Here is a 144,146-nt window from a genome sequence, read left to right as displayed (position 1 = left end):
ATTCAAAGCAGCCTATAACACTTTCCAAAATTTGATTTCAATAATGTTGATACTGCCATAAATAAAACAATAGAACTTTAGGTTGGCAGTCTGTATTGGAACAGTAGAATGCTTGATATTCTATGGCTGTAACTACATTGTGTTTATATTCAGAACATTTCTTACTGATGATGCCTTACCTATTTCTGCTGTTAATAAGTGTTCATCTGAGGTATTGTCACACATGCTATGCTTACATCATATTAGATTATTGTAATGTAGTTTCTACCTTGACAACTGCCTAGAAACCAGACACAAATAGTCTAGAAGGACTTTGTGAAGTGATTGACCAGTATCTGTTCAACGAACCTAGTTGGTTTCAGAATGCTATTTAGATATTTGCCCTTTTCTTCCCATTTCCCTATAGAGAGATGTTCTACTTATATTAGTGACACAAATTTTATGGTTACTAAATATAAGATCTTATTAGAGGTGATCTATCTTAAATGTAATATTTTTCTCACAGAACTGTTCGTTTGATACCCTTTCTCCTTCTTCAGCACATAAGCCAGAATTTTGTTTCAAAACGTTTATAAGGCTAAGAAGAGAAAGAAGATTTCATTTTGATACTGCTTAGTTTTCAGTTTTGATTATGCTATTAAGCTAGGTAATTTCTTCTAGTAATGCTATAATTGACCTAAATAATAATAAAATAATAATAATATTTTATATTAACAGACTTCGGGATAAAACTTTTTAATAATACTGTAAGAGTATAGTACTGCCACTGTATATGGAGAACCTACAGTATACTTCATATATTTTATGCATTTATTATTCTACTTTCTTTATATACCTTGAAGTTCATTAGATATATTTTTTGCTGGCCTTCAGGAGTGTTTTAATTATTAACTGCATTTTGTTTTTATTAATGAACTATTTTTTAACTTTTATCTTATTTCTTATGCTAAAATATTTTGTATTTTCAAGTTGTAATCCAAGTTGTATAACTCTATTAAAATGAAATTTATTTTAAAATGTAGATTTTTGGATTTTTTTTACCCATACAATCCTTTTTTCTATATCTTTTGTCAAATAGAAAATTGAAAACATATGGTGGTATTGATTAGGGTGGGCTTGACTCATTAGTTAGATTATACAAACAAATGCATATTTTATTAAAAAAAACATCTGATAGGATGCATACATAGATGTTTTAGGTTTACTAATAGTATATTTTGATCTTACCTGATTGAATCCCAACTCTTAGCAAATGGAGAGGCCCAGTCTTATTATGACAACATCTAACATGATTTGAATGATGCATTTTTCCATCTTTAATATATATTGATGTATTTTTGTAACATTCTACCTCATATACTTTTAAATAGATCATTTATTCAAACAAGCTTAGCAACAGATGGCTGTTACAGTTAAATACTGAAATCAACTGTAGCTACAGAAAATTCATCTGTTTAGGTATATTATAATGTTCTTCCACTTTTAAGGACATTATTACTGTGCCTTGATTATTTTTCAAATGCTTTTATAGTTCATTATTAGATTCAAATTCATATTAATTATTGGTTTTAAGTGCTGTATCTGCTAGTTTTTAAGGTAGTTCTGTTTTAATTAAATCACACTTCAAGCTGTCAAACTACAATTGTTACAAGAATATTAACACTCCTGCCACCCACACATTTTTTCAAAGTAGTTAAAGCACCAAGAAACAGAATACACAGGAATATAGTTGGAAGAAGGCATTTCTCCTATTGCGTTTTCCTTGTATTCTACAAATGAACTTTAATTGCCAAATGATTTTTACTCTGCAAGGGCACATAGCTACATACAGAATCTTTTTCAGCTAACATTCATTTGAGTAATCAAGATTTGTACTGATATATCTATAATTTGTTTTGTAGTGTTTCCACATGTTTCACCCAAGGGAATAAATGGTATAGATTTTAAAGGTGAAGCTATAACTTTCAAAGCAACAACAGCTGGAATCCTTGCTACACTTTCCCATTGTATTGAATTAATGGTAAAACGAGAGGAGAATTGGCAGAAAAGGTTGGATAAGGTAAGGCTCTTAACTTGTGAAAGGATTAAATTGTGATTTTTTAAAAAAATAACTTCAGTTGTACTGACCTGTATTTACATTCAGTTATGTATATCAAGGCTCTGAAATTAATACGCTAACAAATGCTGCTTTTGGTTTTTCTACAAATCTGCTACTTTTACTTAAATAGAATTAAAACATAGGCTTCAGAAATCTTGTGTGGAATCAAGGGAAAATCTCTGAGCTGTGTTGGATATGCAGTTCAAATATAAATGCATATTGACCTTCTGGTCTTGCTCCTGACTTTTCTGGGTACAGTGAGTAATTGTAACGTGTTAACTTTAGAACTAATGAATGATAGTTTGGACCCTCTCTAGTTAATGGTTTCTGTTAAGGGCAATCATTGAATACTTTATAACAGGCAATAAATGTATAGCATTTCTTTGGGTTTTTTCCTTTGTTTTCATTGCTATATTACGTTTATTTAGTTAAGGGTTTTAGATAGCTAAAGACTGAAACTAATTTCCCAAAGCAAAAGTTCCTTCTCAATTTCCTTATGGTGATCATTTATTATAATTAGAGAGTGTACCTTACTTATTATACTTTATAGTGTGATGTAGTAACTTGTAAAAGTATAACTAAATTTTGAATTGTTTAAGACTAAAGTATACTGTCCCTTTTAAATATTCTTGTAGGAGGTTGAAAAAAGAAGGCGAATAGAGGAAGCATACAAAATTGCAATGACGGAATTAAAAAAAAAATCTCATTTTGGAGGACCAGATTATGAGGTATGAATTTTATGCAAATTTTCTATTTTAAAGCCAAGCCTGGTCTAATAGATTCAAACAGGTACTTAAATATTGAGCCACAGAGGTCCATTCTTGTATTGGTTTGTTCATTATTTACAGAGGTGGGCTGCTAAGGTGGAACAGTGATGTGTGCTTGCCCCTGTGGCTCTGACTGCTAGTGGAGTCCAGCGCAATTCTGCTACTGCACCTGGGCAGGTAGCTAAATTGCATGCAGACACGCAGGGTGCACCTGTGGGTGCACCTGCATGTCTGCACGTGATTTTGCTACCTGCCCAGGTGCAGTAGCATAATTGCGCTGGACTCCGCTAGCGCTCAGAGCCACAGGGGCAAGCACACATCACTGTTCCACCTTAGCAGCCCACCTCTGTCTGCCCTGCTTTCCTATCTTTCCATAAGAGCCTCAAGATCTGCCTCTCCAAATGGGCCCAAGACCCAGTGAGGGAATACCACACTGGAGATTGTTAGGTTGATAGTAAACCCCCCCCCCCTTGCATTCCTTGCTCCCATCCACCCATCTTTTTATCTCATATTTTCATTGGTTTTTTATTGTTTTATTATTTTTCTACTGTTATGTTTACAGTTCTTTTAATGTCTGTGTTTTTAGGTAAAGTGTCTAGAGTAGTCCCACAGTGAGATAGGCGGCAAATAAATTTAACAAATAAATAAATAAATGTGACATTTAAATGAACAAAAAATTATAGAGAAAATAAATCTGTCTTTGTAGTTTGTTTATTAATGGTTGGGTTACCTTTCTTGTAACATGTTTTTTTTAGCATTGGAATAGAACAGCACAGAACAGAACAGGATAGAATTATTTATTGGCCAAGTGTGATTGGATGCACAAGGAATTTGTCTCCAGTACATTAGGTCACAATGTAGAAATAATTATCAGCAGGTCATATATCATAATCATAGTTACAATCATTAATCATAAGTTATAAGCAACAATTGATGTCATAAACTAATAGGAGAAGATAGTAGGAAAAATGAAAAGATGAGAAATGAAAGACGGTGTGTGGAAATTAAGTGTTCAGCAGAGTGATGGCACGTGATTTGTGCAGTATATAGACACTCAATGGAAGGCAGGCAGGTTGAGATTATTTTTTTCTGCAATCTGGGTCCTCATTTTACCCACCTCAGAAGGATGGGAGGCTGAGTCAACCTTGAGCCGGTGGTGAGATTTGAACTGTGGAACTACAGCTAGGAGTCTGCAGTGCTGCACTCTAATCACTGTGCCACCCCAGCTTTTCCGCCGGAGCTGGAGTGCCGCCACCTTCTCAACAACCATCCCTAAAAACGGAAGGTTGGAGACTGGACAATAGTTGTTTAAAATAGCCTGATCCAGAAGAGGCTTCTTGAGGAGAGGGCACACAACTGCTTCCTCTAGCAGAGGTGGGAAGTGCCCCTCCCTCAAAGAAGCATTGATCACAGCCTGGATCCAGCCTCACATCACCTCCCTGCTGGCCGAGACTAACCAGGAGGGACACAGGTCCAATAAACAGTTGGAGTAGCTCACAGCTCTTATGGCCTTGTCCACTTCATGGAGTCACCAGTTCAAACTCATCCCATATAACCAGACTAAGACTAGTTCTTATTTTCTGTTTGCCTATATAAGGTAATAAGTCAAAGGATGTCAATTGTGTACAGGATTTTTTAGTTTAAACCATTTTAAACCATAAATATAATAGGTGTCTACTGCTTCTTTGTCATCTCTGTTATACTGCACCTATGGTGGCCTCTTATTTGTCTTCTACTCAGAGTGAACCTTTTTATTTGTAATTAGTTTATTTGGGGGGGGGGGTTCTCTCTCTCTAAACAGTATGATTTCCTGGTTATTTATTGATTCAGACATATTTAATATTATTACAAAATAATAAACCCCATTTTATTATTTATTTATTTATTACTTGGATTTGTATGCCGCCCCTCTCCGAAGACTCGGGGCGGCTCACAACATGTAGAAACAAATCATAAGTAATCAAACAATTTAAAATTTTAAAGATTTAAAAAAACCCCATATACTAACAGACACACACACAAGCATACCATATATAAATTAAACGTGCCCAGGGAGAGATGTTTCAATTCCCCCATGCCTGACGGCAAAGGTGGGTTTTAAGAAGTTTACGGAAGGCAGGAAGAGTAGGGGCAGTTCTAATCTCCGGGGGGAGTTGGTTCCAGAAGGCCGGTGCCGCCACAGAGAAGGCTCTTCCCCTGGGGCCCGCCAACCAACATTGCTTAGTTGACGGGACCCGGAGAAGGCCCACTCTGTGGGACCTAATTGGTCGCTGGGATTCGTGCGGCAGGAGGCGGTCTCGGAGATATTCTGGTCCAGTGCCATGAAGGGCTTTAAAGGTCATAACCAACACTTTGAATTGTGACCGGAAACTGATCGGCAGCCAATGCAGACTGCGGAGTGATGGAGAAACATGGGCATACCTAGGTAAGCCCATGACTGCTCTCGCAGCTGCATTTTGCACGATCTGAAGTTTCTGAACACTTTTCAAAGGTAGCCCCATGTAGAGAGCATTACAGTAGTCGAACCTCGAGGTGATGAGGGCATGAGTGACTGTGAGCAATGAGTCCCGGTCCAGATAGGGCCGCAACTGGTGCACCAGGCGAACCTGGGCAAACGCCCCCCTCGCCACAGCTGAGAGATGTTGTTCTAATGTGAGCTGTGGATCGAGGAGGACGCCCAAGTTGCAGACCCTCTCTGAGGGGGTCAATAATTCCCCCCCCAGGGTAATGGACGGACAGATGGAGTTGTCCTTGGGAGGCAAAACCCACAGCCACTCCGTCTTATCCGGGTTGAGTTTGAGTCTGTTGACACCCATCCAGGCCCCAACAGCCTCCAGGCACCGGCACATCACTTCCACCGCTTCGTTGACTGGGCATGGGGTGGAGATGTAAAGCTGGGTATCATCCGCATATTGATGATACCTCACCCCATGTCCTTGGATGATCTCGCCCAGTGGTTTCATGTAGATGTTAAATAGCAGGGGGGAGAGCACCGACCCCTGAGGCACCCCACAAGGGAGAGACCTAGGAGTCGACCTCTGTCCCCCCACTAACACCGACTGCGACCGGCCAGAGAGGTAGGAGGAGAACCACTGAAGAACAGTGCCTCCCACTCCCAACCCCTCCAGCCGGTGCAGAAGGATACCATGGTCGATGGTATCGAAAGCCGCTGAGAGGTCAAGGAGCACCAGGACAGAGGATAAACCCCTGTCCCGGGCCCGCCAGAGATCATCCATCAACGCGACCAAAGCAGTTTCCGTGCTGTAACCGGGCCTGAAACCCGACTGCTGGGGACCTAGATAATCGGCTTCTTCCAAGGACCGCTGGAGTTGGAGTGCCACCACCTTCTCAACAACCTTCCCCATAAAGGGAAGGTTGGAGACTGGACGGTAGTTATTAAGCACAGCTGGGTCCAGGGAGGGCTTCTTGAGGAGGGGGCGCACAAGCGCTTCTTTATAGAGTGATGGAAAAACTCCCCTCCCCAAGGAAGCGTTGGTAATCTCCTGGGCCCAGCTCCGTGTCACCTCCCTGCTGGCCGAAACCAACCAGGAGGGACACGGATCCAGTAAACAGGTGGCGGAACTCACAGCTCCAATGGCCTTGTCCACTTCATCAGGTGTCACGAGATCAAACTCTTCCCAGACAGGTGGACAAGTACGTGCCCCAGTCACCTCGACTGACTCGTTGTCAGTCAACTCTGTTTTACAATTGGAGTCGAGGTCGGCCCGAATCCGAGCGACTTTATCAGCGAAAAACGTGTTAAAGTCCTCGGCACTACTCTGCAAGGGCTCCCCAACTCCCCCCTGATTAAGAAGGGAGCGGGTCACCCTAAACAGAGCGGCCGGGCGGGATTCCGCTGATGCAATCAAGGCGGCATGGTACGCGCATCTTGCCGCCTTGAGCGCCACTTTGTAAGTCTTAATAAAAGCTCTTACAAGTGTTCGATCAGATTCAGACCTACTCTTCCTCCATCGCTTCTCTAGACGTCTCTTCTGGCGTTTCAACTCCCGGAGCTCCTCGTTGAACCATGGAGCTCTACGGGGTCTAGCGCCACGGAGAGGTCGCAAAGGCGCAATCCGGTCAAGAGCCTCTGCTGCAGCCTCGTTCCAGGCTTTCGCAAGAGACTCTGCCGAACTGTGGACAAGTATTCTTTTCAAACTGATAAAGTATCTAAAAATAATATGAGCAGATCCAAAGAAATCTGGTGCAGTGTTTTTATTCATTTGCAGTATACTTTCGAGCTGTCTTAATTGTGCACCTGCTATTGAACTTTCTATTGATTTTTGCTATAGGAAGGTCCCAACAGTTTGATTAATGAAGAAGAATTCTTTGATGCTGTTGAAGCTGCTCTAGATCGTCAAGATAAAATAGAAGAACAGGTAATATTAGTATATGACGTTCTAAGCAGAGCAGTGTCACTATGTTATATCATGGCCCCTTTTAGAATACACATATTGTAGTAAATATCTTCACACAGGCATCCCCAATCTTTTGGACCTCAAGGACCACCAAATTCATAATTTTAAATTCCACATATCCTAATTTATAATTTTAAGTCCAACAAACCATTAATATGAATTTCTTTTAAAAGATAAATACATTTGTAAAATAATGATGAGAGAACTTCCATTTTATTAATATGAAATGCACCAATTTAATATAACAAAATCATAAATGCTTGCGCGGTGCCCCCATATTCCACAGGTAGTTTAATTGTAACAAAATTATTAAAGTTAGTGTAATTATTACAAAATAATTCAAGCTTATTTGACAGTGACTTGCTGATGTTGTTGGAAAAGTCAGTCCCATGTTCCATAGCTGTAGCAATAGTCCCTTCCTGTCCCCTTTCCCTTTCCTTTTCTTTCTTTCTTTCCTTTCTTTTCCTCTTATTTCCTTCTTCCTCTCCTTTCCTTTCATTTCCTCTTCTTCCTTTCTTTCCTTCTTTCTTTTCCTTTTCCTACAGCCAAGTGGAGGCGTTGTTCTGGGATGACCAAATGGCCAGTCCTGTGACTACCACAGCTGTGGAATATGGGGCTGGCCGGTACAAAATAATGGTGCTGTTGCAGGGGGGGGGCACTGCACAAGTGGGTTGAAGCAGACATTGTGAAGGCTGGAAGCTGCAGGAGTGAAGCAGTACTTGCATTTGCACAACATCAGCATTCCGCCTCGCTATATTTGTGCCAGCCAGGGGCTCAAGGCAGCCCTCCTCTCCTGCCACTTGGGACTTGGAGTGGTAAATGGCGTCCTGTCTGGGGAACAATTGAAGTTTGCTGTCCATTGCGGGCACTAGCTTGGCCCCCTGCAAACTCCCGTCTCTCAAGGAACCCAGCCGAAGTTTTCCACGCAGCTTCAGTGAGCACTCTTTGAGAGACAAGTTTGTAGAGGGCCAAGCTATCATCCACAGTGGACCACTGTGCAAGCAGCAGGAGTTGAAGGCTGACTTGTGCCACCAGCTGGTGCAAATATACTGAGGCGGAATGCTGATGCTGCACAAATGCAAGTAGCGCTTTGTTCCTGCAGCTTCCAGCCATCGCAACCCCCACTTCGGCCCACTTGCGCAGCTCTTCCGCAAGAGCACCATTATTTTGTTCTGGCTGGTGAGGGCTACTCCTCTACCTGGATGCACTGCCCATTGCAGATGCTAGCTCAGCGCCCTGAAAACTTGTGTCTTGAGGAGCGCTCACTGAAGAGGTATGGGAAACTTTGGCCGGGCTCCTCAAGAGATCACTTTGCAGGAGGCCAATCTAGCAGGCACTTTCTCTCAAGTCTCCTACCCGGAGGCTTCACAGAAGGAGAGATGTAAGGCCAAAGGGAGGTTGAAACCCCCCCCCCCCCCCCGGCAGCCGTTCGGCTGAGCGCAGTGAGTTCTTGGTGATCCCTTCCTGTTCCAGCTTGTGGGGCTCGCACTGCTATACTCAAGGTGAAGTTTGCGCTCAGCCTTAAGAGCGGGGGCTAGCAGGTGGACTGGGTGATGTTGGGCAATGCAGTTTTGTGTTCCCGCGCATGGGCTGGATTAATTGCTCTCAGACATATCCAGTCCAGAGGCAAAGATTTCTCCACAGATCACCAAAATTTTCTTGCGGACTACCAGTGGTCCATGGACCAAAGATTGTCACCTGCGCTATACAGTTCAGGGGCTTCAGAATGAATCATATTTGTTTGTTTGATTGTTTTTTAATCCTGCCTTTATTACTTTTATTTTGTACTAATATTTTTTTCTAAATTATTTACATTAAAGTAAGAGAATTGCTGTTTGGTATTATGCAGGAATTGAACATAAATTTCTGCATAATACCAAACAGCAATTCTCTTTGGCTTTGTGTTCTTAACTTGGAAAATGGAGAGCCATAATGTGCCTATTACTGAGAATTATTTTTCAGATTATTTACTGTTTTCATGGTACACCCAAAATTTTAGGATAATAAATATATTTATATATGTGTGTATGTGTGTGTATTTGTTTTACAGTCCCAAAGTGAAAAAGTCAGATTACACTGGCCAACTTCGCTGCCACCTGATGATGCTTTTTCTGGTGTGGGGAATCATAGATTTATCCAAAAGGTAAGATGCTTCCGAAATGTGACCAGAACGTTAAATTAATGCTGTGTTCCAATTAACGTAATAGATTATGATTATGTAATATGTAAAGATCCTATTATGTATGAATAAAGCCATTCAAACTGCTTTACTATCTGCTGGAAGAAAAAATTACTTTTGCCGCATTGATGAACTTAAAGAAATGTTTTTTCTGCTAAGTGTGCACTTCAAAATTAAATTTAACTAAACTGTAATAAGGAGGACTTTTATTTTCCTAGAATTCTGCAAGCTTTCATTTTTCACTCTGTTAGAGAATGGTTTATTATGAATTAGTGAACACATCTTGTATACCAAAGCTAGGCAACAATATTTAGTATTCTGAGAAAGAATTCTTTATTGAGCAGTGTTTGGAGTATAATACATAATAGGTGCATGAAGTCAGCATTTGCTGCTGTACTTGCTGCTTATGGTGCTTTTGTTTCTTCTTCATAATCTTGTGCGTGGAAGTTGGTACAAAATGCTCTGTTGTGCCTTTGTTCTGATTACTTGGTTTTTTCTTTGTCTGTCTCTGTTAGCCCTATAGTCGCTCTTCCTCCATGTCTTCCATTGATCTAGTCAGTACCTCTGATGATCACAGATTCAGCTCCCAGGTACTGTATTTCTACATGCAGAGTGGCTTTACCATGTCTTCTTGCTGTATTTCACCTTCATGGTCACTTCTTTTCTTCTTGTTATGTTAACCATGTACGCTTGTTTTAAACAAAGTGCACATAAACTGTAGGAAGGAACTATATATTCTAATAGTGAGTATGAGGAAGCTAAATACGATTGTGAAAAAGCTTTGTTGCATATCAATCCAAAATGTTCCAAATGTGTTTTATTCCATTCTGTAAAAAACAGTACTTGTATAACAGTCCCTTATATTCTTGCAATTTCTCAAACATTGTACAATATTCAGAAATTTTAATTCTTCAACCTACATAGTTAATGTGGTCAAGATAAAAATTATTCATATTAATTCAAGATTCTGATGATCCAACATTTAAGTACTTTGCGTTGGAGATCTGCTATGTGAATTTTCATTTGACGTTTGGATCATGGCATGAGCAAGTTACATTGGTACAGAGTAACACTCATCTTTTTTCCACTTTTGTTCAACGTTTGTCATGTGCCTCACACCTCTATTTTTAATGACCTCCAAGTTGGAGAAGACTTCTCAAATTTGTTAATTTTTAAAAAGAACTTAAAGAAACTATGCTAACACTGTATCCAGTTTCCAATATAAATAAACCTGTCTTTAAATAATCTATATATCACACAGGACTTTTTCTAAATATTTGCTTAACAATTTGATTCTGGGGTCTTTGGAGAGAATAGCCCACAAATACTAAAAACTATTTTAAAGAAAGTCTTATGTAAGATTCTAAGAACTGAGTCAAGGAAGAATGTTTTTAAAGTTTTTGTAATTCTCAATAACAAAGGCTAGAGGTCCAAAACTCTATGGTTGTTTCTGTATTTAGTTCTTTGATATTACAGTTTGACATCTGCAAGATAATAGAATTCAGAGAAAGAATTTGGAGATTTTTTTTCCATATTTCCAAAGGTTATCTGCTTTTTGCTTTTGTATAATTATCTAGTAATTGAAGATTATTTTTACAACAATATAATTCAAAATATGATATCTAATTTCTAGCGTAATGTAACAGTATTATGTAAAATATATGGCAGAAAGAAAACTTTTCTACCCATCTTATTATATTTATTTATTTTATTTATTTTATTGGATTTGTATGCTGCCCCTCTCTGAGGACTATATATGCTATGATACATTTTCTTAAATGAAGGTTGTCTTAAAATACAGACATTTTTTCTTTGATTATTGTGTCTAAAGTTTGAAAGTCAACATTTTTCTTTATGATCTTTAAAACTTTGAGAATGTACCATAGAAAGCAAAAACTACAAAATCAACTGTTGTCTTTGCTTTCAGAACAAAACTTAGCATGGTTGTTTAGTTGTCATTTGATAATTGGAATTAGTATGATAGAATTTGTATTAAGATGGAAGCTTAATAATGGATTTGTGAGCAACTAAGCATCATTGGGAAACAGACTTGATGTTTAGATATAAGACTATGTTTGCAACAACTTCAGATCAGGCCAAATATTTACTATCCAAACTAATAAATTGCTAATTCAGAGAATATTCTTTAAATTGAGCAATTTATCTGTGAGGTTCTAACGTGATGTTTGTCAAACTCAATTCCTCCATTTTTATACAAGAATTTAAAAAAATATTGATTACATATGACCTCTCTCTAATGTTTCAAAAAGAGTTGAGTTAACTTTAAGAAACAATAAATATGTAGACAGATTCCCATTATGTCTGCTACATTCAATACTGCAGGAATACTGCAGGAATAAAATCATACTGCCAGTAAAGTAATTCTAGAATATATATCAACAGTGGGTTGTTCCCAGTTCAGCCCGATTCTAAGAACTGGTAGCGCTAGTGGCGGGAGACTCTGCCCACCCATGTGCAGAAGTGGCGCTCACGAACTGGTAGTAAAGGGTTTTAGAACCCACTACTGGTGTAAATAGGGAAAAAAAGTATTTAATTCCTAAGAATCAAGACTTTTTCCTTGCAATATCTGTTAACCATTAGAGTTATGAAGATGTTGAAAGATATTGCCTTAAAAACCAATGTGGTAATTGAAAACAGTTCTTCAGCATATTGCGAAGCAAGCTGACTTTTCTTTTGCTAGGAGAATAAAATAAATTATTCAGGTAATAAAATGTATCAAATAGGCAGGGAAAGACTTGCAAAATTGGAACAACTTATATAATTTATAAGGCTCAAAACATTCCTGTTTACTTGGTACAGTATTTAAATTACTTATACACCGAAAACGTAAGATACTAAGTAGTAGGGAAGAATTGATTGAAGACTGTTTGGTTTTGAGAATGATTAACTGTGTTCTCTTACAGGTACTTTTAAATAGTGTTGTTCAGAGTAATGCTTCTATATCAAATGAAGATTCCTGTTTAAAAATGTGAATCAATCAACCAATTAAGCTTTTAAGCAGTACAGTTTCTACAAAGAAGTTCTAAGTAATTTTGAGGTCTTAGGTTGATTGCTGTGTTATTTTATAAACAAATAGGTCTTATCTTTTTAAGGACATTTGAGGATAAGGAAAGAAAGTCATTTAGTAATTTCCCCTAATGTCATGTAAATTACAGTAGAGCAGAGATAAGGAGATTGAGATAGGCATATTGATAAACACATGGATTGCTGGTAATTTGAAATATTCTGGCAAATATTCCTAATGTTAATGAGAACATACTCTCTCTTTAGACCCAGTAAGATTATTTATTTTTAAATTTACTTACATTTAACATGTCCATTTAAGTTGTTTAAATATATCCAGAAATCACATTAATATAAATTGTTTCCTAAAGGGATAACAACAACAAAATATATATTGCGATTTTATTTATTTATTTATTTATTTATTATTTATTTATTTTGATTTGTTTGTTTGTTTGATTTCTATGCAGCCCCTCCCCAAAGACTCAGGGCAGCCTACAACATATAATAAAAAACAATAAAATACAATGGCAAATCCAATTAATTAACTAAATAACTAACCTAAAATCCCTAATATTTTAAAAATCAATCGTACACATTCTCAGACCTCAACCATACATAACATTCATCGGCCAGGGGGCCTAACATCTAATTGCCTCAACCCTGGCGACATAGATGAGTCTAAGACTCTTATGGAAGACGAGGAGGGTCGGGGCAATGATTTAGAGACTTTTTGTTTGAATCCCATGTATTTGTGCTTGCTTGCCTGCTTGCCTGCCTGCCTGCTTGCTTGATTATGAAAGTTCTTTGGCCAAGTCTGTTTTTTTGTTTATAATATATTTTTACACCGTCATTTTACTTATATATTTACTTATACAATGATTTATTTAATGGCACATTATTCATGTGATTACCTCCAAGCTACAGAAGAACAAAAAACCCTTCCATAAATGTATTTTTAATTTATTCCTGTTTTGTTTTGAAAGGTGGAAGAGATGGTGCAGAATCACATGACATATTCGTTACAGGATGTAGGGGGTGATGCTAACTGGCAATTAGTAGTTGAAGAAGGTGAAATGAAGGTAGATAGAATATTTCATATTTTATACATATGTTAAAATGTATACTAATTTCCCTGAGGCTAAATCAGTAAAAAGGTTGAAATTGGATCTCCAACTTTGGTTCAAACTTTGAGCTGCTATTTCTTTTTGATATTTAGAATGCATATTACTTTGTTTCTCTCTGTTTTAAATACTGTTTACAGTTCTAGTCTTACACTTGAAAATCAATATTAGAGTATTAGAAAAGTACAAAAATATTCCAAAAATTCTCAGAGAACTCAATCTCCTGTACTAGAAAAGGCTGGAATGTTTGGAACTTTGTAACTTAAAAAAAATGATATCAAGTGGAGACATGATTAAACTGAATAAAATCTTACATGGAATGGAAAAAAATGAAGTTTTTCTCCTGTCAAAATATTAGAACTTATAAAGTTGATTGGAGCAATATTTAAGATGAACAAAATGAAGCATTTCTTTTTACAGAGCATAATTAACCTGTAAAATTAATTATCAGTAGATGGTAAAAGCCACTAACTTGGATAGAGTTAAAGGGAATTAAATAGATTCATTGAAGACAGATCTGTCTAGGCCTACTGGTTTTAAAAATTCAGTTACTTTTAGCATGTGGGACAGATGCCAATAGAACAATAGAGGGACATGTTATGTATCCATTGCCATTCCCTAGTGCATATCCAAGAGGCATCCATGTGAGAAAAAAAATGTCAGACTAAGATGAGACCTGGTGTGGTCCAGCAAGTCATTTCTTAAGTTCTACAATTAAATGAATGGTATTTCTGTTGTAATTTTACTAATCCAGGATTGTCCCCACCAATTTCAAAAGTGAATTAAGAATATATTTTAAAAGTTTAAAAATATGTTATATTTATTCAAAGGTGTACAGGAGGGAAGTAGAAGAAAATGGCATTGTTCTAGATCCATTGAAGGCCACACATGCAGTCAAAGGAGTTACAGGGCATGAGGTCTGCCACTATTTCTGGAATGTTGATGTTCGCAATGATTGGGAAAGTAAGTAAAAGTAGTTTGTTTGTTTGTTTAATTGTATTTGTTTGTTTAATTGTATTTGTTTGTTTAATTGTATTTGACACCCATTTAATCCAGTTCCTCATTTTCAGCTAATATGTCTAGACATTCTAGGACATGCAGTTTTAACTCATTAAGATTTATTTATTTATTTATTTATTTATTTATTTATTTATTTATTTATTTATTTATTTATTTATTTATTTATTTATTTATTTATTTATATTTGTATGCCGCCCCTCTCCGCAGACTCGGGGCGGCTCACAACAAAGTGAAAAACAATTTATAACAAATCTAAATTTCTACTAAAAACATTTTAAAAACCCCATTTTCTAAACACACATACATACACACATACCATTCATAAATTGTATATGCCCAGGGGAGATGTCTCAGTTCCCCCATGCCTGATGGCACAGGTGGGTCTTAAGGAGCTTACGAAAGGCAAGGAGAGTAGGGGCAGTTCTAATCTCCGGGGGGAGTTGGTTCCAGAGGGTCGGGGCCGCCACAGAGAAGGCTCTTCCCCTGGGGCCCGCCAACCGACATTGTTTAGTTGACGGGACCCAGAGAAGGCCCACTCTGTAGGACCTATTCGGTCGCTGGGATTCGTGCGGCAGCAGGCGGTCTCGGAGATATTCTGGTCCAGTGCCATGAAGGGCTTTAAAGGTCATAACCAACACTTTGAATTGTGACCGGAAGTTGATCGGCAACCAATGCAGACTGCGGAGTGTTGGTGAAACATGGGCATACCTAGGTAGGCCCATGACTGCTCTCGCAGCTGCATTCTGCACGATCTGAAGTTTCCGAACACTTTTCAAAGGTAGCCCCATGTAGAGAGCATTACAGTAGTAGGACACAGATCTGGCTAATTCTGGTCTAACTGATATGTGATGGTATTATTACTATAATTTAATCATTTGTGTGTGTGTGGGGTTCTCTTGTCTTTTAGCAACCATTGAAAATTTCCGTGTTGTAGAAACTCTAGCTGATAATGCAATCATCGTCTACCAAACACATAAGGTAATACTTATCATCATTTCATAACTCTTCAAAGTGCAATGATGAAGGAAAACATCTAAAGGTTATAAATTTCTGTCTTATCTGAACTAGTTTTTCCTGTTAGAACATTGCCTGAATCATCAGGAAAAAATAGAGTTACAGATTGTCGTTTATTATTATTTTGCAAAATTTGGTTTTAATCTTGATCCAGTAAAAATCTCACACAGGGACGCATGTGCGTGCATATTTCTGTATGCATGGAGGCAAAAAACCTCACCGAAACATGCGCGCACATGTGTCCCTGGGCGAGATTTTGCTAGCTGCACGGGTGCAGGAAGCAAAATTTCGCTCAAACTCACACTCGTGCGCCTGAGCCGCAGAGCTGCCGCTCAATTAGGTGTACCAGTAGCAACCCACTACTGTCTTGATCATGTATTTTGGTTCCAAATAATTTGGATCTTATTTGTTTTTAGAGAAGCAAGTGCATTAATAATTGAGGAGAGACTATAGCTCAGTAACGGAACGTAAGCTGTGCATTCCAAAGTTCCAAGATTCAGTCTTTCCCCAGATACTGTGCATCTTTAAGTGGATGACTGGATGAAAATCATTTCCTAAATCATGATTTTAAAATATTTCTAAAATGATGCCCTAATTATCATGTTTCATTGAAAGCCAAAGAAATGGCTAAGAACAAGCTACAAATTGGGATGTCTTCATCTTGAAGGATAACTGTCTTTGCAGAAAAGACACAATATCGATAGAGGAGAATATTTGTAACCCAAGGTTGAAATGAACTGTACTTGGTACTCTCCGAGCTTGGTTGTTTCTTGCAGACATTTCATCCCAAATTAGGTAACAATTTGAACAAAGAAACATCTGCAAGAAAACCACCAAGGTCAGAGGTAGCATCAAGTAACTCTTAAGGTACTCCTTAAGATACTTAAGAGTATCTTTATATTAAACAATGTATTATATTGCATATTGTGTCTTTTATATGTTGTAAGGCGATAGATAGATAGATAGATAGATATATAGATAGATAGATAGATAGATTTGTTTTCATTTAGTTAGTTTTTTCATTTAGTTAGTTAGTTATGCTCATCTTTTGAATCACAGCTTAAGATACCTAGTACAGGTAATCCTCAATTTACAACTATTCATTTAGTGATCATTCAAAGTTAGATTACTGAAAAAAGTGATTCGTCATCAAATTTGGGCACTTCACAAAAAACTTGTGTTTACAATGAATATTTTTTTGCTTTTGTTTTTATTTTTGTATTGCATTGATCAGTCCATAACCATGTTGTATGTAATAAAATTGTCCTTACTATTATTTTTCTAGAAGTTTGTAGCAGATGATTTAGGGAAACTAAAGTTTGTATCTTGACTTGACCAATACTTAGATTGGTGGCCAAATACTCTTTTGCTTGTAGATTGGCCTCTTGGCCTATTTGGATTATAATGGACCAATGCTCTACAAAAATTCTCTCTCATCCTCTCGCTTCTTTCTAATCTTGGGTATAGTTCACCTTGTTCACAGTTTACTTCATTAATAATAAGCATACACTTACTTTTGCAATTCTGAATAGCATCACATTCTTCACAGCTGGATGTAATAAGTGATGGCAATGACTGATTATTATTATTATCATTGAATTTCACACTCTTTGTAAAATCTAATCCAAAATTTATGACAAAAGTTTGCAAAACATTCTATCACAGAATATTCTGATCTTAAAATATACTGTACCAAGTTATTTTCTCAAGCTCTGCAATATGGGTTTAATAATATCGAACTAAATTACAGGTTTGCTTTAAAAATTACAACAAAAAATGTAATTTTAAAATCAAAAGAATATTTCAATAATAAAACTTGTATCTAGCTGTCTTCAAATATAGCATATAGATTGGTCGGGATCTGAATATAATGACTCAGCTTTGAACTCTTTATATACAGTAATTCCTTTAAATCTATGTAGGTACATAATCAAAAACCAGATATAAAAATAATTATAAACATTTTTCTCTTAAAATTACATTGTGCCAATCCAAAACTTTATATATTGTACTGAAGAGAGTGATTGATTGATTGATTGATTGAATGATTGGATTTCTATGCCGCCCCTCTCTGAAGACTCAGGGTGGCTTACAACATATAATTAAAAAAAACAATAAATACAGTGACAAATCCAATTAATTGGCTAAAAATTAACCTAAAATATCTAATATTTTAAAAATCACTCAGACTTCATAGAAACATAGAAGTCTGACGGCAGAAAAAGACCTCATGGTCCATCTAGTCTGCCCTTATACTATTTTCTGTATTTTATCTTAGGATGGATATATGTTTATCCCAGGTATGTTTAAATTCAGTTACTGTGGATTTATCAACCACGTCTGCTGGAAGTTTGTTCCAAGGATCTACTACACTTTCAGTAAAATAATATTTTCTCATGTTGCTTTTGATCTTTCCCCCAACTAACTTCAGATTGTGTCCCCTTGTTCTTGTGTTCACTTTCCTATTAAAAACACTTCCGTCCTGGACTTCAGCCACACAAAACATCCATCGGCCAGGTGGCCTAAGATCTAATACCCCAAGCCTGGGGACATAAATGAGTCTTAAGACTCTTATGGAAGGCAAGGGGGGGGGAGTGCGAATCTCTAGGGGGAGCTGATTCCAGAGGGCTGGGCCGCCCACAAAGAAGGCTCTTCCTATTGAACCCACCAAGTGAAATTGTTTGGTTGACTGGACCTGGAGAAGGCCAACTCTATGGGACCTGACTGGTCACTGAGGTTCATGCGGCAGAAGGCGGTTCCACAAGTAATCTGGCCCAATGCCATTTGGGGTTTATAGGTCATAATCAACACTTTGAATTGTGTCCAGAAACCAATCTGCAACCAATGCAGTCCACGGAATGTTGGAAAGACATGGGCATGTCTGGGCAGGCCCATGACCGCTGGCGTGGCTGCATTTTGCACGATTCAAAGTTTCTGAACACTCTTCAAATGTAGCCCCATGTAGAGAGTATTGCAGTAGTCACATGTCAAGGTGATAAGGGCATGAGCGACTGTGAGTAGAGACTCCCTGTCCAAATAGGGCCGCAATGGTGCACTAGGCGAACCTAGGCAAATGCCTCCCTCGTCACAGCCAAGAGATAATGTTCCAAGGTCAGCTGTGGATCAAGTGGATTGGTGTTGATATCTATTTAACACATTTATGTTTTCAGCAAATTAGAAATAATTAATAAATTTTGGCAAAGTTGCATTAGTTCTCAAAAATCTGATAAAACAATGCAGCACAAGTTTATCTAAATTTATCATCTAAAATTGAGAAACCTTTCAAACAATTTGTTGATGTAAAATTGAGAAGTACTTTACATTAATGGTAAGTAAAAATGTGGGGGATTGCATTGCTTGGAAGAATACAATATGAGATTCTTAAAGAACTCTTTCATTCTAAATGTTTTTGCTCTTTGGTTATAAGTTTTGTTTTGGTTGTCATATTTTACCTTATAAATGGAGTATTTTGTAATACTATGTGTCTATATATGTTCCTGCACAGAATTAATGAATAGGTAGTTTTTATATTTTTCTCTGGGATTATATACACTGCTCAAAAAAATAAAGGGAACACTTAAACAACACAATATAACTCCAAGTGAATCAAACTTCTGTGAAATCAAACTGTCCACTTAGGAAGCAACACTGACTGACAATCAATTTCACATGCTGTTGTGCACATTCAACTTTGTACAGAACAAAGTATTCAATGAGAATATTTCATTCATTCAGATCTAGGATGTGTTATTTGAGTGTTCCCTTTATTTTTTTCAGCAGTATATGTAACAATCAGTATACCCAAATTTTGATTTATAGCTGTTTTCTATTATTAGAAGTGTTTTTTTTTAATGAATACTTTAAAACATATAAATGCTTTTTTTCCAGCGAGTATGGCCTGCTTCTCAACGTGATGTGCTGTATTTATCTGCTATTAGAAAAATACCTGCTTTAAATGAAAATGACGCTGAAACATGGATTGTCTGCAACTTCTCTGTAGAACATGATAGTGTTCCTGTAAGTAAAACTTGTAATTTCTGAAGGTATTTATTGTTGTAGAATTCCTTTCTTAATTGCAGTGATTTTGAACCTTAGAGGAAGGATAATTTAAAAGAAAAGAATAGAAAATATTCAGGATATTTAACTTGATGAATTTTTTCTAAAGGAAAGAATAGGAAAGAGCAGTTTATGCCATTGTATTTCTTTATAGTCAGTATTTAATCAGCAAGAATGTGAATGATTGTGTTTTTTGACAGACAAACAATCGATGTGTTCGTGCCAAAATAAATATTGCTATGATTTGCCAGACATTGGTAAGCCCTCCAGAAGGAAACAAGAAAATAAGCAGAGACAACATCCTATGCAAGATTACATATGTAGCAAATGGTAAGGCATTACTTTCTTGAAATGCATATGTACTTGTTTTAGTGTAAAAGGATTTATTCTTCTCACTTATAGATAAAGAACCATGCAAATAATAAGGCAAAAGGCCTATGTACATATTACATTTGTGAATTATATATACGTATGTCACATGGCAATTACTTTTTCTAAAGCTATTGCAACAACTAATTCCATTTAGGAAAATCTGACATTGTTTACTGTTGAAACTATTATTAAATCAGCAGTGGGTTGCTTCTGATTTGGCCCAATTCATAGAACCAGTAGCAGTGGGAGGTTCCGCCCACCCACCTGGGACTCCTCTGACACCTGCCCTCATACCAGGGGTGGGTTCCAGTTTACCTCGCTGCTGGTTTGCTCCCTCCCGAGCTGCGTGAGCACACTTTGTGGGCATACACAGGCTTCGCACATGCATGACTGCACAATAATGAAAAATCCAGAAAAAGAAAACCAAATCTGAAAAAAGATGGCAATTGCATGCACAGTGGTGGAACTTGAATTCTGCACATGCTCAGAAGGGAAAAAAATTAAAATAATTCCCCCTAAAATTAAAAAAACTGATAGTGGCGTCGACGGACCAACACCAACCTTTCTGGTTTGGTGATGTCATTGTGACCTCACTAGCGGGTTGCTACCAATTCGGGCGAACCGGTCCAAACCAGGAGGAACCCACCTCTGGTTCACGTGCGCGAACCAATAACAACAGGTTTTAGAATCCACTACTGAATTAAATCCAAATAACATTCAAATTTTAAATCATTATTTGATGTCTTTTAAAATGATAGAGAATAAAGATAATATGACACCCCTTTTCCCAACTCAGGAGCACGTAGAAGGTGCATTCTATCTCTTAACTAATGTTAGGAAAATTTAAACTAAATTTGATTTCATTTACGTTTAATAAAATAAAAATATTAATCTGAGTTATCTTCATTATAGATAATTATTTCCTTCTTCTAATACATTCAAAATTCCAATTTGAAAATCATTTTTGAAGAGATTTGAAGCACACAACCACTGTTTGCTTGTTAGTTGGTTGGTTGGTTGGTTGGTTAAATCTATAGGCTGCCCTTCTCGCGGACACAGATTGGCTTACAACAATAAAAACATAATACAAAAATTTAAAATACCCCAATACATAATAGCAACACTAAATGTTTATCCCAATAAAACAACACACAATCAACACTCATACATGCTAGTGGTTGGGGTGGAGGACCATCACTTAATGACCTCAGGCCTGCCAACATAGGTGTGTTTTAAGCATTTTTCAAAAGGTGAGGAGCACTGTTCCCCCTAAGGTGTGCAGGTGCGTGCTGGCGCACCTAGCAATGGCCTACCGCACAGGGTTGAAAAACCCTGCGCAGGAGCCGATCATCTACCTTTTGCAAAAGCAGATTGCCTACCTTTTGCACGGATCTTCCACCAGCACCTTGTAAATGGGCTCAGGCAGCGGGGTGGTGGAAAGGAAGGCTTCTTGAGGAGAGGGTGCATGACCACTTCCTTTAACAGAGGTGGAAATTGCCCCTCCCTCAAAGAAGCGTTGAGTACCTCCTGGATCTACCCTTGTGTCACCTGCCTACTGGCTGAGACTAGCCAGGAGGGGCATGGCTCCAATAAACAGGTGGAGAAGCTCATAGCTCCTATGGCCTTGTCCACTTCATCAGGCGTCCCCAGTTCAAACTCGTCCCATATAAACGGACCAAGACTAGCCCCAGTCACCTCAGTCGATCTTGCCCACTCGGAGCCCAGGATGGTCAGTCCATTTTTAGGAGGTTACATTTCTTTTTTTTAGAAGCTGTATCTCTTACATAAAATCAAATCTAGATTTCTTTCTGCCCACGTGTTAAATGGAAAACTTGCTATGAAATCAGGCGTTGGGCATGTATTCTATGTGCATTGTTTTGTGGATTCATACTTTTAAAGTTTTAAGTACATATTGATAATTGTAGATGGATTGTGAGATGACTCCCACAATTTTATTTAGATAGATCTGTAAATGCTACATGGGGGTCTAGTTTAACTTCCTATTCCTGTAATATTAAAATGAGAACTGATTTTATTGCTTTTAATAACAGTTCTACATAATATAAACTTTAGGATTTCAAAATTGTCTGTGACAAATATTTTTTTAATTGGAAGTTTAATTTGCAATATTTCCTAAACTTAATCAAATATAAAATTTCATTGCATAAAAATGCAATTCCCCCTTATATCCAAAGCAGTTTAAATCCAACATTTTATTTTCCTGCCTGTCCTACATGCTTTTAGATACATTGCCAAGTTTACATGTCTCAGGATCTGAACTAGGTGGTAGTAAATTAGCAACATAACCAACACTCATAGTCTTGAGGAAATATAGCTTCCAGCTAACTCCCATCCAGTATTTCAGGTTTTTTAATGATTAGTTAGGGGAAAAAATATACAGTGTTGTAACCATGGCTCATTGTCAGCACTGCCTTTTTGTTATTGGTGGTATTGCTGATTAAATTTTCTGATGTATCAACAAATTATCATAGGAAAAAGGTGATCTACCCACTTCACATGAACATGTTTATTTATTTATTGTATTAATACAATTAATGCAAATGCTTTTTGCTTGTTTGTAAAATCTGTTACTGAATTTCCCAGAAAGATGCTCCAAGCTTTTTCAAATTTATTTGAAGCTATTTAAAATAAATTAAAAGTGTTCTTTAGTTAAGATACTGTGTAGGTTAAATAAAACGTTCAGATTAAAATTCTTATGGAAGTATTATATTTTAAAATTACGTCCTTTTGAAAGCTTAAAGTGTCATAACATGCAATATCAATATTAAGAGGAGGATGATAACTATCAGAGATTTAATCAAACTTCTATGTAAACAGTTTCCTTCTGAGTTAGCACCAGAAGTATACAATATGCACAATAAATAAATGCATTGTTGTAATCACAGGAATAAGGCATGGAGTAAATCATAAAGCAAAAAAGCACTTAATGTAAAAAATATATAACAATTTCAAAAGTCTATGCAAAGTTACAACACTAAAGATTGTTCAAGGCCAATCCCAAAACTACAGCATGGCTGGAAGTATACTAGTAGTCCTTACAACTGATTAATGATCTGTCAAAATGTCAAGTGCCTTGGAAAGGATGCCTTGTGGCCCATAAAGACTTCTGACCGTCATAAAGCATTGTGGTATCTTCCTATAGGCATGTAATTACATTTCAGGCATATGCAACAAACTCGCATTTACGGAATTCAATAAGTGACTCAGCGGTAGCAATAGTAGCTAATAGAGTTCTCTCAAGGCTATCTGGCCTTTGTAAAATATCACTTTGTTAGATCTTGGGCAGAGCTCTAATGATACTAATAAGTAGCTTGTTCCTATTAGACTTGGCCTCATTCTGTGTATCTATCTTATTCCCATGGCTTGGCTTAGTCAAGGGCAAATGGGGAGAGAAGATAATGTTATTAACCACAGGTTTTATTATTTGAAAGACTGTGTAGATCAAAAAAAAAAGAAGCTGAACTGAACAAAGGGGTTACCCCTCCATCAAGAAAAGAATAGCAAGAAATTATTTCATTTTAAGTAATATATGAGGTATAATATTTTCCTTAAAAGTAAGATTTGAGTAATGCCAGGCAAGCTTGGAAATCACTCAGTGAAATACAAATCTATTTGCTGATGGTGGCAGGGAAGAAACTGTCCCAGAGAAATTACAGTTCTCTTTTGGAGAGACCTAACAACTACAATTAAGGCCATTGAAAGATATATGATATATGAAGAACAACCTGATTTAATTACAAGGAGTAAGTGAGATTTGATGAAGTAACTTCTTTACTCCTTGAACACTTTGCCAACAATTACATTTGTGATTTATTGTTACTCAGTCCCAAGGATGCCTGTTCACTCGGTCCTGGGAATATCTGTTTGGCCTTGAACTTCAATAAAGGCAGAAAGTCTTTTTGTATTTTGGGGGGGGGGGGGCTCAAAGTCACTTTTTAACAGTTACAGATTATTTTTAATTGCTCAAACACTGAAATGTTAGTTTGTCCTTTTATGTTTGTCCTTTGTCATGAATTTAGTTCTTCGGAGAGGGGCGGCATACAAATCTAATAAATTGAATTGAATTGAATTGAATTAGTTGTGCACTATCATATCAGCAGCTTCTTCCAGTTCTTACTATGTGCACCTTGTTCTTATTTTCTTTAGAGGAAACTAGAGAGTGAAAGGAGGGAAGAATGATGGCCAATGTAGAATCCAACCATCTATTAAACCATGTCTAAGAAAAACAAAACACTCCAATAGTTGCTCCTTTTCTATTTCTGTATGTTAGTCCTCTTCAAGAGTCTCAAATTTATTAGACATGAAAAACACGGTTAATTTACTTACCGTTTCTTTTTGTGGAAAAAGTTCATTTATTTTTGGTTGTTTGGCTGTCTTGGACAAGTGCAATTCAAAACTCATTATGACACTTTTTTTTTCTATTCTGCAAATCAGAAATCTTGTCTTTTTTCTTCTCATTGCCTGACTCTTCCTTTTCTCTCTCTCTCCGGAAGTTACAAATGTATAAATGATATCATTTGCTTATTTTAATAAGTCATAAATAATACTAACTAAAGAGGCAGGTTATAAAACAGAATCTCACAGAAAAAGCTGTTAATAGTTTACCATCTTGTCCTGTTTTTGTTTTCATTAATACATATCAAGAGTACAACTGATTTTAAAAAGTAGGACTAAAGACAAGGCGGCATACAAGTCTAATAAATAATAATCATAATAATAATCATAATAATAATCATAATAATAATAATAATAATAATAATAATAATAATAATAATCATAATCATAATACAACACAGCATAGTGATCTCGTTTGCTGTGTTGTATTGACAATAATAATCACACAGACTGACTACAAGCATAGACACAATTCTGTGGCACAGATGATCCACTAGAGCTTGTGCCAGAACTACCATCTGCCAGTGGCAAAGAATTGGTGGGATCATAAGTCCGAAAAAGTGGTTGAAAATGAGCAAGCAAAACTATTATGGGACTTCAGACTTCAGACTGACCAAATTCTGAAGCATAACACACCAGACATCCTGATTGTGGAGAAAAAGAAAGTATGGATCATCGACATTGCAAACCCAGGAGACAGCAGATTGAGGAGAAGCAGCTAGAGAAATTAGTGAAATATGAAGATCTAAAAATCAAGCTGCAACGACTCTGGCATAAGCCAGTGAAAGTGGTTCCAGCGGTCCTTGGCACGCTGGGCGCAGTGCCAAAGGATCTCAACGGACATTTGAAAACCATCAAAATTGACAAAATCTCCAGCTGTCAATTGCAAAAAGCCGTTTTACTGGGATCGGCACACATATTCGCCGCTACATCACGCAGTCCTAGGTGCTTGGGAAGCGCCCGACTGATGATGAAATACGAAATCCAGTATAGTGATCTGGTCTGTTGTGTTGTATTATTATTAATAATAATAATAATAATAATAATAATAATAATAATAATCAAAGTTAACAAGTGATTAACTTTCTTCCAAGCAATAGAATAGCAAGATTCACAGAAATATCGACATTAAAAAAAGGTAAAATCAAGCCTCTTTCCATTTAAGTTTAAAACCTTCTAATTATGTAGTCACATCCATGCAGTATCCCTGGCAATCATACCAAAGCAGTTTGCCATTGGTTTTTGCCATTTTTTGTATTTCCAGAGTCCGTGGTAGTCTCTTGTTCAAGTACTTACTGGGATCAACTTTGTTTACCTTTTAATCCATGCGAATGTATCTATGTCAACAATAAACATATAATCCATGCTTAACTGTCATTTGTTCAACAACAATGTGAAATTATAATGATGCTATGGCTGGTCCTTAAAAGTAAAAAGGGTGTTGCAACATCTCCATTATAAAAATTCAGGTGCTTAACAACCTACTCTCTGCCTTTCTGGCTTCCCTGTGCTCTGGTGTTGCTGCCTACCCCTGCTACCCTGTACCACCTGCAGCTGACCTTTACTAACTTTTTCCTTCTGCCACTGGCAAGGCAGCTGCTGGCCCCCAAAAGGTTGAGTTTTTAGGTGGTGGAAATCCAGGATGACTAAAAGGGAAGATAGGAGGAAGTGTAGCAAGGCAACAGAAGCCTGAGGTCCCCAGTTAACAGTGGTTAACAATGGTGTAATCCTTGCCTAACAACTGCAACCAGGACTACTAGTGCTGCTATTGCTAAGCAATGCAGTCACATGATGTTTCATCTAAATGACATTTCACTTAGCAATGGAAATTACCATCCCAATTGGGGTAATGTAAGTGAGGACTACCTGTAGAAGTTTTACAGGTGAAGACAAATTTTCCAATGGCAAGAGTTCCCCTGTGTTCCTTATTTTCTGGTAAATTAACTTAAATATTAGATTTGTTTACATTGTATTGTTATTGCTGTTAGCCGCCCCGAGTCTGCGCCATACAAATCTGATTAATAAATAAAATAAATAAATAAATTGTATATTAATTTCTTCAATTTGTCCAGTAAATGGAATTCGAACATATGTTAAGAACTCTTTGTTTATGTCTTGATAGAAATTACAGAATAAAAGAATATGAGTTTGTGTTTCAATAGTACCATCATTACAAAAGTAAAGCTGATGGTATAATATTTTATGTAATTTAAATTCTTATCAAATTTTATTGTTCATTAATTTACCACTCCACAAAAATACTATTATATTAACCACTTAAAATCTCATCTTTATTTATAGTGAATCCTGGAGGCTGGGCACCAGCTTCTGTACTACGGGCAGTAGCAAAACGAGAGTATCCCAAATTCTTAAAACGATTCACAACGTACGTACAAGAAAAAACAGCCGGGAAGTCTATTTTGTTCTAGTATTATCAGGTATGTATAATTCCCTGGGTTTTTGCAATATATAAATTATTTCATCATTAATTGCATAGTCATTTCAGATATGCTGAAATATTTGAATTGTTTCTCAAAATTAGTTTTAAATAACATGGGTGTATAGGAGATAAGACAAATTTACAAGTGGAAGAAATAAGAGGTTACAGTTATGATTATAATTTTGGGGTTACATTCTTGATATCAAAATGTTCGGAAAACTTCCTCAGCACCTTCTGGGCTCCTAATCTCACTGAATCCTCCCTCCCTCCTTCCCTCCCTTTCTATCTGTCTCTAATTAGGGATCTTGCATGATGCAAACCAAATAACCAGCTGTTAATACAGGTAGTCCACGTTTGCCAACCACTTGTTCAGTGATCATTTGAAATTGCAGCAACGCTGAAAAAATAAGACTTGGAACTGGTTCTTGAAGTTGCAGCATTACAGTGTCTCTGCAGTCATAATTGTGTTCAGGCACTTGACAAGTGGCTTGCATTTACTTTATTTAAAAAACCACCCATAATTTGTGTTAATAATTTTGATGGCTATTAAAACAAATACAATAAACTGAGAGAAAGAGAATAGAATATGAAAAATAAAAATAAAAAGTTTAGGGAAGAAGTATAAACAAATTTAGTATCTCTTTACCCCATATAAGGTTGCAAACAGACCACTTCATCCTATAGTCCATGTCTTATCTATAAGCAAATCCATAAAATTTCAATCATGGTGTCAGCAAAAAGTCCTCAAAGGATTGCCAGAACTTTGCAGAAATTTCTTTAAAAACTTATTTTAAAATGATCAAATAAACCAACTTTATATTCCTTGATCTCACACTTCTTTATTTCGGTATCATTCCAAATTTAGTATATGTGCTGCCAAAGCGAGCACCACTCTTCTTTATCTCATTACACAGATTTCATGAAGGTTTCTACATCCAATAAGAAAACAATTTCCAAATCATTCTTTTGTTTTATCATTGATATTTCCCTTTAAATTTTTAAAAACTTTGCCCAGTTTCTTTTGGGTCAAGTAAAGGCCTTTTCCAAATCATTCTCTAGTCCATTCATTTGTAGTTCCATCATTTCTCTGTCTTGTCACATAAAATTTTTTGATCTGTCATTCATTATCATCATCCTCATTCCTTCATGAACATATTTTTACATAGTCTGTTTATACAAGCAGAGATTATTACTGACAGTGTTGATATTATAATTATTAATGTCTTCGTCCATTCTTCAATTATCTTTAATATTTCCAATATTATAACATTTGATGTTATTTGTAAGCCCCAATATTAATTGACATCAAGAAAGGCTGAAATTTCCCCCCTGCTTAGAATCATTAGCCGCCCCCAGTAGCATCCAGTTTCTAAAATTGTAAAATGACTTACTGTATTTTTTGGATACGCACCTTCCCTCCCCCCCCACAAAAGAGAGTGGAAATGTCAGTGTGTCTTATACACCCAATACAGCCATTTTGGCTGTCACGAAACCCTGCCTGCTGCATCCCATTTTTGGACAGAGGGTCTGGGAAGACTGCTGAGAGCTCCTGGTTCTGGAGAATGGCAAAAATGGCCCGTTTTTTGGCCGTTTTTTCACAAAACTTGGGTTGGTAAAGGGTCTGGGGAGCCTGCAGAATGCTCTTGGGAACTGGAGGAAAGCAAACACGCCTCCATTTTAATGAAAAAAAATGGGCAAAAACCAACCAATTTTCCACAAAAATGGTGGCATTTTTGCCAACTCCCAGCACCCAGGAGATTCCTGCAGGCTGGCCAGACCCCTTTTTTGCAAAAGAAATGGGTGAAATGGGTGAAAAATGTCCCAATTTTTGCAAAAACAAGTTACCCCATCTAGCATGACTGGAGGAGGAATTCTGGAGTTGAAGTCCACTAGTCTTAAAGCTGTCAAGTTTGAAGACCCCTGGGTTAGGGGTTAAAGGTGCAATGGTCTTCAAGCTTGGCAAGTTTAAGATTTGTGGACCTCAACTCCCATTCCTGAGCTAGCATGACTGGAGGAGGAATTCTGGGGGTTGAAGTCCACCAGTCTTAAAGCTGTCAAGTTTGAAGTTTGTAAAAAGTATACATGTTTGTAAAAAGTATTCTGTTACACTGATATTTTATTACATAATAATAAACACTGGGGTATAAAATGCACTTAGATTTTAGAGGTGGAAAACAAGGAAAAAGTATTCTGAACCCATTTGGTTCAGAATACTTTTTCCTTGTTTTCCACCTCTAAAATCTAAGTGCATTTTATACCCCAGTGTGTCTTATACTCTGAAAAACATGGTATCTTTGTTATGACTTGCAATAGACAGAATAACCAAAATAAGTGTTTCCCACAAGAAGCAATTTATTTTATAGTTCATCCCAAAATCTTATAGTAAAAGCCAATATTCCAAATATAATTAATCCGTTAATCTGTTTATAAAGAGCTGATAGCTTTTATGCTGCTTATCTCAAATTCTTTCAGTTTTTGAGCCTATAATTAATTTTTCTTTTGTTTGGAGTTGAAGACAAAACTTACGTAATGACTTTTTAGACTTATCGTTCTGAAGATCTCTAAAAGCTTTAGTTAATAAGCAGTTTCCTAAAGTGGTTAAGTAAGTCAGTTTTACTCCACTGTAGTTGCAAGAAAGATGACTGGTCACTTCATGTCCCAGTCCTCAAACCCATGGTTTCCTCACAAGGGGGAGCTATCATTACCCTAAATGAAAAATATTCAGGAAGTTACAAGTCACAATCATGTGATGTCACACTTAATGACCCATAGTAACTTGCTTAACAACAGCCAGAACTGACATAAATCGGTACAGACACACAATGTTGTACTTAGCAACTGCACCACTTAGTAATGGAATAGCCAGTCCCTATTGATGTTAATAAGTGAGGGTTACCTGTAGACTTATAAATATCCTTCCCGACTGAACTATATTAAGCAAAGTTCAGAGAAGAAATAATTCAGATCAGATAAATAGGCTACCAAGAGATCAGCGTAGCTGGATACAGTCTTTCACCTTGTCAGGTGCCTGATCCAGGCCATACACAACAAGCAGATAAGAGATTCATTCCAACAACCATTGAAGCTTTCAGTCACCAACTATTGCTCCTGATTTCAGATCTTAAACAAACTGCAAAGACTTGCAAGGCGATCTCATTTCTGAAGCATTGCACAGAAGAAGCTTCAGTGAATTGTAGGCTGAAAATCTCTGCAGAACAATACCAAGTACACTCCAAAACCAGAGAACTAATTAACAAAAAATCATCAAAATTATTTTAATTCTGCTGATTTTGGGATATCATAAATAGAATACCTGCAAATAAACCAGTTGTGATGTTCAGATAAGACAATCAGTGTAAATTGTGCTTAGCCATGAATGCATTCTGTTCAACAGTTGACTTTGTTCAACTAGAGAAACACACTTAAACCAATCTATGGGTTATTGTACCTTTGCTTTTCTGCTTACCAAGGGTACAGGCAGCAGACATTGGCCTCATTCCAGCTTTTAGTGGTACTGGACACAAGTGAGAGGCTTCATCTATTTTCCTCTTTCTCCCTCCACCTAGTGATTGGAACAAGGCTGTGTGAACATTCCATTTGGAGAAATGAACCAAAATGAAGGCTCCAAGCTGGAACGTAGGATCTACAGTCTTATGGGCCAAGTCCTGCATTCTGTACACAACTGAAAAATACTGCAATGCCATGAACTTGAACTTTCACTGTCTTCTGCTAGTTCACTTTGCTGAGTTGATGTGTAATTATAAAAATACATGTATTGATACATGTATATGTATATAAAAATACATGTGTTGATACATCTGTTTGCTTGCTCTAGAGGAGAATACTACAATTTTGGGTCACCAACTTGGTTCATTGCTTTAACTTTTGAATAATTTGAGATTTTGTTTACCGTGGGACTTCACAAGACACTTGCACAGTTCTTGTTTTTGTGTATGTCTAAAAAGCACAAGAGACGAATACACATCTAGCATACCACATGTGCTTTATGTACACAAAAACACTATGTTGTATCTTTTTTTCCCATCAGGTTTTCAGTAAATTCTGTGTCCTTTCAGAGGGAATTTGGGTATGCTTTGTATAATCATAGTTCATTGCTGCTGAGTTTCTATGAGAAATCATATTATGTAAAACTTCTCTTGAAATATGAGGGCTGTCAGGATCTTTATGACTTGCCTTTTCTATAGTCTTGCTCCTATGAAGGCCTTCTGGGGTCTGATGGAGTAGGCATGAAAAGCTTTATTTTTTTCAGATATCTTTATATTTCTATTTTTAATTTTAGTTGTGTAATATGTGCTACAGAAATTTAATTCCAGAATAATGATCCAAAAAGGATATTATCTTTTGGTAATATCTAAAGTTATTACTATATACTATATAAGAAGACCTGACTGCCAGAGAACAGCTACTGCTGTATCTTGCCCAGATTGTGTGAATATGGGCTGCTTTCTAGCAATTGGAACTTTAACACTGTGTAATATTTATTGAGTTAAATTGGATTGCTGAAGATAACATTCCCAGTCTTGGAAAAAAAATGCTGTTGTTTTAGTTCTACCTTTTGTTTCCCATTGAGTAAAGCTATGCTGTGAGATTCATCTATAAAAACTTACCGTACACATAACATTTGCCCTATGACCTGCCTTGTCAGATATGAAAACAAATAAAATCTAAAGAGAGTTCCCCTTAGTTGCTATGAGAAGTTAACTGTCAAGAATCTGACTGTCTTTAATATCAAGAAATACAATATACGAAGGGCGAACTGTATGAAAAGACTGGTGGTCCTTTTGAGGAAATGCCTTGGGTTATACTTTTAAAATGAGATTAGCCAGATGACCTTTTTAGCTGTCAGCTTGTGTGTATATATGAAGAGAGAAACAAGATTTGGATATATTTTTGAAAACAAAGCAGAAAGTCTTTATTTCATATAGAGTAGCTGATGCCTGAAAACAAATATAATGCTTTTTAATGAAGATTCAGCTAATGAAAATCTTCAAGGTTGGAAGCAAATTAATTTGAGTATAAGCTGATATGTCCTTGATGCACTAAAACAGGCATACTCTAAGGTTGTTTTATGTACATGTATACAGAATTCGTGCTTTTTAGTATCCTTTATTTGCCTTTCTCTAAATAATGTGCATGGAAAATGCCTCATTACAGAATAATTCTGATCATGATTTAAAATGTAGAAAAGTGCCTATAGGGTAATGCTGGCAAGGCAAAGAGTAAAGATGATGAATTTGATCTGTTTACTATCTCACCAGTAAGCATTTTGTATACCATTTCTTATACCTCAGATAAGTTTAATATTTTTGCAATCAACTGGAAAAAATTACTTGTTTACCATAGCCACTGATGGGAACTTCAATATCAAAGTAATACTTAGACCCTGAAAACGAAACCAACAATTTGTCATTCCTGATTATGATCATGGAACACATGCAGATAACTATTATTTAATTAGATAGCTTTATTTTAGAAAGAGATGAAAAGTTTACAAAACAGTTTATAAATCTTAATGTCATTAGTTGCATTTCCACTAAATGTGATGTATTTTGCAAATCTGTAAATAAAAATTATACTAAAAGATACTATTTGTAAACTAAGCTTTACTTTTAGACAAGTGGTGTCACTTCATTACAGCTAGCCCAGCCCAATCTGACTTGAAATTCTTAGGATGTATAATAAAATAACTGTGATTAGTGCTCGCCTAATAGTTCTTAATGTTTTTTCATGGAAATTTTTTTAATTTTTAGTTTCCAATTGATTATTGGCTCTTTTCATCTAGCACATCCATCCACCTTAGACTTCACAAGTGGCATCTTTTGCTATAATAACCGATAAGCAAATAATAGTCCTTACAACTTTTTAATGAACTAAAAGCTATAGTTAAGTTCTGTGGATATAGGTGGCTTTATTGTATCTATTTAGCTTATTGTTCCAAAGACTGAATGGCCACCAGAACCAACATTAATGTTAGAATCCTATCAAATGGTGGACTTCCCTTTTTAGCTGGAAAAGGACAACCTATTGATACCTATCTGGTTTAAAAAAATCTTTTTTATTATTATTATATTTTGCAATCGGACTAAATGTTATAAAATCCTTGATGGGGTTAGAGATGGAATGCTCGGTCACCTTGAAAGAAATTTCTCTTACTTTATTTGAGTTGAGCTGACTTGTAAGAAGTTATACTGGTTCTCATTAATCAAATGGTTAAGTCAATTTTTCACAAAATGTTTTGTCAACTATTCATCATATAAATGAAGCTGTATTTGAGTTACCATGTTCAATGACATGCTCAAATTATGAATCAGTTTCTAGAATGTCCCAAGTATGTAAAATGTGATTATTCTTCTATGATAGCTTTATGATCCTGTTAACATTAAAAATAAATGACTAAATGGAGTTGCCTCTTCCATATTACAATCACAGATTTGAAAACCAGTATTTAAAAGTGCAAAGTATTAAAATATATTACAAACACATTTCTATTTTGTATTTATTTTTTAATACTCAAGACTAGCTTTACATTATGTTCTAAGAAAGAAACTACTAATACAATCAAGTTGCAAAAATGCTATTGCTTTTATGTGTGTCTGTCAGAAGTAGCCAAAATGTTTGGTGGCTGGGCTCTGCACCAAATGAATGAAAGGCATTAGCAGTGAATGAATTTGGGTGGGTTTAATTCCTGTTTCTGGAGTGTTTTACTTTCCCCCCAATGCTTTATCGTAGGAGGCTTTGTAAGCCATAAAAAAAATATTAAGGGCCATATGTGTCTCCCTCCTCCAGAGAAACAAATGTGATTCAGAGTTTATATAAAACAATAATACAATTTATATGATTTGAATAGCATTTAGATTTGGCTATTTCTGAGTTCACATGTTATCTAATTAGCACCAACAATGGTCATTTCCCCCCATACAAATGTACAAAGACTGAATGAATTGCAATATATCCATGGAGGGAAAGATGTGAGTGAGAGACTAAATCCAGGGTTATTCCAGCACCTCATACAGTTTAGATCACTGTTTCCCAAGCCTCCCCCATACTTTTTAAAGAGAACAAAGATATGGGTGTTTACTTGGTCATTGATTTTAGAAGCCTGAATCCTGTGTGCATGCAAAACACCCCCCTCCCCCTCATGAAAGACTTAATCATCTGACCAAGGGGGAAATATTTACCAAACTGGATTTGAGAGATGTTTATAATCACATAAGAATAAAGGAGGAAGATAATGGAAGACTGCTTTTAACTGCCTCTTAGGGAGTTTCCAGTTCTGAGTCATGCCTTTTGGGGTGCAGGGAACCCCTGCAGTGTTTATGCAATACATTAATGCAGGGGTAGGCAAAGTTGGTTCATCTATGACTTGTGGACTTCAACTCCCAGAATTCTTGGGCCAATCATGCTAGCTCAGGAATTCTGGGAGTTGAAGTCCAGATGTCATAGACGAGCCAACTTTGCCTACCCCTGAATTAATGAGATGCTGCACTTCCACTTTTACAAAGGGGTGCTCGTTTATTTAGACAACATTCTCTTATACAATGAATCCATTGAAGAACACACAAAACTGGTATGGCAAGTTTTAAAGAAACTGATAGCTCTATGCTAAGCTATCCAAAAGCAAATTCCACAAAACCTCAACAGACTACTTAGGATATGGCATTTCAAAGGAGGGAATAGAGATGGACCCAGAAAAAGTGAAAATGATAATTGACTGGCAACTACCTCACACATGCAAACAGCTTCAAAGCTTTTTAGGCTTTGCCAATTTCTACAGGCAATTCATCCCAGCTTTCACTGAAGTGGCTTTGCCTCTGACAGAGCTGCCAAGCCCAAGCCATCCCAATCAACTGGATGGACAATGGAATGCCAGAAGGCATTCGAGAGGCTCAACAGACTTTTTTGCAAAAGAGCCCATCCTGCAACACCCGGATCCAGAGCGCAAATTCGTAATCCAGTCAGATGCCAGCGATATAGCAGCTGCGTTGTTGCAAAACAATGGAAATGAATAACTCCTACCATGTACATATGTCTCCAAGAAGCTCAACCCCACTGAACAAAGGTGGACAATTTGGGAAAAAGGCTTTTGCAGTCCGTTTAGCATTGTTCACTTGGAGACAATTCTGAGAAGGGGGAAAATTTCCTTTGGGGTATGGATGATCATAAAAACTTCGAAGCCTTAAAGATCCCCTGGAAACTTTCTCCTAAGCAATTGCATTGGGCTCAATACTTTAGATGTTTCAATTTTGAACTGAAGCACATTCCAGCTGGGAAAATCTCCTAGCTGATGCTTTAAATCAGGAAACCCCAAATACAACAGTCAGAGGGAGGAAGAGATCCACCTGATCATTTCCTCTTCTTGGAGGAAACCCAAAGAAGGTGAGAAAGCATCACCAGTTCTCACTAGAGACCAATCCAGGAGGCCCAACCTATGGAGCCAAAGAGAGGTGGGGGGGAGGGGCAAATTAAAGGCAACCTTGCCTAACAACTCCTGGCTCAATAACCACAAAGAAATCCTAACCCTAAAGGAAGGACTGGCTTGGAAAGGGACCAAAATATATGTGCCTAGAGATACCCCAGTAAAGTCAGAACTCCAAACTACCGTGTTTCCCCGATAGTAAGACCCCCCCGATTGTAAGACATATGGGGGGTTTCAGGGGGGTCGGCTAATATTAGCCATACCCCGAAAGTAAGACATATGTCTTACTTTCGGGGAAACACGGTATTGCGGGGGGGGGGAGCCCGATGACCCGCCGAGCAGGTGGGAGAGCTCGGCCGCAAGGCACAAAGGATTTCCCGAGAGAGAGAGAGAGAGAGTGGGGGATAGTCGTCGTCGGAGCGCTAAAGACCAGGGCAGAGAAAGCGCGAGCTGCATGCGGGAGAAGCGGAGGAGGAATCAGGCAAGCCGAATGGGAGCCTGTTCTGTGTGAGTCCGGTCCGGGTTTTGCTTAAAGCCCCGGGCATTAGCAATAGCAGCGGCGGCAGGAGAGGCAGCCCTTTGCAATGTGGTCCGCCTGTCTCGGCACTTGCAGAGTGAGGATGTAGAGGTGGGTTTGCGGAGGAGTTGCTGGCGGGGAATGGAGCGAGGGAGGGCAGGGGAGGGATTCCCATTCGGCTTGCCTGATTCCTCCTCTGCTTCTCCCGCATGCAGCTCTCGCTTTCTCTGCCCTGGTCTTTAGCGCTCCGACGACAACTATCCCCCACTCTCTCTCTCTCTCTCTCAAAGAAAAGCCTTAATTTCGTAGCCATCGGCCTTCCGAGGCTGGAGTTCATCCTTTTGGGGGATTACGATCGCTTAATCCAAACCACCGCCGCTATCCCCCCCCCCACGCGATTCCTTGCACCTTCTTCCCAACGTTATATCTGCGGTTCAGCCTCCTTCCCCGTCGAGAGAATTCCGATAGCAATACTAAGTTCTTTCCCTTTAAACACAAGCATAAGCACGCGACCCAAAGTAGAGATGCAAAACTTTTTCCAATGTAAGACATACCCCGATAGTAAGACATAGGGGGGCTTTTGGGGGTAAAAAGAAAGTAAGACATGGTCTTACTATCGGGGAAACACGGTAGGAGGGCATTTTGAGTTCCTAAAAACACTGCACCTCACTCAAAGACAGTTCTGGTGGCCAAGGTTGAAAGTAGAAGTGGAAGACTATGTAAGGAGTTGTGCCACTTGTGCCATTCAGAAACACAGACCAGGTAAAACACCTGGAATTTTGCAACATGTCACTGACTCCATCAATCCCTAGGAGGAAATAGCGATGGATTTCACAGTGGAACTCCCTGAGAGCAAGGGAAACAAAGTGATCTGGACTGTCATTGATTTGTTCTCCAAAAAAGCTCAATGTATTGCTTATTACAGATTGCCATCCGCTAGACACATAGCCAAGTTGTTCCTTAAACACATTTACAGACTACACTAAGTCATCTCTGATCGGGGAGTACAGTTCACTGCAAAGTTCTGGAGGGAGTTCCTTTGGGTCATTGAGGCCACACAAGGACTTAGCTCAGCTTTCCATCCTTCCACTAATGGAGCAGAAGAGAAGGCCAACGCGATAGTAGAACAGTACCTTAGATGCTATGTGGACTACCAACAGGACGAATGTGCAGAGTTGTTGCCTTTTGCAGAAGTGGCATATAACAATGCGGTCCATAACAATATGGGACTAACCTCTTTCCAGGTCACCAGTGGCCAAGATTTTGTTCCTATACCTGAGTTACCTACAAAACCTCCCTCTTTGACTTCCCTAACAGAGTGGATGGAGAAGCTAAAAAAGGGATGGGAAGACACCAAGAAGGCACTTGTTGAAGCAGCAGAAGCTACAAGAAGCAACCTCCTTTTAGAGTGGGTGACAAAATCTTTTTGGTCAACCAAATACATTTGATTGAGAATGCCTAGCAAAAAGCTAGGACCCAAATTTTTAGGCCCTTTCCCAATACTTAAAGTGATAAACCCAGTCACTGTGCAACTTGCATTACCTAGAATTCTAGGGAAAATTCACCCTGTATTTCATTGCAGCTTGCTTAAGCCACTAATTGGGTCCATTATAAAACCTCATACCCAACCACCACCATCCCCAGTGATAATACAGCAGGTGACACACTATGAAGTGGGGGGGGGAAGTTAGACTCCCCTATATTTAGAGGTCAATTACAATATTTAATTCATTGGAAGGGATGCCCTTTAAAGCCTGAAGCCACTTGGGTCAAAAGTTACTTTTTATTATTATTATTATTTATTTACTTACTTACTTACTTACTTACTTACTTACTTACTTACTTACTTACTTATTTAGATTTGTATGCCGCCCCTCTCCGAAGACTTGGGGCGGCTAACAACAATATAAAAAGACAATGTAAACAAATCTAATATTAAAAGACAATCTAAAAAACCCCAATTTAACATACAAGCATACCATGGATAAATTCTATAAGCCTAGGGGGAAGGGAAATTTCAATTCCCCCATGCCTGATGACAGAGGTGGGTTTTAAGGAGCTTGCGAAAGGCAAGGAGGGTGGGGGCAACCCTGATATCTGGGGGGAGCTGGTTCCAGAGGGTCGGGGCTGCCACAGAGAAGGCTCTTCTCCTGGGTCCCGCCAAACGACATTGCTTAGTCGACAGGACCCGGAGAAGGCCAATTCTGTGGGACCTCACCGGTCGCTGGGATTCGTGTAGCAGAAGGTGGTCCCGGAGATATTCTGGTCCGATGCCATGAAGGGCTTTATAGGTCATAACCAACACTTTGAATTGTGACCGGAAATTGATCGGCAACCAATGCAAACAAACCAAAGCTTCCCCTAGGGGGGAGAGGGGGTTGAAGATGATATTAACCCCCTGTGTTCTTTAGTTCTCTCCTTTTACAGAACACGCTTTTGTCTTGGGGGGGGCGGCTCCTGTCAGGCTGAAACCATCATTTTGAGTTAGAGACTTTGGCCTGCCACAAGTAGAAAAGTATTGGGTGAATTGGGGAGGGGTGATTGCATTAGAGGGAAAGATACCAGCCACAACAAATTCTTTCCAGAGATTCAAGGTCATCCTTTATTCAGCACCAGCTGGAAGTACAGGGGAAGATTGTGGACATTGAGAGAACCAGAATGGCCCATGTGATGAACTTGTGGGTGTGAGGATTAGGGTGTGGAGAACTGTAGGAAAAATTAGTATTGGGTTGACTACAGTTTGTAACCAGCATGGTTCTGTCAACAAATTGAAACTTGGGAGAAGAACAAGGTTTGGACTCTGGTTTATTTTTTGGATATTATTTGAAATGCTGACACATACATGTTCTGCTTCAATGAACTACTTATGCTCCACTCATGGATGGAAATAGCCTCCATGTTTCAATTTCCTACCTTCCCTTTTCTGTTTTGAAATTCCCCCTGAAAGGAAGGAAGAAATATATGTTGATTTGTCTGAGAAACAAAATAGGGTGTAGGATTGTGGAGAATCTTCCTCCTGGGACCAAAAACATTCTGCGAGGGGGAGTGCTACAATCCCGTACTCCGTTTTGAGCCTAGTAGGCCTCTCTGCAACTTCCTGGGACCAAAAACGGGCCAAGGGGTGCGTGTGCTGCTCATGCTTCCAACCATAATGTAATATGTGTGTGACACCCCCTCCGTGTGCTTCTCCCCACATGCTCATGACCCCCACCCCACGCACTCGTAGCTTGAGGTATTAAGTGGAAGTGATGTGCCGGTGCCTGGAGGCTGTTAGGGTCTGGATGGGTGCCAAAAGGCTCAAACTCAGCCCTGACAAGACGGAGTGGCTGTGGGTTTTGCCTCCCAAGGACAATTCCATCTGTTCATCCATTAACCTGGGAAGGGAATCACTGAAACCCTCAGAGAGGGTCCACAACTTGGGCGTCCTCCTTGAACTACAGCTGATTCTAGAACATCATCTTTTGGCTGTGGTGAGGGGGTCATTTGCCTAGGTTTGCCTGGTGCACCAGTTGTGGCCTTATTTGGATAGGGAGTCCCTGCTCACGGTCACTCATGCTCTTATCACCTCGAGGTTGGCTACTGCAATGCTCTCTACATGGGGCTACCTTTGAAAAGTGTTCAGAAATGTCAAATCGTGCAGAACGCAGCCGTGCGAGCGGTCATGGGTCTCCCCAGATACACCCATGTGTCTCCAACACTCTGCGGACTGCACTGGTTGCCGATTGGTTTCCGGACACAATTCAGAGTGTTAGTAATGACCTATAAAGCCCTACGTGACATCGGACCAGACTACTTACGGGACCGCCTTCTGCCTCATAAATCCTTGTGGCTGGTTAGGTCCACAGAGTTGGCATTCTTAGAAATATAGAAACATAGAAGATTGACGGCAGAAAAAGACCTCATGGTCCATCTAGTCTGCCCTTATACTATTTTCTGTATTTTATCCTAGGATGGATATATGTTTATCCTAGGCATGTTTAAATTCAATTACTGTGCATTTACCAACCACGTCTGCTGGAATTTTGTTCCAAGGATCTATACTACTCTTTCAGTAAAATAATATTTTCTCATGTTGCTTTTGATCTTTCCCCCAACTAACTTCAGATTGTGTCCCCTTGTTCTTGGGTTCACTTTCCTATTAAAAACACTTCCCCCTGAACCTTATTTAACCCTTTAACCTATTTAAATGTTTCGATCATGTCCCCCCTTTTCCTTCTGTCCTCCAGACTATATAGATTGAGTTCATTAAGTCTTTCCTGATACGTTTTATGCTTAAGACCTTCCACCATTCTTGTAGCCCGTCTTTGGACTCGTTTAATTTTGTCAATATCTTTTTATAGGTGAGGTCTCCAGAACTGAACACAGTATTCAAAATGTGGTCTCACCAGTGCTCTATATAGCGGGATCACAATCTCCCTCTTCCTGCTTGTTATACCTCTAGCTATGCAGCCAAGCATCCTACTTGCTTTTCCTACCACCCAACCACACTGCTCACCCATTTTGAGACTGTCAGAAATCACTACCCCTAAATCCTTCTCTTCTGAAGTTTTTGCTAACACAGAACTGCCAATACAATACTCAGATTGAGGATTCCTTTTCCCCAAGTGCATTATTTTACATTTGGAAACCATATTACAGACGCCTCTAGGAATATCAACCCTATTGCACACTTTAGAGTCATCGGCAAATAGGCAAACCTTCCCTAACAAACCTTCCCCTATGTCACTCACAAACATGTTAAAAAGAATAGGACCCAGAACAGACCCTTGTGGCACACCGCTTGTAACCTGTCTCTGCTCAGAATACTTGCCATTAACAATAACTCTCGGATGTCTACACTTCAGCCAGCTGCAAATCCACTGAACTATCCAGGGATTAAGTCACTAACTTATCTATCAGCTCTTTATGTGGAACCGTATCAAAAGCTTTGCTGAAGTCCAGATAGGCAATATCCACGGCACCACCTTCATCCAACACCTTTGTGACATAGTCAAAGAAATCAACGAGATTAGTCTGACATGATTTGCCTTCAGTAAAGCCATGCTGATTTGGGTCCAATAAGTTTTTGTTTTTTAGGTGCTGATTTATCCTCTTTTTGAGTAGAGTCTCCATCATTTTAACTATAACTGATGTCAAGCTAACTGGCCTGTAGTTACCAGCTTCTTTTCAACTGCCCTTCTTGTGGATAGGCACAACACTGGCCATTCTCCAATCCTCAGGAACATCTCCTGTTAATGATCCATGCGTATACAGTAATACCTCGTCTTACGAAATTAATTGGTTCCGGAAGTTGGTTCGTAAGGCGAAAAGTTTGTAAGACGAAACATTGTTTCCCATAGGAAACAATGTAAAAGCGATTAATGCATGTAAAAAGAAAAAAAAACGCAAAATGGCGCTCTGCTGGGCGCCGCCGCCCAGCTGTCACCTTTTAAAACAGCCAGGGTGCTTCTCGGCGGCCTCCGGAACCTCCGGGTTCGGCATTCGGGAGAACGCCAAGAAGCCCCCCCGGCTGTTTCAGAAGGTGAGAGCCAGGCGGCGGCGCTTCTCGGCGGCCTCCCGAACCCGAAAGAAAAGAAAAAAAGACGCAAAATGGCACTCTGCTGGGCGCTGCCGCCCAGCTGTCACCTTTTAAAACAGCCAGGGCGCTTCTCGGCGGCCTCCCGAACCTGAACTTCCGGGTTCGGCATTCAGGAGAATGAAGAGAAGCCCCCCAGCTGTTTTAAAATGTGAAAGCTGGGCGGTGGTGCCCAGCGGAGCGCCATTTTGCGATCTGCGGTGGGTTCGTAAGCCGAAAAAAGTTTGTAAGACGAGGCAAAAAATTTCCGAACCCCGGGTTCATATCACGAGGAGTTCGTATCACGAGATATCACTGTATATTTATCTGCAAAGAAATTTTACTGATAGAGAATCCTCTTAGAGTTTTAAGCTTGCAACTCAAAAATTGTAACCGATGGTAGGGTCCTTCAACCCTTAGCCCAAAGCAAAGCCTTCATCCATGGTCTGATGCTTCATTTGAGGAAGCATCATTCCCCTTTCTGGGCTTCATGATGCTATCATATTTATAGGCAGGCACATGCAGAGAGTTACATTTCAGGTTATTCTGTAGATGAATGTTCTGATATGATGGTAAAGATTCCTCCAAGTCAAAATTGACTCCCGCTGACCGCATTAATACATTTCTGGGGTTTTGTGAGCCAGCGTACAGAAATATTTAGTGTTGCCTTCTTCTGAAATGTTCTTTCTATTTCTTCTGTCATCGACTTGTCTGTGTACTATGTTAACAGGTTAAACTGTTGTCTTATGAGCGGCAAAGCTGTGCAATGATCTGGACTTGAGAAGAATCTATGACGTGGAGTACCCAAGGTGCTTATGTAGCAAATTTATTTATTCATTTATTTGATCTTTTATGCCGCCCTTCTCCTCAGGGCAGCTTACAACATGTTAGCAATTGCACTTTTTAACAGAGCCAACATATTGCCCCCCACAATCCGGGTCCTCATTTTACCCACCTCGGAAGGATGGAAGGCTGAGTCAAGCTGAGTCAAATGTCAGCACCTTCTTTAAAAAAAAAGTATTTCCCCAGAGATTCGACTACTGTAATGCTCTCTACATGGGGCTACCTTTGAAAAGTGTTCGGAAACTTCAGATCGTGCAGAATGCAGCTGCGAGAGCAATCATGGGCTTACCTAGGTATGCCCATGTTACACCAACACTCCGCAGTCTGCATTAGTTGCCGATCAATTTGTGGTCACAATTCAGTGTTGGTTATGACCTATACAGCCCTTCATGGCATTGGACCAGAATATTTCCGGGACCGCCTTCTGCCGCATGAATCCCACTGACCAGTTAGGTCCCACAGAGTTGACCTTTTCCGAGTCCCGTCGACTAAACAATGTCATCTGGTGGGTCCCAGGGGAAGAGCCTTCTCTGTGGCGGCCCCGACTCTCTGGAACCAGCTCCCCCCGGAGATTAGAACTGCCCCTACCCTCCTTGCCTTCCGTAAACTCCTTAAAACTCACCTCTGCCGTCAGGCATGGGGGAATTGAGGCATTCCCCCCTGCCCCGGGCCTATACAATTTATGTATGGTATGTCTGTGTGTATGTCTGGTTTAATAATGGGGTTTTTTAATTTTTTAAATTTATTAGATTCGTTGTGAATTGTTTTATTATATGTCGTGAGCCGCCCCGAGTCTACGGAGAGGGGCGGCATACAAATGTAATAAATAAATAAATAAATAAATTTAATGTCTGTCCTTGGCAGCCACAGCATAGAATTGCTTAGCTGCATGAGAGCGCATGTGCAGTGCTGAAAACTCAGTTTCTGCGCATGCACAGAAGCAAAACCCAGCAAAAAATAGGAAAAAGAAAAATCCCCCCCCCCCAAAATGGTGGCGTCCACGGACCAGAACCAACAAAAGGAGCTCCATGACATCACTACCTGTTTACTACCAGTTCTACAGAACCGGTGTGGATCGAGATGAATCCACTCTGATACAATTCTATGGTGTTAATACGGCACAGAGATGCTTTCACATTTGTTCTCCTTTACAGTAGAGCACTGGTTAAGTTTCAGGACTGCTTTGAGAATAAGTCATCTTATTACTCCTATTGGGGCTCAGAGCCAGAGAGAATAAGCAGCAGAACTGCTGTTTCAAACCCAGGAACAGTCCAATAAAGCAGAGGAGTTTCTGCCTGAGCTGGTGTGATGTGATGAAGAGCAGCTGATTGGTTCTTCTGCTTCTGGGGTGACTCTTCTATGGTTACTGCAGAACAGCACTTGAGCTGTGACGATGAAAAAACTCCTTATGGTTAAAAAAAAGAAAAGAAAAACAAATACAGGCAGATTGTGGTTCAGTGTAGCCACTTTTAAACATAGAAACATAGAAGACTGACAGCAGAAAAAGACCTCATGGTCCATCTAGTCGGCCCTTATACTATTTCCTGTATTTTATCTTACAATGGATATATGTTTATCCCAGGCATGTTTAAATTCAGTTACTGTGGATTTACCAACCACGTCTGCTGGAAGTTTGTTCCAAGCATCTACTACTCTTTTCAGTAAAATAATATTTTCTCACGTTGCTTCTGATGTTTCCCCCAACTGACCTCAGATTGTGTCCCCTTGTTCTTGTGTTCACCTTCCTATTAAAAACACTTCTATCCTGAACCTTATTTAATCCTTTAACATATTTAAATGTTTCGATCATGTCCCCCTTTTCCCTTCTGTTCTCCAGACTATACAGATTGAGTTCATTAAGTCTTTCCTGATACGTTTTATGCTTAAGACTTTCCACCATTTTTGTAGCCCGTCTTTGGACCCGTTCAATTTTGTCAATATCTTTTTGTAGGTGAGGTCTCCAGAACTGAACACAGTATTCCAAATGTGGTCTCACCAGCACTCTATATAAGGAGATCACAATCTCCCTCTTCCTGCTGGTTATACCTCTAGCTATGCAGCCAAGCATTCTACTTGCTTTTCCTACTGCCCGACCACACTGCTCACCCATTTTGAGACTGTCAGAAATCACTACCCCTAAATCCTTCTCTTCTAAAGTTTTTACTAACACAGAACTGCCAATACAATACTTCTTATCATCTTTGTCAAGTGTTGGGTCTCTCTTTCTACCACGTCAACATGCTGTCAACTGTAGGCTACTGTAGTTTTGGGCCTGAATTCTTCAAGTAATCCCAGGTCTTTTCCTTACAATTTTTGTCCATTCTGAGATCGGAAGGTCACTGACTTACATTGGACTTCAGTTCTTTTTTCCCTATGCATGGAATGTTGTTACTGTAATTGATTGGGGGTTTTTTAGTCTGCATTCTATTAGCAGTCATCTGAAATTAAACCATATTTGAAAAAAACCCTACCACATGAGAGAATAACATGCTAAATCGATGGTAACGGCTCCTTCCTGTAAAGAGAATGGTCTGTCTCTCTTTTACCGTATTTCTTAACTGAATCAGAAATAAATTTCAGATAAATTACTGCTGAGGGGATAATTCCCGACAAGTTTCAGATAATTATCTTCAAGGGTTTCATGTTGCTATTCAAAAATCATGCCTAATATTGATGTGTGGTTTACCAAAGAAATAGAAAAAGAAAAAGAACCAGGTAAGAGGCAGAAGTGAAATAGTGACAAGGCAATTATGTTTCAAAGGGAAGGATTTTTTGAAGCCCCTGTGTTGTAAGTTGCTCCAATCATATTGATTCTGTGCAGGTACAACAAAGCAAGGAAGTAGATTAAAAAACAAAAATGGAATGAAAATGTATTCAAGGACAGAATTCAAAACTTCGCAAGATGTAAAGGGGCTTTGCCCTCCTTATGTCTTCCAAAACACAATCACAATCACATACATATGGAAATATATGACTATTTTTATTTTCTTTCCCCAATTACTTGTATAAATTGGGAACTCTATTGTCCTATATTTTCTGTTATGGATTGCACCAGTACAGTCTGTCTTGCCACAATAATTTTGATTTTTAATAATCCATGCAATCATCTATTTCTTCTTTTTATATATATATATTTATTTTTTCTCCCAACAAACATCACATCATCAATCCATTAGTTTATCTGGTTACAAAAATTTTGGGTCAACATTTTTACATTTATCTCCATTTTCTTAATCTTTATACAGCTCTATTTTAATAGTTCAATTTAACTTATCTTCTATCAAAACAAATTTCTACTTTATTTAATTTCATATCTTCTTTAATCTATATTCATTCTCTGTTCAATGATAAAACCTACCTCTGCCGCCAGGCATGGGGGAACTGAGATACTCTTTCCCCCCTAGGCCGTTACAATTTTATGCATGGTATGTCTGTATGTCTGTTTGGTTTTTATTATAATGGGTTTTTAATTGTTTTTAGTATTGGATTATTATTATATGCTGTCTTGTTGTTGCTGTTAGCCGCCCTGAGTCTTCGGAGAGGGGCGGCATGCAAATCCAATAAATAAAATAAATAAAAGTTGTGTAATTAATTTACTATGTTGCTTGCATTCATCTGCTGTCCAAGTCAAATTTAGGGCTGTTCAACTTAGAGCTTGAAAAGATCATAAAAATTCCTCTTACTTGAGAGAGCGGAAGCTATAAACAAAGGATTAATATATCAATATTATCATTCATCTTTATGACATTCCTCGCTTGGAAGGGAACAGAACCTGTCCTACTTTCTTAGGAATCCTTAACACACCTTCTTCTATTTTCTTCTGAGAATTCCTGGGAAAGCAAATTGCCAAATTTTGGCAGCACATTCTTGGGCAGTTCTAGGAACTGCAAAACATGTTGGCAACTCTTATCTGAGTCATGGGTTCTGATCAGCGAAGGGCTACCAAAATTTTTACTACCACACTGTGGACGTGGCTTATGCAGGATGCCCTGCATTTTCTTTCAACACATTTCAGTGCAAATTGGGTGCTCTGGGGTGAAGCACCATTTTCACTACCCCACTGCATTGCCCCCAATCCGGGCAGTAGCCCACCCCTGATTCTGATGTTCTGTTTCAGAGCATGTTTGGTTATCTTGAAAGAGAACTTGTTTTTCTAGACTTACTCTTAAATTTGTTTAGTTCTTCTTAGACATTCTAAGAAGGTGCCAATAGAATAGATTCTTCATCTATTACAGTGTTCCCTCGATTTCCGTGGGGGATGCGTTCCGAGACCGCCAGCGAAAGTTGAATTTCCGCAAAGTAGAGATGCGGAAGTAAATACACTATTTTTGGCTATGAACAGTATCACAAACCTTCCCTTAACACTTTAAACCCCTGAATTGCAATTTCCCATTCCCTTAGCAACCATTTAGATTATTACTCACCATGTTTATTAAAGTTTATTTTAAAAAATATTTATTAAAGGCAGATGAAAGTTTGGCGATGACATATGACGTCATTGGGTGAGAAAAACCGTGGTATAGGGAAAAACCCCGCAAAGCATTTTTAATTAATATTTTTGAAAAACCGTGGTATAGACTTTTCGCGAAGTTTGAACCTGCGAAAATCGAGGGAACACTCTATTGCAAACTGGAGGATCTATAATATAAGCTTTTAATTAGACCTTTATATCTCAGAATTACCGCATCTAGTTGCACAAGATTTTAAAGATTCACTGAGAAAAGATTTTCTTGCACAATGTCACAATACATTAAGTAGCTCATCTTGTTTCAGCAGTATGAACAACAACAACAAAAATATCTAAGGAAGCCATCCATTTGTGCATTGAGCATTTCTGATTCTTTCTTCATTCCAGTATTGTCCCTTTATGTATAGAAGACACATAGGATCCAGGGGTAAAATTTAAATGAAGATCACATGCAACTTTCATAAATATAAATCAGTTGTCAAGCATTCGAATGCAAATCCCATAACCATGGGGAATTGAGGATGCGGCAATGGTGGTTAGTGTAAAAAATGGTCACAAGTCACTTTTTTCAGTGCTGTTATAACTTTGAACGGTCACTAAATGAATTGTTGTAAATTGAGGACTACCTGTAATGCAACAAATAATGTGCGATAGGGCATTGCACACCAAAACAATGCCCACCCCATGCCATCACTCTGCTTCACAACTAATTCCCATAACACTGTCAAACTACTTAGTAGGGATTTATTACTACTGTACTATCCTTCTTATCTTTCCTATTACCTATTTCCTTATCTTTTTATGACTATAACTTTGCATGTAACTTAGAATTTATATTGTTTGTTTCCTAAAATGATTTATGTTGAGTGCTTATTTAGTAACCTATGACTGTCACTTATGATTATGATGTATGTATTTTATGATTATGATTATGATTTATCACATGTTGCTTGTAGGTCTCATCATACTTGGCCAATAAAGAATATTCCATTTCTATTCTATTCTGTTCCATTCTATTTCTATTCTGCAATACATGATTGAATTATTGATTGCTGATGGAGTTCCCCCATTGAAATTCACCACTGAATATAGATTGCTTATGTATTGACGTGGGTACTATGCATTGCTGGGCCAAAAATTATAAACAAGATAAACTCTGGGAACAGCTATTTTATATTTTATTTATTTATTTACTCATTTGTCCAATACACAAATACATAGGAAGAAAAATAGACATGTAGTAATATATATAAGGATAAAAGTGAACTTAGAGGAGAGGATATATGAAAGAAAGAAAATAAATATGATAAGTGAGAGAAAGGAAAGACAATTGGACAGGGGACGAAAGGCACACCAGTGCACTTATGTACGCCCCTTACTGGCCTCTTAGGAACCTGGAGAGGTCAATCGTGGAGAGTCTAAGGGAGAAATGTTGGGGGTTAGGGGTTGTCACAATTGAGTCCGGTAATGAATTCCACGCTTCGACAACTCGATTGTTGAAATCATATTTTTTACAGTCAAGTTTGGAGCGGTTCGTATTAAGTTTGAATCAGTTGCGTGCTCTTGTGTTGTTGCGGTTGAAGCTGAAGTAGTCATTGACAGGTAGGACGTTGCAGCATATGATCTTGTGGGCAATACTCAAATCGTGTGTTAGGTGCCATAGTTCTAGGCTTTCTAGGCCCAGGATTGTTAGTCTATTTTCATAGGATATTCTGTTTCGAGTGGAGGAGTGATCAAGAATGACGTGGGCAATCTGTGACAACCACAATGACTTTTACATGGGGACTGTTTGATGAACTGGTTAAGGGCAGTTAAGCAGGTTCTGAAATTGTTCAAAAGGGAATTGTTGCCAAGTCTGCAATTTTACAGGAATTTGTGGGTTACAGCATTGATGTTCTTTAATATTGGAAAGTTTATGCAAGATTAGTTCCTTACCTTGCATTGTGCACTTGTGTAAAGGCATTTTAATTCTTTGTGCCCGATTCTGGGTGTGCTTTCTGTGTCTCCTGATTGGTATTTGAGGTTGTCTTCTTTTCCCCATCCCTCTCTAGTTTGTTATTTGCCTTGGTTATTAAGGGTCCTTGCTTGGAGTTAGGTCCTAGGGATCCTGTAGATCAAGTCGCCCTCCCAGCTCAATTTTTGTTTTATTTATTTATTTGTTTGTTTGTTTGTTTGTTTGTTTGTTTGTTTATTTATTTATTTATTTATTTATTTATTTATTTATTTATTTATTTATTTATTTATTTATTTATTTATTTATTTATTTATTTATTTATTTATTTATTTATTTATTTATTTATTTATTTATTTATTTATTTATTTATTTATTTATTTATTTATTTATTTATTTATTTATTTATTTATTACTTAGATTTGTATGCCGCCCCTCTCCGAAGACTCGGGGCGGCTCACAACATGTAGAAACAAATCATAAGCAATCAGACAAATTTAAAATATTTAAATATTTAAAAAACCCCATATGCTAACAGACACACACACAGACATACCATGCATAAATTAAACGTGCCCAGGGGGGAGATGTTTCAGTTCCCCCCATGCCTGACGGCAAAGGTGGGTTTTAAGGAGTTTACGGAAGGCAGGAAGAGTAGGGGCAGTTCTAATCTCCGGGGGGAGTTGGTTCCAGAGGGCCGGTGCCGCCACAGAGAAGGCTCTTCCCCTGGGGCCCGCCAACCGACATTGTTTAGTTGACGGGACCCGGAGAAGGCCAACTCTCTAGGACCTAATCGGTCGCTGGGATTCGTGCGGCAGGAGGCGGTCTCGGAGATATTCTGGTCCGATGCCATGAAGGGCTTTAAAGGTCATAACCAACACTTTGAATTGTGACCGGAAATTGATCGGCAGCCAATGCAGACTGCGGAGTGATGGTGAAACATGGGCATACCTAGGTAGGCCCATGACTGCTCTCGCAGCTGCATTTTGCACGATCTGAAGTTTCCGAACACTTTTCAAAGGTAGCCCCATGTAGAGAGCATTACAGTAGTCGAACCTCGAGGTGATGAGGGCATGAGTGACTGTGAGCAATGAGTCCTGGTCCAGATAGGGCCGCAACTGGTGCACCAGGCGATAAGTTGGGCCAGTTGTTTTAATACTATTATACTATTTACTATAATACTGTAGTATTTAATGAATCAGGAACACCTTAATACCTACAGACAAATAAATTGATACCTCCTGGCTAATGCAACAGTTTCCATAAATTTTCAGAGATGATATAATGGACCACATGAAGATCAAGATTAGGAATTGCCATTATTTTTTTCTTGCATCTGGAAAGGTCACCAGGACAAGTGATTGTAACTTTTTGTTGTTTTATGTGGTGGTTGCATGTCTTAAAAGTAATGCAATCAATGCTATTAGCCAATCCGGGGCCTAGTAGTAATGAAATTGTTGAGACCGTTCAAGTATTTTATTTATATTTTCATCAATTAGAAAGACCTGGAGATTATAAATTATATTGTTCGTGTTAGATTATATTAGATAATACAGCGCAAAATCCACTAAACCAAGTGGATTATACTGGTCAATATATTGTTTGCTCACAATTCTATTAAGAATTGCCAATCTTATTTTTTTTAAAAAAATATGTAATTGCTTTTTAATAGTAGTTTGAAACTAGCAAACCAAAGTATTTTAAAGATTGTCTGATGTAATTTAACAGCAATAGAAAACATGCGTAAGTTTCTTGGTTCAGTGACAATAGTTGAAATATGAAGCAACCATAATGTGATACCTATATTTGTGATATTTTTGTTGCAAAAAAATATAACCACCCAGAATTTTAAGACTGCCTTGTGCTTTTGCATTTGTATTCCCTTCACCTCCCCTTTTTGCACCTCAAAGCAACATTTATGATGTAAACGATTTCATCAATGGTTTACGAAGAATATCAGACTGCAACTCATATGAAGATCTTGGTTAGTTAACTCAACTTCCTTGATGGAAATAAAAGAAATCTAATAGGTAGAGGAACAGCTTTTGAAGAGAAATTGTGATATGACCATATAAAGGAAATTGCGAAGTGATAGGTTTACTCATCTTTTTGTAGCACTTGATTATAAACTGCCTTATAAATCACTCAGTGGTGAACAAACACAATCCTTCTTCCTAGTCCTATTTCCTCGAGGGGGTATTCAGTTGAGATAGACTTAGCCCTAAATTACCCAGCTGGTGTTCATGTCCTAAAGTGGGACTAGAACTCACAATCTCCTGATTTATAACCAGACGCCTTAACCATTAGACTAAACTAGTGCATAAGTGCACTAGAGTGCCTTCCGTCCCGTCCTATTGCTCTCCTACACCTTTCTTCTATTCCTACATCTCTTCTTCTATTATTTCATTGATGTTTTATTCCTATATCTTCTATTCTTTCTTAGATATATTTTACTATGAGTATATCCTCTATAACCTTCATTATGTATTTTACTATGTGTATACCCACTAAAACCCTCATTGTGTATTGGACAAAATCAATAAATTGGCATGTAAATTGGTGTTAAGGCTTGAAAACATGCAGTCTGCTTCTTCCACTTGCTAACGTTAGTATATACATTGCCTTCCAAGTAATTCAGATCTACCATGTTTCTCAGTCTGTTCCATGGAACTGGGGAGATGGGCCAAGATATACTGTATTTTTCAGAGCATAAGACACACCTTAGTTTTTGGGGAGGAAAATATGGGGGGAAATCTGCCTACCAGGTATTCACCTGGCTACCGTCCTTAGTCTAGTCAGCCTCAGCACATTATTTTATCCCCTGGTTAGGGCTGAAAAAAACCTCCTTCGGAGGGAGAGTAGCAATGAAAAAAAGCCTGCAAAGACTTAGGGGTGGAAAAACCTTCTTCAGAGGACGTAGCAATGAAAAAAAAACTGCGAAAAAACTTCATCTGGAGTATAAGATGCATCCAAATTTTCAGCCTCTTGGGGGAGAGGGGGAGAAAGGTGCAATACTCCGAAAAATACGGTAGTTACATCTTTTGGCTCCAGTGCAATATCTGTTAATCTTCTGTTGTACCTAAATAGAAAATGCTGCAGCAGCATTCTTAAGAATTGGATTAAATATATTTTTAATAGAGAGTAGAACCGTATGAATAGGAAAGCAATTCAAATACACAGATATCACTGGACACCCATCATATTTTTCCTGATTTTGTATCTTTGCACAATACTGATTCAAACCTTAATGGTGTTTGGTTCATATCATTAATTATGCTACGTTTTAGTTGCTTTGGGATTTAAAATCTGGGAAAATGTGATAGATGATCATTATGCAATAAAAACAAGACAAATCGAAGCTGTTTTTGCACTGTTTTACTGAAACTGAAAAAGATGTGTACCAAATATACACAATTTTATAATAGTACAAAATGTTTTCTTTTTGAAGGACAAAGTATCAGTTACATTCACCAAACTGACACTGAATAAACCATTTATTGCTAGTCCAGTAATAAAACAGTAAGTTCAAACTTTGCATAAATAAGAAAAAAAGTTATCTGGACAATACTGTAAGAAGATGGACATTCATAATGCTATTTACAAGTAGCCACGGCACATACCAAGCAAGCAATAGGTATTGAGGAGTTGCATTAGAATTGTGATTCTAATACAAATTAGATGTTAGATAGTAAACCCCGAAAGGAGTTGTTTATACAGAGTTTGCACAAAATGAGAAGTTTTAGAATTGAACCCTTCAGTCACTGCAGCTAGTGTGGAAAAGAGAGTCTTCATCGCATCCAGCAACAGCTGAGAAATGCATCGGTACCCTTGCCCTTCCTCTTCTGGCTGGTTCTCCTTCATAGCACTGTGACATAGTTCATTGAGTCACAGCTACCTTTGCTGCATTATAACCTGTCTTCCATCATTTTCATAAGCCACAGAGTTAGCACTTCTTAAACAAATAAACATAAATTCTGGAACTTGTCAAAAAATAAATTAAAACTTTCATCAGAAACAGAAATATTTAAATAAAAATATCAGTACTGGTATCAGTGATTAACTTTCATTACACAACACATCTATTTCTGCAAGGAAGTCAAACCAAAAATGGTGATTGAGAACTAGTGTAAACATGTTTTACCTGCTTGCTAAAAATCATTTCCATTAAATTATCCTAATTAAAGGTTACCAAGTGTGCAATTCCCTGGGATATTCTCCCACTTAAACGAGCCACTGAAATTAAACAATAACGATAACAATCAAGCAACGTCAGTGATGTTGACCAACTACCACTTAGTTCTACAGGCTGTGCCCAGGAGACCGTGCCTCTTACTGTCAGCTGATGCATGACCATTGGTCTGACCAAAACACCTGAGATTTGTAACTTGATGGTTTTTAAATTTGGAAATATGGCCCCTACAAGGTACACCTGCTTTGCAGCTAGGCCCATTTGCTGTAAAAAGGATGAAACTAATATTCAAAACTGTGATATTGAGTAACATAAACGGAAGCACTCCAAGATTCTAATTATAAAGGTGGCTCAACTGATTTAGCTCAGTGCCCACTTAGATCAGATGTGTGTAACTGCAATCAAAACGCCAAAAGCCATTCTTAGGCTCTCCTTTGTTATCTGACTTTGTGGAGGGATGATCTTGGCTATTTTCTTGCCCTTGAGGAACAGTAACTTGTTCTACTCCGATGGCTGGTGCAGATTTATATGCACAACATACCAAATTAGCCTCAAAACCATGATGTTGAACATTGCAAAGCAACGGTACAGATTGGTCTAAAAAAAGAGCAACAGAAAGGTTATGCAACTTGTATTTCCTCTTAGTATGCTAAATGAGAATATTTTAACTCCAAAAAATAACAGTCTGACTCTCTTAGAAAGCTTGCGTAGACTAGTTGGAGCCCATTTTGTAAAATGCACGACTCAGAACAAACTAAGAGCCCATGTAAAAAAATAAAAACCCATCTGCAGTATTTTCCATAGATAAGCATCCATTTATGGCAGACAAAGGAAAAAAGGAATCAGGAAACTGGATGCAAGCTACACACTCAATGATTCTCCTAAGATTCTTTCCAACAATTCACCGTTTGAATATTTATCCTCCTTTGGAAGTTCACAGATCTGTCATTTCTTTTCATTTTTCAATGTGCCACAGTTGCTTCAAGCTTCTGTCAGTGTTCAAACAGCTTTCTTGGTACTTGCTCCTTGAAGATCTTGCAAATTTATTTTTGACCTTTCAAAACAAAACATACATCAATTCAGAAATGTTACATTGTATTTTGTTGGGTGTTGGGCAATAGGATAACATGAGATTGTGGCTCTTTCCTTACCTGTTGTGGATCATGTGGCTTTTAACCAAGTGCCCTGCAGCTAAGGCAGCCATTAGAGACAGTTCTCCTGCCATTACTGTCCCACATACAATTTTAGCAAGCTGTCGGGCGTTTTCTCCAGGGTTGTCTGCACTTGCTCCTTGCACACCCAGCATCTGTATTAAAAGGAAATACAAACAATAATCAAGCTGGAATATGTTCAATTTAAAATCAATCAGCCCTTGGCAGTGTACAGTATATAGTCACAAGCTCAAGGTCTTTCAAGAAGCACATGTGTGCTGTTAAGGTGGAATGGTGACATGTGCTTGCCCCAGTGGCTCCGAGTGCTAGCGGAGTCCAGTGCAATTACGCTACTGTCGTGGGCGCCCCTGTGTGTCCCCGCGCGATTTTGCTCCCTGTCCAGGTGCATTAGCGTAGTTGCGCTGGATTCTGCTAGCACTCAGAGCCATGAGGGCGAGCACACGTCACCGTTCCACCTCAGCAGCCCACTTCTGAGTACAGGTGGTCCTCAGCTTATGACGGCCATTGGGATCAGAATTTCATATAATGTGATGACTTATGATCACAATCACTTAGCAATGCTAATCCCTACAGTCCTGGGTGCCATATTTCAGTAAGGATCATGGGTTGTCAAGCAAGTGCCTCCTTGCAACTTCCTGCCAGCTTCCAACAACCAAAGTCTGTGGGAAAGTTGGCAGGAAGTTGCAAGTCTCACGTGGCTTGCAAACAAGCTGGAAGGCCAGAAAGTAGCTGTAGGTGTGTGTGTGTGTGTAGATGTGGAGGGACTCAGGATAGCTGTTGCCAGGTTGAGGAAAGAGGGGAGAGGGTGCGTGAGTGGTTAGAGAAGGCGAGCGGATGGGATAGAATGAGCTTATTAGCTTGTGACTTTCCCTGCCAGCTTCCCTGTGGACTTTGCTTGTAGGAAGCCAGAAGGGAGACTTACAAATGGTAATCACATGACCACAGGATTGTACAATCATTGTAAGAGCAAGCCAGCTGCCAAGATTGCAATCACATAATTGAAGGGATGCTGAAATATTATGATTATTATTTTTTATTGGATTTGTATGCCGCCCCTCTCCGCTTGAACTTCGGGGAAGGGTAGAAACCATTCCCTCGTTCCACATCCTTCAAACTTTCATGAGTTACTGAAGGTGTCGTCATTGTACAGAGGACTGTCTGTACTTACATATGGTTTGGTGCTACATAAAGGTACAAGGAGTAACCCCGAAATACTTTATTGGGGTCAAATTACACTCCTGGTCAGAAAATTCTTATTTTGATGGCTGGTCCTATTGATCACTGAACACAATCCTCAGCTGATCTCCACAAAAACGATTCCCTTCCCCAAATAGAAAGCTCTAGTTCAACCTCCAGTTTTCATACCTGCAAACAAGCTTGCTGGGGTAACAGGTTGGTTCCTCCACCCACAGTACCAATTTCTATTGAGGGCATCGTGCAACTGATATAAAGATCTTCGTTGGTAGGCCCAGTAGATTCCATTAATGTAATACAGTTTGAGCTGGTGATATTCTGGGCTGCATCCTGAAATCAATGCAAAATTGAGAGGTTATATTACCATTTAAAGGTTTTTACATACGTAACTCATCACACACATTTAAGAAAAAGGATATACCTGTCCACACGCGATGTACATGGCGGTGACAATGTTAGCTGCATGAGCATTGTAGCCACCTATGCTGCCAGCCATGGCAGAACCAACCAAATTCTTGTTGACGTTGACTTCAATCATAGCTTCTGTGGTTGACTTCAGTATCTAGAAAAAAAAATCCACCAAAACGCTGGTCAAGGAAGAAGTCTATGTTCAGAAAGAAAATATTTTCAAATGCATTTCTTAGTAGCTATACCCAGGAATATAGACAATATCAACCATTGTATTATTTTGGATCCTCTCTATAGAACTAGAGTAGGAGGCAACATTTTATAGTGGTCCTTCTAAAGAGGATTCGCTCCAGTTTGTGGCGGTGATGGGAGAGGCCTTCCTATATGGGTTTCCATGAAAATAAGACCTGGTCTTATTTTCTTTTGGGTCCCAAAATAACAACTAGGGCTTATTTTCAGAGTGTCTCCCCTCTCCCCATGTAGAGACTCACTTTTGCTTACTAACAGCAGGGCAGGAGGCTGAGGAGTGTGTCAGTGCCGCTGCAAGGTGAGAGATTGCAGCTTCCCCAAGCACCCCACACCAGCTTATCCCAGGGCCCCCGCAACCAGGCCACCCATGCCCCGATATTTGCCTCATCTCGTTCTTGCAGCACTACAGAGTTGATGGGTGGCCAGCTGCCACAAGATCATAAGTAGGGGTTATTTTGGGGGACAGGGCTTATGTCAGGCATAAGCATAAAAACATGCTAGAACTTATTTTGGGGGAACAGGATAAAAACGTCTACTTTGTGGCATCCCATTTTCTATTTGACATCTATATGAAAGCATGAGGGTAGATCAGTCATCCACATAGTCCAGTGATGGCGAACCTATGGCATGGGTGTCACAGGCGGCACGCGGAGCCATATCTGCTGGCACGCGAACTGTTACCCTAGCTCAACTCCAACATGCATGTGTGTGCCGGCCAGCTGATTTTCGGCTCGCCTGGAGGCTCTAGGAGGGCGCTTTTGGCTTCTGGAGAGTTTCCGGGGAGATGGGGAAGGGCATTTTTGCCCTCCCCAGGCTCCAGAGAAGCTTCTGGAGCCTGGGGAGGGCAAAAAATGGGACTACCAGTCCCACCAGTTTGGGAAATGGGCTGTTTTGGGCCTCCAGAGGGCTTCCCATGGGGGCAGGGGAAACCATTTTCACTGTCCCCAGCTATTGAATTATGGGTGTGTGCACGATAACACATATACTCATGCTTTCGGCACCCAAGGAAAAAAAGGTTACCACTGACATAGTCTAATGCAGGGGTGTCAAACTCAAGGCCTGGGGGCTGGTTCCAGCCTAAGGACCACTTAGATCTGGCCTATGGCGCCACCCTGGAAACAGTGATGGACTGGCCCACAGTGCTTTTTCTAGCAAAAAAAGGAGCTTGGGAGGGCCGCAGGTGCTCTCTTGAGTTCCAATTTCTCTGGCAGAGGCTTGCAGGAGGCCACGGCAGCCCACTTTCGCTGGCAGAGCGCTCAGGTGCCCCCGACATGAATGATGTTGAGCTGGTCATGCCCATATTGCCTCCCGTAGCCTCTCCTGAGATCAAACACAACCATGATGCTGCCCTCAATGAAATTGAATTTGACACCCCTAGTCTAATGTCATTAATATGCTGATGTTCATTTGAGACCTGGACCAACAGATAATATGGTAGAAGTGGTATCAAACACTGGATAGGATGGAAACATTCAAAACAAATCCCACCCAAGAGAAAACGATTTTGAGTTTGTGGACCACATTAATATAGAAAAACACTATGTTTGATGCACTTTCCATTCAGAGGTAGTTTACAAATATTGGGGGTGGGTGGGTGGGGGGGTTCCAGTTACAATTCAAGGTATTGTTTATCATCTTTAAGGCTTTATCTGGCTCCAAACCAGGTTATGTTAGGGACCATTTTCTCTTGTATTAATTTGCCTGTTTAGTAAGTTCAAACAGGATCAATTCTCTCCAAGTTCTGTCTACATAAGATTGCAGAAGGAGGAGTTTCTATTGTTGCTCTTATACTTCAGAATTCAATGCCCCAAAAGATCTGGTCCAATGCTTCCTTTCTGGATTTCAGAAAACCACCTACTGCAGAAGGATAGTATGTTCTGAATGAAGGTTGGAATCTGGCAGAGGCCTGATTTTGTATATTTCCTTTTATCATTTTAAGGTTGATAACATTGTTTATATTTTGGATAGGCTTATTGTTTTTGAAAGAGGTGCTTTTTATTTTAAGCAGAACTTCATTGTTAGTTGTCCAAAATCTTCAGAAGGGCAGCATACAAATATAAATGGCTTTGGAATTGGGGAAGCTATAGTATGAGAGTCAATTATGAATTGAAAATAATTTAATATAATAATTTTCACATTTCACTAAAACAATGTGACTCACTTCTTTAACAACTTTTTGTGGAATAACTGCTTCACAGACCACAGATTTCCCTCTTCCCTCTATCCAATTTATGGCAGCTGGTTTTTTATCTGTACAGTAGTTACCACTAATAGCTATAATGTGGAGATCAGGAAATTCTTCTTGCAGCCTTGTAAGTGCTTTCTCAGTACCCTGTTTGGAAGGATTTAGAGAAAAAGAGACAGAGAAACAAAACTGTTAGACCATTAGTTTAGTACTGGCATACTTCTTCATGAAGGAACTTAATTAAATCTAAGCAGTGGAAAGTGTAATTTCAACTACTTCATGTAACTTGGCATTATGTAGCTGCATCAAAGACAAGGAAGCAATAATTTCACTGCTGTTAGTGAAGAGTTAGAAGTGCAGTGGTGTGGGAACCATTCTCATCAGTGGCTGCTGACAATCAAAGTTCTTGGATAAGATTTGCCTGTTTATGGATAGAATTCACGGTGCTCACTAGCAGCAAAATGTTGATTAGAGTTCTATGTGGAAGGCTACATACTCTGGATAAGAAGCAAACATTATAGGAAACAGCCCAGTCCTATCCTGAAAGAAGCTTTGTCAGCTAAAGGTGCTTGAACCAGCTTGCAATTACAATGGTATTACAACATTTCGTTATCATGTAATTGCCATTTGTGATGTTTGTTGCCAACTTCTAATAAACAAAGTCTAAGGAGAAGTAAACAAATTGTAAACTGTGCAATCATGAAGGTTTGCCTAACAATAATTGGACCTGTTGGAACTGCTGCTGTTAAGTTGCCATGGTCACACAACTTTGGGCCTTGTGACCGATTCAGAGTTCCTGTTCCCAATTATCATAAATAAGCATGTACTACCTGTACAGGTGGATTGGCATTCACATATTCATGGCTGATATATATCTGTATTATATAATCTTTGGCAACCAATTTTATTTTTCTGTGATTTTTTGGCACAGTTCAACATTATGCACATGGGAACAAATAAGGAACTGGCAGACACACACACACACTGCTCTATAGTATTCCCAAGGTTACATCTGTGTTAGAAAATTTCCCAAATAACAAACTCCACCAATATATGAACCCAGGCCCTGAATCTGATAAGGATAAGATTTGTGCAAGGAAATGGATGTTGTAAGAATAGTTTCTTAATACTAAATTTTTAAATTTAAGTTTTACGAAAACATCATAATACATCTCACATTATGTTAAATGCTCCATCTGTACTCTTGGATGCAGTCCATTTGTCTGTTATTTTGGAAGGATAGCCAGTAAAAATGTCTCTGTATCCACAATATGCTAAATAGGAATCTGTTACATTGAGATTTCATTGTAATATTTTCTTGCTGGAACAGTACACAGAAGGAGACAGGGAAAGAATTCTAAACGCTTACCTTTTTACTTTTTTTCTGTTACTTGTATAATGATTTATTTATTTGATTTTTATCCTGCCTTTATCATGTTTACAAATAACTCAAAAGTGGTAAACATATCCAACACTTTCCCTCCTACAGGTTTTCCCAGAATAAGCCAGTGAGATAGGCTGGGCTGAGAGCGAGAGGTCAAGTCACCCAGACAGCTTTCATGCTTAAGGTAGAACCCAAACTCACAATCTCCTGAGTTTTTGGCCAATGCCACTATACCGCATTGGCTAAAGTTACAGTATTACAATTTCAATATTCTAAAAGCAAAGCTTACTTAAATGCATTCATTAAAATTCAGAACTTACTTTTGAAATCATGTTCATACCCATTGCATCCCCCGTCTTAGATTGGAAACGAATATAAAGGTTGCGACCAGCCAAAGCAATGTGAAGCCGTTGCAAACGAGCAAATCTATAGACAAGATATATGATTGACATGTCTCACCTTCTTTTTGCTGCACTTTTTTCAGGTTTTTATATAAAATGCAATCCCCCCCCCCCCCTTTTCTAAATTATATAAAGTGCTAACCTGCTAGTGCTATCAAATGCATCTTTTATTATCTTAAATCCTTCTGGTGTTTCAAGCCAAGCCTTCACTTCTGCAGACTGGCACGCTGTGGGTAGTCTTACTACAGGTCCTCGTGTCATTCCATCTGCTAGAATACGGCTACTAGCCCCTCCACCAAGCTAAGATATAAAAAATGATAGCAGGATGAGTCACTAGCAGATGCATCTGATCACGAAGAAAAACACTTTTTAGAGTTAAACATGGTTACATTCAGTATTGTGCTACTAGACTCTGTCTCACAGAACAAAACTTCCTCATCTTTCCACGTCTCATGGCCACCACCCAACTCTCTTCACTTTATGTTCTCCCACACCCCTGGAACACATTGTGCATGGAGATGCCCATGGACAAGGAAAGCTGGATTCCACCCACTGTAACTGCACCAAGCAGAACTTTATTAGCCCTGCTTACATCATCTTTACTTACACATATTGCTCTGCAACCTCTGTTCGTGCTTGCCACAAGGCATCCTTCAGTTGTTGCCATTGGAACCTGAAATTCTTTCTTGTCCAAAAGAAGAGGGCCAGCCACACCCACCGGAATTGGCATGTATCCAATCACATTTTCACAGCAAGCACCCATCACCTTTAAAAAGTCAACGAAATATTAAAATGTAGTTTGCCAGTTCTCAACATACCACCACAATTGACGTCAATATTTATGTTGCTATAGTAAGTGGGAAATTTGTTAAGCGAGTTTTCTCCCATTCTACAACTTTTCTTGCTACATTTGTTAAGTGAATCACTGCAGTTGTTAAATTAGTCAGAGTTGTTAAGTGAATCTGGTTTCACCATTGACTCTGCTTGTCAGAAAATAGCAAAAGGTGATCACACAACCCCTGGACACTGCAACAGTCATAAATGTGAGTCAGTTGTCAATGTGAGTCCTTTGGGATTTGATAGAAGTTGAATTAATAAAAATAAATAAAAATAAAAGTATCCAAGTGTAAATCACGTGACCACGGGGGTGATGCAATGGCTATGTGAAAAATGGTCATAAGTCATTTTTTTCAGTGTTGTTGTAACTTCAAACACTCATTAAGTGAACTGTTGTAAATTGAGAACTACCTGTATTAGGAAATATTAAATATATTACAGGAATAAGTGTTTGGGGTTTAGAATAACTAGTGCATGTAGAAGAAGTAAATATGATCTTCAGTTCAACAAATGGGGCATTTTATATTGCACCTATTTAGACAACCTTTATTTGTCAAAAATTACAGGCACTGTGAAATTAATTGTCTCTGAGCTTTAGATAAGAGATCAGAAAAATCTCCTTTAAATGTTTCTATGTTAATTTTTCTTAAATCTCATAGCATAGCCTAGATACAAATTGAGACCAAGAGGTGAAATATACTACCATTATTTGAAAAGAAGCACTCAAAATAGAAGTAATCATTTACGTCTACATGGACCACTGAAGCAACAATAAACTTGAAATGGCATTAGCATTGCTGGCAAAACATATTGTAAAATGTTCAATATTAACTAACTAGCTTTCGGTTCAACTGCAAACCCTCATCTGCCAACAATCAAGCTAAGTGAAACTTCAGATGAAAAAGTTTACAATACTGAATATCTTTTATCACTGTTTCAATTTACGTAAGACATATTTCTCCATCTTTCTACTCACCAAAGAATAATTATAATTCCTGTAAGGAAGATACTGTAGAGATGAATGCTCAGGAAGCTTCTGAGATAACATTTGCCTACGAATGGATACACCGCGTTCCTGAGTTTCCATCAACGTTTCCAGTTTATAAGCAGGAATATACTTTGCATTGACTAAACTAATGACTTCTGAATCAGAGAGGAATTTAGCACCCATCTGAGGGAAGAAAAATATTTGATTGTGATGTAACGTTCACCATTCTTCCTCATTACCTGAAGCAATTCATATAAAATAAATACAGGGTGTGGTGTATTGAAAGCTATATGAGAGGTGTGTCAATTGAATACCATGCCAAAATGATTGAATACTGTTCATAAATAAAACACTTTTATCACATATGCATATCTTACTAATCTTTTGTTTCGATTGGATAGAAGCCATATTATTCTAGGTTGCTTAAGGTAAAAGTCTACGGAGAGGGGCAGCATACAAATTTAATAAATAAATAAAACAATATAAGATACACAAAAAGATGTTGCCATCATCTAAAAGTCTATTCTTTGCACCAATATATTAATAAACTATTTTATTTGTCTTAGGTTTTTTTTTTACCTTGTCATTCTGAAGTATACAAAGACATTCTTCAAGGGGCCGCATCTCTTTAGGCAATTCTATTCCAGACTCTTTTCTATTATTGATGAGGGATGCTTCAGCAGAACTATCACCAACAACAAATATGGCCTTTGCAGGTGATTCTGATTGGAGAGGTTTTACTGTCTCATCTGCATAAAAGTCAACATTGAAATCTGAGGAACTTATCAAAAGACTGCAATATAAACTTTTTTTAAAACAAAGCAAACAAACAAGCGTATCAGCGAAACATTACCGTTTCCATCTTTGGTAACTGGACTATCACCCGTTTTTCTTAAACTGGGATTATTTTTTAAAGGAATAGACTGTTTTCTGCAGCAATTTTCAGGGACTTTTTTCTGAATCATTATTGGAGATATTATTGGGTTCTTCAATGAAAGTGTGGATTCCATCTCTGTTTGTTCAAAAAAGATGTACTTGACAGCAAGCAGAAGAGCTAAGCCAAGTGTAATTGTTTGTTCAATGTCCATACTGGCCATTCTAAAAAGGATGACATAAAACATCGTTAAAATATTTACCTATTCCCTTTCCTGTGCTCTACCCTGCCATGATTTCCTAACACACGTTAATTGATGGAATTCCTACAGAAATTACTGAATGACAATTATTGTAACTTGATTATTTTTATGCTTGGAACTTCCTTATGACATCTTACCTCCTTTAAAGTAAAACCTCTGTCAAACTGACTTCTTACTAACTTCATGAACAAGTCTATATAGTGTTCTTAATAATGATGTATAAAAAATAAAAAGAGTTCTTGTTCTTGCAAAACATCATGTACTTAAGTGAAACAAATGTGGCTATCGCTTAATAACTGTCCTGTTTAGTGACCATTAAACAATGAAGCTAAAAAAGTAAATTTATGACCAAACCTGGCATTTACAACCACTGTAGTGTCCCCAGTCACATGTGTGACATTTGGATATTCTGCAATTGGCTCCCAATAAGCAGAGTTAATGGGAGAATTGAGCAATAAAATTGTAAGTCATTATCACACAATGTCTCATTTAACAACCCATGGCACTTATTATTATTATTATATTATTAATTAGATTTGTATGCTGCCCTTCTCCGAAAACTCAGAGAACTCCGAAAACTCAGAAACTCTGAAAACTTCACTTAGTGACTGTGTCCCTTAGTAATCTCCCAGAAAATTTCTGCCATTATTGATTAAATTTTCAAAATTACTAAATTTAGGTTAAAGATGAACTATCTTTCTCCTAATTGTAGACATATTAGTGCACTATTGCCATTCTGGTAAATTAAGAGGTCATGCAGGACCAGTTAACACCTAAATTAAAGAAGTCCCTACTAGAAGGAATACTCAGTTTTATACTTCAGTAATTATTTGTTATGCCGCAGAGGAAACAATGTAGTTATCATTTAGATCTTTTTACTTTGTCAGTATCATTAACATGGAAAGGAACTATATTTCGCAATGTTATTATTCTGAAACAGTTATAAGGCCATGTGGAATATTACCATGCTGTTGCCACAGTGAATGACTAAAGCCATTAGTCAGCATATAAATAAGTAAAATAAAAATAAAAATAAATCAGAAAGTATTCTTTATTGGTACTTGACACCCTTAAAGGACCCTTTCCCTAAAATCCTGCCTTGGCAGAATAGTTGGACAAGTAGAACAGAATTATTATTCATACTGGCTTGGGAAAGATATAATATCCTATTATTATCACATTCATGATACAGGTAATAGATTCACATTGCTTCTCACAGAGCACATTCTGTGAGTTCTTTCACAAGAAATCTTACCACAGGGAATCAGATGCCCATGTGAATCACAAATACACTAATCAGATATAAACCACTCCAGGATAATTGTTAAGCAACCTCGTGTATGCTATTTTATTAATCTCAGTTCAACTATACAAGAAAAAGAATGAAATCTTATCAATTTAAGATATTAGATACATTGGTGATTTAGAAATTTGTAAAGTATAATTAGTTCACTTGAAATAATCTGAACTTACTGACAGAGGCTACTGAATAATGATAAAAACGTAATGATTAAACTTACCTAGAAAGATAAAATTGCCACAAAGAAACGTTAGGCTCTATTCTCTTTGGAGCATTTTCATCCAGGCCCATAGATATTTCTGTTGTGCTGTTCTGAGCAGAGGGTTCTGCTATCCAGCGACTGTGGGCATGAACAAGAACCAAACCTAGAGACTTAAATTTAAAAATTGAGTGGTTAAACTGGTCAGTTCAACTAGGAACGTGACTCAATCAGTGATCAGTACTTCAGTATTAAATATATCACTGCACAATATTTGTATTGGATATATTTTATTTCATTTATTTATTTATTTATTTTATTAATTAGATTTCTACGCCTTTCTATTATTGAGTTAAATTTTACATAATGAAAGGTAACCTACATATTCTTTTGTTTGTTTTGTGTACACACACACACACACACACAGTCAAAATTCTACTTCTTCAAAGGATTTAAAATATTCAATTTATCTCACAATTATAGGCTATTAGAAAAGCAGACACTAACCATAATCATTTTGACCCTCTGTGTTACAGGATTTGGTTTGTTTTCTTCTTCTTCCAGAACACGAGCAAAGTGACTAAGCTGCCATATTGGATGGCCTTCGCGACTCTCCCGGGAAAGCTGTGGAAGAACAGAAAAGGTTATCCAGTATATTTTCAATTTATGCCTTTCATAAGGATGAGTTTTTATACCACTATTTCAGTAGTTGTATAACATTACATTGAATGCCAATTTATATATTAATATTTTGCACAGCTGTTTTAGAATGTGAAATACTACTATACGATCATATAAATTCAGAAACAGAACTATTCTCCTCACATGTTAATAGAAAGGAAAAAAGCAACAGAAGTCATAAGCACCATTGTATAAGATTAATTTAATAACTCATAGCAGCACAACTTGTGTGCAGAACTAGATAAGAATGTCAGAATTATGAGCAACCCATGTTCAGTTTAAGAATTTTGAAACATGAAAAACTGGTTGTTGGATTTTCCATTTCCCTCCTTTTCTGTGTAATTTTTTAAAAATTGTATCTCTGAAGGAAGTAACATTTCCCTTTATACTAATCTATAAGATAATCAGAATACTTTACTATCAATAGTCTATGTTCTGAATATTAGATATATGTAACTTTTAAAAAATCAACTAGTAGGAGGAAGCTCAAGCAGAATTTATATATTGCTGGTTTCAATTTTGCCCTGAAGCATGTAATTTTCTCAATATAAACTATGTTATAAATACAAATAATCTAACAACTGCAATATAAAATTATAATAACACCAACTAGATATAGTGACAATAAGGCAGGAGTTATACAAAACATTCTGAGTTCACTGCATCTGTACACAATCAGCCTAACTCTAGGCACCATGGGAAACATCCCAACATTTATTTATTTATTTATTTCTTCTATTTGTATGCTGCCCTTCTCCTTAAACATGAATGAAACCTGTTAGAAACTGAACTGATTAGAAACTGAACTGTACAAGTAAAAAGTAATTCTTCTATGTACAGATTTTACTGACTTAAAACTGCTCAGAAAATATTTCCAGAAGATTATTTTTGCTTCCTAAAATATCTTGGAACCAAAGCATTTAAAAAAATCAATAGTAGAAGAAACAGAGTGCAATACAGTTATACGCATTCCCCCTTTTTATTGTTAAATACTGAATTAAAATTATCATTATGCAAAGCTTCACATCTATTCTCTTAAACAAGGGTAGTTTCTGATTTCATAGAATTCTGACAGGAATGCTTTTTCAGAATAGGATTTACTTGGGAAACTATATGAATAATTTAAAAGGAAAATTAATACATCAAATGGAATTACATAGTATAGAATAATTTTTGAGATGTCCTTATTTTTTTCTCCTTCTGTCTCATATCACTAATTAATAGGTCCACAAGAACACTTTTTGCTATTTTCTCCTTCTATTCTGGAAATAAGAGAGTGTTTGCTTTCATTTATGAGAACTGCAATTTTTCGTTCGTTTTAAACCACATGAAATTATATATGTTCAAATATTATTTCACTGCTACTACTCTTACCTCTAATACCAGTGACACACAGGCCGGAAAGAAGGTCATGAAGACAAAGTAGTTGGCAAGAACAGACATACAGCCAAAACAACACATGATTTCAAGCTGTCGTACTCCTGTTAAAGAGACCATCAAATAATAAAAGTGAGATTCATGTTACCATGAAAAACATTGTCTTGAAATGTGCACCAATATGAACACAATAATACAAGTTGATACAATAAAAAATAGAACCAACCAAGGTTTAATCTCTTGGCATTATTCATCTAACTACTGGAAACAAACAATATCTCATCTTCACTATCACAACACTAACTGAACATCAATAATCACATCGTATTTATGTGGTGCTCTATTAGTTTAGGGAACAAAAAAGGTACAGTAGAGTCTCGGTTATCCGTCCTTTGGTAATCCAACACTGGATTATCCGACATCATGACTGCTTGGGGGCGTGGTTGTAGGCATTTCTGTGCCCCCCCAGACACGCCCCCAAACATGACAGCCACGACGGGGAAGCAAGCTGGGAGGAGGGAAGCGAGCTAGAGAGAGAGAGACGGGGACAGAAGTGGGTGAGCGAGTGAGAGAGGCGAGCATTTCGGCTATCCGACTATCAGCCCTCCCGTTTGTCGGATAACCGAGACTCGACTGTATGTTGTTTAAAAGATCAGAGAGGACCATTACAGAAAATGATCTCTATTTGTATTTATAAGCTTATGGGGAGAGGAAAAGCTGGGTTTCAGAAGCCAATTATAATATGAAAGTTTCAAACTTTTATCAGGCTTGGATAGAACTTGCTTCCCTATATCGCTGACCAATCCCCAACACTCTCAAGGCTGGGGGAAATTTGGGGAACCTCAGAACAGTTACATGTAATTCACAGTAAGATAGAGAAGGGCCCTTCTGGTCAGATAAAGACATCAGGATCCAAGAAAAGATACTACAACTCATAAGCTCAGACTTGCAATTGATGACTTGCCTCAAAAAAACCCAGCCCAAAGCAAGCAGGAGATAATTCTTTTTCATTTTTCATAAAAACTGTACTCCATAAAAAAATATTTTTCCATGAAAAAAAAATTCCATGAAAAATTAACGTAACACCTTATTATGTAGGGACAGTAACATTTAAAACAAATCTTTCAAAACATGTTGAAATTAATGTTATACAAGAAAGACTTTCTAAGTTGAATGAATGCTTCCCACATTATCTGCTAATTAAATTGATCTATTCAATATTACCATGCATACTTCAGTAAATAACCATACTACAAAATATATGATAGACATAAATTATGTCACACTTTTATTTATCTATACCACCTTGATATAGACACAGAACTCAAGCTATATTAAATGGTTTTCCATAAGATTTTAATTCTTGTCCTTGTGATCGTGTGGAGCATTATAGGAAACCAGGCATTTGTTTAGTAAGGACAAAATACAAGTAGTCTTCTTCTTTCATTTAGTGACTGTTCAAAATTAGAGTGGCAATGGAAAAAATGACTTGGGATCACTTCTGACCACTTACCTGCGGTCAGATGATCAACTGGCATGTACTTGTGATAAGTTGCAGTGTCCTAAGGTCATGTGGTCACATATTGTGATCTATGACAAGTAATGTCAAAGGGGAAGCCTGATTCATTTAACAACATTCTTACTAACTTAATTAGTAACTAATTAACTATCTTGATTCTCCTAACTGTGGAAAGGCTGTAAAATGGGGTAAAACACTTAACAGCGTTCTACCTTAGCAATGGAAATGTGAGGCTCAATTGCGGTCATAAGTCAAAACCCACCTATACTGAGTAAAAAGAACTACAGTGTTCCCTTGACTTTCGCGGGGGATACATTCCAAGACCACCTGCAAAAGTCAAATTTCTGCGAAGTAGAGATGCTCCCTTCCTTCCTTCCTTCCTCCCTCCCCCTCCGTTCCTGGTTTTACTTATCCCCAGAACCCGCAGGGGAAACGGGGTGGCATACAAATCTAATAAATTATTATTTCCTGCGCTCGCTGCGACGGCGGCTGGCAGCAGTAAGGCTTGGCTTCAAGTGGAGCATATCAACGCTCCAAGAATTAAAGGGGAGGGATCGGGAGGCTGGGGCGGAAGCTGAGCTTTTATTTAAAGAAGCAGGATGGCTGGGGCTGGGTGGGGGAGGAGAGTTAAAATGCACAGTATTGTACATTGGGCGGCCCCGGAAAACCCTTGGTATGCAAAAAATACCATGGAGTATTTTTTTAATAATATTTTTTTAAAAACCGTGGTATAGACTTTTCACGAATGTTGAACCCGCAAATGTCAAGGGAGCATTGTATATGTCTTATGGAAACAAAGAGGAACATGCCCTGCCCAAATTATGGCCTGATTTACTGAACACATTGTTTCCAGTGGGGAAAAATACAACTCATTACAGATTTACTGGGCAAATATTTTAAACTTTAAAAATTAAAAGTCTGCATTCCTGAAAGTTCTCAGCTTACCAGACATTGTGCCAACACCAATAACAAGACATTCAACAAGGGCATCAAGTGTAAATGTAGGGCCCAGGATTGCCATTCCACGTGAAATATTCTCTCTTACTTCATCCTACATGGAATACATTAAAAGTTTGATTCAGTTATAGTCTGAGCTATAAAGCAGTGGGCAGATCAAAACCAGTTTGTGCAAAGTTAAGTAGATAATTTTTGCATAGTTTCTTTTCTTTTGCACCTTACTCTCACCATCACTATACAATCTGCAATATTATTACAATATACTTATCATGCTAACATTGTCAACAAAATTCAACTCAGAATCGAAACTGACATTTTCTTAGATTACTATTTGTATACCACTCTATTTAGCAGCCATATTGAGATGAGTCGACACCTTGTTTATATTTTCCTAAATATCATTTGAGTAGTATCTCAAGTAAGTTTCTTTATCAGAAGCCATTAATCTCTTAAACCAAGAGCCTCCAACCATGACAAATTTAAGATTTGTGGACTTCAACTCCCAGATTTCCTTAGCCAGGAAAGCTTTGCAGGTTGAGGAATTCTGAGAGTTGAAGTCCACAAGTCTTAAAGTTGTCAAGGTTGGAGATCCCTGCATTAACATTAAACCATTTCTTAAACAAAATAAGCAAATACAGAAATTTTATTTTTAATTTAAATTTTAAAGGGTTCTAAGCATTACAGTATGCGATATTATAAATACTTTTCTCAATAAAGCTGAGAATTTGGCTGACCTGTGAGTTGGAACTGAGTGCAAATTTAGCTAATGCACTAGCTCTGGAGAGGTCAATAAGGAGCAAGAAGAATGGTAGGGCTTCACTGAAAGGTGTAAAAAGCATACTGTCAAATTACATATTACAAAAATATGTAAAAACTGAAGACATACATCTTTATAAATACTTCAATAAGATGGCTAAATAATTTATTGCAAAGCAAACTAACCTTCAGAGATTTTTTTTACTGAATACATTTGTTCAAAATTTCTTTTTATTAATTAATTAGGTTAATTATATTTCTAGATATATTTGCTGCATTTAGGGCAGTAATGAGAAACTGAAGTGACAAGCAAGGCCAAATAGCATAAATTAATGCATAAATTATAGATTAAACAACAACAAAGTAAACATAGGGGCCACTAAGGGAACCCTCCTACTTATTTGGAAAAATTGAAACACGGCTTTTAGTATTCACTGAATTTGAATTCATGCATAGCTTGCAATAGGATTTTGTGGTTTTAACTTCTGACCATTTAAAAGTGAAGAAATAACACAACTTTATGTCTCATCATATTAGAAGCACTGTATGAATCAACTAGGTATACCTTTACATATCATTTTAAGTATCATTTTATGATCTGAAATGAAATTACTCTGATGAAAAGTGTCAGAATTAGGCAGCTCTTGTTAAACTGAAGTAAATTTGCATAAATATAATAATACATACTTCAAGCCTGTCAATTCTTTATCAAGGAAATGAATCACCACCGTACTGAAGACAAAGCTTGAGAAGATTGTGAACAGCCCAGCAATACCTGCAAAAGATATATAATCTATGTAATAAGCAGTATACAGAGCAGTACTTCTCTAAATACCGTACATTAATCCAAATCTTTACTCTGATGCAAGCTTATCCACATAAGATATTATCACAAACCTGTTACAGTGTTTTGTTTATTGCTTATACATACATACATACATACATACATACACACACACACACACACACACACACATATATAGTATATATAGTATTTATATTCTGCTGTACAGTTTATATATACTGCTTCACAATTATCCTGAAATATTTTAATATGCAGAGTATTTTATTAGTGTAATATTTTTCTTCAATTTACTAGTGATACCAAGCGTTGAAATTTGTCCATAACATTCTTCTATCGTTTGCAGATGACTGATTATAGCATGTCATATATATATAATTATATCAGTAGAATTCAGGAAGGACAGTCATCTTGTACAAGATTATTTTTAACTACTACCGATACTACAGTTCTGAGCAATGGACAAATTAGAATTGCTAGTCTACAGTTCTGAGAATTTAAATGCTTATTGTTTGCTTCTTCAAAGGATAATAGTTCTTCAAAAGAATGTGTCTTCCTTTATCTCCATTATTTTAGAATCTTTCACCTTAGTCTTTGCAAAATATATCAACCACAACTTTATGAAAGATTCATCAAAGCTAGAATCAGATTGAGCATATATGCAAAACATAATCTATCTCATTTCACAAAATGTATAAAATATGATACGCATGTTTAGGACATAAATCTAAAATCTTTTGTGTACGTTATAATCAATATGATTAGGGTATAGTCAAACCTGTTTAGTACAGATGCTTGTTTTGTTCTGATTACCATCTTAAAAATAAAAGTATCTTACCCAAAATATATTTTGAGCCAAGCTGCTTCAAATTTTGAAACTGGAAGTATATGTAAAGGATTGCAATACATCGTGTGATTGTCAATATTATGATATCACTGCTCAAAACATCCTGAGAAAGAAAAAACATTTTGTTTTCTCTCAGAATGAAAAAGAATACTGTACTACATTTTTGAAACCTGTTAAATATTTTATCAATGTTTCACATGTGTAACATTTAGAAAAAAATTGAACATCCTTATTAAAATGGTAACCTATTCATAGACACACATCTCCAAAAAATAGTTATATTGCTTTTAATCAACTACTAATATTAAAGATATTCTTAATTCAAGCTTGACTTCAATCAGTCACATGGATACTATCTAGGATATTTCATTTACTTCCCAATCTTGTCTATACTTCCCAATCTTGTCCTGAGATTTCTCAATTTAAAATTTCATCCAAATATCATTTGCTTCAAGTATGACTATTAAAATAAGAAAGTAATTTTTAAAATAACTTTTAAGTCTTTACCTCTTCAAATTTAGGGCATTCATAATTCCAACCACAGATTTTATCATTGCCAGTGAACATCTTCATAGACATCATACAGATGGTAAGAGTTATAGTTCCCACAATAACTTCCCATGGGTGAGAGGCCACAAAAAGGCCATGCATTCGGAAGAGTCCTGACAGCATTTTGAAAAATATTTGCACACAATCTAGGACTAAATCCAAATAAAAAAATTATATAGGTAAAAATATAAACTTAAGCTCCATTCAAATTTGGCTGATAACTAATCAATATTAAAAGCAATATAATAACAGGCAGCAAGAACAGAAATAATTACAGCCTATATTCCAGTTCAGTTCTTCATAAAGTACACAACTTTCAATTAAATCTAATGGAATCCAGTTGACCCTTACAATTGATTGGTAGTACATCTGAATCATTGGTTATTAGAACTTGAATCTTATTTTATGTTTCATACACAACTTTCAACTTCAGAACCAATAGTTTCCCTTAAAAGGAATACTACCTTGTATGGCCTGTTTGAATTTGGTATCATACATCTCACTCTATTTGTAATATTATCACACAGATACTTTACTACCTCAGATCTTGTCAAGTTAAATTAAACCTCCAATTATTCAAATGTTTGATCCTTCTCTGGTTTTCTAATTTGCTCTATGTCTGCGTGACATCTGGGAGACAGCTTTCATGCAAAAACTGCCAAGTATGACTTGCCATGGACCTGGATCATATTCTTACAAAACTATATGAGGCAGCATAGCAGGTATAATTTTTTTTATCCATAACACTAAACATGAATGCATAATAAGTACATATAATAAAAATATTGAAAGTCACAGGACACCATCATCAATGTTTGTTATACTGCATACATTTGTAACCTTGCCAGTGTCGCCTCTAGATGAAATGTGCAGCACACAAATCTAATAACATATTGCAATATATAGCCCAACAACATTCAAGTACTGTACTAACAAAATCAGAGTAAAATATTCTTATTTCTAGTGGAAGAAAATGTAATTATTGCACATATTGTGAATCTGTGGCACTAGAGACTTTAAATTTACTATTGTAATCAAATGAAAAAATGCAATAGCCAGGAAGTGTCAGTTGATCATTTATTCTAGGGTCTTTCATATGCTGCAAAATATACAGTATCTTCACCCACACAAAAAAGTCAGATTTTGCAAATGAGGTTAGTATCATTAAAATATATTGCAGCGAAGAGTATAGCTTGCCTTCTTTCTATCTACAATATTTCTGCCAATAACAATAAAAATATGTGTTGGGGATGGACTGAAAAAGGCTGTAAACCTTTTTTAAACAGTTACAACTGTTGTAATTGGAAGGATTGATTGTAATACAAGGAACAATTAGCTAACAAATAAGTAGTTTGGAAAAAATGGAAGTGAGATTAGTTTAGCCTCAAACAAACCTTGGACTGGACATTATTAATTTATATAATTACACCAGGGTGTAATTCTAATCTGAAAAAGGTTAAAATATCCTCAAGCCAAGCTAACCATCTGTTAACTACATAGACACAAACTTTGCCATTTCATCAGAAACAATACGGAAGTAATTTACCACTGTTTTCTTTCAAGATTTTTTTTTAATCTAAAATTTCTCAGTCTAGCCTACATTCCACGGGACTTCCCATTCCAACCATAACCAGGCTTTATTTTCCAAGGTCTGTGGGCCACTTGCTGCAAATGAGACATCCCACAATACTGTCATGCAGTTCAAAGAAAATCTAACAACCTTCATAGCCAATAGCATTACAAGATAATGATGATTATTATTAGCCCCACAGAGTCCAACCGTAATTGGGCGGCATATAAATTGCAGACAGACAGACAGACAGTGCAGATCAGGGGTCTCCAACCTTGGCAACTTTAAGCTATGAAGCAATTTCCAGAATTGAAGTTTTGCTGGCTGGGGAATTTTGGGAACCGAAGTCCACCAGGCTTAAAGTTGCCAAGATTGGAAATCCCTGCTCTAAATGTTAAAAAAGGGGGAGGTAAAAAGCAAATGTCCAATAGCCTTCTGCATGGCTACTTTAGCAGCATTCCTCTCAGCCATTATCAGCTGATACTACCAGTACCTGCATTACTATCAGCCACATCCCTAAAGCATCCTTGCTCTGTCTCAACAAGGTTGGGTGCTTCGAAACTATCACACACGCCCTTTTAAACCTGCCGAAAATCATGCCCATCATCTTCCCAACCGCCCAGCGCTGTTCAATCACACCATTTAATTGGCATTTCCGGTTGTGAGCCCAGGTGGCCAAGTGGTTAGAGTTCCACACTGCAGGCTACTTCAGCTATCTGCTAGCTGTAGTTCGGCAGTTCAAATCTCACCATGGGCTCAAGGTTGACTCAGCCTTCCATCCTTCCCAGCTGGGTCAAATGAGGACCCAGATTGTTGGGGGCAAGAAGCTGGTTCTGTAAAGCAGTGTTTCCCAACCTTGGCAACTTGAAGATATTTGGACTTCAACTCCCAGAATTCTCCAGCCAGCTGGCTGGAGAATTCTGGGAGTTGAAGTCCAAATATCTTCAAGTTGCCAAGGTTGGGAAACACTGCTGTAAAGCGCTTAGAGAGGGGCTGTAAAAAGTACTGTGAAGCGGTATATAAGTCTAAACGCTAAATGCTATGGCGCTCTTGTATTTCGATTTGAGAAATCAGACTTTTTGTAAAACCGGGAATATAAACCTACGACAAAACCTAGTTCTTCATGTCCGACAAACCATGGTTAAGAAAACCACTCCTTGGAGTTGCCCCGGCGTGCATTTCTTCCAAGGCGGAGGAGAATCCTGTGAGGAGAACCGCAGGGGGGAGAAAGGTCCACCTGGTAAAACACCGTTCCGACCGCGTCAGGATTCGCGCTGCCACCTGAGGCAGCGCTCTCAGGCCCTTGTGCGGAGAGTTACCGGCACCCACAGCCACCACAGCGATGAATGAACGGCGTCCCTCTCGGCCCGGCTACCCGAAAGGACCATCCCTCCCTTACTCCTACCATAGTTGCACGGGGGCTCCCTCTTCGCTCAACGAAGAAGGCCGAGGCTGCTGGATGCCTCTCCTCAGGCAGGAAGGAGAAGAAAGAGGCTCCTTGAACCGACCCAGCCTAAGAAAGTCCCCTACAGTCGCGCGGGACTGCCCGGAGCGCGCCTGACTGGAACGGCTCTCCTCATCCCAAAATTATGCCGACCTCGACCGTTGAACCAAACGCGCTACGAGATAACCAGGCCAAAACCGACGGAACGACCCGTACCTCTCTTTTAGAAAACGGCCGGGGGTGGTGAGTCGAAGCCGGCAAAGGCGCTGGCCCTCCTTTTTCCTCCTCGCCTATTTGCCGCAGACTGAAGCGGCCGCCCTCCCCGCCACGCAAGGACACCCAGGCTCTCCACACAGCCGAAGCCATCGGCCCATCGTGCAGCCAATGGCGAGCCTTCGCCGCGCCCAGGGCGGGATACGTCATCTTTTCTGTCACTGTAGCAACCGGCCGAGGAAGCGGCAGAGCGCTCGACAGATCAGGAGGGTGGCACGCGCCATCTCGCCACGGGAACAGGGACCAATGAATCACAGCCAAATTCTCCCCGAGCCTCCTCAGTGGTCCACCCTCCCTTGGCTTATTTGCATGTTAGCTTCCGACGGCCAATGGGCTTGCCGCTAGTCAGCGGGAGAGAAGAATGCTCAGAGGGTTCCGAATTTCGATTTGTAGCGCAAAAATCGCTTCTCTGCCTCCTCTACGGCTCATAAAGGTTCTGAGCCTTTAGGCTCAATGAAAACAGCTTTTAATTAGAGAAATCCCAGTCCTAGCGTTTCCCCTCTTATTAGTACCCATTTTAGGTATATAAACAGCGTTGCATCTTTTTATGCTACCAATACGTACTTGACAAAATAAAATAATATAATAAATAAAGAACGAACGCCTGCACTAAGGCTGTAGACCAATATCTGGCACATCAATCGGGCTGGCATTGATTGGCATTATTATTATGATCCTGTCCACTGTGCCCTGCTTTTTCTCCTCTTTATGACCGGCTTTACCACACTGTAAAATTGGAATCGTTCCTGACAAAACAACTCGTTACTATGTATATTTTTCTCTCTGATTTTATGCTTCCATATGTCTGTTCGATACATGCTGCAAAACTATTTATTTATTTATTTATTAGATTTGTATGCCGTCCTTTTCCGAGGACTCGGGGCGGCTAACAGCATATAACATTACTATCTAATCAAATTTAAAATTACAATCTAAAAATCCAATACTTAAAAACAATCATACCAATTCAATCATACAACATATATCTCATTTCGTTGGCCAGGGGGCAATTACATATTACTCCCAAAGTGACTCTGCCCATATGCAGATGGGTCAAGCTCCTTGAGTTTATTTTCAAAATTGCTTCACTTTTCCCCTATCCCTCTTCTTCATCAAATATTTCTTGATTCCTCAAAGCCCCTTGGTCCTTAGGTCATGTTTGAAACTATTACTTACCAAAATACCTGCATGCCTTAACTTTGGTTGCTTAAAATAGATCTTTTCAGACAATCTCCGAATAGCAAGCCCCAAGTTTCTTATTGTTATTAAGCCTTTGCTGGTTTATTTGCATAAAACACTGGGCCATAAAATAGCCAACCTCATTTTAGGTGCCATTCTGTGTGAACCAAGGAAATTAGATTTACTAAGCTACTTTAAAACTTTATCATGGCTGTACAGATACAGATAAAATATGCAACCCACAAAATATTGTATTACTTGCCTTAATATTCCTGATCCCATTTTCTTGAGTTTCTATATTGTTTCCTACTGATCTTAAATGATAGATTGGAGATTCCTTAGCCAAAGTCTAAATGAAATTGGAGACCAAAGGACTCAACATTGTATCAGCAGGAGGGCAACAGGATAATTAATGCATCAGCCCATATTTGCAACATTGAACAAGATTTTATTGACTCAAAAATGGAGAAAAAGACCAGTAAATTTATATTTTATAATATTTTTGCAATATTTAATAAATACTATTTAATAAGAACTACTTTTTTTTCCACTTAAACCTTCCCCCAATTATCTTTCCGTGTAGTTCTATTAATCACTGATAAGAACATATAGAAGATATAGATATACATGAAAACTATTTCCAGTTCTTCTGAGAAGCCAAAATTATCTTAGAAGATAATCATCATAACAATAATACCTTTCTAAAGGTATTTTCCTTGCTTCTCCTTGCTGTGGAGAAGAGGCTTGCAATGTTATGCTGAGATTTAAAGCAGTGATGCTAGTAGTGTATTCTACCAGTATGAATGTATTCTATCAGAAAGGTCATCCACACCAGGCAGGTCTTAGTGGAAGACCCAGAACAGCAACCCATTGAATATGACGAGAAAACAGAAAAAGAATCCTATACAGTATTGTCATCCCTTGAGACACTGAGTACTAACTATGTCATATGTTACAGTTCCTGGGCATCTGTTGACAAATAGGCAGTAGGAGCTATGGCTAGGCAACCAACTTAGCCCTGTAGGAGTTCTGGAAGAGCAACCTCAGACAAGACAAAAATGTATGCTGTTTGCAAATTGGAAACCCCTAGTGATCACAGAAAAGGAAGTGCAGGACCTATTTCACAGACAAAAGCCAGGAAAAGCTCCAGGCCCAGGCAAGATAACTCCTTCTTGCTTAAAAGTCTGTGCTGACTAATTGATTCTCATCTTCACCTGAATCTTCAATAAATCGCTAGAGATGTGCTATGTTCCTTCTTGCTTCAAATGCTCTACTAGTGCCAAAGAAGTGCACCATCAAAGAACTGAATGACTACAGATCAGTTGCTCTAACATCTGTAGTTATGAAAACTTTTGAAAGGCTAGTGCTGTCCCACTTGAAAACTATCACGGATCTACTGTTAGACCCCCTGCAATTTGCATACCGAGCAAACAGATCAACAGATGATGCTGTTAATATGGCTCTGTACATCCTACAGACTTTAATTCATCATTCAATACCATCATTCCAGACATTTTTCTAGCTAAGCTAAACCAGCTAGCGGTACCTGAACACACTTGTAAGTGGATCATAAGCTTTGTAACAAACAGGAAGAAGCTAAGCAGAATCACATCAAATACCTGTACAATTAGCACAGCCTCCCCCAGAAGGCTGTGTAATCTCCGCTTCTCTCTACCAATGACTCCATCCCTAACAATCCATTTGTTAAACTACTGAAGTTCACAGATGACACAAGTGATGGGTCTCATTTGAGACCATGATGAATCCACATACAGACGGGAGGTTGAACAACTAACCTTGTGGTGCGACAGGGACAATCTGGAGCTGAACACACTCAAAACCAGAATATCTCCAGGCCCGCCTTCTGCCGCACAAATCCCAATGACCGATTAGGTCCCACAGAGTTGGCCTTCTCCGGGTCCTGTCGATGAAACAATGTCGTCTGGCGGAGCCCAGGGGAAGAGCCTTCTCTGTGGTAGCCCCGACCCCCTGGAATCAACTCCCCTCGGAGATCAGGACTGCCCCCACCCTCCTTGCCGTTCTCAAACTTCTTAAAACGCACCTCTGCCATCAGGCATAGGGAAATTGATTCCCCTGGGATGGTCCGTTTTATGCATGGTATGTTTGGGATATTTGATTGTTTTTACATTAAGGGTTTTAAACTGTTTTAATAATTGGATTTGTACTATGCTTTATTGTTGTGAGCCGCTCCAAGTCTTCGGAGAGGGGCAGCATACAAATCTAATAAATAAATAAAATAAATAAATAAAACCATAGAAATGATGGTAGACTTTTGGAGAAACCCTCCCATACTTCCACCTCTTACAATACTAAACAGCACAGTATCAACAGTAAAGACCTTCAAATTTCTAGGTTCTATCATATCTCGAGACCTAAAATGGTTACCTAACATCAAAAACATTATCAAAAAAGCACAACAAAGAATGTTCTTTCTGCGCCAGCACAGGAAGCTCAAATTGCGCAAGGATTGCTGATACAGTTCTACAGAAGAATCATTGTCATCTGCACCTCTATAACTGTTTGGTTCGGTTCTGTAACCCAAAAGACAGATATAGACTTCAGAAGATAATTAGAACCTTACAAAAAACAATTGCTACCAACCTGCCTTCCATTGAAGACCTGTATACTATACAAGTCAAAAAGAGGACTGTGAAAATATTTACAGAATTAAATAGTAAAAGCCACACATAATTAGTGGAGTAATATTTGCCAGCTGAGAAATGTATCCTCTGGGTATGTTCTTTCATAAACATTTTTACAGATAACAGAAATAACTTAGGACCTCATATGGTTCACAGACTGAATTGAAGCCCTTCTTTTTCTGTATGTACAGGTGCACAAAATTTTAGAATGTTCTAAAGAACATAAAGAGAAAATTAAATAAAGAGAAAAAGATACAAAAATATAGAAAAAAGTAAAAAACTACGTATGAAAGTCAAAGAAAAAAGAAAAATATATAATAATGCAATTTCTAACATATTTAGTACGTCATCCATTTATTCGTGTCTCTTACCATTCTCTACCTTATGTACAAAAATCTGTTAGAACTGATTAATCCATGTGGCAGGAGCCATCTGCGCTTCAGCTACTAATCACTCACAATCATGAACAATTACATTGCAGATTTTGATTTTATTATGATTAATACTAGTTGCAAATCCGCGCTTTTCTTCCTTTTTTGTGGTTATAATGATGCTTTCTCCTTTGGAAGCTACTTTTGCTGATTTTCTTTTACTAATTTCAGACAGATCTGTTTCTGCCACACAGACTTGCTTCAAAATCATTAGACTTTTTTCACTTCTACTTGCAAAGATCCAATGTTCTTTGTGGATAATTACTAAGACACAAGCAGGTAATAAGTGGTATCACAATCAAGGAAGGACAAGACAAGCAGGGATAGTTTGCCCTCTTTTCTCTCTTGAAAAAGTGAAAGGGACAGATAACAAGACCTTAGCTAAAATTTTGATTAAAACTTAATTTTAGTCTGAGGATTACCATACATGGTATTAGACTGAGGATCATATCACTTTCCGGGAACTACAAATTGGTTAATCTTTGTTCTTAGTATTCTAACATTGTATCACACCAATCAATTAGCTGGAATTAGCTGCAATAATATAAAACAGCAAATATGTTTTCTATTACTATTTCAGCGTTATGTTATTAATACTATAATTTCATTAGTTTTAAATGCAATTGAGAAATAATGCACTGACAGCTTTGTAACATTCCCTCATGAAAATTATTCATTTTGCAGGATGGTAAAAAATTACCAACCAAATTAAATAAAACATGGAGAAAATAGGATTGTATGCTATTCTTTTATTTTCTGTCAACATTTGGTTCATTCTGTTTGATCAGTAGCAGCATAGATGACCACAGGAAGTGGAAGTGGAAACTATGTTTGGATAGAAATATCTTAAACCAACATTATATTTTTTGATATCTGTATAGATCATAACTATAGGTAGTCCTCAACACAATTGAGCTCCAAAATGTATGCTGTTAAATTAGAGATTGGTTAAATGTGCTTTATCCCATTTCATAACCTATCTTGCCAACTTTGTTAAGTGGACAATATGTTAGTAACACAAATAGCATTGTCTTCCCCATTGACTTTGCTTGTCAGGTCATTAAAAACTGATCACATGACCTTGGGACATTGTAGCTATTATAAATATGAACCATTTGCCAAACATCTGAATTTTGATAATGTGACCATGACCATGGGGCTGCTGCAATGGTGTAAGTAGGAAAAACAGTAATAAGTTACTTTTTCCAGTATCTATGTAATGTTGAATGGTCCCTCAACAAACTCTTGTAAGTCGAGGACTACCCATACAGCACTTATGTATCGTAAGTACAAAGTGATGTCTTTGTGCCTCTAGAAATTAAATTGTGCTAGAACTATTTTCCTCATGTCTTTAAAATTAAGCATAGGATTGATACTTCTATTGTCCCATTTGACTACAACTCTTGTTTTAAAAACTGCTGGCAACTACAGAAACATATTCCGTGCAATATTTCAAGGCATAAAAACTGTGGGAAGGGGATAAGGGGGAGAGAGGAGTGTTGCCTTTTCAAGGATTCTTGCTTTGTAGCTATAGAATGAAGAGATTTATTTGCAAAAAAACACCCCAGTGACATCATATCTGATACAGGAGTAATAAATATCTCTGTCACAGAAAGATAAACGAATGGAAAACTAAAACTAAAAAATAACTATGTATTCAACCCAAAAAAGCACAAATTACACCTGTGCAATTACTGAGGATTTAGCTGCGTTAACCTAAACTTAACGGAGCTTATTTCCATGGGAAGAAAGGACTCAACCCTTATCGATTCCAACCGCTTTCAAGGCAGGGCTAGTGGCAGAAACTGGGACAGGTGGCTGTAATTTTTAGATTTTGGACCGAGGACGGAATTTCTTCTGGTCGCCAGTCTCTTCATTTTCTTCCGAACAGCCAATTGGCAATCGTAATCGCTTTGTTATTGGCCGGCCAAGACGGCCAGGTTCCTAGGTTCTGTTCCAATTCGCACAGGGGCGAAATACCCACAATGCACCGGGATTCTCCCGCCATTTTCTGGGGCAGCGAAGAATGGTCTCGGGGATTGAGCTGTGGGGAGTCGGGCGGTTTAATAAAGCGCGGAGAGAAAAGTGTGGACTGTTTTATCTGAGAAGGCACTTCTGAGCCTGGGTAGTACAAGAAGTAATGTTTACTCAAGGCAACCTTAACAGAACAAGAACAAGCAGGAACCGGCAAACCCTTTCTGTCAGCTGCACTTTTTTATAACAGGTGTCAAAAGGCGGCACCCAATGGTAGCTCTCCGTTTCTCCCACCGGCTGAGCTGTCAAGCTTCAGCCAATGGGAAAAACGTCTGGTAGTTACTAGGCAGGAGTAGCCAATGGGAAAGTGTCTGGTAGTTGCTAGGTAGAACACATCTTCTCCTCAGGACGTAACAGATAAGGAGTGTGAGGAACAGCTATGATGGAAGGGGGCGAAGTCTCCGATGCAGACAGCGATGAAACAATAATTGAAGCGTCCGTGTCTGAGGGTGACCTGGAAGAAAAAGAGCTTTGTGCAAAAAGGTGACAGTGACTCAAGTGGAGGTGTTAAGTGACTCTTGAAAGGTGTTTGCAAAAGCGCTTTACATTATTTACTCCTTCTTTGTTTTAACATTCCTCAACTTTGGTGTTGCTTATAGGCTGGCCTCCATCATCTCCAGAAAAAACGTAAGGTAGATTTTTGCCCGGGTCAGTGGGCGTTGCATATCAAATGCTTGGGCGGCTGTATTACTCTTTGAGGCGAACTGCCAAATATTCTTAATATTTACAGCCCTAAACAAGGTTATGTGCAATATTTAGTCTCCGGAGAATTGCAGGTTCTAGAGTCTTTTGTACCAAAGCACAGAGTGTAATAAGATCCGTTTTGAAGCATTGTGCACATTATGCCTCCTTTTTATTAATTTTGATTTTTATGCTGATGGAATCCAACACTGGACACCTCACAATATAAAATCAGAAATTACAGATAAATAATGGAAATAACAAAATAGACAAATAACATCAAAATCTACACTATCAAATATGTCTATCAAGCTTTTTTTCCCATGCTCAATGTTTTCATGGGCATAGCTGATGTAAACCTCTCCTATTTCTTAGTTTACAGGGACAAAGACTAGGTGGCTGAGCTTGGGTGCTTGACTAGAACATATTCTAGTCAATCTAAATATAGCATAATTGACAATATTCATAAATATCTACAAGAGATTATGGCAGTGAAATGAGGTCTAGAGCATTCACTTTTATTTCCTCTCCACTGTTTGTATGTCTAAATCTCAAAGCAGGACTTGGAATAAAAAAAAATGCTTTGTACTAAGTATAAGAACTATGTATTAACTAGTCTAAGGGAAACACAAATATCATTTGGATAAGGGAAGCCACGGGGAAGTCAACAAGTAAAAATAACAGGTGTAACTTGATTGGCTAAAGTCTTGCTCCTTTTTAAAGTACATTATATGCATCATACAAAAGAAATATATATATGGGTTATCACCTAGTTAGCCTGACATTTAAATATTATTGATCTCTAGATGTTCCTAATTTGTTATTCTCTGATAGTATAATTAACAGTAGCACCAGGTAATTAATGAGTAAATGTTCTATTAATTTCTTCAGTCTTTTTACAGAAAGCACAAGATTATTTTAGTCAAGATATAAATACTGGTAGATGAAAAATATCTGCTAACTGAAAACTATAAAAGTATTCATAGATGTATGTTTGTGAAATAGGACTTGTCAAGGCGGTACTTATTGACTGCTCTGTTCTTATTGTGGTCCACGGATTTTTAAAAATATAGTTTGCAAACATTCTTTTGAATATTTAAACATTATAGAGGAAATATAATGTATGAGTTCATTAATTAAAAGTTTTTATTCTTTGTATTTTGGTGGATCCAAGACACTTACTTCCTGAGACAGATAAGAAAAAGTCTTTGCCTTCCCTCCAGTGTTTTAAAACTAAGCAAACAAGTTCAGTATAATTCAAACATTGACAGTTGAATAATATTGTGTATTTCATTACACTTTTGAGTATAGCCACTCTGTCCCATGCCCTTAGGTTGTTTACGGCATATTCAAAACACTTCCATGCAGCAGTATTAGTTTTCCAGCAGTTGTATATCTGATATTTTCTAAAATATGTGTCTTGGGCAATCTGTTTTCCTATCTGCTCATTTAGAGTATTTTTCACAATCGGTTTAACTTAGTTAATGAGAGTGCACAGTCTACTATGTTATGTTCCTAATTATGGCTCTACGTTTACCAGAGACAATTACTATTTCTGTTTAACACAAAAACTGTATATATAAGCAAGGCTAATTAATTAGAAAACAGGTACTCTGACTTCAAAATAGTGTAGCCTCACATGAACATGATTAAAGTGTCCAGGAATGACATCTATAGATTTTTAATGGTTTATTCTCAATAATGACCCTGCTTCTGCCCTACCCCTTTCCTGATAGGCTTTATAAGAGCTATGACAATCTGGCTATTAAAGAAGTGTTTAGAGACAATGTGAAGGAAGAGGGTGAAATGGTGGCAGAGATGGGATTCAGCAGGTTCTGACCAGTTCGGTAGCGGAAATTTTGAGTAGTTGGAGAATCTGTCTGGCCCCACCCCCATCTATTCTCTGCCTCCCGAGTCCTAGCTAATCTGGAGGACATAGGGATTTTGCAGTAACCTTCCCCTGGAGCGAAGTGAGAATGGAGATTTTATAATATCCTTCACCTGCGATGCCCACCAAGCCATGCCACGCCCGCCAAGCCACGCCCAGAGAACCTTTAGTAAAAATTTTTGAATATCTCCACTGGATGATGGCATTTGTAGACAGATTAATGTAGGAGACCCACTTTTTAAAATGGTCTTGAATGGATGTGGGAGATGGAAAATAATAATAATACTATTGATAACATCATTTTTTTTAGCTCACTGAATAAAAATAAGGCTGATTTTGAAGTCAGAAGTGCTCCCCTCTATCTCCCTATTGTAGTCCAGGTTCCTGGATGTTGGATTGCTGAAGTTCTTGGATTGGCTATTTGAATACTTTGTTCACTTGTAATAAGACCTTACTCCTCTATGAAATATTTTTCTGCTTTAACTATTTTTAAAAATATACTTTATACAAAGTATAATAAGTCAGGATCACAACCTTTTGAGAACCGGTAAAAACTGGAGCTACCAAAGACAAGTTGTAGCTGGTAATAGCCTTTATGAAATATTGTAGTTTGTGATATATTGTCCTGCTTTAACTATTTTGAAAGATATACTGTACTGTACAAAGAACGTCTTTGATTGCCCAGGTAAGGACTTCAGCCCACTGAAAAGAAGTAAAAACTGGAGTTACCAGAGATAAATTGTATTCAGTAATAGCTTTTGCTGTCAGGATTTATAACTGAGTTCAATACTAAATCACTGCTGTCCAGATACTACCCCTTAATTCATCATTTGGTTTAACTTGGTATAGTTTCTCACAGATTGTGCTACATTAGATTATTTGTTACACATAAGAATGATACCTTAAATATAAAATTGCTTGCCTAGTTAAGGAAAGGAAGTCAAAATCTTCTGCATTTTTGACTTACCAGGTACTTGGTCAGTCTCATATAGCTTGAAGTACAACTGAAATATATTTACATAACCTCTCTATCTTAGGAACCTTTGGTTTCTGCATTGCCAATTTCAGTCCTTATATGTGTGATAGAAACTAAAACTAAGATGTGTTCTATATTTTTAGATTTTCTTTAGTGGATAAAGATATGGTATTAGCAAAGGAAACCAGCATTTATTCAGAAGTAACTAATACATATGAAGGTGAGATTTTTCCCCTCTTATTATATTTTTTAAAAAAGAAATAAAATAAAATAAAATGAAAACAAACAACAGGCAAAAAGTAATACATATTAAAATAAATCAATATACCATGGAATGTAAGTCTAAATAATACATTATTTTAAAATATAATTTTATTAAAATATTTTAAAATGGTTTGTAGAAAGTTAGCACCTACCCCACTCCTAGAAGAATGAAATATAGGAAACATTAAAAAGGCAAAATATTATACTTCCCTGAATAAGAAAAGGAGAAAAGAGCCCCCAACTTTGTTAATAGCCCCAGAAAGACTGGGCCATCCTATCTACATAACAAAAGGCCTCCAGCTCAGGGTGATGGAATTAAGACATAACCCTCCAGGCAGGGCATAATAGGATTAGCCCTCTACCTATCTAGCAACAGAGTTCACTACAAGACACCTGGAGATATTACATCACCCAGCACAGTTCAACCAGACTTATCTCAGACAACTCCTAGGATTTGCACATGATCCATATAGTAACCAATAGAATACCTGCCTTTGCCACAGTAATAGGAAGTTCAGGTTCAAATTTATAAGAAATTGAAAAATAATTTATGGCAATGTGAAAGTCCTAAGTATTAACCTAGGACTTTCTATACATGAACTCGATCATTCTCATCAGATGTCGCTATCATTTTTCTCTTTCTACAGTTAAATAAGCTGTGGATTTAATGAGGGAAAACTAAACTTTTTTAATGCCATGTGCCATAAGCAGTATGTAGATGCAGATGCATATATAGGGCAACATTTGTTGTCTTGTTTCAGTGAAGCAGTTTATTGCATCAAACATCCCTTTGATAGGTCTCCTCTCCATAATAACAAAATATATTTATGCGCCAGAAAGCTGTTTATGGCTGCAATTCTGTGCACATTTCATTGAATGGAAATCCATTAAAAATAATTTATTTATGAGGTTATGTATAACATCATGTCATTCAATCAGAACTTTTTTAAAAAACTGCTTTATATATATCCAAAAGCCCTCTGTGTTAAACTCCATTATTGCTGTGAATTTGACAACTTATACATACAATCTATTATTCTTATTATATCTGTATTAACAACAGTATATTGCAAAGATCTACAAACAGTTAAAGTATAACATCTATTTAATCAATTTATATGTTTATAAATTTAGCTGCCCCAAGTCTACGGAGAGGGGCGGCATACAAATCCAATAAATTATTATTATTATTATTATTATTATTATTATTATGATTATGATGTCATAATGAGGGGCTACAGAGGTAATGTTCTTAATTGATTGAAAACTTTTTCAGTTTATTAGAATGATAAGATATTGATTTATGTGACAGTGTTACTATGTTTCTATTAATTATTTTCATCTCTATAATCATAGAAAAACTTTCCCCAAACATTCCATTTAATAGCATCAAATTAGACGTGCAGAAACAACTGGGACTATTTAATCTGGTATGTAATTGCTTAGATCTGTTGTGCTGATGATTATCCAAATAATATTTAAAATTTTTAATCCATTTTGTACAATATGTAAAATGTGGAATTATTTATTTCCAATAAAACTTTCAAAAGTTTTTTTCTCCATTTTCAATACTATTTAATTATTAGGCAGTTATGTATTTTGCTAAAACAAGTAGAAGGCTAGCTTCAATATTTCCTTAGCTTAAATATATTTATACATAATTTTAACAGCTAAAATTAAATATATTAGGAATAAAATACTACAAAACATGCTATAAATTACCCTGAGATATAATACAAAGATTTTGTTCCATAAAAATGAATAGAATAACTGCACAGGTACATAAAATAGCTACATAATGATATTTTTTGAAAAATAGAAAATAGAAAAATACGCATAGAAGATATATATGAAATATAAACTTGGATATATGAGATAATATAATTTTTCACATTAGATTTCATGCAAGTGTGGCTTAGCTGGAAACTAATTTATGGAGAGTGATGTATTCTATTTTTTTAAAAGAAAATGTATATATACAGTAATTTCATGAGTTATTCTAACAAAGAACGTTAAACTTAAATTGTAGACATATATCCTATGAAATATGCAGTTCAGTTACTACTTGTATTAAAGTTGAAAAATAAGGTAACTGGAATAACTTTCAATGGTTTCAGTATAATTTACTGTTATATAAATGTCAGTGAGAATGTTAGTATATATTATTTATAGTTTTCTGATCTAATTTGTTTTTTTTCCTTTCCAGCCATATCAAGAGATTAATGAAAATGAAGAATCTCAATCTCTGCTCCCGTAAATACAATATCTCTGAGAACTATAATTTTATTTTGCAAGTGCTATGTTGCAATATATGTTGTTAATGGATTGCAGCATCTAGCTGAGAATTTATAGAATTATAGAATTTATAGTATGTTCTCACTGTATAAGAATGAGCGTGGTGTTCTGGTTTAAATATATCTTCATCCAATATATTCTAATGTGACTTGCTGTACTTTATATCATGGAGTACTGAAAGTTATGATAAACTTGAATATAAACAACGATAGGTGTACACATTTATGTACATTCTGATAGTCAAATCTTCTGTATCTGGAAGTAAGGATGTTATTATTATTTATTTAGTTTGTCAAATGTATGAGATAATAAGTGTAAGTATAAACATAGACATGGGCATAGGAAATGGGTACAAATAAAGGGACAGTAGGACAGGAACAGTAGACACCCTGGTGTCCTTAAGTGTGTCCCCTTACAGACCTCTTAGGAAAGGCGTGAGGTCCATAGTAGACAATTTAAGGTTGAAACTGGTGTGTGTGTGTGTGTGTGTGTTGAAGATGTAACAACAGAGTTAGGTAGAGCATTCCAGGCATTGACCACTCTATTTTCTGCAATCGAGTTTGGAGTGGTTTACCTGCAAGAGCCAAGGTGGCACAGTGGTTAGAGTACAGTACTGCAGGCTACTTCAGCTAACTACTAGCTGCAGTTCAGCAGTTCAAATCTCACCAGCTCAAGCTTGACTCAGCCTTCCATTCTCCTAAGGTGGATAAAATGAGGACCCGGATTGTTGGGGGCAATATGCTGATTCTATAAACTGCTTAAAGAGATTAAAAGCACTATGAAGTAGTATGTAAATGTAAATGCTATTGCTATTGCAAAGTGCTACCTTGAGTTTGTATCTGTTGTTTGCCCATGTATTAATGCAGTTGAAACTGAAGTAGTCATTGACAGGATATTGTAGGACAATTTTGTGTACAGTAGTACCTCTAGATACGAGCTGCTCCACATGCGAGTATTCCAAGTTACGAGCTGCGACGTGAGCGAAATTTCTGTTCGACATCCGAGCTCAAATTCGAGATACGAGCCGAGCTTCCACTAGGTGGCGCAAGAATCTCCTTGCTTCCAGTTATCTCAGCGCCAAAAACAAAGTCTAAAGGCATTCGTTCGAGATGCGAGTTGATCGACTTACGAGCTCGGGTCTGGAACGAATTAAATTCGTATGTCAAGGTACCACTGTACTATGCTTAGGTCAGACCATAGGCAGCATAGTTCTAGGTGGTCCAAGCCCAAAATTTCAAGCTTGGTGGTATAAGGGATTCTATTGTGAGCAGAGAAGTAGAGTACTTTTCTCGTGTAATACCTCTGGACTAGCTCAATTGTATTAATGTACGATATACAGTGTGAATTCTAGGCAAATGAGCTGTATTTAAGGATTGGCCTGAGAAAGATTTTGTATGCCCTATTTTGCAGTAGAATGTTACTAAACAAGAAGCTTCGCAAAATTAGGTTAACAATTTAGCTCATTTGAGATTAGTACTCCTAGGCCCTTGAGATTAGTACTCCTAGACCCTTGACAGAGTGAGGGTCGTCTACAAGATCATATCCACCCAGCTTATATTTGCTTTCTGATTTTTGTTGCCAATGTGTAAGACAGAGCATTTGTTAGTAGAGATTTGTAGTTGCCAATTATTTGACCATTCTGACATATAGTCAAGGTTGCTTTGTAGGGCAGCAATATTGTTGTTGGTGTTAACTAGTTTTACGTCATCAGCGAAGGAGACACAGCTGCTAATAATATGATTACAAAGGTCATTTATGTAAAGCAGAAATTACGTAGGTCCTAAAACACTGCCTTGGGCATTATCTCAAGGACAATACCATATATGTTTTAAAGTGGATGGAGGAGGATTGGGAGATAGAAGGGCTGGAAGTTCTGTGGCCCCAAAATATCATAAACTCAACTCAGTAATTTCCCTTTTCCTTTTCCCCCCTTTTCCTGTTCCTCATTCATTTATTGTGTAATTCTCGCTGAAGTAACTATCTTTCACTACTGCCCTTCAGCAGCTGCTATTTAGTCTGTTTTTAATAAAATAAATAAAACGAGAAGATTCTGGGAAGTCGATAAACACCTCAGGAAAGCAATAAGTGTTGATATCCCCACCCCCACCCCAGTATCTTGTATTTATAGGCTGGTTACCCTTGATCATGGAATTTTAATGACTAGACATTACTTAATTTGATGATGGAGAAAATGTATTGTCATTAAGTCAGAAAATAAATGCAATCGTTCAATAGATGCATAATTAGATGCATTATTATCTCCACTCTGCCTATAATTATATATAAAGTCTTGTTTTAAGACCTAAAATCATTGCAAAATTTAGTTTACTTTAATTAGATTTTTTCTAAATCTAGGATTGAATTAAATAATGCTGTCAATGCCATGAATATTGATCAACTTGATTGTGTATCATCAGCAACTGCTCGTGGAGAATATAAATGCATTGGTATGCTTTTACAATTAAGTTTAATATGACTGTAGCTATTATGTATACACAGAAATTATATAGAAGTGGGAATGTGTATTTGTTTTGAAGCACAATATAGTGTATTTATTTATATTTTTTTCCTCCCTTCCTCCTTGTAGCTAATAGAGCTGGGTAGCTTATAACATTAAAATCTATTATGAAAATCCAGCAAATAAGAACATTAACATATTAAAATCAAGGAGACAAATGGCAAAAATGGAAGGTGGACATACAAGGTGGGGGAGGCTGGGAGGGAGAAGGCAATTGAATTTTATCTAGTCAACCACCTTCAGTACCAAGTTCCCCCATTGGATCCACAAACTATCTGGAAGATCCGGGAACTGAGGCACTTTCGAAACCTCAGAAGGATGGGAGTCACTTTCACCTTGGGCATGTTCTAGAGGGCAAGAGCCATGGCAGAGGAGGGTTTTCTGGATTCTGTTATTTTGACAGTTGAAATTTTAGAAATTGTATTATAGATGGTGTTCTGTTCTACTTTCAGAAAAATGAAAAAGTTGTAATATATATTGAATTCAATTATGTATTTTGCAGAACGACCTTCCTGAGTTAAAGAAACAGTGATGGATAAAATCTATCCTCACCCTGGATTTGAAATAATGCAGAAAGCAAATGAAACCTTACGTTCTCCAATGCACTTGCAAGGAGAGTCCAGGATAGGATGGGTTATTCTCAGCCTGATTGGCTGGGACTGAGTTCAATTTAAATATTTAGATATTAGTCAGGCACCGCCCCCCTTAGCCCTCCAGTCTAAAAAAACTCAGTCGCAGAATGGGACTTTGAGTTTTCTCTCCTGTTAAACTTGAGGTTTAATAGGGCAATTTGTTTTGTTAGAGTGGTTTTACATGATTAAATTTACTAATGATTGTTTATATTTTCCTTTCTTTTCAGGCACTTGGTAGGGGCGGCTTCACCTCTTGCAGCGTGGGTTAACACCCTCCACGGGTCTAACCCACCTAGCTGCAGCTCCTGTGGAGGGGTGCCTAAGGGAGGGCCCCAGGAGGAGCGGCCGGGTTGCTGGCCTCCGCGGCAGCGCCCGGAGGACAGGCGGTCGGCTGACGCCGTGGGGGGCCTGCCCCCCGGGGCGGATATGCCGCACGAAGATTGGATCGGGAAGCCTCAAGCAGCCCCGAAACCCCCCCCTCGCCCGTCTCGCTGCACATTCAGTTGATGGATCGTTACCTCAGGAGGCTCGGCACGGGCGCCGCCATCTTGGAAAAGGGGGGGGCAGATCGGGCGGGAAGGAGAGCAGTTCCCGCCCGTTTTACTAGAATGAAAGCCTCCAGGCCGGGACCGCAACTGCTTGGCAGTTGCACATAAGGTCCCCATGGCAACGAAGTCCTGCTGTTTCCTCAGTGGGAGGAGAGGCAGAGAATCCCCGTCTTCTCTTCGGCGGGAGGGAGAATCGACTACAAAGCCGGGGCCGCAGTTGCTGGGCAGACGCTCAGGCGGTCGCTATGGCAACCGGAGGCGTTGCTTTGAGCTCAACCATTCAGATCACTGGATTCTGAGAGCTCTGTGGCCTTGTCACTCAGAAGCCCTGATTTCCCTGGTAACGCACAGGCGCAGTTAAAGCTAGAGCTCCAAAATGTCATTGTGCTATTGGTGATTTCTCCGTTGAGAGACTCTTGTTGGATTCTAGTCTTCTTTTTCTTCTTTGAGCGTGAGTGTTTGTGAAGAAAGTTATGGCAGAAACATCAGTCACTGCCGGGGAGGAGGCCACTGTTATTCCTGGGCCGAGTGCCCCTAGAGAAAAGGGCCAGAAGCCAAAAACCTCTCAGGGCTCTTCACTCAGAGAGGCGGAGAAAAGAATAAAGGCCCTTGAAAGGCAGTTGGAGGTGTCCCAGAAGCAGGCCTCGCTGTCAACCAAAGCCTTTGGCCCCACACCTCCACCAGCCTCCCCCATGGTACCAGGGATAGTAGGCTCGGCGTCAGACAGAGACTGGTCACCTGAACGCCCCTATCAACCTGTTCCCTCAGAGGTGTGCAGCTCAGGGAGGCAGGCTTACATGTGGCCTACTATGTCAACCCCTCAGGCCTGTGCGCTCCCTCAATATGGCCCTCCGCAGTCTTCTACCTTCACACCAACGGCAGCTGGACTGCACCACTCCCAGGATGCGTGGTACAGCATGCCCCAGAACCTACAGGACCTGATTTTGAATGTTTATTCCCAGGGAGTGGAAACAGGGGCCCAGCAGCATCAGGCACCGGCGGGAAAGCCCTCTCGCAAGTACAGGGATTCCTGGACACCTCCAGCCCCCCATTCGGTGGTGGACACTATGGAGGAGGAGGACTCATCCAGGGATGATTACAGTGACCAGGGGGATGAGCTGTCGGGGGATGAACATCCACCAGAGCAACCTGTTTTCACAGGCCTTTTTAAGTCATCACTGTTCAAGGTCTTGCTTAACAAGGCAAAGCTGACCATCGAACAGGCTGGTGAGGCTGGACAACCAGAGGCAGCCCCTTCGACTCAGGCTACCGGGGGTCTGTTTGTCCTTCCCAAACAGGAGAGCGTAGCCATTCCTTCCTCGCACCTGTTTTTGGAGACTGTTCAGCGCCCTTGGGAGAACCCGGCGGCAGCACAGGGCCCCTCCAACCTGGACCGGAAGCTGTACGCCTTTGACCAACAGATGGAGGACCTTTTGGCCTACCCGGCAGTGGATAAACAGGTTACCAGTTTAGTCTCCAATGCCCTGGTCCCTTCTGAATCTCAGGAGGGTCTGAAGGCCGAGGATAAGAGGGCCGAGAACATCGTGTGCAAAACGCACCAGATGGCAGCATGGGCCATACGGGCCACCTCGGCGGCCTCTTTCTTCAACAGGGTGACTCTTCTCTGGATTAAGGAGATACAATCCAGGGTTGATCCTGAGGACGAGCGCCTTCGCCAGGATCTTAACAAAATCCGGGCAGCCACAGAATTCTCCGCAGATGCGTCAGCCAATGCGGCTAAGTTCGCTGCCAGGGCCATGGCATCATCGGTATCGTCTCGACGTCTCCTGTGGTTGCGCAGCTGGCAGGTGGACGTCAAGTCCAAATGGAGCTTGGCCTCAGCTCCGTTTAAGAGCAGCAAGCTCTTTGGGGAGGTCCTCGATGACGTCTTAGTCAAGGACAAGGATAAAAAGAAGGTTATGCCCAGGTCCAGACGGCCAGACAGACGGTTCGCACCCTATCAGAGGCGCCAGCCCTTTCGCGCGGAGCCCTCCTCAACCACCACCCAGGTGTCGAGGCCCTACTTCCAGGGCTCTTTCAACCAGGGGTCTTTCCGATCGGACAGGTCAGCGCAACAGGACCGCAACAAGTCATATCAAGGGCGACGCCCCTTCAGAGGAGCTAATCGCGGTTTCAGAAAAAACAAATGACTTTTCCGCCTCCTTTCCTTTGGGGGGCAAACTGGCCCATTTCGCGGACCCCTGGGCCAGAACGTCTTCGGACGCTTGGGCAACGGCCACCGTGGCAGAGGGATTGAGGATCGAGTTCCTGGGTTACCCTCCGCATCGCTTCATTCCATGCTGGGTTCCTTCCGACACTCAGAAGAGGCTACTCCTTTACCGAGAGGTTTCCCACCTTCTGGAGATAGGGGCCATAGAGGAGGTTCCCCCGGAGGAACGCGGCAAGGGGTTTTACTCTGTAATTTTCCTTGTCCCCAAGGCCTCCGAAGGGGTCAGGCTGATCCTGAACCTGTGCAAATTGAACCTCTACGTAAAATACAGGAGGTTCAAGATGCACTCACTGCGGTCCATCCTCGCCTCTATTCGATACAGGGACTTCTTAACATCTATCGACCTCAAGGAGGCCTACCTACATGTCCCCGTCTTTCCACCGCACAGGCGCTTTCTGCGGTTCAGTCTGGGCGAGACACATTTTCAATACAAAGCAATGCCATTCGGACTCTCCTCAGCGCCGAGAACATTCACCAAGCTCTTGGACGTTCTCACGGCATCTTTGAGACAACAGTCGGTACGCCTCATGGCGTACCTCGACAACATCCTGATATTGGCAAAGACAAGGGAAGCGGCCCTTCGCGACCTGCAACTGTCTATTCAGACCCTAGAAATACATGGGTTCACAGTGAACTGGGAAAAGAGCCATTTGAGGCCCACAACATGGCTGGCTCATTTGGGGACCACCATAGATACGACCTTGGGCATGGTGTTCCTGTCCCGGGAGAGACGGTCTTCCATCAGGAGGCTCTTGCGGGACCTGGACGGTCAGCGGTTCCCAAGGCTTTCCTTCCTGTCGAAGCTTTTGGGGACTCTGGTCTCCTGCATCGAGGTTGTGCCATGGGCGAGACATCACTTGAGGATGCTTCAGTGGTTCCTGCTCCCTTTCCAACGGTCAAGGTCAAGTCATCTCCACAGCCGAGTGTTCCTTACCAACAAGGTTCGCGACTCCCTTCGGTGGTGGAACTCCCTGGCTTTAGAGAAGGCTTCCTCCTACTTACCGAGCAATCATCTTGTGTTAACGACAGACGCCAGTTTAACGGGATGGGGGGCTCACCTTGCCTCTCATCTGGCTCAGGGCCTATGGGAAGATTTGGACCTGCAGGACTTCAACATCAACTTCTTGGAGTTGAAAGCGGTCTCGTTGGCCCTCAGGAGTTTCGCCCCCTGGGTACGTGGGCAACATGTCCTTGTTCTCACGGACAATGTCTCTACGCGTACCCACATCAACAAACAGGGGGGAACTCGTTCACGGCGACTCATGGCGGAGTCGGAGTCTCTGCTGAGATGGGCAGATGCCAATTTAGCCTCACTTTCAGCGGAACATATCTCGGGGGTGGACAATGTATGCGCGGACTGGCTGAGTCGGGAGACTCTGGATCCTGGGGAATGGCGCCTGGACCCCACGATCTTCCAGGAGATTGTCGGGAGGTTCGGCGAACCAGTCCTGGATCTGTTTGCGACCTGCCAGAATACCCAACTTCCCCGCTTCCTCTCCCGCTTCCCATCACCTGGGGCGGAAGGGGTGAATGCTCTACGTCAACGTTGGCCATCCGGACTGCTTTACGCCTTTCCACCGGTTCCACTGATACCGAGGGTGATTCAGAAGGTATTGGAGGAACGGGCGGAGATTCTTCTTCTGGCTCCGTATTGGCCTCGGCGCATCTGGTTTGCCGATCTGGTAGAACTGTCAATTTCCCCCTTCTGGAGAGTTCCGGACCATCGAATCCTCCTCACGCAAGGGGCAACGAGACACCCGGACCCTCAGTGGTGGCAGCTGACCGTTTGGCACTTGACGGCAACATCTGAAGTGCCAGCTCGTGCCAGACGAGGTCATCGATACCATGCAGGCAGCCCGCAGACCTTCAACCCGACGGGTTTACCAGGCCACTTGGGCGGCTTTCTGTGACTTCTGCCAGCGAAGACAGGTTGATCCGCAGGGAGCCTCGCCAATGATGGTTCTTTCATTTTTGCAGGCTGGTCTGGAAAGGGGACTGGCGCCTAACACGCTTCGTCGCCACGTGGCAGCCCTTTCGACCATCCTGGTCACGGACCATTACCGTCCTCTCACTAGGCATCCCTGGATCAGGGATTTTCTCCGAGGGGCCGCGAACATAAAGCCTCCCACGGTTCACCGTTTTCCAACTTGGGATCTGTCGCTGGTGTTGCACGCCTTGACAGGCCCCCCCTTCGAGCCGTTACGTCAAATTTCTCTTAGGTTCCTGTCTATTAAGACTGCCTTTCTGGTAGCTATAACTTCGGCCAGGAGAGTGTCCGAAATCTCCGCATTGTCAACGCGGCAGGACCTTTGTCGTTTCTATCCGGACAGGGTGGTCTTAAGATTGGACCCGGCGTTTATCCCGAAGGTGAATTCTTCCTTTCATAGGGCCCAGGACATTGTGGTCCCAGATTTCTGTACTCACAGGAACCACCCCTCCGAACTGAGATGGCACAAACTGGACGTTAGACGTGCGTTGAAAATCTATATATGCAGGACTCAACCGTTCAGGGGGTGTGAAGCTCTCTTCGTGTCTTTCTCAAATAGAACCATGGGAAGGAGAGTTTCCTCTCAAACGATTAGCCGTTGGTTGTGGGAATGCATCTCGGAAGTGTACAAGGCTAAGGACACTTCTATTCCGCAAGGGATTACTGGACATTCTACCCGCAGTGCGGCCACGTCTTCGGCCTGGAGGACACAGGCATCACTGGAGGATATTTGTCGGGCGGCCACTTGGGCGGCTCCGTCCACATTTATCAGACACTATCGAATTGATTCGTATGCCTCTGCGGAGGCTGCTTTTGGGAGGCGAGTGCTGCAGGGGGGGTGTTCCTTCTCTGAGCCCCTGGTCCAGCCTTCACCCTCCCTCTGACTTTAACTTGGGCATATCCCATCCTGGACTCTCCTTGCAAGTGCATTGGAGAAGGACCGTTGAACTTACCTGAACGGTCTTCTCGATGCACTGCAAGGAGAGTCCAGACCCGCCCGGCTTCGGGACCAGGGTCACAGTTAGTTTGTTGGAGTTTTTCTCCTAGTTTTGTTGAATAAATGGTTTGGTCGTTTATTCTGCTCCTTCGTATTATTTAGACTGGAGGGCTAAGGGGGGGCGGTGCCTGACTAATATCTAAATATTTAAATTGAACTCAGTCCCAGCCAATCAGGCTGAGAATAACCCATCCTATCCTGGACTCTCCTTGCAGTGCATCGAGAAGACCGTTCAGGTAAGTTCAACGGTCCTTTTAAACATGTTTAAAAGAATAAATATAATGATAAAATCTGAAGTAGTCTTACTCAGAAAAGTTTAAAGTATTCTTTTTTTGTTATTTTTCTAGGTTTAGAATCTCAAATGCCCGGAGGTCTCGAGATATCACATCAAAATGTAAGTCTATTAATGGTTCTTTATTTGTAAATAAGTAATTACATTTGCATTATTCAACTAAACATTTATAAATTAGTACAAATCTTTAGTTGAAGAACAATATTTTTACACAGACCAGAGGCATCTTATAAGTCACATAAGTTTATTTATTTATTTATTTATTGATTGATTGATTGATTGATTGATTGATTTGATTTGATTTGATTTGATTTGATTTGATTTGTATGCCACCCCTCTCCAAAGACTCGGGGCAGCTCACAACAGCAATAAAAACAATATAGCAGTGGAACAAATCTAATATTAAAAACATATAAAACCCTATCATTATTTTAAAAAACCAAACAGCACATTCATACCAAACATACAACAAAGGATAAAAAAGCCTGAGGGAAAGATGTCTCAACTCCCCCATGCCTGGCGGTATAAGTGAGTCTTGAGTAGTTTACGAAAGTAGTTCCTAACAAACAGGAAGCAGCAGGTGAAGCTAAGCAGAATCTCATCGGATTCCCGTACAATTAGCACAGCCCCCCCCAGGCCATGTGCTTTCACCATTTCTCTATATATCAATGACTGCATTTAAATATCTTAAAGGGTTAAATAAGGTCCAGGAGGGAAGTGTTTTTAATAGGAAAATGAACACAAGAACAAGGGGACACAATCTGAAGTTAGTTGGGGGAAAGATCAAAAGCAACATGAGAAAATATTATCTTACTGAAAGAGTAGTAGATCCTTGGAACAAACTTCCAGCAGACGTGGTTGGTAAATCCACAGTAACTGAATTTAAACATGCCTGGGATAAACATATATCCATCCTAAGATAAAATACAGAAAATAGTATAAGGGCAGACTAGATGGACCATGAGGTCTTTTTCTGCCGTCAGACTTCTATGTTTCTATGTTTCTATGCATGTGTGGAAGCAAAAAAAATTGTAATTTTTACCAGAATCATGCCAGTTGTGTGTGCATGGCACATGCACAGCTGGTGGTAATGGAGCTGCATGCACAGCTCTATTTCTGCTACTGGAGCGGCGTTCCTCCCATTCCGGGGCGTGGCCCATCCCTACGTATATGTAACTGGACTATCATTAAGTATCATGCTTTATGGGTCTTGACGAACTTATCTTTTCTTTTATGTACACTGAGAGCATGAATACCAAGACAAATTCCTTGTGTGTCTAATAACACTTGGCGAATAAAATTCTATTCTATTCTATTCTATTCTAAACAACATAGTGCGTAGTAAAATAGAATTTTACTTTTGAAGCAATGCTTTGAAAAGTTTTATATATAGTCAATATCCTATTAAAATAAACTCATGTAATTTTCTACAACCCTTCATTGCTCTTGTTACACTGGATTAGTATAAAAATCTACAACTGACATCATTATCTTTGGCGTTCCGGTTTGAAGTAGAAACTACTTGGGTCATTGTGTTGTGGTAGTATAAAATATTTTGTAAAAAAGCATTCCTTAATTACCATTACATTAACTTGTATTGAATGTCAGTACAATTTGTGAATTAGCAAAATGGTAACAAAAATGATAAAATACCACAGGGTATAATTAAATTTATATTAAATAATATTTTTATAGACATAATATTAGTTGTTTTTTATTGTAACCATGACATTTTATTTTTATTTTTAGGATGATTCTCTAGAAGAAAGTCTTCCCTCAAATATGAATGCAGTAAAGTCATTATTAAATGATGTGCCGAAATACGAAGAAACATCAGTGACTTTCCAAAGTGTTGGAATGATTGGTGGCAAGAGCGATGCAGCAGATATCAATCCGTTTCATCAAGCAATAACATCTGATGAGACAATAAATAGTGTGGCAACTAAAATGTTTGAAGTGAAACATGTAATAATACCACTTGATCAATTTGAAACCAACGAAATGTCTGACATGTTAGAGTATCAGAATACTATTTTTTCTATAGATGCATCTGTAAATGAGGAGAGTAATACTTTGCCAGAAGAAATTGTCACAGCTCTAAACACCTTGACAGAATCTATAATAGCAGTAGAAGACAGAACTGGATCAAGCACAACAGAAAAGCAACTAACTCCCAAACAGGCAGATGATGATGCCACACAAATAATAGAAACAGATTTGAAATCTCAGTGTCACTTGCAATGCCATGAGGAACCAAAAGCTTTAATGATAATGTCATGCACTTCAGGCGAGCACGTATGTAAATACATATATTATTTTTACTAACACTCTGGGCGTGGCTTAATTTTGTGTGAGTGGCTTGGTAGTCACATGACTGGGTGGGAGTGGCTTTATGGCCATGTGACTGGGTGGGTGTGGCCATTTCAATGTCACTCACATCAAGGGGTGGCTTGCCTGGCCCCTTCCCTCCCAGCCATTCCTTGTCATAACTAGCCTCAAAGTATCTATAGATCTGTAAAAATGTTCACCTTTTTTCAATTTTATTATCTACATACTATAGATGTATTTTCGTGGACCTCTGAAAGGATGAAATGGCTCACATGCTTTGCCCAAGAATGTGATAGACCAGGGGTCTTCAAACCTTTGGACACTAGGGACATCCAAGTTCATAATTTTAATCCCGCCTTTAAAGCCTACCTCTCTGCTTCTGCATAAGCAATATGTTAAACTGATCTGACAGAGTCATTCATTTAAATTAAATATGCTAAAGTTATTCTATATGCCTCAGTTCCTTTTTATTAATTTGGTCACCTAAAAAAAATTGGAAAAATTGCAACTTATCCCCATAAATAGCTCCTGCTTCTTTTTCTCCTGAAGAGCTTCACTATTTAGTATGAATTCCTTGGGACCTTATCCTGTAATACCCCTGTCCATCTGCACTCCATTCCAGGTGCCCACCCATACCTCCCTGTCTGTCTTTGCTCTTTAGTAACTGCCTGCAGGTTCCCCCACAACACCTACACGCACACACCATCATCCTCTTTACCTGCATGTTTTGCCTCTTCCCACTCTATGACTTGCACCATTTTGAGATTACAACAGCAGTCAGGATTGCAGTCACTGAGGAATGCATGCATGCATTCATACAACACCTGTCAGGATTACAGTCACTGAGGACTCATATGAGGATTCATATGATGCCACAAATGCATCACTTAGCAATGGCAATCCCAAACGCATAGTAACCTGAGGACCACATATTTAAAATTTGGTAAGGTCATGTTCTTAAAATCTGCTTATACATACACAAATTAACTTTGAATTTTAAAGACTTTTCTGTTATATTAATTGATGTATTTTTATCATTATATTTTCACCAAAAGCTTTGATATAAAGTCTCATGAATAGATTTCTAAAGTAGCATAATGGTACAGGTAGTCCTCAAGTTATGACCACAATTGAGGCCAAAATCTATGTTAGTAAATGAAATATTTGTCCCACTTTATTACTTTTCTTGCTATATTTGTTAAATGAATCTTTGCATTTGTTAGTTAGTAACATGGATGCTAAGTGAATCTGCATCCCCCATTGACTTTGCTTGTCAGAAGGTCATAAAAGCTGATCATATGACCTCAGGACACAGCAACCGTCATAAATATGAACCAGTTGCCAACCATCGGAATGTTGAACATGTGATCAAGAGGATGCTGCAGTGGTTGTAAGTGTGAAAAATGGTCTTAAGTCACTTTTTCCAGTGCTGTTGTAACTTTGAATGGTCACTAAATGAACAGTTGTAAGTCAAGGATTACCTGTATAGTGAATTGTACTATATATCCCTTCATTTTCCAATAGAAGGGATATAGTTGGAATTCTCTATAAGTCTATGACAAGAAGCTGATCATTACGGTAGTTATATATTCTTAAAACAAAACAAAGCAAATCCAAAGTTTATGTTTATAACAGGAACATAGGGGCAAATCTGGTTTAACAAGTTTTTCTTTCATCTGTCAGCAGGAAATTTAATGGAGAAGAGCAAACCCTCATTGCTATTATGTACAGTATAATGTCATGGCTAAGATATACTTTAAAAAAATATTTGAAAAATAGTACAGAAAATGCAAAAAAATGGCAAAATCTAGTAATTGCAAACTTGTTTTGCATAATTTCTCAGATTCAATTCCTGACATCTCTGAGTAAAGAATATCATATAAAGAAAGACTGTCCTTGAAAATATGTAAAGATGCAGGCTCCTTTGAGTTGAGCTCAACTCCTTGTGATTTAATGAACAAATCTCTGCATTTTTCTAGAAAATAGTACAAAAATAATTACTGGCTTTCTTGATAAGAATTTTGTCTCTCCATATTTGGGTTCAAATATTCTTTGGTAGACTCCTGTTTAATGCAGTAGAAGTATTATTTATTATCAATCTAATATAGCTCCAATGCCAAATAGACTTTGTTTAAGTGTTCCCAGTTGCTGAGGCATTCAGAACATGTACAGTATTCATAGCAGAAAGTTCAAGTCTTAAGGAAATAAATTGAAGTAAAATACTCTTTTAATGCATGTATGCATTCAGTGTATAAAAATAATATTTGATTTTCTAAAGGATATGAATGATTATAGAAGATTTTTAAAAGATTTTAAAAAATTTATAATCATAAATTTGATTTTAATTACTTCATTGAAGTACAATTGTTGAACTACAGTAATACCAGCAGAACTTCCAAGACAAATAATGAGCTTTTGAAAGAAAGGAAGCATGGATCTGATATTCAGGATATGAAATTATTTGAATATGGTAAAACTCAGGGGTGGGCTGCTGCCTGGACCAGGGGAGGGGGAGGTAGTGGGGTAGCGAAAATGGAGCTCCACGTCAGAGCACCCAATTTGCACTGAAAGATGAAAGAAAATGCAGGGCATCCTGCATAAGCCACACCCACAGTGCGGTAGTAAACATTTTGGTAGCCCTTCACTTGTAAGACTGAATATCAATAAAAATAAGAGAATATTTTGACAATAACTATTTCATTCCTCATATGCTTTTAATTAGTTTATACCTTCTGTCAATAGACATTCAGCATTTGGGCATCCAGTCTCATCTTTGTTTGGATTTCCACCCCTTGAGAATCTCTTGTTTTGTTACAAGAGATATTTCAAGCTTGCTAATTTTGTTTTTCATATGGATTTGGATACCAGAAAGAGAGGAGATATACTATATTAAGCTATACAGTATAAGTTAACTTAGTTCCTTCTTAGAGAGTTTATATTAGTTGAAAACAAAATCCTGAAAAAGACTTTATTTTATCTACCATATGTTTTTGTTTCCAATGAAGAAAAATATCCTGTTTGAGCATCTGCTGAAACATTACTTTTCAGTTTGCAGCATATGTACCATAACTACTCAAACACGGAAACTGTAGTTGAATCTTTAAACTTTAGTGTGAATGATTAATATAATAGCAGTATTATATGGCTTGCAAAAAAATAATACTCAGCCATTATAGAGTATTATAATGGCTGGGGCCCAGGTTCTTCAATTGAGCAATGGTGAGGCTTAAAACATTAAAGGTTAAGAATTACTTTGCTGAATTACTACTTGCAACATAACTTTAATGGAGATTTCCTCCAGCTTGGTTTTTGTCTAGAGAATGCGGAAGAATGGTAACAGTAAAGGCTCCCACAAATGATATTACTGACATAACTTACAAATTTGAAGTTAATAACTGGTTTTACACAGGTTTCTAGCCAAAGGTTTGCTCGGTAAAATTGTTTTTAAAACTGGATAAACCAGTTGATTATGTTACTTTCCATAAGTCAAGATAATTGACATGTCTTTTTGCTGGAATACATTTTTGGCAACTAGGGATATGTAGTTATTGAAATCTGATCCAGGATGTGCAGCTTCTTTAGGATGTCACTGATAGGAACAGTGAATGTGTCTACATTAAACCTTATATTATTTTCATTTGTGAGTCCAAATAGCTACATTTTCTTATTAATAATATAGTCAGAATGAAAGAATATTAAGACATTTCACAAACAACACTGCGATAACAAATTTGATGGGTCAGATTTTGCAAACTAATTAAATGAATTTAAATGCATGGATCGATTTCTAGAAGAAATTCGCTTTATAAAACTTTAGAATCGGCTATAATGTCATATCATAATCTATGTCCCTAAGACTGAGAATCTTATTAATAACTGCAAAAACAGTAACTATTCAACTAGCTGTATTTGTAAAGTTGTTTTCCTTACCAAATTACCAAGTTTATTTTAAAAAGTCCTTTATTTTTAAAGCTATAGAAAATATTATTAGAACTGTCAATATTTTTAATTCTTATGAATATGCCTTTTGAAACGTTTTGCAATTGATTTTTCATAGATTGATTATGAGCAATATATGCATCCATTGTACAATCCAGATCCTCAAAAAACTGATTGTCCTGACAAACTAGCTGAAAAAGGAAAATCCAGTTTAAAAGACAATTCATGTGAGCATCTCTTTGAAGGAACTTCATGTACATTAAGAAAATCAGACCAACAAAAAAAGAGTGTCTCTATAAATGATATAGATGCTACTTCTGAGTGTCAACCATTTTTAGAAGGAATGCACCAGAAGAAGCACAGGTATAATAATTGGTTAAGGACTGAATGGAGTATTAAGTATTTTTACTTTGGGGAAGGCAATTTTATTTTTATATATCCAGTTTAGGGTACTTAAAATGTACAATTCCAGTTTAACATTTCGACAAGTTTAAACCTTGGTAATTCTAAATAATTTCTAGAGGACTTCCCATTTTAGTCAATTACAAGAAAAAGCTTTGAGGCATTTTCAAAATATGTTTGTAATTTCAAACCATTTATTTGTCGGCAGATTTAATGATAAAGATAAAGAATATGAATCTTTGCAACTGGGAATTTGCACATACCATTGCTCATCTTCAGTTGCAAATTCCAAAATTGAGCAAGTAAGGAAGAGCCAGCGGATTGCCAAGAAAACCAGTTAAGTATTTTTCTGATGGTCTGTTTAAAGCTAGAAGGCAATGTTCTTTGTTTTTAATATGTTACTGTGACAAAGTGTATGGGTTCATATTACATATTACATATTTCAATTACAGTCTGAATATTTTTTTTAAAGTTTGCATTGTTTTGGAGGAAATGGTTTAAATTAAAAGTAGAATTTCATTAAGATGAAGGAAGACTTATTTTTCCAGACTGAGATGCAAAAGCAATCAGCATAAATTTTGGATTATAGTGTACTTTGATATGTCATCCATTAAATCTCACCATCTACATTTAATCCCTATTTATCCAAGGACACACCTAAGACTGGTCTAGGTAACTTGTATGATTAGATTAAAAATTTAGCAGTGGGAGTGCGGCCCACTATAGACTATAGTACAGTAGTTGTGATCTGAAAACCATACATCCCACTGCAACACTGGCAAACTTCTATTTAATCATTATCCATCAAATCTAAATGGTAAATTCTTATTAAATCCCTATTTATCCAAAGACACACCAGTCCAGATAACGTATATGTTTACGAGATGGCGCAGCATGTAGAGTGCAGTGCTGCAGGCCACTAAAGCTGACTGTAGATTTGTAGGTCAGTGGTTCAAATCTCATCACCAGCTTAAGGTTGACTCAGCCTTCTATCCTTCCGTGGTGGGTTAAATGAGGACCCGGATTATGGGGGCAATATGCTGGCTCTGTTAAAAAATGCTATTGCTAACATGTTGTAAGATACCCTGAGTCTAAGGAGAATGGTAGCATTTAAAAAAATGAATGAATAAATAAATAAAAATATAAAAAGTTTATCAGTGTTGCAGTGGGATGTATGCAGAGGTGGGCTACTGCCTGGATGGGGGGGGGGAACGCAGTGGGGTAGCAAAAACTGGAGCTCCACCCCAGAGCACCCAATATGCACTGAAATATATTGAAAGAAAATGAAGGGGCGTCCTGTATAAGTCACGCCCACAGTGTGCTAGTAAACATTTTTGTAGCCCTTCACTGGATGTATGGTTCTCAGATCACAATTATAGTATCTCCCAGAATCAATGACAACTTGCTGTGGGATAACTCACTGCAGGACAATAGTTATACTAATATCAAAGAAATGGTGGAATGTCATGCTTTTAATGTTTTTTACGTTCTACTTCGCAGTTTTTCGTTTATCGCGGGTAGTTCTGGAACGTAACACCCGCAACAAATGAGGGAACACTGAATGTCCTTTTAACTTTATACTGTATATTACTATATATAACCGTATATATTAATACCTAGTAATCAAGCAAGCATTTTTAATTCTTTACAGATAGAAAGTCAGTAACTCTTGATGTTATCCAACAGACTTCTTCCATAAGATGTTTTGGAAAAAATATATAAAATAATGAAAAATATGGCAGTAGTCTAAATAGAAAACTATTTTGTTTGTTTTCCCTTGAAAATGTATTAAGAAGGCAAGGTGATTGCATAATAAAAGTTTTGTGTGGAAGTACAACAATCTCTACTGAGAGACATGAGTTTTGTTGCTTAACTATGTATGCAAATGTAAAATGTCAATTGCATTTCTTGTTACAGTTTGCATAACAAATTAGAAGCAGGAGAACTGTTACATCTTTATACATTTCTAAAACAAAAGCACATGTTGTTATGATTCATGCCATTTAATGCCATTTTAAAATTTTAATTTGTTCCATTTATATTTTATTTCTTAGGAAAGCGGACTGTTTTAAATTATTATTCCAATGATTCCTCAGATAATTACATTTCACTGTCTGTAATCAACAGAAGAGATGGTTTTGGTCAGACATTGTTGCATACAGCTGCCGCAGAAGATGACCTAGATGCTGTATATGCAATGATAAAAGCTGGTGCAAATGTTAATGCTCAGGATTATGCAGGTAAGTACAATAGCCAACATAAAGTTAGTTTTATAAAAATTTCAGAATCAATCTTATTTAATTGAAGGTTCATAAATACCAGATTTCATTTTATTCAGTAAAACTCTGGTGTTCAGCTTCAAACTGGAATAATGGTTTCTGTAGATGTAAACTTTCCTGCAAGATTTTAAAAGTTACTATAAGTGAAAACAGAATATAGGTAGGCAAAACAGGCTGACAGGCCAACAAGCAGATTGTTCTCCCTATAATTATACATTCTGACATATTTTAGAATAATTGGGAGTATCTTGTTTTGTTTCAAAATGAATGGACAAATTGAGTGGGTAAGTAAAACTTGGTTTTCATAAACAATACTTAAATGAGTATAACGTTAAACAGATTTTTAAAAAAATTGATGGTAATATTTAAATGTCTACATTGTACTGGAATGGAAATTAAGTCAGTATATAATAATTATGTAATAATGTAACGGAGAGGGGCGGCATACAAATCTAATAAATAAATCTAATAAATAAAATGACTTTGGTCCTCTTGGAAAAAATAATGATTTTTCACTTCTATAGGTTGGACTCCATTACATGAGTCCAGTTTGGCCGGTTGCTTTGAAATATCAAACGAACTTTTAAAAGCAGGAGCTGATGTTAATTGTAAAGGATATGAGCAAGTAACACCATTACACGATGCTGTTAAAGAAGGTCACTACAAGGTATAATTTCTATCCCTGAAAGTATTCTATAAATGTTTTGCATGATGCTTTGTCACACTGCATGTTTCCATACTTACGCTCACACAGTAATTAAGAAGTAACACCCCAAATTTAGTGCTTTCCAGATAAGTTGAGTTTATATAATTTCCAGTAAACATATACTTTTCTCCACAATAGGATTCAGCTGCTAAGATGCAGAAACTTAAAAATGTAGCATTTTCTGGGCTACTACTGTATTGCATTAAGTTGGACTGCAGCACACAGTGGTTGCTGCATTAAATTTTGGAAATGGACAGCTTTGGGTCTAAGTAACAGATGTCTTGATGATCTTTTTTCATTGAGATTAGAAGTTGTGTTGTAAAGTGAAGAAAGGAAATGTCATGTATCTTCTCTCTGATTGCAGTATCCTAACTGAGATCATGTCTTGAACTATCAACTAGGTTGCGTCTCTAAAATATGGTGTTAAGCCATACTAGCCAGATTAATTAAGATTGCCTAATACTGTAAAGAAGTTTCATTTTCTTCAGTTTTGAATTATTCTTTGCATCATTTATGGGAATAAAACAGAACTAATTCAACCACCCTGAAGCTCCACGTTGATGCAGGAAGTCTAAGTACATACAGTACATCTGCTCCAAGACTTGTTACAAGTCCTATTGCAATGCAATTGTGAACCGTACTGCTTTCCTATATTAGAGTGACTATTCAGCAGGGGGCACTGTAACATTTCTAAAGCTGTATTCTTGAACATGTTTCCCCCCCCACATTCCAAATACTTAGCAAATTTTGTTTTAATCTACTTCCAGTTACTTGAGAATTCTTCAAAATTGTGGGTGGCATAGAAGCTGAATGAATGAATGAATGAATGAATGAATGAATGAATAAATAAATAAATAAATAAATAAATGTAGATACATATTCCCTAAATGAACATTCTGAACAGTTTTCTCATTGATCATCTGACTTGTTGATTTATAAAGTAATTTTGTTCTAAAAATAATTAATTCTTACTAGTCACTGCTAGTGACTACTAGTCACTAGTTAATTCCTAAAGTAATTTATTGTTCTCATCTTGTCTGGTCCCTGCATCACTTTTTACACATATTATTAGTGATAAAACACAACTTTTGGTTTTTTATTTTTTGCAAAAGTATTGCAAAGAAGTCAAAAGGCAGAAGTTACCACTTCTCTTCTATAAAAGCAAGTGTATTTCATTTCCTGTGCACCTGACTATATTTTAGGATTGAATTCTAAACCTATCTACTTCACTTAATGAGATATCTTCTAGGCAGACTTGAGTAGATTTGTTAGTTTTCTTTTGAATAGCTCTTTTTAATATAATGACAATGGTCAAGATGTCATATGGATATTTACCATGTCTTAAAGCTATAAACATATACATATATGAACATTTAGGGGTAGTGATTTCTGACAGTCTCAAAATGGGTGAACAGTGCAGTCAGGCGGTAGGGAAAGCAAGTAGAATGTTTGGCTGCATAGTTAGGGATATAACAAGTAGGAAGAGGGAGATTGTGATCCCGCTGTATAGAACGCTGGTGAGACCACATTTGAAATACTGTGTTCAGTTCTGGAGACCTCACCTACAAAAAGATATTGATAAAGTTGAACGGGTCCAAAGATGGGCTACAAAAATGGTGGAAGGTATTAAGCATAAAACTTATCAGGAAAAACTTAATGAACTTAATATGTATAGTCTGGAGGACAGCAGGAAAGGGGAGGGACATGATAGAAACATTTAAATAAAGGATTAAATAAGGTTCAGGAGGGAAGGTGTTTTTAATAGGAAAGTGAACTCAAGAACAAGGGGGCACAATCTGAGGAAAGATCAGAAGCAATGTGAGAAAATATTATTTTACTGAAAAAGTAATAGATGCTTGGAACAAACTTCCAGCAGACGTGGTTGGTAAATCCACAGTAACTGAATTTAAACACGCCTGGGATAAACATATATCCATCCTAAGATAAAATACAAGAAATAGTATAAGGGCAGACTAGAAGATGGACCATGAGATCTTTTTCTGTCGTTAATCTTCTATGTTTCTATAAAATAAAAATAAAAATATTTCTGCTAATTAATCATGTTCTGCCTGCAAATTCAAAATGAGGATAACTTTGTTTTCATGGGTTTCTTGATATGATTCCCTGTCATCTTTTGTTCATAGAACTGGAGAATTGGAAAAGATATTAACTGAATATTACTCAGTTCTTCATTAATGAGGTTTACTAAGAGGAAACTATTTTTCACCCAAATGGGAACTATCCGTATGTTGAGCTTGAAATTCAAAAATAGTAGAGGCCCAGGCTTGTCTAATTTAAACATGAATACAGTATTTCAAATTTATGGTTTATTTTATAACAATTTTTAGACCTTTATTTCTCAACAGTTCCATATCTTAGTGGAATAATTGTTTATTTATCTATTTATCAAACTTATATGACCATCACTTAGTTAATGATTTACTTTAAAATGCTAATTAGAAGACAGCAGCTACTCAGTTTTAGGACAGTGATGGTGAAGCTAAGACAGTGATGACGAACTTATAGCATGCGTGCCACAGATGGCCTGCAGAGCCATATCTGAGGGCACATAAGGCATGGCCCTGTATCAGCTCCACATTGCATGCACGTGTTGACCAGCTGATTTTTAGCCTTCTTTTCGGCCGTTTTCACTCTCCTTCAGCTTCAGGAAAACCTCCTGAACACTGGGGATGGCGAAAAATGGCCCGGTGGGCCTCCTGAAAGTCTGGAAGCTTCAGTGAAGCTTGTGCCCATGTGCAGGGGGGGGGGTAAATGGGGGTTGTTCACATGCTTAGGGGGAAAAATCCATTTAACTTTCATTCTTTTCTTCTCTAAAGCAATAATTTGGAATATTTTCCATATACTTCGGAGTGAATTTGTAAAATGACCAAAGAACATAGCTGATGAAAATGAGAAAGATACTTTATTATCAATAATAATTATAATAATAATAATAATAATAATAATAATAATAATTTTTTATTTAATAATTAGTCACCTAACACCAATGAATTCTACTTCATCAGAAAAGAAAGGTCATCAAAACCTTCAGTTAAAGATAGAAATTGATATATTGATTCACATATGTCATTAAACCCTATTACAACCATTATCTTTTGTAATTGATTAATAAATTAGCCTAATTTGCATATTTGATGCAAATATGTTATATTTGTTTTAGCAGAGAGGAACCATGGTGAAACACCTTAATGGCTTTCTTTGTCTTGAAGTTGCTACTATAAATGATAACATTCAGACAGGTTAAAAAGTTGTCTTGCATCTATTCCTATATCTTTTCTTCTATTCTTTCCTTGATATGTTTTATTCCTATATCTTCTCTTCTGTTCTTTCATTGATGTATTTTACTATGAGTATATCCTCTGTAACCTTCATTGTGTATTGGACAAAATAAATAAAATAATAAATATCAGCTCAGCTCAGTGCTTTTATTCCACATTAGCTAGTCAATATGCAGTGTAATAGTTTATGCAGAATCATTTTTTCTTACTTTACAACTAGAAAATTAGAATGCACATAAAAAAGCTTTTGCTTTTTTCTGCTCAGTTGTCATAAAGTTTTAAATTGAGTCTTAAGAGTGACAATCTGTATCATTAAAAAATGAAAGGAAAAGTATTGAAAACGCCATGATTTGTATTTACCTCTAGGTGGCAGAATTATTGCTTTGGTATGGAGCTGACCCACTGCTCAAAAATGAAAAGGGAAAGAATGCCTTAGAAGAAGCTACTGACAAGCATATGAGGAAACTTGTGGAAAGTTATATAGCTTATTCTGGTAAAAGATCAGAATCAGGTAGGAAAGAGCTAGTATGTCATTAACTTTTGTAATACACAATTGCAAAAAAAGGTTTGAAAAATAAATTTAAGTATGGATTTGTTCTAAACTGATTTCCAAAGAGAAACAAAATTAGGTATGTTCTTTTTAAAAAAATAAAGCAATCAATTTAATCATCTTTACTTCTTTTATTTTTCTGGGAAATAATATATATTTATGTTTGTACTTATTAATATTTATATACTGTCATCATTTTTTTTTGCTTTTTTTTGTTAGTTCTGAAGTCATGTCCGACCCATTGTGACCCCATGGACAATGGTCTTCCAGGCCTTCCTGTTCTCTAGCGTCCTCTGGAGTCCATTTAAGCTCATGCCTGCTGCTCCAGTCACTTCATCCAACCACCTCATTCTGTTGTCCCCTTTTTCTTTTGCCCTCAATCGTTCCCAGCATTAGGCTCTTCTCTAGTGAGTCCTTCCATCTCATTTGGTGGCCAAAGTATTTGAGTTTCATATTCGGGATCTGGCCTTCTAAAGAATAGTCAGGGTTGTTCTCCTCTAGGACTGACCAGTTTGATTGCCTTGCAGTCCAAGGGATTCGCAGGAATCTTCTCCAGCACCATAGTTCAAAGGCGTCAATTTTTTGGCATTCAGCCTTTTTCATGGTCCAACTTTCACAGCCATACATTGCAACTGTGAAAACCATAACCTTGACTATAAATACTTTTGTTTGCCGGGTGATGTCTCTGCTTTTTAGTATGCTGTCTAGATTTGCCATAGATTTCCTCCCCAGGAGCAAGTGTATATTAGTTTCTTGGCTGCTGTCTCCATCTGCGGATATCTTGGAGCCCCAAATATCTGCCAGTGCCCAGAGAAAAGAAATGCTCCCTTTGCTCGGGGCAACCCAGAGTGAAAGTAGCGTTTTCCTTTCTCTGGCGCTTGGAGGAGGAATAAACCACTTCACTATGGTGACTCCCTCGTTCTGACTCTCATACATCCGGCACAAGGTTGCCTCCCAGAGCATCTGGGTGCCGAAAGGCAAAAGGGGGTGCTTTGCCCCGGCCGGATCAACTCGGCTTCAGCCAAACCGAGGAGTCACCACAGTGAAGGAAAGGCACCGGCTACAAAGCGAGTGAGTGAGAGAAGAGGGGAGCCTTTCAGCATGGGAAATAAGAGGAAGCAGGTAGCAGCAGCAGCAGCAGCCGCCTTTCAGTCAAAGGAGCGGGAGGTTGCCCCCACTCGCCCGTCTGGGTTTCTCTTTCTTGCACAGTGTATGGGAGGCGCGTGCTTCTCCTTGCCACCTCAGTCCCTCTTTTTTTTTTAAGTGTTAAAGTTTTGATTTTTTTTATTCCCCTCACCTCAACTTTTTCCTCCTCCTCCCACCCAAATTCTGAGCTTTTATTTCTTTCCTAATGGGTTTGCACGCATTATTTGCTTTTACATTGATTCCTATTGGAAAAATTGCTTCTACTTACAAACTTTTCTACTTAAGAACCTGGTCGAATTAAGTTCTTAAGTAGAGGTACAACTGTACTTTATATGCAGCCCAAAACTCAGCTAAAAATACCCCAAAAGCTGTTGGAATTTGTCATGAACAAATAGCTCAAATTAGCATGGAAATATCTTCAGCTAGTACATTTTCTCAGGATATTAATAGAGGTGAAATTTCTGAAAGCCCTGACATTCACAGTTCCAATGAAAAGTCCTGGTAAGATTTTACACTCTTGTTATGCATGAGAATGCAATGATAAGTCCAAGAGGGTGAAAAAATGTTTTTTGAGAGAACAAAAAATGATAGTAAGATAAAGAATAATATTCTTCTGATTTACTTATGCTAGACAAAAACAATTTGAGGGTAACCTATTTGCCTACACAGAAATGCACACACACGCACCATGTGTGCATTCTAAATCTGTACAAAGTGACTTTTATTTACTGTTTATTTACTTGTTCATTTCTGGGGGTTTTTTGGGTGTGTGTTTGCTGTAAATCATGTATGGATTTTTTAAAAATTAAGAGCAGTATGGATATACAGTGATACCTCTACTTAAGAACTTAATTCGTTCCGTAACCAGGTTCTTAAGTAGAAAAGTTTGTAAGTAGAAGCAATTTTTCCCATGGGAATCAATGTAAAAGCAAATAATGCATTCAAACCCATTAGGAAAGAAATAAAAGCTTGGAATTTGGGGAGGAGGAGGAGGAGGAAGAAGAGGAGGAGGACAGTTGCTGCCAAAGGAAGAAGGTGAGGTGAGGGGAATAGAAAAAATCCAAAACTTTAAGGCTGAAAAAAAAAGAGAGGGACTCTGAGGCGCAAGACTGCCTCCCATACACTGCACCAGAGAGAGAAACCCAGGTGGACGAGAGGGGGGAACCTCCTGCTCCTTTGACCAAAAAGCGGCTGCTGCTGTTGCTGCTACCTGCTTCCTCTTCTTCCCATGCTGAAGGGCTCCCCTCTCCTCTCGCTCACTTGCTTTGTTACCGGCACCTGTGGTGACTCCTTGGTTTGGCTAAAACCGAGTAGATCCGGTTGAGGCGAAGTATCCCCTTTTGTCTTTCGGCACCAGATGCTCTGGGAGGCAACCTTACACTGGGTGTATGAAAGGCAGAGTGAGGGAGTCACCACAGCGAAGTAGTTTATTCCCTCTACAAGTGCCCAGAGAAAGGAAAGCACTCCATTCGCTCTGGATTGCCATAGCCTCCTTAAGCGCAGTGAAATTCACAGCTAGTTCATTGATTTTTTTCCCTCACAAGATCAGTAAAATTCAGACGTGTATATACGTGTGTGTGTGTGTGTGTGTGTGTGTGTGTGTATAGGTCTTGGCATAATTGGGTCTTTTCCCATGCAAGATTCTTATATGGGAAAAGACCTGAATACACAAAGATCTACGTACCTATGCTTCCAGCAACTGCCTGGACAAGTTCCTGCAGTTTTCTTCGTAAGATTTCAGAAGCGTTTTGCAGCCACCACACAAAACTGGCTGTCTCTTTACATATTTACTATGGTGGTCCCACAGATTAGGTCCCACAGAGTTGGCCTTCACCAGGTCCCGTTGATTAAACAATGTCGTTTGGCGGGTCCCAGGGGAAGAGCCTTCTCTGTGGCGGCCCTGACCCTCTGGAACCAACTCCCCCCGGATATCAGGGTTGCCCCCACCCTCCTTGCCTTTCATAAGCTCCTTAAAACCCACCTCTGTCGTCAGGCATGGGGGGATTGAGATATTCCCTTCCCCCTAGGCTTATAAAATGTATGCATGGTATGTCTGTTTGTATGATTGGTCTCTAAATTGGAGTATTTAAAATTACTTTTTATATTAGATTTGTTATATTTGTCTTTTTTACTGCTGTTAGCCGCACCGAGTCTGCGGAGAGGGGCGGCATACAAATCAAATCAATCAATCAAATCAACTAAATCAACTAAATCAACCAAATCAACCAAATCAATCAATCAATCCATAAAGTTATTATCTCAGAACTTGTTTTTATTAAATTTCACAGGGCACTGAATATTTGATTTTTTCCTTTTTCCTTTAATAACTTTTCACAGAAGCATTCTCTAGTGTTTAATCTCAGAATTTATAAATATTTTAGAAATATATTATGTTCATTATAATATAACATATAGTAGTTCTGCAGATATTGTTTCTTTTTTTTTGAAAAAAGCATAATAATTCATTTTTTTGTTTAATAAATATTAAAAACAGAGAATCTGGAAATACATTGCAATATGGAAAAAGAAAAAGAAAATTATACACCAGATGTACCTTTCCAATCAGTTACATTAAAAACTGTCCCAACCAAGTATAATGGAAATTGTCAAAATGCCGATTTGGGTTCTGACAGTAATGTGAATAATGTTTCTTCAAGTTATACACAATTTGGTCAAATTGAAGAACAACAAATACCGCAAATCCTAGGTAAGCAGTTAATAAATACATGAGTACAAATCAACTTTCAAGTTTATTAAAATATGGCTATTATTAATTTACCTTGATTAATTTATCTAGCTTGAACCGCTATTTAATAATGACAGTTCACAAAAAATAGACTCAGCTTTTCTGGAAGATATTGTATTTTGTCAGAGGACTACATTAATAGTATGAAGATTATCCATTAAACAGTCATTTATAATAAAGATTCAGAAGATTTCTGTGACATGGAGCATCTTTTACCAATTTAGACTGGGCTCCAGCTATTGTTCTTGTAGACTTGACTGCAATAATCTATGTTCAATTACTTACCATCTGAATTACTGTAATGCACTGCAAATCAGGTTGCAACTAAAAACATTTTGGAAACTAGAGCTGATGCAAAATAATGCATCAAAAATTGTGAAGAATTGATTTTATCACATTACATCACTCCTGCCCGGCTTGGACTGGTTCTCAGTTCATTTATGAGCACAACTGAAAGTGTTAGTTTTGACCATTTCTCAGAGTTGTATAAGCTTTCGAAATTTTAAACATAACTACCAGTTCAAAAAGATTGGGGACCTCTCATGCAGTACATCTATGAAAATACTTCGCATAGCTTCTGGTAACCATTTAATATTTCTTTCAGATTCTTCACAACCTAGAAAAAAAACTAAAACAATTACTGGTCATCTGCAAAAAACTGCAACTACAATAAACAAGAGAAATGCTAAAGGAGAAACGCGTTTGCATTTAGCTTGCAAAAAAGGAAAATTATCTTTAGTGAAATCTTTGCTAGCATCTGGAGCATGTGTAAATCAAAAAGATAATGCAGGTCTGGTATTTTAACTACCAGCTTAAACTTTTTCTACTATACTGTAGCCAAGAAATGATGTAACCTATTTCTAACTGCAGTTGCTTTTGTTTGCTGCTATCTTCTTAGTTAAACAATGTCTAGCAATATAATTAGCTAATGTGAAGCTCTGTTGTTATATTTATTTGATCAATATATTTGAATGAATTGCTCTGTGTTTAGTGTCTTTTCAGTTACAGTGGCACTGAAAAAGTAACTTTTCTGTTCTTTAATGTTTATTATAGATTTTGATTACAATACTAAGAAGTAATAGAAATGGCACTTGGAGTTATATATTGTTCCAAAGTTCTTTACAGCACTCTCTGAGAGATTTACAAATGTCAGCATATTGCCCCCCCCCCCCAATTTTGGGTCTTCATTATACCAACCTCGGAAGGATGGAAGGCTGAGTCAACCTTGAGTGGTCAGGGTAGAACTCCTGACTGTGGGCAGAGTTATCCTGTAATACTACATTCTAATCATTGTGCCGCCATAGCTCTTAATGCAAACTAAAAAAAGAAAGAAAAGAAAAAAGAATGATAATGTTGGAGAGCAACTATTCCAGGTGGAAGAAGGGTTCAAGTGAGGAATCAGCCTGGACTCAGTACTTAAACTCTGACCTCCACTGGAATCCTTAGAGCTTTGTCTAGTCTTTCCAAGGAGAAAGCTGCCAGGCTGGGGAGTTTCATTTACAGTAAAGTAGCTAGTTTGAACTCTACATGTGTGGGCCTGATAGATAATAAATAATAAAAAGTAGTAGGAAAATAAGAAAAAATAATAAGTTAAAGAGAAGACATTTTAAAAAATTGATTTCCAACTTTTATTACAGCAAGCATAGACAAATTTAGGAACTCTTCATCCCTTATAGATATCTCTTCAACCTATATCTTATCCTTTATCTGTAAGCAAATCCATACAATATTAATTTTTCTATCATAGTACTATATCAGCAAAAAGTCTATAAAACAACCTTAATTGCTAGAACTTTGCAAATAAATGTCTTATTTTAATCTTGATCAAATAAACTAACTTTATACAGGTAATCTTCAACCCCAATAGTGTCCATAATTCATGTTAAGTGAGTTTTTCCCCATGTTACGACTTTTTTGTCATTTGTTAAATGAATCACTGAAATTCTTAAATTAGTAACACGGTTGTTAAGTAAATCTGGTTTCCCCACTGACTTTGCTTGTGAGAAGGTCGCAAAAGGTGCTCACCTGACTCTAAGACACTGCAACCATCATAAATGTAATCCAGTTGACAAGTATCCAAATGTAAGTCACATGATTGTAGGGATACTGCAATGGTCATAAGTGTGAAAAATTATCATAAGTTACTTTTTCAGTGTTATAACTTTGAAAGGTAACAAAAGGAACTGTTATAAGTCAAGGACCTCTATTCCTTCCTTTTATTTTAGCAGTTAATCTTTAATTCATTCCAATATTGATGTTCAGTATGAGTTCTTTTCAATTCTTCTTTATTCCATCATGCAGACTTCTTCAAGATTTTAACAAACCATTTTCTGTAGATTTGAATAAGAAAACATTTTCTATCTCTTGGTTTGATATTTGACAACTTATAATTTTTAAAACTTAAAAAACAGTCAGTTTCTTTTGTAGATCCAATAAAGCATCATTTTTCAAATATTCTCTAGGCCTAAAGCTTACAGTTCCACTTTTGGTATTTTCTCTTTCTTGTCAGATACAATTTCATCCACATCTGTCATTGACATAATCTATCATAATCTATCATAGTCATGTCTCACTTAATAACCATGTTGCTTAGCAGTGGAGTTGCTGATCCCAACTGTGTGATCAGTAAGTGAGGACTGGACTACCTACTCCCTAATACTATACAATATTCCCAAATTCACCAATAATCACAGAATTACTTTGAATGATACTGTTTTTTCTTAAGACTAGACCACAAATTGCCTTTAAATTTTATTTCTGCTACAAATTCTATAATCTCAGAAGAGGTTGTACAGTTCTTTGAGTTCAGGCCAATATATGATACATTTAAAAAAATAATATCTATATAATAGTTACATAGTATATATATATATATGAAAAAAAGTTGTAATTGAAACATACATTCACTGTCATGCATGAATTTGCTTTTACAGGTTGGACTCCAATTCATGAAGCTTCTAACAGAGGATTTACTAAGATTATTACAGAATTACTAAAATCCGGTGCTGATGTAAACAGTAAAAGCTTGGATGGTGTTTTGCCCATTCATGATGCTGTTTCAGGCAACCATTTTGAGGTAATATGGTACTAATGAGACTTTAACTTAATGCAGGATTTGTTATTTGGTTTCAAACCCTAGTTTCATTCCATTTTAAGAAGGACTTTGACTTAACAAAAATAGTGGAAAAATCTGTAGCAGATGGTATGTATAAATGATACATAACCAAGTAAACCAAGGTCCTGATTTCTAATGCCTGGGAAAGTTGGCTTTTGGGTAACCCTTATTAGATCAAAAAATGTACTTTGAGACAGGATTCAACTTAATTTTGAGATTTGGATCATTTACTACTACACTATTAGTTTTAGCATTCAATTCAACTGTTACCATTAATATCTTTCCTCAATTTCCTCAGTGTTGTGATATCATTTGATTTGTTTTAATTGAACAAAAAAATTAGTTCACAATATTCATGTATAAGTACATTGTCTGGATTCAATGTAAAATTCAAACAATGTATGAAACCAGCACAATAGTTTATGAACCATGATTTAAGATATGGTGTGTTACGTGTAAACTAATTTTTAGTTATTTAATCTATGATAATGAACAATCTACTACTTTATTTATTTATTTATTTATTTATTTATTATTTAGATTTGTATGCCGCCCCTCTCCGAAGACTCGGGGCGGCTCACAACAGAATAGAACAAATCATAAATAATCAGAAAACTTTAAAATTTATACAAGCTTTAAAAGAACCCCATAAACTAACAGACGCACACACAAACATACCATGCATAAATTAAACATGCCCGGGGGAGGTGTTTCAGTTCCCCCATGCCTGATGGCAGAGGTGGGTTTTAAGGAGTTTACGGAAGGCAGGGAGAGTAGGGGCAGTTCTAATCTCTGGGGGGAGTTGGTTCCAGAGAGTCGGTGCCGCCACAGAGAAGGCTCTTCCCCTGGGCCCCGCCAACCGACATTGTTTAGTTGACGGGACCCGGAGAAGGCCCACTCTGTGGGACCTAATTGGTCGCTGGGATTCGTGCGGCAGTAGGCGGTCTCGGAGATATTCTGGTCCAGTGCCATGAAGGGCTTTAAAGGTCATACTTTGCACAAAGCATGAACCTAAAGATTGAAAGTTGACTTCGCTATATCAATAACACATGTACAGTATTAATGGTTAATTGTAGATTACATAACCTAATTATTTAAGTTCACAATATATATAAACTAATAAATGTGGACTGAGTAGATGTATTAGGCTAATATATTCTTGCTGATTTGTGGTAGTGAGGACATAGCCAAAATCTAGAGTGGTATAAGATATCATACTATAAATGTGGTAATTTACTTATAACCTTAGTAGTGTCTCACCCAACTAGCTGGCAGAAGAAATTGTTAAAAAAATATATTGAGGACCCAGATTGTGGGGGCAATATGCTGGCTCTGTTAAAAAGTGCTATTGCTAACATGTTGTAAGCTACCCTGAGTCTAGGGAGAAGGGTGGCATAAAAATCGAATGAACAAATAAATAAATAAATAAATATTACAGGCAGTACAGTTGCTGTTGCTACATGGTGCAAATCCCTACGAAAGAAACAATGATGGGGACAATGCCCTGGATGAAGCTACTTGTGACCAAATTAAAGAGCTTCTTAAGTCTTATGGTACTACTGAAATTAAAGAGACTGCTCATGATGCTGGTATGTTATTGTCATACAAATTATAAATTGTTGTGTTCTTTACTGTATTTTAAAGATTATTTTAAAAAATATTTGTTTTCCAGAGTTCCATAATTATTTTAATTTATTTATTGTAACTATTTAATTAATTTTAATTTAATTTATTGAATTCCTTCAAAATAAAGGAAATAAGCCTTATCAAACTATCTGCTATTGTACATATGCCAGTTGTACAGCCTGAGTTGCAAACCAGTGCTAATGAACTACAAATAGCAGAAACTGCAGGCTGCTATGCAAAAAATCACATTTTGTTCTGATGTGCTTCCCCATCAGATATAATGTGCATTCCAATATATTTATTTGTGTTACTTTTTTAAAATTGAAAATACGATTTATTTGCTATTCTTTACCTCTTAGTTTACATTTAATGCTCATTAATCCTGCAGTGATAAACTCATGAAAATGTTTATAGTACACGAACATTTTAATTTAATTGAGGACTAATGAAAGGACAAGGTGAAGTCTATAGTATGGTAGGAATGGCTTTCTACTTGAACAGGATGTGGTAGATATTTAGTTTAGAAATAATAGAGGACCACGTTATAGCCTCAATTCATTTATTGAGATTGGCTGGAATGAATCTCAAGTCAGAAAAATATAACAACAAGTAGGTTGATACAAAAGGCATAGGCGGCACAGTTTGCAGTCCCTTTTAAAGTGTTTTTCTTTGGAGGCACGGCTTGACAGCCACTTGAATTTCCTGGCCGCGTCTTAAACAATCCATGGCCGGTATGCAAATAGGGGTGTTTTACATACATAACACCCCTCACCTCCTAGTCTTTGCATAAGCTGTCAATCAGTGAGCCCTGTGACATAGTCCTCAAACCTGATTGGCTGTCATGTTTCTCTAGATGACCTGCACAGTTCAATCGACTCGCCGGCGGTGACGAGGGAGGTTGGCTCTCTCGCGGCTCCGCAGGGACCCATAGGCCTTGCCTGTGCAGAGTCCTTCTGCGTCGAGCCTGCGGTACCCACGCCAGCCTCCAGGAGATCACGGCTCTCAGCGCTGGATCCATTTGGCAGATCTGGTAGGTCCTCTGTTAAGTCTCCGGGTTCCTGGTTATCCAAAAATTGTCCTGGTTGTGTTGGGCCGCCCGCTGTGTGGGGTGAAGATCTAGAGTCTGTATTTAGTGTTGGAATTTCCCCTCTCTGGAGGTTAGAAGTCCCCAGTCTTCTAACCTCCGGAATTGGTCAATATGCCTCCTCCATTCTCTACCATTATCCAACAGGAAAGAGCATCATACCTCTGCGACATAGTTCCCTCTAAGCTGAGCAGTGAGCAATCGCTCACTTAAAAATCATCATCAACTCAGAGTTTTCCAAACCTGCCCAGAAGCCGAGAGGGAAATTTTATTATTATTTCTGTGTCGCCCAGTCCCGAAGGGACTGCCGCTCAGACACTATACTTTTCCGCCCACCCCCAAAAAAATTTAGAGAGAACACTGCTCTGCGATGTGTCCTCTTTTCTCGCAGTGGTGGCAGGTTGTGTCTCTGAAGGGGCACCTGGCTCGTGGATGATTCCCTTTGCATCCCGGGCAGCTCAGCTGTCTCGTTGAGTCTCTCTGGAAACGGTCATTGTTTGTGCAGATTTGTAGGCATCTGTCTTCCTGTCCGCTGGAGACTTCCTCTTGTGCTTTGGGGACCTCCGATGCCTAGTGAATTTTTGTTTGCAACCAGTTTACTGTAGTAGCTGTCCTTTTAATTTCCACTACTAAGGCATTGGAAACTTCAGCTGCCTTGGCTGCTTTCAGGACATCCTCTAGTGTGGCTTCCTCGTCTATAAGGAGCTTTTTCTGGAGGGCAGTGTTCAGCATTCCTAAGATTAGCCTGTTGATGAGCATCTCTTCAGGCTCTTTAAATTTACACTTGGTTAAAATATTTCTGAGGTGCGTGGTGAAGTCATTGATGAATTCGCCCTCTTTCTGCCTCATGTGGAAGAATTGGTTGTGGCTCACTCTCGCTGGGGTGGTAGGCCAAAAATGAGCCGCTAATTTTATTTGGAGCGTTGACCAGGAAATCGTTTCCACAGACTTGGGGTCTGCTAGCATCTGTGCCAAGGCATATATGTTGGAGCGTCAATGGTTCAAAAACAGGGCTCATTTCCTGTTATCTGCTGCATGGTGTAGGTTACTTGCTTGTAGGAAGATTCAGAATTTGAACATATATGTGCTCCATGTTTCCTTTTCTGCATTGAAGAATTCTGGGGCTTGAGCCATTGACAATTGGATTTTTGCAGTTTCTGTCTCACGTGTTGGTTCTAGCACCCTCATTGCCGGTGTTTAATTCAGAAATAATAAAAGACCACATTGTAGCCTTAACTCGTTTATTGAGATCGGCTGGAACAAACCTCAAGTCAGAAAAATATAACAACAAGTGGTTTGATACAAAAGGCATAAGTGGCATGGCTTGCAGTCCTTTTTAAAGTTTTTTCTTTGGAGGCACGGCTTGACAGCCGCTTGAATTTCCCATACATACTCACAAGATGAATATTTTCCTAAGTACTTCACATATTCAGATGTTTATCCTGTTTTATCTTCTTTCATACTTTATAATTTCATGTGGTGTTTGTGCCCCCCACTTGCTGTCTCCCCTCCCCACCCTCGGCCAACAGTGCCCAATCTGCCCGCCCAAGAGCCAGTGCTACCAGGATGAGTTGGTGGGGCGGGGTGGGGCGGGAGGCTCGAGCTGATGCCAGGATGGGTTGGTGGGGCGGGGGCCCAGCCTCACACACACGGCCCGGGTCCGCCGCTGAGAGCTTTGCCTTGGCCGTTTCTTCCGAGGGTACCCCGATGCCTTCTTTTCTAGGCGTGGAGATGACACCCCCGCCCACCTCCTCTCTGCCAGGTTCTCCCCACTTCCCTCCCATTCGCCCCGTCCGCTCCAACCCTCCTTCAAAGGAGGCGAGGGGAAATTTGACAGAACACCCGGCAGCTTTATTTCAATTCTTCCGTCCAGAAGATCCCAGGTGTTTCTTTCAGAAGACTAAAAAGAAAAGGGTCCTCACCTTCTGGTCTCTGAGATAAAGTTCCCTTTCAAAAGGGAAGAGAGGTTGGGTGGGAAAAAAAAACCCTTTTTGAATTTGCAATGCCAAATGGCCCAGGATTCCCTGAGATGGTTGCCACTGCAAGTGACTGACAAGCCCCGTACAAGGGCAGGGATGAAATGTTTCCTGCATGAGGGATTGCCCTTCCTCCTCTGAGAAGCGGCGGGCGAGAGGGGATTTTGGCAGCGAGGAAACATTTCACCCCTGGCCTTGGACATGGCTTGTCAGCCACTCTAAACTTAAAAGCGCTTGTTTTGGCCGCTGCTCACAGGAGCAGCAGCCGAAAGAGAAGCGAGGGTTCATAAGTGGAAAATGGTTCATGAGAAGAGTCAAAAAAATCTTGAACACCCGGTACATATCTAGAAAAGTTTGTATGTATGGGCGTTCGTAGGTAGAGGTACCACTGTATATTGATTTGTTATTGTCTTTTGTCATTTGTCTTTAGTTATTGTGATGATGGATTCTTTATTTAGGAAAAAAAGAGCTGCCCAGATCAAGGTCTAGGAGGAAACCTACTTGTTATTGTTGCCAAGAAAAGGAGGATATGGTTTTACAGTCCAGTTTAGATGGACAAAAATATACCACAGTAAGTATAACAGCTCAGTAGACCATGTTACGTGATTTATACCAGTGGATCCTGAATTAAGCACAAAGATTGTGTAATACAGTATTATATTTGTAAGCTACTGAAAGCTACCTCCCCTAAAGGCAGCTCACAAAGATTAACAGTACAAGATTTAGTTAATCAATAACATTATAATTTAAAAAAATATTCATCTAAGAACAAATCATCCTCCTCCCTCTTCTAGAGCAAAACCTTGTGTTTTTTCCTCCCAAGTATTAAGACAGTAGGAATAGAGTTGCTATTTCCCAAGAGAGTCACTGTCCCTTAAACAGCTGCTAAATATAACCACTATTACAAAAGAACTCATTATAAGAAGAAGAGGAATTATAAGAAACTTTTTAGGTTCCAGTAACAGAGGCAGCAAGAGGAACACATATTTATCTAAGCACTCTTCAGATAAAACAACAACCCCATGAGATCCAAGTTGAAAATTAAGCTTGGTAGTTTAATTTAGTTACTGACCAGAATTCTGCAGATTAACAAAGTAATTAAACAGTTTCTGATGAAAGTAAAATAAAATATAAACATAAAAGTAGAATTAAATTACTGTGGACATCAAGATGTGTCAAATATTACAAACAGCATAACAATATTTTGCTCTATTTAAAGGAAGTTGTTTGAGAGGAGTAGCTGTACATAAAAGAAATCAGTTTGTCTAATTTCATCAAATGAGGTTATGAAAGAGATCTTTATGTTCTCAAAGAAAGACAGCATACTGTAGTTTAGGATAGGGTTGGAAGGGACCTTCTAGTGCAGTGTTGGCAAATGTTTTTTTTTTTGCTTGGGTACCAAAAGGATATGCATATGATAGCCCATCCATGTGTGCCCATACCAGGCCGGATTCCATTTACAGCCGTTATCGGTATGATTCCCACAGAGCTCTGTAAACCCAGCGTGCACCCGCATGCATCCGAGTGAGATTTTGCTTCTGCACATGCGCAGGAAGCAAAATATTGTGAGGGGATACACGTGCAGAAGCAAAAGATTGCCAAAATCTCACTCGCATGTGCGTTTCCTCATGAGAGTTTGCTTCCTGCACATGCACAGAAGCAAAATCTTGCTCCGGCATGTGCAGGTAAACACCGGGGACTATAGTGTGGCCCGTACTGGTAGGAACCCAATACTGGCCCATACCCATTATGCAATATCCTTCCCCCGTGCATGTGCACACACCTCTGTGCTAGCCCTCCCCCATGCATGTGCGCAGGTCTCACTGAAGCCTTTGGACTTCCAGTAGGCCTGTTGGGCTGTTTTCCCCTCTCCCCAGACTTCAGGAAAGCCTCCAGAGACAGTGGATGGTGAAGAATGGGCTCAGTGGGAACAAACTTCCAGTAGGGCCATTGGGCCATTTTTTTGTGCTTTCCCAGGCTTCAGGAAGCCTTCTGAAGCCTGTGGATGGTGAAAAATGGGCCCAACTGACCTACTAGAAGTTTCCTTTTTTTGCTCTCCCCCTTTTTTGCTCTCCTTCAGGCCAATACACACATGCACACTGAAGCTGACATAGGGCTTAATCCTCACATGCCCTCAGATATGATTCCACATGCCATCTGTGGCATGCATCATGGTTCTACTCCAACCCCCTCCTCAGGCAGGAAACCCTATACTATTTCAAACAATTGGGTTATCCTATCTCTTCTTAAAAATTTCCTGTGTTGGAGAATTCACAATTTCTGGAGTCAATTAATTGTTCTGTCAGGAAATTTATTTTTAGTTCTAAGTTGCTTTTCCCCTTAATCAGTTTCCATCCATTCCTTCTTATCCTGCCTTCAAGTGTTTTGGAAAATAGCTTGACTCCCTCTTCTTTGTAGCAAACCCTGACTATCATGTCACCCTCTAGTTCTTCTTTTCATTAAACTAGACATAGCCAATCTGAGCAACCATTCTTTGTATATTTTAGTCTTTAGTCAATGCATCTTTCTCAAAAAGGCCCAATTGTAGTTCATAAGGAGCTTGTTTATGTTCAGAACAGCTATTGGAAGTGTATTAAAATATGCTGATGCGGAGTCCTTGGTACTGCCTGAGCTTGGTTGTTTTGTTGCAAATATTTCATTACCAAACTAAGTAACATAATCAGTGTTTGCATTAGTGCAAAGGTGTCAAACTCACATCATCACATCATCATGTGATATATCATGACATGGTAGGTGTGGCCAGTAGGTGATGCAGGTCGAGAGTTTGACACCCCTGTGTTAGTGTTAATCTCTGCTCATCTAGATGTTGATTGCTGGTGAGGAAGTGTCTATTTGTCTCCTAACATTTTCATCTTCATTGTACTCCTATAACCAGAATTTCTATGTGTTAATTTTGCTTGGATTCCTTAAAAAGTTGCAGGCAGGTACTATATTAATGTCCTTGATAACCAAAGACTTGTTGTCTTCAAATCAGAAATGTGTGTGTTCTACTTTTTAAATTCAATTGCAAACTGTCTTGCTTTAATAGAGTTAACAATGGCTTTCTTTTGACAGCATGAATTAAGCAACAAACCACTCCTGGACATAGAAAACAAACAGGAGAGATTGTTGCTGTTTGAAATAAAATGCCAAAGAGATGCAGGTAGGGATGAATCACAGTTAACTTATGAAAGATTTGTCTTCCATAAACTGATGATAGATTGTAGCAGTTCCAGTGTAGTAAATCAGAGTACAGTATTTACTGTTGGACCTCACATTATAGAGACGAATGTGACAAATGATGTTAATGATGGGAAACATTGGCAGGTTGCTGGGGAAAAGATGTTGGAAACAGTGTGCCACTTGATCAATTCAGATTGATCAAAACTCTAGATTTATCTCTGTGGCCAATTACCATATGTTTTGGTGGATAAGATGCACTCCCACCCCCAAAGTGGGTAGAAATGTTTATGCATCTTATACAGTGAATGTTGCCAAAGCCTCGCCAACCCGCCAGCACCCACCCTTTCGCCATTTTCAGCCTCCATGCATCATGTATTTGGCCTTTGCATACTCCATTTTAGACCTGTTCCAGGCTGCAGGGATTGCCACAGCACATCGCTGCAGATCTCCACCTCTGCACATCATGTTTTTGGCCTCCATATGCCCCGTTTTTGCTTTTGTGCATTGCATTTTTGGCCTCTGAACACTCCATTTTAGACCTGTTCCATGCTGTGGAGATCACCACATTGCTACCAATCCCCACCTCCACATGTCACATTTTCAGCCTCTGTGTGTCTTGTTTTCGGCCTCCACATATCCCATTTTTGGCCTCTGCTGAAAATGAGACATACAGATCCCAAAAACACGACTCAAGGAGACCAAAAGTGCGATACGTGAAGGCCAAAAATGTGATGCACAGAGGTGGTGATTGGCGTCAATGTGCTATGGTGATCCCCGCAGCTTGGAATGGGTCTAAAACTGGGTATGTGGAGGCCTAAACATGATGCGCGGAGGTGATGATGGGCTGTAGCAATCCCCACATCCTGGAACAGCTGATTGGTGGTATTCTGGAAGGCCGATCCAACTGCCAATCAGCTGTTCATGGCAAATCAGGATGAGATAACATGCTGAAGCTGATCAGGATGCTTGCTGTTTGCTGCAAGGAGGCTAGCCAGATGAATACTGATGCTGGTAGCTAGAGGCAAACATTTTTTTCTTGTTTTCCTCCCAAAAAACTAATGTGCATCTTATACTCTGGAGTGTCTTATATTCCAAAAAATACAGTATGTTATATGCTATTTTTGACCGTGGAGGCTACAGTATGCTTTGTTCCCTTTTTTTTGGTATTGTTAGAAAGCTTTTCCTCTGGGCTTTCCAATAACAGAGGAAGAAGACTGTTTAGAACATGTTGCATGGACATTAAAAGGAGTTGAAAGTTTTAGAGCAATTGAATCGGAGACACATAGGAGACAGGCAAATACTCCATCGAATTTTAGAATTTTGCTACTGTTCATCAGAAATAATTCAGACATGAATTGTAGGATCACCCTACAATGTTGTGTCATCCAAAATAAAGGGCAATATCATCTCAAACTATTGTTCAAAGCACTCTCAAATAAATTCTCTTTTAGCAATAGCCATAGTCATATGTAACAGCTGACAGTGACATTAAAATTATAATTCATGCTTCTGAATCACATTTGACAAAAGATATAGCTTTATACTTACAACCTAACACATGGTTGTCCTTTATTCCTCAGCGCAGGGGTCCCCAAACGTTTTACACAGGGGGCCAGTTCACTGTCCCTCAGACTGTTGGAGGGCCGGACTAAAAAAAAAACCTATGAACAAATTCCTATGCACACTGCACATACCTCATTTTAAAGTAAAAAACAAAATGGGAATGTACTATTTAGGAGGAGGGAGGAAGTCTGAAATTCATATATGTTTATGTTTTGTTTTTAATTTTCTTTTGTTAATATCTGATTGTAGGTTTTCTTGGCTTATAGAAAAATGTATAAAGAAAGAAGGAAGCACTTTGGCATAATGGTTAATAAGTTAGAAATATAATTGGTGTACTTTTTGAAGGAACATTAAGGAGGGAATTAATTAAAAGAAAATGAATGTAACTGGATGACAAAATTAGGGGGAAAAAACTTTTGCAACTTTTTTGATGATTGATATTAGTTACTAACAAAACAACACATTTTATTCATAGAAAATTAGATGGAACACTATTGTGTTATTCACCCGTGGGCCGGATAAATGGCCTCAGTGGGCCGCAGGCAGCCCGCGGCCCGTAATTTGGGGACTGCTGCCTCAGCGGGTAAAAGAATAGGAGGGCGAATAATGAAATACTGTATGTATAATGATGAAAAACTGACTTAGAGAAGATATGAGATACATGGCGTGTGGAATGAGAGGCCAGCTTGGAGAACAGTAAAAGGCAAAAGGCAATAGCGTGGGCTTGAGATGACATTTATAGCAGCAGCAATAGTGCTGGAGTTAAAGCTGAAGTAGAACTTGGGGATTGTGGCAGCTGGCTGAGACTGCTCCCAGGGACTCTACATTTCCAGTGGTGTCATGGATGAATGTCAATGTGCGGTTTGGCTAAAAGGGCATAGATCAGGGGTGAGGGGAAAATAGGCAGGTGGGGGAATTGCAGCATCCATGGAGTCGGCAGCTGAGGGTTCTCATAACATGACAACTTGTACATGAAGCGCTTGGCCTTCCCAGGCTTCCTCCATACCCTTGAGGCAGCCCATACATTTTATCTAGGACTTCATTTAATGAATCACAATTTTTACTTAATGACCACAAGAGGGAGTGTTGAAATTGCAGTCATTGAACAAAATAGTCATCTGACATCTTGATCACCTATGAGTTTATCCTGAAGACAATGATATGTTACTGGGTTCCCACTTTTCTGAGCCCTTTTTACTGCTTCATGTGATTGGCAAAATTGAAGGCCTTCATGTAATCACTGAGGCACATAGTGACTTCATTGATATTCTTTGCCTTTCTTGTACATTAGCAATAATATATTTTGTTTTGCTTTTTCTAAAGCCAGCTTGTACATCTGGCATCTTTTATTTCATGTAGGCCTTTAACCTGCATTTGATTAAGCAATATTTTTCTAACATATGAAATTAAAGATATTGCATATTAGTTTGCACACACTTTTAATTCTCCTTTTTGGTATTGAAATGTAGATTGACCTCTTCCAATCTGTTAGCCACTGTGTTGTTCTTGTGGCATAGCATGGTTAGACTTTTTATTGATCCTTCTGTTGCATCCCTATACATGTTCTTTTGTATTTTCAACATTTTGGAAAGTTCTATATGTATCCACCCAGGTCATTCAGATGTCTCTCATTTTTCCTTTAGCTGGATCTATTTGTAATTATATCTTCAGCATCTGATTTTCTATGAGTTCCCAACTTTGTATGGCAGTTTTCTCCTGAATTTAAGCCCATTTGATCTGAGATAGCTTTCATCAGAGTTTAACAAATACTTTGGAAATTCAGGTTATCCAGGTCAAAGATGCAGTTACTTTAAGGAGCTGTGTAGCTATGTGCTATATTTGTGCTCATGTTATCTTCTGAACTACCTCTTTGTACTGAATCCAAAGTGCTGTATAACTCTAATAAATACCAAAACCTCGTGCATACTTACTCAGAAATAAGCCTCACTGAAGTCAATTTGTAGTTCTTTTGCAAAAAAGAAATTATATGTATAATTTGAGCAATTGTTGTTAATATATTTATCTTTTTATTTTTAAATATTGAACACAAAGTACCAAATTAATGTCAAGTTGTAAGGAAAATTATAAAATAAAAATGGGCTACAACTGCTACAACCATTGTGGTATATAGAATATTGAGGTTTTTGCAACATGTTTCTGTTGTAGCATTATACTGCATTTGCAACAAATGATTTAAAAATCATATTCACTTTTTAAATTATATAAATTTTGAATAGATCTATATATTGAAGACTTTTCTGAGATACAGAGCTCTTTGAATTCTATACTTGCTGGACAGAAATCTGAACGAGATGAGCTTGCTAAGAAATATAGGTAAGTAGAAGAAAAATTATATTTTTGAATGTTGTGTTATATTGCACCTATTATAAAAAAGAAAACATCTGTAACTATGCAATAAAACATAAAATCATTCATCTGTGGCCGGCTACTAAACTGAGCACAGAGTGGCAGCAGCGGGAGGAGGAGTCACCATTGTTGCTGCCATGATCCCAGCCCAGGAGAGTATCCTCCTTGTGTGTGTATATGTGCGCACGCACGTGTAAAAGATAGAGAGATGAGAGAGAGAAAAGGAGAAGGGTCTCCCCACTTCTGCACACCTTCCTAGCCTCACCACAATGACCAGTGGATACACACACACACACGGCTTTTATTGAAAAGCATCCTCCAGGCAACAAAAGTTCTCCATGCACATTTAGGGGTAGTGATTTCTGACAGTCTCAAAATGGGTGAGTAGTGTGGTCGGGCGGTAGGAAAAGCAAGTAGGATGCTTGGCTGCATAGCTAGAGGTATAACAAGCAGGAAGAGGGAGATTGTGATCCCCTTATATAGAGCGCTGGTGAGACCATATTTGGAAAACTGTGTTCAGTTCTGGAGACCTCACCTACAAAAAGATATTGACAAAATTGAACGGGTCCAAAGACGGGCTACAAGAATGGTGGAAGGTCTTAAGCATAAAACGTATCAGGAAAGACTTAATGAACTCAATCTGTATAGTCTGGAGGACAGAAGGAAAAGGGGGGACATGATCGAAACATTTAAATATGTTAAAGGGTTAAATAAGGTTCAGGAGGGAAGTGTTTTTAATAGGAAAGTGAACACAAGAACAAGGGGACCCAATCGGAAGTTAGTTGGGGGAAAGATCAAAGGCAACATGAGAAAATATTATTTTACTGAAAGAATAGTAGATTCTTGGAACAAACTTCCAGCAGACGTGGTTGGTAAATCCACAGTAACTGAATTTAAACATGCCTGGGATAAACATAGATCCATTGTAAGATAAAATACAGGAAATAGTATAAGGGCAGACTAGATGGACCATGAGGTCTTTTTCTGCCGTCAGTCTTCTATGTTTCTATGTTTCTATTTAAAAGCCAACGCTGGGCACTACAGGCCATACCCCTTTTTGTCATCCTGTCCTCCCAGATCCCATTCCCACTCCGCCAGTTCTTGTGTTAGCAAGGGCAGCGTAGGTCACGAGCGGGTTAGGCCAGTGTCTTGGGACAGACATCAGATTGCACATTTCCCCAAGAGACTGAGGCATGCCCAACAAGGGCTGGAAGAAGTTCCAGAAAGCTGAACAATCAGCTCCAGCAGCTTCTTCATCTCCTGCCATCGCCCTTACTTTTTCAAGTCATGCAAGAGTGACTGGGAGGGAGAGCAAGGGGCAGGGCCAGCCAGTGGTGGGATCACCCAATAGAGAGCCACAGCAGAGGGCCCAAAAAGCCACATGTAGCTCCGGAGCCATGGGTTGCAGACTCCTGATCTAGATGATATTAGCTATTGTGATCATTATTTAAGACTTGTTTAAAAATATTTTAAAAAACAATTTAAAAAAAACTTTATTGCATTTAAAATTATTGTTTATTTCCTTTCCATATACAGGTAAATTATTCATGGCAGTACATCTTGTATTCTTGGTTAACTTAATTAACATTTTAAATTTTAATTTTAGAGCCTCTCCAGAATCTTTTAAACAGGGAGTGCTGAGAGAAAAGTTAGTAGACCTTGCAGCCCGACAAAAAAACCTTTTGCGTATGGCACAAAAACAGAAGGAATTATGGGGAAAAATAGAGAATTTTAAAAATGCAAATCAAGTCCCGGACACACATGATTCTTATGAAAACAGCAATGCAAAAAACAGAATTTCTGGTGAAACATTTCCATGTCCTAACATAATTATGGGCTATGAGAGTGTCCAGGGGATGGAAAATAGGTCTTTAAATCAAGACCATCCAAATAGGTCTTTAAATCAAGACCATCCAAACAGATTTCAAGATACTTCAGGAAAAAATGGGGAAATTAATAGTCAGAAGAAAGATGGTCCACAGCTTTTGGTGTTTGAAAATAATGCAATAATTCAAGATTCTGAAAAAGACCTACATTTCAAGAAAAACAGCAAGAAGAAAAATCAACTATTAGATCTGCTTGAACTAGGAAAAATTAAACCAGGAGATGATGTTTTAGAATTCACATTACAGGTAAATAATGTATTTGCAAAGTAATATAATTGCATATTAATGCACAGTTTAAAATCTTAATAATAAATATTGCATTCTACCAAAGCTCAATATAATTATAATAATTTTCCTTAATTATTAAGTTGTCTACATACATATTTACAGGAAAAACCCCTCAGTTTTTACAGAAGAATGAGCCCTGGTGGCACAGTGGTTAGTATGTAGTACTGTAGGCTAATTCTGATCACAGCCTAGAGTTCAATACTCGTGGGCTCAAGAATCACTCAGTCTTCCAGTCTTCCGAGGTCGATAAATCATTTGGGAAAATATGCTTACATTTATAAACTGTCCAGAGAATGGTGTAAAGAATTATGATGTCATATATAAATCTAAGTGCTAATGCTAAATGAAAATAATGTTGTAGTGTTTTTTAACTTCAGCAAAGAAACTTGATTGAGCCTCTCTGGAAAAGCCTTGTCAAATTAATTGATCATGCTATCTTAATTTCTTCAACAGATTTAGGAACTGTATTATGGAATTTCTGTTTCTGTTGCTTTTTATCCTGATGTTAAAAATAAGAGTTAAGAGAATCTATATTCTCTTTTGATTGACTTGTCTTGGTTCTAATGATTGCATGAGGTTTTTTTACAGTTGGTCCCACTTTTCATTTTCAGTAATAGGAAAACATTGTCCTTAATATTTGAAAAAAAGGGCTAATTACATGATGTGCATTTTCCTAGACCTGTGATGGCGAACCTATGGTACACGTGCCAAAAGTGGCTGGCAGAGCCATCTCTCCAGGCACACCAGCCAACAATCGTAGCTCTTCCGGGTTTTGGCATGCATATGGTCAGCTGGTTTTTGCTCGTGCGGGAGTGCCAGAAACCATAAGATCAACTCCCTGGCATGTGTGCACAGGCCTGGAAGCTAAGCTTCTGGTTTCTGGTTTCTGGTTTCTGGTGCACCAGCTAGTTGGTCATCATGTATGACAGGTGCGCCTGTGCATGCTGAAAACCAGAAGCTCAGCTTCTGTTGTCCGGCCTGAGTCAACGGAGAAGGGCAGCCTAGAAATCCAAATAATAAATAAATATGCATGCTGGAGAGCTGCTCTTCTACTTTGTTGTGCTCCCCCTTGTGTTTGCACTCCTGTTTCGACACTTGGTGCCGAAAAGATTCCCCAATACTGCTCAATTGTGCCATTTTGTAATAGCTTCTGTAGAAATAACGATTGCTATACATTTCTGTCACAATACTGCCTCGGTATAAAAAAGCCCTTCACTTTTGAATGGAACTAACAACAGAAAAAGAAAAGAGAACTGCAACTTTCTATTGGACAGGGCTTTTTTTGGTGGTAATGTATGTTGAGTCATTATTGCATCTATGTTTTGCCTCAGTGCTTTCAAACATTTGCTGAAATACAACACCTACAATAGGAGAATGGTATATCATAATTACCGAAACACAACACCACATTTTAGTTTGTACTCTTTGTACTGTATTGTACTTCCTATTTTAGAACATGAGAGGGAAAAGGGCAAACAGCACCAAAATGGTGATTCATGCTTAGAAGCAGTGCGCTAGCTTGAATACCAAAATTATAATCACGGCTTGAACTTATTTTTTTTTTTTACAAGTTTAATACGTACAATGGACAACTGGAAAAGGTAAAATGATAACCAAATATTCTAGTGACAGTATATAAATAATCTACTATAAAAATAATCTATTCATCTAAGAACACAACTAACTTTTTACACTAATTTATTGCTCATATCTCCAGGCCCATATTTAATTACATAATCCTTGGAGCCATCACACTCCTTAAACACAAAGAACAAAGGTTTAAAGTTATTATATCTGTTCTGGCAACTAATGTTAGCTACTGTATGGAAAACATGTTTCATTTTCAGAATTTTCTTTTAATTTTTATAATAAGTGTATTCCAGCAATCTGGGACATAGAAAAGACGACTCCCAAGATTAAACAAAAACACTAAATGAATTCCAATTTCCAGTATAACTCTTGCTCAAGTGTCTTCCTGGTGATTATTGCTGTATATTTTTAATGTAAATCTAGATCCTAGGGACAGCCTAGGTCAGTGATGGCGAACCTTTTCCAGTGGGAGTGGCCAAACTGCACACGCAAGTGCACATACACACACCCGAACTCCCAAACTGCAATGCATGCATCGCTGTGCATGAATGTGTGGTCCACTGCACATGCCCTGCCCAAGCCCCTGCATGCAACCATCCCCATGTGCCCACCTCCATACAACCCCACCACATACACCCCTTCTGCCGCATGAATCCAAGCGACTGATTAGGTTCCATAGAGTTGGCCTTCTCCGGGTCCTGTCGACTAAACAATGTTGTTTGGTGGGGCCCAGAGCAAGAGCCTTCTCTGTGGTGGCCCCGACCCTCTGGAACCAGCTCCCCCCTGAGATTAGAACTGCCCCCACCCTCCTGGCCTTTCATAAGCTCCTTAAAACCCACCTCTGCCGTCAGGCATGGGGGAATTGAAATAACTTCCCCAGGCCTATACTGTTTATGTATGGTATGTTGTATGTATGTTTTCTTAAATCATGGGGTTTTAGTTTTAATTATTAGATTTGTATTGTACATTGTTTTTTTTTCTATTACTGTTGTAAGCCGCCCCAAGTCTACGGAGAGGGGTGGCATACAAATTTAATTAATAATAATAATAATAATAATAATAATAATAATAATAATAATACATGTACAACAGTGACCCAAAGACCAGCTGGCCAGTGGGATGCCATGCAGATGCATGGCAGAGCTGAACTAGGGCGATGGCTCATGTGCCATCAGAGAGGGCGCTGTGTGCCACAGGTTTGCTATTATGGCAATAGAGGAATTAAATGTAGTGGAGAAACCATATCCCAAATTTTCCATGTTCTCTTTATGTAAGTTACCGAGAGTAATTATTATTGCATTTATTTTTATTGTAAACAAAAAAATAAATCTGTGAGAAGACACACTGCTATCTAGCCAGGAGAATTAGTCAGAATCCATAACTAATCCAAAGACAAGGAAGCAAAATATTAGTAGCTGTACTAAACTACAGAATTTAAATACAGATAGGAGATGGAAGAACTCATGGAACTGTGGATATGGATTTATTTTGCTCACAGGAGCCTTAAGGTAAATCAACTATACAGTAGACTTTATGAAACTACAATAGTCATTTTATTTTGATTATTCTATTATACCACTTTTAAAATATTTTGTTAAAAATAAGTATTTGTATATTTCTCCCTAAATTAGATTGGTAAAATGAGGACCCAGGTTGGTGGGGGCAATATGCTTGCATTGGAAATCAGTCACATAGTGCTATAAAGCACTATGGAGCAATATATATGTCTAAGTGCTATTGCTATTGCTAAATTTCAGCAATTTATAATTATTTCATTTGTTTCTATTTTCTTTTTCTTTCTCTTTCAGGATTTCAAACATAAAGCCAGCCTTCTTGGAAATGGAAAAGTTCAAACTGGAAGCAATTCAGTTTATCAAAATCCAGTTCAATGGATTAAGGCAATATTAGGAAATGACATTTGTGTAAGCTGGAAATATGTATACAATAAGGTATGGCGATTCTGATAATGATGATAATGATGATGATAGTGGTAATAATCCATTGCTCGAGTTACCAATTTTAATAGATTTTTATTAGATGTTTTTCTTTCCAATAAAATGAAAACTTCAATGTACTAGGGCAGGCATCAAAGTGGCAGCCCGCAGGCCAGATGTATCACGCGCAGACCATACTCACCCCAGCTCCCCAAAGGGGAAAAACATCATAACACATCATGTAATGGCAGTATGACACTGCAAGTTTAACACCTATGTACTAGGATATTATAGTAAGGTTAATATTTTGATCTGAAATGTCTCATTTGTGATTGTTAAAACAGAATTCATAGCAGCCACCAATAAATACATGGAAATAAACCATATTTACACACTATTCAAAGCAACTAGTTGCTTGGGTGAAAGTTAAAACTTGGTTGGTGGCAGAAGGAGTTGTCATCCTAAATGAAACAAAATAGCATAAAATAGCATGCACTCTTGTAGACCAGGCATTAAAATATTGATATATTGAGGTTTCAGAAGAGAGGTGAGCTAATCAGTATGTGAAGAAAATCACTAGAACCTGATAGTATGCCTCAGGTGTTACACAACCTTACCTGCAAATGTTTTTGCAGAGTCCAATGATTTTGTCAGAATGACAGAAAACTAGCACCATCATGTTGTGATAAAAGTTCTATCTCTTGTGTAAATGTGTGTAAATCACAATATTGTTCAAATGGAATTTTTCAGATCAATTCAGAAAAGAATCGTTACAGACCTGCTCTAAGCCACACAAACTCTGGTCAAATCCTAAATGAACTTCTGTATGGGAATGCCCTTGAAGAGTATTTGGAAGCTTTCACTAGTACAAAGTATAGTGGTCCAGGTAGTAATGTATGGTTAAAGATCTGCACATGCGAGCTGCATTGATTGCCAATTTGCTTCCAAATCCAATTCAAGATGTTGGTTATAAGGCAAAAAGCCTTATCTTGCATCAGCCGTGATATTTGAGGGACTGCCACTCCTCAATTATACCCTCCCATCCCATTAGGTCTGGCAGGAGGGACGTGTTATGGGTTCTGTGGGACAGGGAGTTTGGTAGAGTGGGGCCTAGGAGGGTTCTCTGCTGTGGACATCATTCCATATTATTGTCACCCAAGGCAAGATTCAGTTCTAGTTTGGGAATCCCATGACAGAACGGAGCCTGCTAAATGGCTATATGGCATTGACTAGTAGAATATACTCTGTATATGTTTGGACAACATTCTAGTTTTCTAGTTTGTTTTTGTTTTATTTTTCATTTAAATTTATTGTTTTCATGATTTGTGTGCGCATGTGCATTTTGATTGTTTTATGATGTACCCCACACAAAGTCACTGTGTGGGGTACATCACCTATACAAATGTGATTAAATGAATAAATGCATACACAGTCATTTTCTATATTTGATTTTATTTTCTTATTCTTGACATGCAGGAAATGTACAAAATGTATCTATAATTTTGGAAAAAAATGTTTCTTGATTTATCATAAAAGACCTATGAAATCCTCAGTGACTAATTGTAATGTTTGAAAGTCTTGAAAAAGATGCCTTGAAACCCACAGAATTGTGAATGAAGCATCTCTTTTCATATTTTTTAAAGACCACAATATTTTGCAAAGCTTGTACAGGTAGTCCTCGACTTACAGTCATTTCCTTGGTGATTATTTGAAGTTACAGCAGAGCTGAAAAAAGTGACTTAGGACCAGTTTTCACATTTATAACTGAGCCTGCCCTTTTCTGGATGCATCTTGAAGACAGTTGCAAAAGATGCAGCTATTTTTAGGATTCCAAGAGAGACATTCCTACTCATTGTGAAACATTTTTTCAAGAGCTTTTTTCAGCTCAGATGACTAATATATTGTCTCCTGTTTTCAGGTCACATACTGTGGAAGGCCATTATCAACAATTGTAAATGAAATGAATATTCCTAAGGAACAAGAAGTATTGTTGCAACAACAAAATCTGCTCGGTATGTATTGACTGAAGTACTATTTCCAGTATGATAAAAATACAAATAAAAAAGGTCAGTGACTTCATTCTTGTTTGTTTCCTGTGGGCAGGAATTTGTAACAGCATAGGCAAACTATTCCACACATTTACTAGGTTTTCTAACATAGTCTTTCCAAAAGCATATTCTGCAATATTTGCTAAAACACAGTAACGTATCTCTCCTTTTCTCTCCTCTGTTGTGAGTGCTCCTTGTCCAGCTCAGGTCATGTCAGATTCTGAGGATGATGAGCCAGGTCCCTCTGGATACCCTGGGCCAAGGGGGTTGCCAGCTGATGCAGAGAGTGAGAGTGAGGGAGAAAGTGACCTGAGTGAACCTGAGAAACCACTAGAGGGGGCTAATATGAAAATGGGGGAGTGGCCCCAATCGGGGGATGAGGAAGACATTAGGATGGATAGAAACATAGAAACATAGAAACATAGAAGTCTGACGGCAGAAAAAGACTTCATGGTCCATCTAGTTTGCCCCTATACTATTTTCTGTGTTTTATCTTAGGATAGTTTATCCCAGGCATGTTTAAATTTAGTTTCTGTGGATTTATCTAACATGTCTGCTGGAAGTTTGTTCCAAGGATCTACTACTCTTTCAGTAAAATAATATTTTCTCATGTTGCTTTTGATCTTTCCCCCAACTAACTTCCGATTGTGTCCCCTTGTTCTTGTGTTCACTTTCCTATTAAAAACACTTCCCTCCTGGACCTTATTTAACCCTTTGACATATTTAAATGTTTCGATCATGTCCCCCCTTTTCCTTCTGTCCTCCAGACTATACAGATTGAGTTCATTAAGTCTTTCCTGATACATTTTATGCTTAAGACCTTCCACCATTCTTGTAGCCCATCTTTGGACCTGTTCAATTTTGTCAATATCTTTTTGTAGGTGAGGTCTCCAGAACTGAACACAGTATTCCAAATGTGGTCTCACCAGCACTCTATGTAGCGGGATCATAATCTCCCTCTTCCTGCTTGTTATACCTCTAGCTATGCAGCCAAGCATCCTACTTGCTTTCCCTACCGCCTGACTGCACTGGATAGTCAGTGGATAGATCCTCGCTATCAGAGATTGCTGAGAAGGCAAGAGGAGTTGCATAGTAAAAGGTATTAGCTTACAGCCTTAGCCTCTTTGGGGTGTGATGTCACTTCCAGGCAGTATAAAAGCAAAGGATGTTGGGTAATTGGGTGTCGGGTTTCAACGCCATTCAATGGAAGAAGTTTATAGTGGGGTTGTGCTTGAAAAAGGTTTCAAAACCATGATTTCTATCTCAGAAAAAGACATTCTTTGCTGGATGATTTTTGCCCAGGATTTCATTGAGCTGCTTCATAGTCTTGAATGATAAATGGACTTTGCTATCTAAGGAATGCCATTTAGGCTGAGTTTGGTGCCTTTCCCAGACCTTGTTGATGCGGAGAGAGAGAAATAACTCCCTTTTTCCTTGCCATTTTAAATCTGCTTTTCACTGTGTGTGCTTTTATCAATAAAGAATGTGATTTTACTAAGCACTAAGGGACCTTTTGAGTCGGGGGGTTCGCTCCAAGGGCCGTGCACAGAACATCCTCTTTCTCATTTTCTTTCATGAATGAACTGGAGTATTTTCCCCTCCAGGACTTGGGAAGGGGTTGGGAGTGGGAGCCACTGTTTTACGGTGGTTCTTCTACATCTCTGGTTGATCTTAATAGGGGTCAGAGGTCAACTCCTAGGTCCCTCTTGTGTGGGGTTCCTCAGGGGTTGGTTCCCCCCCCCCCCCACACTGTTCAATATCTACATGAAACCACTGGGTGAGATAATCCAAGGGCACGGGGTGAGTTGCCATAAGTATGCTGATGACACTCATCTATACATCTCCACCTCTTGTCCACTCAGTGAAGCAGTGGAAGTAATGTGCCGGTGTCTGGAGACTGTTTGTTCTGGATGGGTGCTTACAGGCTCAAACTCAACCCCAACAAGACAGAGCGGCTGTGGGTTCTGCCTCTCAAGGACACTTCCATCCGCCCGTCCATCACTCTGGGAGGTGGGAGCTCTTGACCCCCTCAGAGAGGGTCTGCAACTTGGGCGTCCTCCTCAATCCACAGCTGACCTTGGACCATCATCTTTCGGCTGTGGTGATGGAGGTGTTTGCCCAGGTTCACCTGGTGCACCAGTTGTGGCCTTATTTGGATAGGGAGTCTCTACTCACAGTCACTCATGGCCTTATCACCTTGAGGTTCGACTACTGCAATGATCTCTATGTGGGGCAACCTTTGAAGAGTGTTGAGAAACTGCAAATTATGCAGAATGCAGTCGCGCGAAAGGTCATGGGCCTGCCTAGGCATGCCCATATTTCTCCAACACTGTGCAGACTGCACTGGCTGCCAATTGGTTTCCAATTGCAATTCGAAGTGTTGGTTATGACCTATAAAGCCCTACGTGGCATTGGACCAGAATACTTGGAGGACTGCCTTCTGCTGCATGAGTCCCAGTGACCCGTTAAGTCTCACAGAGTCGGCCTTCTCTTTTGCTTATAAATCCTTGCTTCACTGAAAATATACATAGTATTTATATTTATCCTAGGTATATGATATCTTCTAACACCAGACTATTCTCAGTCATGTCTTATGATATAAACAGCATACAGTATTACTAAGTTAACTGCAGCAATCCATTTAACAACTGTGGCAAGAGAGGGGCAAAACGTAACAACTGTCTTGTTTAGCGACAAATTTTACACTCAATTATAGTTGTAAGTCAAGGATTACCTGTTTTTTTTTCCTGTGCTTCTAGCCAAAAGAAACTCCCTCTGCTTTCTAAATATTACCCTTTCTCTTAGTTTGGACATCCTATTTCCAAAACCACACAGGATCAAGAGCAAATTTGTTTTCCATTTTCTGTATTTGCTATGAACAAAGGATTAAAATCAACACTCAGTTTCGTGAGTTACTATAGTGAGGCATGTAACCAACACAGAGATAGGTCATCTTGACATAGCAAAACAATACAGTGATCCCCCGAGTTTCGCGATCCCGATCATTGCGAATCGCTATATCGCGATTTTTCCACCCGATGACGTCACTCCCTTCCTTTCTCATCTTTCTTTCTCTCTCTCTTTCTCTATCTTGCTTCTTCCTCTCTCACACTCTCTTCCTCCCTCTCTCATCTCTTTCTTTCCTTCTCTCTCTTTCTCTATCTCTCCCCCTCTTGCTCTCGAGCGGCGGGCGGCACCCAGGGAAGGTTCCTTCGGCCGCCCACCAGCTGATCTGCTCGGCAGTGCGGCAGCAGCGAGGAGCCGAAGATGGGGTTTCCCCGTTGCCTGGGCAATGGGGAAACCCCATCTTCGGCTCCTCGCTGCTGCCGCGCTGCAAGCGAGCGGCAAGCGAGCAGCCGGGCGGGCGGGGCGAACGGGCAAGCGGCAAGCGATCTTGGGGTTTCCCCTTTGCCTGGGCAACGGGGAAACCCCATCTTCGGCTCCTCGCTGCTGCCGCGCTGCAAGCGAGCGGCAAGTGAGCAGCCGGGCGGGCGGGCGAACGGGCAAGCGGCAAGCGATCTTGGGGTTTCCCCTTTGCCTGGGCGGCGGGGAAACCCCATCTTCGGCTCCTTGCTGCTGCCGCGCTGCAAGCGAGCAGCCGGGCGGGGCGGGCGAACGGGCAAGCGGCAAGCGATCTTGGAGTTTCCCCTTTGCCTGGGCGGCGCCCAACAGCTGATCTGCTCCGCAGCGCGGCAGCAGCGAGGAGCCGAAGATGGGGTTTCCCCGTTGCCTGGGCAACGGGGAAACCCCATCTTCGGCTCCTCGCTGCTGCCGCGCTGCGGAGCAGATCAGCTGTTGGGCGGCCGAAGGGGTCTTCCCCACCGCCCACACGCAAACTCCACCATCTGCGCATGTGCGGCCATGGAAAAAGGGGCGTGGATGCGCAGATGGTGTTTTTACTTCCGCACCGCTACATCGCGAGATATCGATTATTGCGAGGGGTCTTGGAACGGAACCCTCGCGATAATTTGGGGATCACTGTATTCAAAACTTAGATGTGTCAGGATCTACACTGGAATCTCTATTATAAGTGAGGCTAGGCAGCACAGTGATAGCAATTTGTAGTTAAACAAGATATAAGATAGGCAGGCATTTTTTTGGTAACATATAGTCAATCTCCAAACCTTTATATATTTTAGACATTGTTGTTTGGTGCTGTGTACTTGCTTTAAAATAAGAAGAGAGATATGAAATAAATTGTTCTTTCTTGTCCATCAAAGAAGTAAGAAAAGGAAGGAAGGATCAGGGCATTCCTGCCTTTCTTTGGCACTTTGCAGTCTCCCTAATTTCCTAAACTGATCTTTGCAGCAAATAGAACAGAACAGAATAGAATTCTTTATTGGCCAAGTGTGATTGCACACACCAGGGAATTTGTCTTTGGTGCATATGATCTCAGTATATATAAAAGAAAAAGATACATTTGTCAAGAATTATGAGGTACAACACTTAATGATTGTCATAGGAGTTAGGGTTAATCTTAATCCTCTCTAGTGCATTTCATAATGCCTTCAAAAATCTCTCTGAATTGACTTTTCCTCTTTCTGTAAATAGCTCATATAAATCTAATCTATAAGTAGCTTATCTAGCAACTTCCTCTAAGTAAAATTGATACTATCAGAACTATGAAACAAAAACACGCAGAAGCACAGTTTCCCAAACAAATAGCTACAAATGCAGCCAAGAGAGAAAAGCTTTTTTAGAATATTAGGAGAATAGGCTAAAGCTTGTTTCAGATGTTCTGTTAAGCAACCCAGTAGGATCCATTTCAATCAATCTGGAATGCAGGATTAGTGCTTCAGACCTGAAACATATAGTAATTGACAGACAGTAAATCAGTATAAATTGATAGCCCATACCCTGAGGTATTATTCAAAACAAGTTATTTGGACCAGTGGTTGGATAGCATAAAAACTTTGAATCTCATGAATATACAGTACTTTGACTGGCTTTTCATCAAGGCAGAAATTCTGTGCAGTTCTGGGCAAGATTAGTACTATTTTAGACATAAAGCCATTTCCCTGTAGAATATAGACCAGTGTTTTTCAAATTTGGCAACTTTAAGATCAGAGGTGGGTTCCAGTTTGTACAGTAGCGACCTGCTGGTGATGTCATGATGACGCCCATGGAACCAGTTTGGTCGGTGCCAGTCCATAGGTTCCACCATCTTTAAAAAAAAAACTTTTCTGATTTTTAAAAAAAATAATTTTCCCTAGTTTTTTTCCTTCTGCACATGCACAGAAGCTGAGTTTTCAGCACTGTGAATGAGGTCACCATCTTTCTTTGGGATTTTTTTTGGGGGGGGTATATATTCCCCCCCCCCGGTTTTTTTTTCTTCAGCACATGCACAGAAGTTGAGTTTCCAGCACTATGCATGCGGTTGCCAACTTGTTTTCAGCTTCCTTTAGAAAAAGAAAAGCCACTGTGTGCACATGCGCGCCCATGAGATGTAGCCATGCGGTGTGGGAGGAAGTGAACTGAGAGCAAGGTAAGTTAGAACCCACCCTTGTTCAAGATGTATGAACTTGAACTTCCAGAATTTTCTAGTCAGTGAAGTGAAAGTCCAAATTCCGGTTCAATTGCCATCATAAGTCAAGAACTTTCTCTATAGTATTGCAGTGTCAGCTAGATCTCATCCTACATTTGTTCATTTGATGGTTAATGTTTTGGCAAACATTTTGTTGCACTTGTCTTTGTAGAATATTGCCCCATTTTCTGTCAAAATGTGGCAATCATTTTTCTATTTTATAGTCTCTTTTATATCTGCTGTGATGTTTGTGTCATCTGTTTTTTTATGGATGACAGAGTTGTATTCCCTTTTTACTTAAGTCATGTCTGAAGATATAGAAAAATATTGGCCAACACTGAATCCTACTTCCAGTTTTACAAGATGTCAGATTGATAAACTGTTTTTTTCCTGACATTATCATAATGAATATACCTGACAGAATCATTACTTAGTTTCCATTTAAATCTGTTGGGAGATTTCATCTGTTGTCCAAAATCCAGAGCGGGTAACAGATTTAATGAGGCAAAATATTTCAAAGAAGCAGAATATTGGAAAGCATCAAGAAAACCCAGTCAAAATGGACAGATAGACAGACATGTTTTGAAACATTCTGTTTTAATGTATTACTGTTACTAACAGAAGAAAAACTTGATGAGGCCCTTGGCCTAGGAGAGGAAGGGCAAGAGTTGGTGATAATGGTCATTGTCGAGGGATGGAGGCCTTAACTCTGCATGTTTTCTGACATTATCATAATGAATATTACACATTAGATATTGGGTAGTTCAGTGTGCATATTAACCCAGTAATTGATTTGAGTAAATTAAGTTTATTAAACTGCAGGGTCTTGTTCAGGCAGTCTCCTAGAATGAAATATGATTGAATAAAAGAAAAAGGAAAGGAAAGGGGAAAAAAGAAACCCTAGACTATGACTTAATATGAGAAAACATGTTATACAAATGCCATAATATAATGGTCTGTCTGAAAGGAACCATTAATGTAAAATGAGATTCAGATAACAATGTGTACATCTATTCATTAAGTATTTTGGGTTAACTTAGCTTTATATCACAGGCTAATCTATATTATAGAACTATTCAATATTTATTAAGAAATTAAATGAATTTTCATAAAACATTTGCATGCTTTTCTTAGAAAATAACCATAGATGCATATAGTTTAACTTAATCCTTTCACCTTGAATATGGTGAATTTTGTTAACATAATAAGTGAATGTGATTAATAGACTTGTGGTTGAAACTTATGCAATCTATAGAGACTACAGAACTGACTGCAAATTTGTCTTGTCTTGCTCACTGCAGGAAAGAGATCTCTTATGGGCATTTTAAATTTGCAGCTAATAGATTAATTTACTCTGTGTTTCATATTTTTAATAGACTCTTCCTGTCAGACTAATTCCTCAAAAACACCCTGCTTTCTACAGTTCAACAAAATAATGTTAATAACAGATGAAGAATTTCTGCCATGGCATGCAGGAGAAGAATGCTGGGACTTCTTTGTCAAATGTGAAAATTTTGGATTTTAAAGTGCAACCTAATATACATTTCCTTTTCCATGGTAAGTAACATTTTGTGCATTAGGTTTTAAAAATAGTTTTATTAATATTTTAATTTATAATCTCTCTTATAAAATGTAAAAAAGCAAAATTTTGTGACTATGGTCTGTGGGGGACAGAAACTTCAGCAATGATGTAAATAAATAAGGTGAAGATGAAATTTTACTTTTTCATTTTTGAAAGAACCAATAATTTATATTAAAAATTAGTAACCGTAACAGAAGTGGATATATCTACTTTCTCTCTTTTTTGTATATCTTTCAGTAAATGTAAATTAAAACT

The 144,146-nt window shown here is 38.5% G+C and overlaps 3 protein-coding genes across 5 annotated transcripts in view; 2 read left to right on the top strand and 1 right to left on the bottom strand.

Annotated features, from left to right (window-relative positions):
• CERT1 (ceramide transporter 1) overlaps positions 1-33,431 on the top strand; it is a 77,416-nt gene extending 43,985 nt beyond the window's left edge. Inside the window, exons 7-18 of one of the 2 annotated variants that reach the window (XM_070743202.1) lie at positions 1,902-2,059; positions 2,734-2,826; positions 7,158-7,244; positions 9,334-9,426; positions 9,978-10,052; positions 13,473-13,568; positions 14,441-14,573; positions 15,538-15,608; positions 19,533-19,661; positions 19,901-20,030; positions 26,790-26,926; positions 30,495-33,431. In XM_070743202.1, the coding sequence (XP_070599303.1) occupies positions 1,902-2,059; positions 2,734-2,826; positions 7,158-7,244; positions 9,334-9,426; positions 9,978-10,052; positions 13,473-13,568; positions 14,441-14,573; positions 15,538-15,608; positions 19,533-19,661; positions 19,901-20,030; positions 26,790-26,917 (1,193 nt within the window). In that variant the 3' untranslated portion in view covers positions 26,918-26,926; positions 30,495-33,431. The remainder of the gene's footprint in view (positions 1-1,901; positions 2,060-2,733; positions 2,827-7,157; positions 7,245-9,333; positions 9,427-9,977; positions 10,053-13,472; positions 13,569-14,440; positions 14,574-15,537; positions 15,609-19,532; positions 19,662-19,900; positions 20,031-26,789; positions 26,927-30,494) is intronic. The other variant, XM_070743203.1, reaches the window with a different exon arrangement.
• Positions 33,432-52,058: 18,627 nt separating this feature from the next.
• On the bottom strand, positions 52,059-75,233 carry HMGCR (3-hydroxy-3-methylglutaryl-CoA reductase). 2 transcript variants are annotated; one of them, XM_070743191.1, is made up of 20 exons: positions 75,059-75,233; positions 71,787-71,980; positions 71,271-71,382; positions 70,318-70,405; positions 69,609-69,693; positions 68,863-68,968; positions 66,396-66,502; positions 64,848-64,964; positions 64,362-64,513; positions 62,559-62,803; positions 62,285-62,454; positions 61,694-61,888; positions 60,488-60,646; positions 60,023-60,180; positions 59,800-59,905; positions 58,072-58,242; positions 55,675-55,815; positions 55,425-55,583; positions 54,039-54,193; positions 52,059-53,941 (listed from the first exon to the last, which is right to left on the bottom strand). In XM_070743191.1, the coding sequence occupies exons 2-20, from the start codon at positions 71,949-71,951 to the stop codon at positions 53,887-53,889; spliced, it is 2,646 nt and encodes an 881-aa protein (XP_070599292.1). In that variant the 5' UTR covers positions 71,952-71,980; positions 75,059-75,233; the 3' UTR covers positions 52,059-53,886. The 2 variants fall into 2 exon arrangements, with proteins under 2 accessions (XP_070599292.1, XP_070599293.1); XM_070743192.1 differs by lacking the exon at positions 75,059-75,233 and adding an exon at positions 74,804-74,998.
• ANKRD31 (ankyrin repeat domain 31) lies at positions 74,440-143,834 on the top strand. Its single transcript, XM_070736899.1, is given in 24 exon segments — positions 74,440-74,638; positions 81,785-81,905; positions 85,111-85,187; positions 86,588-86,661; positions 87,438-87,484; positions 89,882-89,973; positions 96,786-96,832; positions 98,480-99,025; positions 103,116-103,360; positions 103,608-103,735; positions 105,454-105,639; positions 106,203-106,345; positions 110,050-110,194; positions 113,874-114,086; positions 114,730-114,915; positions 117,059-117,201; positions 118,679-118,829; positions 122,385-122,497; positions 125,002-125,089; positions 128,910-129,006; positions 130,646-131,171; positions 134,612-134,752; positions 136,656-136,749; positions 143,686-143,834. Coding segments are annotated over 24 exon segments (3,951 nt in total).
• The last annotated feature ends 312 nt before the right edge of the window (positions 143,835-144,146 follow it).

Source organism: Erythrolamprus reginae, chromosome 2, assembly GCF_031021105.1.
Source record: "Erythrolamprus reginae isolate rEryReg1 chromosome 2, rEryReg1.hap1, whole genome shotgun sequence".
Lineage (NCBI taxonomy): Eukaryota > Metazoa > Chordata > Lepidosauria > Squamata > Dipsadidae > Erythrolamprus > Erythrolamprus reginae.
This window is presented reverse-complemented; position numbering and strand designations above follow the sequence as displayed.

Excerpts from the sequence above, each read along its gene's own strand:
- HMGCR (XM_070743191.1), bottom strand. The coding sequence starts at position 71,951 with ATGCTGTCAGGACTCTTCCGAATGCATGGCCTTTTTGTGGCCTCTCAC. Across the intron at positions 68,969-69,608 it reads CACTCAGTTCCAACTCACAG|GATGAAGTAAGAGAGAATAT; the intron begins GTCAGCCAAATT and ends TATTCCATGTAG. Across the intron at positions 54,194-55,424 it reads CCCAGCAAGCTTGTTTGCAG|ATGCTGGGTGTGCAAGGAGC; the intron begins GTATGAAAACTG and ends CTTTTAATACAG.